General features: G+C 40.6%; 4 protein-coding genes across 5 annotated transcripts; 3 read left to right on the plus strand and 1 right to left on the minus strand.

The window, feature by feature from the left end:
* The first annotated feature begins 4,077 nt into the window (after positions 1-4,077).
* On the plus strand, positions 4,078-31,185 carry VIRMA (vir like m6A methyltransferase associated). Its single transcript, XM_084201096.1, has 24 exons — positions 4,078-4,151; positions 6,795-6,910; positions 7,156-7,242; positions 7,629-7,677; positions 8,141-8,309; positions 9,220-9,342; positions 10,123-10,425; positions 11,291-12,443; positions 13,477-13,968; positions 14,714-14,868; positions 16,806-16,888; positions 17,343-17,436; positions 17,573-18,117; positions 18,702-18,937; positions 19,678-19,930; positions 21,397-21,614; positions 22,894-23,026; positions 23,604-23,756; positions 25,391-25,551; positions 25,807-25,903; positions 26,858-27,024; positions 27,169-27,500; positions 28,383-28,526; positions 28,979-31,185. Exons 1-24 carry the CDS (start codon positions 4,089-4,091, stop codon positions 29,134-29,136), a joined length of 5,484 nt encoding a protein of 1,827 aa, XP_084057222.1. The 5' UTR covers positions 4,078-4,088; the 3' UTR covers positions 29,137-31,185.
* Positions 31,186-32,236: 1,051 nt separating this feature from the next.
* On the minus strand, positions 32,237-50,646 carry LOC311161262 (RING finger protein 151-like). Of its 2 annotated transcripts, none has more exons than XM_084218672.1 (8): positions 50,533-50,646; positions 49,080-49,154; positions 46,297-46,412; positions 45,131-45,354; positions 43,780-43,919; positions 41,810-41,972; positions 40,309-40,429; positions 32,237-39,366 (listed from the first exon to the last, which is right to left on the minus strand). In XM_084218672.1, the coding sequence occupies exons 4-8, from the start codon at positions 45,334-45,336 to the stop codon at positions 39,133-39,135; spliced, it is 864 nt and encodes a 287-aa protein (XP_084074798.1). In that variant the 5' UTR covers positions 45,337-45,354; positions 46,297-46,412; positions 49,080-49,154; positions 50,533-50,646; the 3' UTR covers positions 32,237-39,132. The 2 variants fall into 2 exon arrangements, with proteins under 2 accessions (XP_084074798.1, XP_084074799.1); XM_084218673.1 differs by having other exon boundaries at positions 49,900-50,562.
* Positions 50,647-53,808: 3,162 nt separating this feature from the next.
* Positions 53,809-113,837, plus strand: RAD54B (RAD54 homolog B; the record flags this gene model as incomplete). The annotated part of the gene is made up of 14 exons (XM_084225555.1): positions 53,809-53,946; positions 54,610-54,781; positions 89,860-90,060; positions 93,291-93,578; positions 95,955-96,117; positions 97,100-97,325; positions 103,388-103,595; positions 104,102-104,241; positions 104,827-105,117; positions 106,505-106,686; positions 108,826-109,087; positions 110,388-110,454; positions 110,753-110,953; positions 113,611-113,837. The coding sequence occupies 14 exons, from the start codon at positions 53,809-53,811 to the stop codon at positions 113,835-113,837; spliced, it is 2,766 nt and encodes a 921-aa protein (XP_084081681.1).
* FSBP (fibrinogen silencer binding protein) lies at positions 68,747-74,852 on the plus strand. Its single transcript, XM_084225674.1, has 2 exons — positions 68,747-69,164; positions 73,426-74,852. Exons 1-2 carry the CDS (start codon positions 68,794-68,796, stop codon positions 73,949-73,951), a joined length of 897 nt encoding a protein of 298 aa, XP_084081800.1. The 5' UTR covers positions 68,747-68,793; the 3' UTR covers positions 73,952-74,852.
* Positions 113,838-144,179: the final 30,342 nt, after the last annotated feature.

Raw genomic sequence — 144,179 nt, forward strand, 5'->3', positions numbered from 1 at the left:
GGAAACAACTCAGATAATTGTACCCTATTTGTCTGATGTTTAGAGCACCTGGTTTTCTTTGTGCATTTGTCTTCTGACTTTTGATGCATGGAGTAAAACATTTGTGAAGTGAAGGTCTGGGGTGTTTGTCCTGAGTAGTGGCTGCACGTGATCTGTTCTCAGCATCTGAGGAGTGACTTTGGTCCTCACACAGGGAGTTTGCTTTGTGATCTATCTCTGCTTAGCCTGGAGCAGAAGGATTCAGTGGCATAGGATTTCTTTGTGCAGTTTCCCTTTCAGGTCTTCATTTACTGCAACTTCTTAGAAAAACATTTATACTTTAGTACTAAAATCCAGAGCATTTCTGAAATTACTTCACAGTGGAGCATGCCAGACAGTTCTGGCTTGGCTGGCTGCTCGTCTTTCAGTGAAATTTAGTCATCTTTCCTAGGCAGTTTCTTTCTCAGTGCCGGCTTGGCTTTTGAGATGCAGCCCTTGTCTTTGTGGGAATGATTTTTGGATGGGCTTTACTAGTTCCTTTAGTAGTGATTTACTAGTGAGTTGTTGTGTTCTGGCTTGTGCAATTTTTTTCTTCTCTCTTCTCTCTTATTGTTTCATTCTATGTCTCTGTCCATCTAGTAGCATGAGAGTCCCCAAATTATTGCTACAGCAGGGTGCATTATGTACAGTAACCCCTTTCAAAAGTGAAACTGTACCCTGAAAGTATTTTTAATTCCCATTATGTATTTTGGGTTACCGGCTAACCCTTGTTTCATTTATTCATTTGTTTATGAAGCTGCTTGTCACTAATTGCCACTGTAGAGCCATAACCTTTTATTTTTCTCTTTCTTGACTCATACATTCCCTAAAACACCTGTGTTCCAGTCACAGTTTCATTCCACCATCTTTCTTGCATGCTTGCATCATCTGGTCTAACAACATGCACCAGTTGGTCGGGTTCCTGTGTTGTGTTATCCAGACTCGTGGCATTTGTGTGCTTCCATTCCAGTTGTTTGTCCCGGGCCATTCCGTTGTCCTGGGATTGGTTAGGCATAGTCTTTGCATGAAATGTCACCTTCCAGATGACATGGGTGTTGTTATCTATTAGAAGGTACTGGGGTGCTTTGAAGCAAGTCGATCTCTCAGGGCTCCTCCCAGCACACTGTTGCTGTACTCATCTCCTCTCTGGCAATCCTTTTGTTTCCTGCCTGCTGTCTGTCTGCCCAGCCCTCTTGCCAATCTCAATGTAACAGTTTTTCTGTCATTTTTGTATTAGTTCCAGTGATTTCCCAGCACGTGTCCTTTTGTTCCACTTACTGTAATGGGACAGTTCTGAAACAACTCACACCCTTCTTCTTGCCAAGGAGCTCATACCCCCTGCCCCCAACACTGAAAGAGTGTTCATGTGTCCTCTTACTTATTTCCTCCATTTTTCTGAAGCTTCCTTCTTTACCCCACTGATCCCCTTCCTAACAAACAACCTGTGACTTTGCACTTTGCACTTCTCAATATGTCCAGATTTTTTCTTCCACTTCTGCATCTTCTGCCCTGCTCTATTCTTCTACAGGAGGGTCTTCACCCCAATACCACCTGCAACTGTTATCTTTTCCTGCACAGACCTTTGGCCTCTGACAAGTATCCCACCTGTATCACTTTTCCCCAGTTTCCTTCCAGAATATCAAATTGCAACTGAAATTGGAGAAACAGCTCTGTCATGCTTTTTTGAATGTGTTAATGTTTGCCACCATTTTTTTAAATGTCTCTAAGATAACTGCTGTTCCTAACCAAATTCTGTTGTCTCTGCTTTCATCAGTGGAGAAAATACCCCCCCAAAATACCCAAATTGCTTCTTTGATATCATGCAACTGTGTGACATTCAAGCACTGCTGTTCTTGCAGCAAGGAAATGCCTGACCTGTAAGCCCAGCCATGTGCTGAAGTAAATGACTCTGCATTCAGAGCCATCTAAATGGAATCCTGCAAAGCTGATTCTGTTCACATCCAGAGCTGCAGCTGTTCCCAGCAGCGAGGGAGTCACTGCAGATAAAAAGGCAGGGCTGGAATTCCCCTGCCAGTTACCAAAGACTCTCACTGGCTGACCTGGTTGCAGTACTGTTGCAGGCCGTCCCAGCAGAGAAGTCATCTGACAGGGACTGCGCACCTCTGGCACAATGGCACGCACGGTGATGCCCACGTTTGGAGTAGTTGCAAAGCTACTGCCCCACAGAAGTCTCCAAAGAACCCCTAAACGTGATCAAAACAAGCTATGCCAAGTATCAAAAGGCATTGTGCTACTTTAGTAAAATACATCGAAAGGGGTTTTTCTTCTGTTCTGCATAAAAATATTGTATTTTACTTCCGGAGTTTAGATCTGGTAATTCATCAGGATGAGAGAGGGATCCACGCTGGGGTAAAAATAACAGCAGGGAAATTTGCCAGCATGGTGAAGGATGCCCCTTGGTTTTCAAATAGTGAAATACTTCTTTAAAGGGATCTGTACTTTAACTACATCTGTTCAAATAGCATGAGGCACAGGCACGTTTTCAGTGAACTGAGAAGACATTCTAGCTGATGAGTATCCCTGCACTGCCACAAAACACCTCTTCAGGTGTGCCAGTAGAACTCATTTGGGAATTGCATGCTGTGGCCAGCTCCCCAACACGTGCTGTGGGGATGGGAACTTCCTGAACTAGTTTCACCACCACAAATGGATATATTGAACCACAGCCTTGTTTAAAGTGATGCAACATTTTCATGTGGAGTACAGCCTAGAGGACTGCTGCTCCTGGTGTAAATGAAAGTTTGGAGTGCTGAGAGAGCAGCAAGCTCAGCTGCTGGGACAAAAAAGGGGCTTGTGAAGTCCTGATACACACATAAACCAGTGTATTTCATAAGCAGCTGTTTCAGACACAAGAGGCAGACAGCAAGGGATAATTATCACCGTTAAGGAAAGTGCAGGTATTTGGCCGAGGCTTCCATTTAGAGATGCAACACATCTTTTTACAGCTTCCTCCAAAGGCATACGGTGCAGCTTTGCTGTCAGTAGAGCTCGTACAGAAAACTTGTGTAACCAGCACCGCTTGCGTAAGATTAATTCCACATCATTCTCCTGGCCACGGGCTGGCTTTGGCTTCGTGGTGTCCCCAGTGCTTGTCAAACTTGATTGCTGTTACAGAAGGGCAGTGGATGCTAAACGGGTACATCTGGCACTGCGGAAAGGTTGAAAGGAATTGTGCCTCACGAACTTGAGAGAAGCGACAAGTTCTTCACCTGAAAAGAGTTTGCTTTAAGCATGGGAAAAGCTGGAAAGGAAATTTCTCAGGCGGGGCTGAAATTAACCATCCCTGAGCTTGTGAAACCGAGCGGAGGCAAAGGCTCGGCGCGGACTGCGGTGACGCCCAGCGGGGACTGGAGTCTGTGGAGAGCGGGGGCGCTGCCCCACTGCTCACAACCCCAACTGCGGCCCCAGTTTTAGCAGGTGAAAGGTTGGACTCGACAATCTATGAGGTTTTTTCCAGCCTGATTCATTCTGTGACTCCGTGAGTGCTGAAGCAACCAGGGCTCTGTCTCCCCGCACGGCGGTGGGGGCGTTGGGGGCGGTGGCATCTTAGCCCGCCTCAGCCCGCCCTCAGCCCGCCCTCAGCCCGCCTCAGCCCGCCCTCAGCCCGCCCTCAGCCCGCCCTCAGCCCGCCCTCAGCCCGCCCTCAGCCCGCCCTCAGCCCGCCCGCCCTCAGCCCGCCCTCAGCCCGCCCCAGCCCGCCCTCAGCCCGCCCCAGCCCTCCCTGCCCTCAGCTCGCCCTCAGCCCGCCCTCAGCCCGCCCTCAGGCCCCCTCAGCCTGCCCCCAGGCCCCCTCAGCCCGCCCCCTATCCGCCCCACCCTCAGCCCGGCCTCAGCCCGCCCCCAACCCGCCCCACCCTCAGCCCGTCCTCAGCCCGCCCCCAGCCCGCCCTCAGCCCGCCCCCAGCCCGCCCCCAGCCCTCAGCCCTCCCCGCCCTCAGCCCGCCCTCAGCCCGCTCCGCCCTCAGCCCCTCCCGCCGCCCGCCCCGCCCCGCGCGGCCCGGAAGCGCTCGCGCGCGCGCCGGAAGCGCGTCCCCCGAGCCCCGGCCAAGATGGCGGCGGATGCCGCCACCGAGCTGCTGTTCCTGGACACGTTCAAGCACCAGAGCGCGGAGGTAAAACGGGTTTCGGGTCCGCCTCTTCTCTCACCTCTCTTCCCCTCCTCTCCCTTCTCCTGGGTCGCTGCCGGCGTCCCCTTGCTCGCGCCGGCGCCTCCCGGGAATGCGGAACCCCCGCTGGGGCGGGCCCGGCGGCGGTCGGGCAGGAGCAGCCCCGGGGCTGGTGCCTTTAAGGGGGGGCTGCCGCTTCCTTCCCGCCTCGCCTGACGCCAAGCCTTGCTGGAGCCGCTGTCCTGGCAGCCCGAGGTGCTGCTGGCAGGGGGCGGAGGGTGGTGGGAAAGCAGCGGGGATTTAGAGGTGGCGGGGAGTAGAGGCGAGCGGAGAACAAAGAAGATAAACGTGCTTCGAGGAGGCGACATAATGGAAGAAGTTGACTTCTGAAGCGGCCATTCTCTGCCGCTTGTGAGATTCCCGATGCTCTTGTGTAGCAGATGATGAGGAGGGATATTTGTGTGTTTGTGAGGTATTCCCTTAGATTTATTCACTTTACACAAAATGAGTGTGTCACGCTTTTTTGGCAGTGGTAGATCGTGCAAATATTGCACTTTGAGGGTGTTGGGATCCTGAGCATCTTTAAAACTGCTGGTCTTGCAGCAGATTTGTCAGGGGCTAAGCTCGATGTGCTGTTCAGGGAGGAGGAATGGGACTGTTAGGGGAAAAGTGATTGTGTACTGTAACATGACAAAGACGTTTCAAATTCATACAATAACTGGACTGCATTCGTGGATAGGCACTAGGGAAAGAAAAGGAAGTATTTTGAGTTCATGCTGCAATGAAATGCAATTGAGAAGTGATTCAGGAGTCTTCTAGCTGTCCAGATTAGCTAGGCCCAAATGTGTTTTTAATTCCACTGTTTAAAACAATGTTAGGCGGGGAGTGCTACCCAGCGCTGTTCCCCTGGGTAGAAACAGTAGCTACTGTTATTCCTCTCCAGGACCCTGTGTTTTCTTGTTGAACATTTTTAATCTTTTAAAATAATATTCTGTCACTTCCATCCTTACCAGTGGCATTGTCCAAACCTGAACCTTTGGTATTTTATGTGTTTCTTGAAAGCCTTTTTTATGTTACACTAATTCTTCTGCTTTGTGGATTATGAGTGCCTCACTGGAACTTAGAGTTCTTGAAAAGTACCGCTGTGGTTTGGAATAAAATTATTTTTTTGGCTTAGCTATGCAGTTTAACTGCTGTTGAGTAGTTCTGATGTAGGGTCTTTTTTAATGTTTTGAAGGAGAAGTGTGTTGAATTCACTTGTTGTTTTGGTGATGTTGATGCATGGCTGTCAGGACATAATCCAGCATCATTTAAAGAAGATGTTGTCTTTATTTGGGTGGTGCTCCTGGGGATGAAGCTCCTCAGAGCAGCTCTTCCTCCAGAAATCTGAGTCTGCTGCATGACTCAGATGTTTTTTAGAGGCACAGATGAGCTCCCACAGCCCTCACTCTGTGCAGGCTGCACTTAGGCTGTTCCTGTTCGTGCATCTGTGCTCCCTGTCCTAGCAGGATGCCTTTAGTTCTACCCTCCAGCTTCTAACACATCAGCCCACAGGCCAGGCTGTTGTATTGTGTGCTAGAAAATGTCTGTATTGATTTTTTTTTAGAGGAGAGTAACACATGCCCAAAACTGTATCTTAAAAACTGTTTTTCAAACTCTACTGTGTCTGTTTCATTGCTTACTAGCTTTCTAACAAATTTAGTACTTGCTTTCTGTTGGTTTCATATGCTGATTGTAGTGAAAAAGATAGATTTGGACTGCAAATCAACTTTTTTTTAATTTTTCATTTTTTAGTTGTGTTAATAGACAGATCAGTGGCTTGGGTTTTTTTTTCCTATCAGTCTGCTAATTCAGCTTGCTAATTGGAAATGTGATTCTGAGCTTCTCTTAAGAAAATCTTTATATGTTTGCAATTGAACATGAAGTTCTGTATGTGTACTGTTTTATGAGCATATAACAATAAAAATGATGGATAAATGTAATAAGATCTAATGCAGTGAATTTAGTGAGAGAAGACTTCCAGCATTAATTATTTAATAGCTGCTACATGGAAAGTCACTGTAAGTTTGATAACTTTCTAGTTATCAAACTAGATGTTTGCTCAAACATCTTTTTGGAGAGTAGAAGAATTCTTTATACTTGCTGTTTCTGTGTGGTAAATAGAAATGATATTTGCTAGAGGTTTTCAGGTGTTGCAAAATTGGAAAAATAAACATAATATGGAAATTTTATACAGATTTTTGTGCTTACTTTTGTTAGTCAGATGTACTGAATTACAGTATTGTTATAATTTTTAATATTATCTTTGAAATATGAAATTTGCTAATGTTTAGAATGGAATCATGCACACTTTCTGTCTGGAAAAAACAACTTGTAACTGTTTAAAAGATCCTTGCAAATAAAGCTAGTAAATTAAGTAAATAAACTAGTAACACTTTCTATGAAAAAATAGTGTCAAATATATGAAAAGTGCCAAGATTATATTGAAAACTCTATTTTTCTGTGTAACAGTGTTTGTCAGTGTTTAGCGTTTTACAGAATTGACTTTTATTATTAAGATTGCAGCATGTTCTGTTAGTGGAGAATACAAGTACATTAAGTTGTTTGTGTTTTATGTTTCCTAGACTTTGCTTCTTCTTTGTTTTGTAGCAAAGTACCAATATTGATGTGGTTCGTTTTCCCTGCGTGGTTTACATAAATGAAGTCCGAGTCATTCCTCCAGGAGTGAGAGCTCACACAAGTTTGCCTGACAATAGGGCTTATGGGTAAGTGAAAAGATACCAGGTATCAGATTCAGGAAAACCTTCCTCTTATTTTTTTGTTGAACTTTCATATCTCAATAGACCTTCCTACTTAAAAATGTGAAATGTATTTATGTGCTTGCTGAACTTGTAATTATTTTGGGGCGTTCCTTAAACAGTATAATTTTGTGGGTTTTTTCTCCTTGGTAGTCCTGCTTGCTCTGATAAGGAACTCATCTAATTTGATTTTACTTTCATTCTGTTCCTAGAGAGACATCCCCCCATTCATTTCAACTGGACTTGTTTTTCAACAATGTCAGCAAACCAAGTGCCCCTGTTTTTGATCGGCTGGGAAGGTAAGTTCCTTCAAGATTCGTGTGTGACTTCATTATCTACCTTTTCTTCCTGAAAATTTTTATAGTGCAGAGAATGTGCAATAGAAAATCCTGTATATCCCATGACTTTCATGTTTGGTTTGGATTTTGCTAGTTTGTATTCTTATCCTTTTCCTCCAGTCTGTATGGAAGGACATAGGTTTATGCTTAAAGAAAGAAAAACATCTGTTATTTTTAAATTTACAGAGCCCATATATATTAATGCAAAGAATTCTGTAGAAAGAAGTGTTTTTTCTTTCTTGTATGTATTTGTTCAGTGTTTTATTGTTGGCTTTTGTGATTAGTAATGCTGTGTTTTACTTCTGCTTTATATGAATGAAAATGACTTTGTATCTTTCATTTAACAGCCTTGAATATGACGAAAACACTTCAATTATTTTCAGGCCCAATGCAAAGGTAAGGCAGAGTGATTTAAACCTCTTCTTTCGCTGCATATCTGTCATTTAGGTGTAAAAATGGTTTCATGTGGTGTGTTAGCACTCTGTAAAGTTTTTTTTGTTTCAAATCTTATCCTAAAACCTGTCTGTAGTTTAGATACTCTTTACATTAGAGTCATCTTGGGGTTTTTCATATTGTCATTTGTTTGTTTGTTGGGTTTTTTTCATTAATAGGCTGTAGTAGATTAGGAATCTATCTAGTCAATGTACGTGCTGCAAGGAGTGTAATGCTTTTAGAGAAAGATTATTTGTTGCAATGATTGATGTGTTTATTGTGTTCTCAGTTTTCAAAATGTGGAATAAAGATGTATTTTAATGTTGGATTTTTCTTTGGGCTTTTATGCAGATGCTGATACAGTGATGCTAGAGTAACTGTTTTGGAGTTGTCTTTAAGTGCTTTTTTTTTTTTTTTTAACCAACAGGTCAACACAGATGGCTTGGTTCTTAGAGGGTGGTACAACTGTTTGACTTTGGCAATATATGGCTCAGTTGACAGGGTAATAACTCATGAGAGAGAGTCACCTCCTCCACCACCTCCTCCGCCTCCACCTCCCCAGCAACAGCCTGGATTGAAAAGGAATCCAAAACATGGTGAGTCCTGGGAGAAGACAGAGTTTTTTTCCTTTTACAAATCAGTGTTACAGTATCCATCTGAAAAACAAATCCCCAATTCTTCTGTAATTTTAGATTACAGTGGCTTTAATTTTTCTTTATGGTGCCTTTAGTTTCATATTTTCTTCTAGATTTATATTGAATGGTTTTAAGTAGGGTCTCATCCAGTGCTTTTATGAGAGTGGTTTATTTGATGTGTTGCTAGTTACTTTGGATGGTAAAAATGCAGTTTAACTTGTATGAACTCATTACAATGTAGCTGATTGGAATATTAAAAAAACTGATTAGAATAGTATTAAAGCCATAAGAAAATTTCACAGTCGTAGTTAACTTTGCTTGTCTGACTTGTGTAAAATACATTACAGAGGAGTGCTCTGCACTCCTTAGAACAGCCATAAATAGAATCCGTGGCCAAGTTTTTGCTTCAATTTTGATTTTAGATTTAAAATTAGAACTATTGTTCAAAGTATGGCTGGAAGACTGCGAATTTGGAATACTACATGCAGTAAAAGACAGTTGTAAACAGCAAAAAACAGTTGAGTAAAATGTGAACTTTTCTTTAAAAGCAATTCAGATATTATTGATAGTGTCACAGTATGAGTAGTGTCAAAACCAAAATTGGCAATTACTCATTAAATTTTAAACAAGTATTACATAAAAAATCAGTAGTGTTAATAAGCTTGTTTGTTGATGTAGTTCTTGTTTACATCAATAATGACTTCATCAAAAGTGACTTTAGAAAGTTGCCTCATGTAACGCAGAATACAGATAAAATAAAAGCTGGGCAATAGTGTTCCCCAGTCAAAAGTAACACTGAAAACCAAAAAATTTCTGCTTTTATTCCTGTGGTTTCATTAAATGCAAGTTTTTATTTTCCCAATAAATATAGTTGATGGAGAGAAAGAAGACCAATTCAATGGCAGTCCTCCAAGACCACAGCCCAGGGGTCCAAGGACACCTCCAGGCCCTCCTCCTCCTGATGATGATGAGGATGAACCTATGCCAGTGTCAGGTAGAATGAGAAGAGACTGTGTTTTATTTGCTGCACATCACTGCTTAGAGGAGGCAGAATTCTGTGTTTCTGCCCAGTGTGAAGTTTCTTATCTGCTGTTACTTCTGCTGGACAGATTCAGTTTTAGAAAAGGGATTTGGAGAAAAGCAAGTTTTGGGTTTGTTCATTTGCATCATTTTTAAAGACAGCAGATTGGGAATATTGGGTATTAACCAATATACTGTTGAACATGCTGCTCAAGTTTTATATAAGTGTTCTGTTGACTCTTTTATCCATTGTCCTTCTGCATTATTCTGCAGCATCTGCCAAGTTACCCAGTCTGTATTGGTTAGAAGTGCCAAGAGCTCTACATATTCATAGTCTTGCTGAACTAAGTGATTGTGTTCAGTCAAATCACAAGATTTTTAAAATGCTTTTTTTGCATCTCTAGTATCTGTGATGCAGAAACCTAAAACATATATACTGCCATTAAAAGCAATAAAATATTTCTATAAATACCTTAGCAAAAAAAAAAAAAAAAAAAAAAAAGGAGAACTGAGGAGAATCTCTTAATTGTATGCAGGGCGATACATGGTGACAAAGGATGTGTAAAAAGCTGAGGTAGGTAATCGGCTGGAAGACAGACGCAGAGAGGTGAATGAACCCTTAATAATCAAGGAGGGAATGGTCAGGCCAAGTGTGTGGGGCCAGATGGGATCTACTCATAGGGCCAGTCCTGTTTAATATCTTTTGGGTTTTGGAAAAGTGCTCTAATTTCTGAAACTTTGTATCTGTTTTTAGTGGTTGGGGAAAAAGAAGATGATGTGGACCATAGGGAGGATTACTTTGAGCCAATTTCTCCTGATCGAACGTCCATTCATCAAGAAAGCCAGTATTCGGATGATGGAGAAGTAGAGGAAGATCAACCAGAAGAAGGGGAAGATGATGATGATGTGGATGTTGAGGAGGAGGAGGATGATGATGACGATGACGATGATGATGATGATGGCCATACAGTAGAGAGCATTGCTGATGAGGAAGAAGAGGAGGAGGAGGAAGATGATGAAGATGAAGAAGAGGGCGAAGAGGAGGAAGAAGGTGATGGTAAGTTGTAGAGTTTAGAAAAAAAATTGAGGTTTATGAAATCTTGATGGCAGTACCTCCATGATGAGTATGTGCAAGGGAACTGAATTTTTTCCCCTTGTTGTCCTGGTTTAGGGCAAATCTGGGAGAAAACCTCCAAAGGGGGCCCTTCCAGAAAGCAAAAACACCTGACCCCTCCCCTCAGCTGGTTTGGGAAGTGGAAAGAACCTGATTGTTTAACAGGCAAAGCACACCCCACCCCCACCCCACATCACCCTAGTACACTTGGTTATTGCAACATTGCCTTATTTGTGGTCCTGACATCTCTCAAGAGCAGTATCTTGCTGTTGAATATTTATTCCTTTATAGTAAAACTTTCTATAAATAGAGGAAAATAGATACAGTTGTATAGGTGAGAATGAATATTCAATCTTCTGTTTTGTTTAAAAATGTAGGAAAGTGGTGAAAGATTATTTCTTAAATAAAAACCAAGTGAAGTTGTTTATATAATATATTTAGTTGTCATCTTGTCTTATTTAAAGATCCCACCCATGTCTATGCAAAAATTGCAGGCTAGAAGTTTTTTTGTAGGTGCAATCACAGGAAGAAAATCGGACAATATAGTTGTAGTAATGTGTATTCTAGTTGAACTTCTTGCTTTATACATTCTTTTAAATGACTCCATTGTTACATAAAAAAACCCTGTCAGGTGGGGCTTTCACTCATATCTTCACAGAGAAAGCTTTTTGGATGTTGGTGTGTGGTTGTTCTCTAGCTAGTAATATTTGTGTAAAATGAATCACTACTTTGTATTTGGAAGATATTCTCTGCAGTTATGAACTGGTTTATTCATAACTGATTTGGGAACTTAATCTTTCTCTTTTAGGAGATGATGGCTATGAGCAGATTTCAAGTGATGAAGATGTAATTGCTGATCTAGAACGTGAAACATTTAAGTATCCAAGCTTTGATATTGAATATACTCCCGAGGATCTGGCATCTGTGCCTCCTGTGACGTATGAACCTTTTGAAAAGGAGCTTGGACCGCTTTTATACTTCAGCTGCCCTTACAAGACTGTATTTGAAAATGAAGTTGCTAAAATAAAGGACCAAGACACAGACAAAGAAAATTCAGGGGCAGTGGAAGGCTCAGTTAAATTAACTGAACTGTTGGAATTATATCAAGAGGAAAGGGGTGCAAAGTGGGTCACGGCATTAGAAGAAATTCCAAGTTTAATAGTTAAAGAATTGAGCTACCTGCTGGTGAAAGACACAAAGCAAGACTATATTACCCAGCTAGTAGACTGGACCCTGCAAGCTTTAAACCTTCAGGTGGCTCTCAAACAGCCCATTGCTTTGAACGTTCGACAGCTCAAAGCTGGGACAAAATTGGTGTCTTCATTAGCAGAATGTGGCACTCAAGGAATAACGGCACTCTTGCAGGCAGGAGTTATTAACGTGTTGTTTGAACTGTTGTTTGCAGATCATGTATCATCGTCCCTTAAACTTAATGCTTTTAAAGCTTTGGATAGTGTCATTAGTATGACTGAGGGAATGGAAATGTTTCTAAGAGGTGGCTCAGATGTACATGAAAAAAGTGGTTATCAGAAACTCCTGGAACTCATACTGTTAGATCAGACTGTTCGAGTTGTTACAGCTGGTTCTGCAATTCTCCAGAAATGTCACTTCTACGAGATTCTGTCAGACATTAAAAAGGTGGTGGATCAGTTAGCAGAGAACACTCCTCCTCTTCCTAATCACACAGAGCCAGAACAGGACCAGGACTTGGCAGGACTTGAAAGAACCAACCAAGAATATGAAAATGATGTGGAGGCTCCTATGGATATGGATCATCTTTTGGAATCTTCTAATATAAGTGAAGGAGAGATGGAAAAACTTGTTAGTCTTCTTGAAGAGATCTTCCATTTGATGGAAACTGCTCCTCATACAATGATTCAGCCCCCTGTGAAATCTTTCCCAACCATGGCACGCATTACAGGCCCTCCAGAAAGGGACGATCCTTACCCTGTCCTGTTTAGGTACAGCAGTTGTGAATTCAATTTCTAGAGTGTGTTTCCTCTAGCTTGATAGTAATATATATTTCAGGGGTGACTTTGAGATATTTCACTTAATTCTTTTTTGGAACATTCTAGATTGTGGATATGAAGTCTGAGAGAGATTGACAAATTATTGTGTCTGTTATTTTGTTGGCTTTTGATCAACCCAGAATGCACCTAGCCAGAAGTTAACATCTTTATTACTCCTTAATAATCTCCTTATTGCTGGTAATGTGCTCAGCCTTCAGTTGCATTCATAGATGCTGACCAGTTATGCTATAAAGTGCTGTCCAGTTTGAAAATGGTTGTAAATCTAGAGTGTTTCATTTGTCATCTTGGAACACAACTATGTGTATGGATAAAATAGGTCTGTAATTCCTCAGTCTGGATGTTGAGGTAGCAAGATGCAAACTGGCCTCAGATTGATGAAGAGGTCATGCAGTTGTATCACTGTGCTGACTTTCACAGCACAGGCAGAGGAGCTGAGGCCTGCCTGCCTTCAGCCAGTTAAAACATCTCATGGGTTCTTACTCTGTTAGCAAGTTTCTATCTAGAAGGTATTTCTCTAAATGCTGATAGATTTCTTTGGTAGCAGTGGTGTAGGTCATGGCTGAATATAGGCATCTACATGCAAAGAGTCTTCAAAAATTGCCTGCTAGATATGCTGTAATGATTGATTTCCTAGCACATTTAAAACATTGATATTGATGATGATTCAGATGCAGCAAATTTAATAAAATATAGTGTCCTGTTTTGTGTGTAGATATGGTTGAGGTTTTTTTATTGTTTGGGTTTTTTAATGGAGATCAGAATTTTAGGGCTTATTTCTTGTAAATATTATAGCAATTACATTTTGTAAGGTTTAAATATTGTACTACTTCATAATTAGTTACTTTTTGTAGTCCACAGGGCAATAAGTACTGAAGCTAGGAGGTACATAGTTTTATATAAAGCATTGACAAATATTTGTAGCATTGCTGATTATTTTCCTGATTTTGGTTTGGTTTTTTTTCAGATATCTTCATAGTCACCATTTCTTGGAATGCATTACTTTGCTACTGTCTCTTCCAGTGACAGGTGCACATCCAGGTGTGCTTCAGGCTATCCGAGATATATTGCGTTTCCTGGCACAGTCACAGAAGGGTCTTCTTTTCTTTATCTCTGAGCACGAAGCAACAAACCTGTTGGTTAGAGCACTTTGTCAGTTTTCTGACCCAGATCAAGAGGAAGGTCTGCAGTCAGATGGTGCCAATGAGGATACTTTTGCCCTGTGGCTCCTCCATTCAACACAGACATTACAGTGCATTTCAGAATTGTTCTGCCATTTCCAGCGGTGCACAGCCAGCGAGGAGACTGACCACTCAGATCTGTTGGGAACGCTTCACAACCTTTACTTGATCACCTTTAACCCTGTAGGAAGATCTGCTGTGGCTCATGTATTCAGTCTGGAAAAAAATCTCCAAAGTCTTATTACTTTAATGGAGTACTATTCCAAAGAAGCTTTAGGGTAATGTATGCATTTATTTGTTTCCTTTAGTTTTTTAATTTTAAAAGTATCTATCTTTTATGAATAATTCCATAAATCTAAAATTTACTTTAGATCCTGATGTTTTTATTTAAAGCCAAAACAATTTTTTAGTAGAAGCATGTAATACAAAATCAGGCCTGTCATTTGTAATCAAGTACTTAATACCCCAAATCTGTGTAGGTCATCAACAAAGTTCTTGTAATATATGTAGGGCAAACTTTTGATTATGTGAAAAAATCAGTAAGTAGGCAGTTTTTATTCAAGCATAAAATGTTGCCTGTGAAACATGTAGAAGGTTTGACTGGGTACGGAGAGTACTGCACACTAGTCTGGGGTAAGAATCTCTCAATTCTTCAAGTTCTTGTAGATGTTAAATAGTCATTGTTTTCTCTGGACAGGCAGTTGTACTTTAGGTAGCAGTGATTTTAAAATGATTTGTGAAACAGATAAAGTTACATAAAAATATTTGCATGCCGCTTGATTGGATCTCGTGGTCTGTTGATGCTGAAATGAATCTGAATGTGTATAATGTGGCAGAAGGTGTTCACTTGGCAAAAAACATAGGAGGAAATTGTTTGGGTTTCTTTCATTGATAATTATGTGGGGCATCCTTGTTGAAGGTAAAAGTTCTGTAGGTAGATTTTTAGGGGTCAAATAATGAAAATCTAACAGATATCCAGTTGTGTTAGCTGAGATCTGAAGAAAAGCCTTGTTGTTGTTTCAGAGACTCAAAGTCTAAGAAGTCAGTCGCTTATAATTACGCCTGCATCCTTGTTTTGCTGGTGGTACAATCTTCCAGTGATGTCCAAATGCTGGAACAGCATTCAGCACCTCTGCTGAAGCTTTGTAAAGCAGATGAAAATAATACCAAGTTGCAAGGTACAGTATATGTAATTATCAACTGAATTGTTTGAATGTATAGAAGAAGTCTTTTTTATGTGAATAATTGGTGCTTTACAGTTGTCTGGCTTGGATAATGAAATTACTTTTCCAGTTGCATCTGATTAGTTGAGTCACTGAGATAATGGCGCAATTTTTTTTCTAATGAGAGTTAAATAGGAAATATTTTTTATTAGTTAAATTTTTTTCAAGTGAAATAGCTACCATGAATTCTGGATAATTGCAGGAAGTTTGAAATTATTCAAACTGTGTTGATAATAGGAGAGCAAATTTCTGTAGAAGTGGACTAACTAGCCAGTGAACTGAGTCTTATTTTTGTTTACTATTGCTATTGCTGTGGTTTAGCCCCCACTGGACGCTGAGTACCACACCACTGTTTCTCACCCTGCCACCCACCCCCAGTGAGATGAGGAGGAGAATCAGGGAAAAACAAGTAAAACTCTGGATTGAGATAAGAAGTTAAATAATTGAAGAAAAGTAACATGTAATAATGCTAATAGTACTAATGATAACAACACTAATAATTGTAATAAAAAGGAGACAAGAGATAAAACCCAAGAAAACAAGTAAAGCTCAGTGCAATTGCCCACCGCTGACCAATGCCCAGCCCCTCCCCAAGCAGTGATCATCCCCTTCCAGGAAACTCTCCCAATTTCCATACTGAACATGACATCCCATGGTATGGAATATCCCTTTGAACAGTTTGGGTCTGTTCTCCTGGCTGTGCTCCCTCCCAGCTTCTTGTGCAGCTCCTCATTCACAGAGCATGAGACACTGGAAAGTCCTTCACTTAGGGTTAGCAACAACCAAAACATCAGTGTGTTATCAATGTTATTCTCATGCTGAATCAAAAACACAGCACGGAAGAGCAGCTAGGAGGAAAACAAGCTCTGTGCCATCTGAGAGCAGGACAGCGATGTAGTCTGACAGGATCTTTACTACTAAATAATCCTGGGACTGTTTTAAGGCACCTAGGCCAGCTGACTTGGAATAGGCCATGTTACCCTGTTACTACATCTTTTGATGTCCAAAATGTGTCTTGATGTCTTCCCAGCTTGTGTTGACTTAGAGAACGGGCCTGGGACACTCAGAAAAATCCTGCTGGAGGCTATTCTGACGCCTGAACATTGAGACTCTGATGTCCACAGTTGTGCTCTGTACCAGTTAACCAACTCATGTAGACAATAATTTCTTCCAAAACTTAAATGCACTGAAAGAAATCAGAAATCCTCAAAGTTTTAGTTTAAATCTCTCCTCTGTCATGCTCTTATTTTTGTTCCTCACCTGATCATCAGACCGCTTTATCAGAAGCAGGCTAGCTTATTAAACCAAATAATGAAATCAGTCTGAGTCATCAATTCATATACACTTGATGTTCATGTTTTCATAAATATTTTCAGGAGCAATGTTTTTTAAATCTTTAGATCTCTTATCCCATCAACCTGGGACTTTCAGGTTATTCTAGACTAAGAGAGAGGCTGATAATCTGTAAGGACTTCTAGCATGAGTGAGTGCAGGGCACAGATTGGCTCTATTTGGGCACTTAATGGAAGTTTTGTACTTAGTTTGTAATAACCTATGCTGTACATTAAGGGGAATGTGTTTTGGTTCTTTTCTTTAGCTGACAGTGCCTCTTAGTGTCTTTTGTAAAAAATTATTTGTTACAGGTAATGCAGATAATGAGATGAAAATTACCTTCAGATTGACTTCAGATTTTGTCAGTGTGCATAATATATATTGCCTGTCCTCCTGAAGTTCTACTTTTGTTGATGCTTTTCAGCTGGCTATAGCTGCACTATGTGCCCCACAAATTTTGCACTTGGCTTTAGTGCCTATTGTGTAAATTAAGTACATTTTGATTGGAAAAGGTTTTATGGTCATAAATTCACTGACTTAAGTATTTTTTTTTTCCCCAGAGCTCAGCAAGTGGCTTGAACCTTTGAAAAATCTTAGATTTGAAATAAATTGTATTCCAAATCTTATTGAATATATCAAACAGGTCAGTAAAATATAGGTAGATGCTATCTTTTATTTATGTTCTATAAACTTAGACCTTTTGTAGTCTGATATTTTATCTTAGGTATATACCAACATATTTAAAAATGCATACTCTTATCCAAAAGAGATGTTTCTATTAAAGCTTATGATCTAGGCTGGGTCTTGCATTGTTGTATTTATTGAAACAAAACCTAAGGTAAATATATGATGCAAAGATCTAATTTTTTAAATCTTTTAGCTTCCTGTAAATCACAATGCAAATGTCGATGCTCTTTTTTTTGTTTCTGCCTTATTTATGACTGCTTAGCAAAAGGTGAAATAATTAAACTTAAATTTTGTGACATACTTACAGTAACTAAATACAGAATTTGAATACTAAGCAAGCAGTATACTTGTAAAGTCCTTCCTTGTAGTACAGGCTCATTCCCTTTTTTCTTTTTCTTTTTTCCTAAAAGAATATTGACAGTTTGATGACTCCAGATGGGGTTGGTCTTCCCACTGCACTTCGTGTTCTCTGTCATATTGCATGTCCACCGCCTATGGTAGAAGGTATGGCTGATGTATTTGTACAGGTTAAAGCACAAATCTTAGTTTTCTGAGTCTTCTACTTAAACCTGGATGAAGTGTAACAGTGATTGCCCAGGAGAAATTAGAAATACAGAAATGTTATTTCTTTTCTGTACAGGTCAACAGAAAGACCTTAAATGGAATCTTGCAGTTATTCAGCTCTTCTCTTCCGAGGGAATGGACACCTTCATCCGGGTGTTACAGAAGCTGAACAGCATCCTTATTCAGCCTTGGCGACTCCATGTCAACATGGGCACCACGCTGCACAGAGTCACTACTATTTCCATGGCCCGCTGTACTCTGACTCTCCTCAAAACAATGCTGACAGAGCTCCTGAGGGGCGGATCCTTTGAATTCAAGGACATGCGTGTTCCTGCAGCACTTGTTTCTTTACACATGCTCCTCTGCTCTATTCCTCTCTCAGGCCGCTTAGATAGCGATGAACAAAAAATCCAGAATGACATTGTTGATGTCTTACTGACTTTTACACAAGGTGTTAATGAAAAACTCACCATTTCTGAGGAAACTTTGGCGAACAATACTTGGTCTTTAATGCTGAAGGAAGTTCTCTCATCAATTTTGAGAATTCCTGAAGGCTTTTTCTCTGGACTTATACTGCTTTCAGAGTTGTTGCCTCTTCCACTGCCCATGCAAACTACTCAGGTATAACTGAGATGTATTTAGTTTTTAAAGAATTTTTATTATTTATATATAACGCTCTGACCATTTTTGTAGTGGTTGAAGGAACAGATACGTGAAAGGATAAATTAAAGTTGTAGTAAAGCATTTGGGCTCATAGAGATTCTTTGTAGATAAGTCTTTTTCAGCAGAAACAAAATTGGTATTATTTGGAGCATTTTTCTTAAGCCAGCAGTCATATGTTGTTCTTTTGTCCTTTGTGAGATTATCTAGACTCCTGTTCTGTTACTTAAATGACTGTCTCTGAAACTTTTAATTTAACTCTGCATGCTGAACTTGGTATATTAAGGCTCTTCTTTCTTTTGTCATGGATCTTGAGTTTGTGATCTTTATTAAGTAAGCATAAAAGGTGTGTGGCAATCCATGCTCATGAAGGAATCCCTAATTTGCTGGCTCATGCACTGTCATTTGGTGACAATGAAAATGGCATTCCATATTTTTAATGAGGACAGTAGTCGTACTTTGTCTTTGTTTATACATTGTGATAGAATTCATGTTTTATTGTAAAACTTGACAGGAAGAACCCTCCTGCCCTTGTGTTCCTGCAGGTAATTGAAGCCCATGATGTTGCAGTGGCCCTCAACACCAGGAAGCTGTGGAGTATGCACCTCCATGTGCAGGCCAAGCTGATCCAGGAGATCGTTCGCTCTTTCTCTGGCTCGTCCTGCCAGCCCATTCAGCATATGTTGAGGCGGATTTGTGTTCAGCTGTGTGACTTGGCTTCACCTACTGCTCTTCTCATCATGAGGACAGTATTGGATCTAATTGTAGAAGACCTGCAAAGGTATTTTTGTTTTCTCTTGCAAAGATTTTGTTGATGAACTGTTAAATTCACCTTGCTTCTGCACAATAGATTTAGCAGGTGGAAATACTTTTGGAAATGTTATTCATTATGAGCTGAACAAATTCTCATTCCAGTGCTATATGCTGTGTTCTGATAATGCTTAAGGTTGCCAGAGAAGCAGCTCATACCTCTAGGTTTTGATGTAGACAGTTTCATGTTACATGTTTATGGTAAGTATTTTAGGAAGATTTTCTTCAGGTTGGCTTTGGAAAGCCTCATTTTGCCTATAAAGTGCTTTTAAAGACCTGTATGACACAAATAAGAAGAGTAGGCCAGTAAAATTTGCTGTGCTGGGATTACATATGTGTATAGATGTTTGTAAACTAGTGTAAGTTGAATGATACAGGTTCAGAGGGTTTTGAAACTGAGTTCTCTTTCTTTAAAGCATAATTATCCATTTAGATAGTGTTTACATAACAGCATATTTCTCTTATACAATTAGATGCCTTACAGTATATTAAATGCACAGTAGATTAATTAATGATGTGACCAGAAGTTCTTTAGTGAAAATTGAGCAGTTTTCAAAAAGGAAATGGAACTGTAAGTTTAAGTATGCAAACTAGGTGGATTTATTTTTTTCTAAAATGCAGAATTTTTATAGGACTCCTGTGATGGTTGTTTTTATAGTTTCTTAGATCACTTTAATCCAGCTTTTTCACAGTGCACTGATACCATTTCAGCAACACAGAAGATAAAGAGAAACACTACACTGGACAGACCACTCGACTGCTTGCTTTATTGGATGCCCTGGCTTCACATAAAGCTTGTAAATTGGCTATTTTGCATCTTATCAATGGAACTGCTAAAGGAGATGAAAAGTATGGAGAGGTTTTCCAGGAGCTCTTGGCTTTGATGCGATCAGCTGGGGACAATGTCACTCATCAACAGTGTTCTGAATATGTAACTTCCCTTTTGCAGTCCCTCTGTGATCAGGTATTTGCTATATTTAATGCATAATGTGTGTTGATTATTTTAGGAGACAAATTAAATGAGGTTGTTTCTTAAGTACCTCTCTTTTTCCAAAATTAAAAAAACAATAACATTGTTAAAACACAAAAAGTGTTCATGGTTGGCTAATTTGGCAGATGTGCTGCCTTCTTGTTCTTGAATGTAAATACTTTCCATTTTATGGCATGTCTTCTGCTTTATGTGCACTGTTCTGGCAGCTCATTAGAGACCAGAAACTGAATGGCACAAAGATTTCCTGTCCCATCAGCTGAGAGAGGGATACCTTTTCTCTATGTGGGCCACTGACAAAACTTGACTTGTCACTGTTCACTTCTTAGCTAGTAAAATAAATATGTATCTCTTAGTGATCTAATTGAAACCTCTTGAAAATGTATTCCAAATATAAAGATATGGATGCTATGCTGGTAAAACTCCTCCATTAAAAAAAAAGCAGAAGTTGCTAGAACAAGGTAAGAAATGCTAGTTGAAAGTTGATTTGTAGACTGGCCCTGTAGTTTCTCATTAATGTGTGCACAGATTTGCATACTATCATTTGTCTCACTAGTGCATGTATTTATTTGATCTAGTGCTTACTCAGTTACGCAAAAGACATTTGGATGTTGTTGGTCAGTAGATATAATCATCCATTTACATATAAACAAGATCTCTCTGTCTTTCTTGTTTTATTTTATGTAAAATATGGAAGTGACAGAAGGTCCAAAACTTCATAGGTGGTGTCTGCAGCCTCTTAGTTTTCACAGAACCTTAGAATCAAAGCATATCTCAAATTGGAGGGGGCCCATAAGGATCATCAAGTCTAACTCCCTGCCCTTCACAGGAATATCTAAAACTAAACCATGATTAAGTGTCATCCAGATGCTCTCTGAACTCTGACAGGCTTGGTGCCCAATCACTTCCCTGAGGACCCTGTTCCAGTGACTGACCAACCTCTCAGCGAAGAACCTTTTCCTGATGTCCAACTTGAATGTCCCTTGATGCAGCTTCATTCCATTTCCCTGTGTCCTGTCGCTGCTCACCAGAGGGAGGAGAGCACCTGCTCCTCTGCTGCTCCCCTGAAGGCACTTGTAGATTGCTCTGAGGTCACCCCTCAGCCTTCTCTTCTCCAGGCTGAACCAGCCAGGGAACTTCAGTCTCTTTGACCAGTGTTTTGAGATTGAGGGACACATTGACATCTAATTTTCACTCTGCGACCATATTTCAGAATTTGAAGCTTTTATGTTTCAGAAATAATGGTTTGTAGCCCTTAACAGGACTGAACAAAAAAGATAGTGTAGATTAGTATTTTACTGGTCAGTAATAACTGAAATACTGGAATAAAATGATAAAGGTATAGTGAGAGAACCCAGTGCTTCTGACTTCATGTATGGTTTATATTTATTGCAGGCATACAGAATGCATTTTTACTATATGTATAATAATAATTCTTTTAGGATATTGCACTTATTTTACCAAGTTCATCAGAAGGCTCTGTGTCTGACTTAGAGCAGCTTTCCAACTCCTTACCAAGCAAAGAGCTGATGCCCTTAATTTGTGACTGTCTGATGGAAACATTAACGAATTCTGAGAGCAGTTACAGTTGTCTGCTGACATGCATCCGTACAATGATGTTCCTTACAGAGCATGACTATGGCTTCTACCACTTGAAGAGGTATGGTATTTTATGATATCATGACAGCTTAAAATTGTTTAAAAACTGTAGTGTGAAATAATTTTTTACATGTTTAGTAGAAAATGTTGAAGATAAGGCATTGTTTCTCTTTGCGGCTTCAGTGTTTTACTCAGTATTTTGGGCTTCCTTCACACTGAATAATTTCTGCAGTATGCATACAGAAGCACATAATTTCAAGAAGGAGACAAAGCATTGGAAACAGGTTTGTACACTCTGTTTCCCCACTCCAAGGCTGGAGGATTAGAATGGGATGTAGTGCTCTTGTTCTTCCCCTTTTGAGACACTCAAAGAGCTCTCATCTGGAACACTGGAGGAACTGTCTGTAATTCCTCTATTTTTAAGGGATTCAGTCTGCACTTCCCCGAGTGTTCTGACCTCCAGACAATTAAGGCTTTAGGAATGAGTTGGTTTTTTCCAAACTATTTTTGTTCACTCACTTTGAACAGAATATATACATGTATTGGACAGCATGTTGTTTTGGCTCTCGATTTTTTGTCCTATATTTGGACCTGTTTCTGTTTGCTGAAGTTGAAGTGCAGAGGCAAAAAGGTGAGATTTGCACTTGTCAATATAAGGTGGTTCAAAACACTTTGTAAGTCACGGATGCAAGAAGCCATATAACCACCAATGAAAAATCAGCAAGTTACACCTGCTGTTCTTGCATCTTAGAGATGCTGGATCCCGTGTGTCCAGCTGTCAGCTTCAGTGCACAGCCTTGCTATTTCTGTTCATGTTGCATTTACAGTTTGTTTTCTGCAGTTAGGCATCAGGGGATGGAGAGAAATTGTAGCTGCAAGCATGATCCTGCTTCATATATAAGGTCCTTGTGCAAGGACATATTTCTGTACTTCAGTCCCTTTTCTGCCAAAGATGAAATTGTAATTTCTTGAATGTTTTGGAGGTAGTATCGCTATATAGTGTATATATATATATATGTGTGTGTGTGTGTGTGTATAGTAGTGTATATATATATACACACACACTAGCTAATATAGGTAGTATATATAGCTATATACTACTATATAGTAGTATATAGATATCTGAAATATCTGCAGACAGTACTGGTGAAAACAGGAATCTAGTATGGAGAAAATAATGAAGCTCCAGCTCTATATTTTGTAATCAAGGCTGAACTTGATAATTGTAAAATCTCCAGGTTTATTTTGCATATATGCCATTTTCTTCTAACCAGTTATGGTGGAATGGTCACAATGTATGTACTAATAAAGTATTTTCTCTCGTTTTGTTTTGAAAACAGCTCTCTAAGAAAACACAGTAATGCTCTGTACACTGTATTAAAGCGAGTAATAACTAGTTTCAGTAAAGACACGGGTGAACTGGCCTCTTCATTTTTGGATTTTATGCGACAGATTCTAAACTCTGATACGCTGGTAAGTGAATATGTATTGAATGCTTAAACTCAGCTGCATTTCTCTGAAATCTGCAGTGTGAGACATGCTCAGGAACAATTATTTCAGAAAGCAGTTGATTCCGCAGATTGCTGGGTGAGGCTTTTCCATCAGTAATGTTAGTGCCATCTTTAGTTTTTAATGAAATCTGTGAAAGCTGGGCAAGGATGTATGTTTAGTAAGTAAGAGGGGTTTTCAGTAGGAAGAAAGGCATACTGGTTCACGCTGATTTCCTAAGTGAGTAGTATGCTGTGGTGTCCCGCTTTTAGATTCACAGCATCCTGTTAGAGAGCTGCTGTACTGATGTGTAGTATAGAAAGAGCTATAAAATCTGTGATACAGACCTCATCTAGTACAGGAAAGGGTTGCATTCATCTTGACGCAGTATATAAACTTGCTTGTTGAAGTGTACTTTAAATAATTTCCATCATATGTTTTTAAATCAAGAGAACTCATTTTGTTAGATTTGTTCTAATGTGTGTTTAAATTCAAAGAGGTTTGCAGTCCAGAAGTACTGAGCATTTATGAGTACTTACTCCCCAACTGTCAAATATTTTAGGGATGTTGTGGAGATGATGGAAGCCTTATGGAAACAGATGGATCCCATTCAGGCAGAACGCTGGGTCTTACCACTGCAGAGTTAAAACATCTACTACAGAACAAAGAAGAAACCCCAGAAAGCCTGCTTCTTGATCTGGAAAAACATGTCATGGTAAAAGAATTCAAATAATGAAGTTGATGTTGCAGTTTTCTGTTAGCCCAGGCAGTTAGTGGTGTCATGGAAGGCAGCACATGCCTACAAGCAAAGGATGTAGGATAGTGATGAAGCAGATTGTTAATGTAATAAACAGCAGGAACCCCAGCTTAGCGGTGCCTTGATGTAACTGGTAAGTGGAATTAATACTGGGGGCTGGATATGGTTGGATGTTTTCATCAGAGGCCTGAACAACAGATACCTTTTCAGTGAATTTGTGGATGCCAGTAGGATGTGGGGGGTGACTAATCTGACATACAGCAAAGCCTCAATCCGGAAAGATCTCAATAAATGCTTTAGGACTGATTTAGCAGAAAGTTTGTGTGGTTCATTAGGAAAAATGCAAAGGTCTGCAGTGAAAGCAGGATAATCCCATGCCTTGTTGCAAGCTGGGCTAACAAGGGCCAGGTGGTTATGTTGGTTGATAGGTTAAATGTGGGCTGACAGTGAACAGTCACTAGGAGCAGGTGAGTGAGTGTGTTCTCATCCATCCTGGAAGGAGCATGGTCAGCACATCCAGGGGCCTTGTTGTCTCCCGCCACGGGATGCTGCTGAGCTCTCATGTGAGTGTTGTGTTCACCTGTGACCAGCTTTGCCCTCTAACCAGTTCTAGAGACATCTGGGGAAACTGGAGAGGGTTCTACCGAGGTGGTCAGGGACCTACAGAGCATGTGCTAGAGAGAGAGGAGGAAGAAGCTGGGCTTGTTTAGCCTGGTGAAAGAGGACTCAGGAGCTTGCCACAGCTGTTTGGGAAGATAGTAACAAAGAGGGTGGAATCAAACTTCTCTTGGTAATTCCAGATGATAAATGCCCCTGGATTGTAGCTTCAGAGGTTCAAGCTGACATTAGGAAAAAAAAATTACCCACTGAGAGAGAAGTGAGAGTGAAGCACTAAACAGGTCACTGGGGCTGTGGGCTCTCTGTCACTGGAACTTTTTTTTTAGACATGACTGGATAAAGTTATGGCTGACTTGACCTGGCTTTGATGATAGTCCTGCTTCCAGCAGTGATGGTGGGGAATGGACTAGAGGACATACAGAATTCAATGCATCCAACCTTTCTGTGATTATAATTGCAAACTTTGATATTCAAATTTGATTCTTTGTAACTGGGGCAGCCATGCAGTAGATGGCTAATTTAAGAGAGTCCATGAAACAGCTGCTCCACACCCTATTGATCACAAATGCCTTTGAAGTGCTTTATTCCCTCCTGTCCCTTCCCTGGCTGCCTACATCGATTAGCTAAGAGATTAAAAGCCACAATTGTTCTGAATGAGGAACAGCAGACACAGGACATTGGAATGCTTTAATAGAGAGCTTCTTAAATAAAACCTGGGCAGTGTCTTCCTTGGGACTGTTACAAAGGATATTGCATCAGTTGGGAATGGAACCTGCAATGTGCGTGTGGTGACATGGTATGTTTAATCCCACACTAGGAGCTTTCTCCTGTTGTGTACTCAGGTGTCTTACTTCCACTATTTGTGGCTGGGTAGACTGTTGTATAGTACCTCCCCCTTTTTTTAATAAATAAGCAAAACATTATTCCTTCTCTGCAGAGGGAAAAAAATTCTGACTTGTTCTGTGTTGACATAGGATCGTTCTAAGGAAGATGATGGCCTTGAATCCTTACTGGACAACATTGTTGGAGTAAGGCAGATGTTGGAATCAGCAGGTGATTCTTGTCCACTGAGTGACCAAGATGTTGAACCTACTCTTTCTGCACCAGACTCTCTTCAGAATTTGTTTAACAACAGGTAAAATGGTGGAGTGTGTCAGCAGTAATTTATTTGTGAAAATTGAGTATTTTATGCATACATAAATTAAGTATATTAAAAGCAGGATCTAAAGAGCACTGTTGTCACTACTACCCACGAGTACCAATGTATTAAATGTCATGTGAGTATCGAGGGTAGGGCAGCAATGTTCACCCCAGGTCCTGTGGTGCTGTGTACACTTGCAGTTGGTTGTGGTTCATAATCAAACAGGCCTTTGGCCTTGTGTTTTTGTAGGACTACATACGTGTTGGCAGATGTGATGGATGACCAGCTGAAGTCCATGTGGTTCTCACCCTTTCAGGCTGAAGAAATAGACACTGACTTGGATATGGTAAAAGGCTTCATTAATGTACTTGAAGTGGATTTAAAAATGAGGGTTAATCTGAACTAGTAGCATCAAAAATTCATTTGGCCAAATGGTTTGTTTTCTTGAACTCACCTTTCTCACTTGACCCAGATAGAGAGGTTGACATGTGTTAAAGGGGTTATCAAATGCCTTCAGATTGACTTGGAAGCTGCTACAAAATTGGGATCTTTTGTAGTACCCTAGAGGAGCAGTTGCTGTGTCAGTCCCAAACTGCTTTTGTGCTGCTCTTGAGGCTTTTCATCAGTTTGTATTAAAGGTAGAAAAGAATGTGATTTAGTTTCTTCTCCTTGCTTGTCTTCTGTCATTGCAGTAGTATACACAAGAGCCTGATAGCTTCACTTTTTTTTTAATTTAGATATTTGCTCTGAGATGACAGAAGAGGGAAACATGGCAGTAGTAAATGAAACTACCTGCACAAAAGCTTTTCACAGTTTTTGAAACTTTTATAATCTAAACTTTAATGCTAATAATGAAAAATACATTAGCATTCCTAGTTTTTTAGAACTAAGGAATTGGCAGTGTCTTATTTTCTTGTGTGAGAAATAATCAGTTTCTGTTGACTTCATTGCCTTAATATTTTTTAGTTTTACTTTTTTAATTTACATGCAAAGATAGTTATGTTTTAATTTCTTTAGCAAAACCAAAACTGTATAAAAGTGACATTAATAAATTTATAGAGCTGTATCTTAAGCAAGAGAATTGTCCAACTGTGGGTCATTAAGTGACAAGATAGGTGTTCATATTTGAGAGCTATGCCCTTCACTCCTTTTGTGTTCAGATCTGTCAAGACAATTTTTCTGCAGTTCTGCTGTCTGCTGCATTTATTGTTTTGTTACTGCTGTTGGGTTTTTTTTGGTTTTTTTTTTTTTTTTTTGAGGTGCTAGTAATGATTGTTTTGATTAAACTCTCTCTTTGAAGGTAAAAGTTGACTTAATTGAACTGTCAGAGAAGGGCTGCAGTGACTTTGACTTGCAAGCTGAATTGGAGAGGTCATTTTTGTCAGAACCATCATCTCCTGGACGCACAAAAACCACAAAAGGATTCAAGCTTGGCAAGCACAAGCATGAAACCTTCATAACTTCAAGGTAAGTTAACAGTGTCTTCAGCATTGATTTGTATGTTGTCAAAATGTCAGATACCTTTCAAATGGCATCTCCAGTATGGAGAACGCCTGACCATCAGTAGTACAGTCTTACATTAGCTAACTAAATCATGGTTTGTCATGACAGTGGGAAATCTGAGTACATAGAGCCTGCAAAGAGAGCTCATGTTGTGCCACCACCCAGAGGAAGAGGAAGGGGAGGATTTGGACAAGGAATTCGACCCCATGATATCTTCCGTCAGAGGAAACAGAACACAAGCAGGCCACCCTCCATGCATGTGGATGATTTTGTTGCTGCAGAGAGCAAAGAAGTGGTTGCTCCAGATGGGATACCACCAGCCAAAAGGCCACCAAAAGTGTCACAGAAGATTTCTTCGCGTGGTGGGTTCTCAGGGAACCGTGGAGGACGAGGAGCTTTTCACAGTCAGAACAGGTTCTTTACACCACCTGCTTCAAAAGGTATGTTGGTTCCTGTATCAGAACTGGAGTAGATGCATGCTAAAATTGCTTCAGTAATACTAACCCAATTTCCTAGCAGTTCATCATCCCCGGTGTGAGATCTTCCTGAAGCAGTGTTGTTGCAATGAGTTGTTTAGCACCAGGAAAGATTCTCTTGAAGGTGAGAATCTCCAAAGCTGTACAATTGAAACAAGGCTGTGAATTCCCATGCTGCCTTTCTGCCTCTCTTTTACAAAAGGAGTCAGCTGTTTCAGCAACTCTTGGAGTGCTTCCCTGCCTTTTGTGACAAGTAGTTACTAAAACCAAGCACCAGAGTACATCTCTGGGTTTAAATGAGGCTTTGGAGTAAAAGGATGGAAGATCCTGACAATAATATGATGCAATTTTCAGTGAACCTGGAGATTGTAACCTACAGAGTGTTAAATTTCTTTCATACATAGACAAGATTGCATTCTTTTTCCTTCTATCCCATAATTAGGGCAAGTCCTTGCAAAGTAGAAACAGAAAATACTTATTTTCATAAAGTTATAAATACTAGGATTTATTTCACCACGAAATCTGGAAGTATAAGAGTCTGTCTTGATATGCTGGATAATGTGAATTCTTTTTAACTTGAGTCCTTGCCTGATGAATAGATTTGTTCCCCTGATTCTGTGCAGAATAGAGTAACTCGTAAGTAAACTTGAAGTAACTGCAAGAGTAACTTGAAGTAAACTTCAAGTTGGAATACTGCAGGTATGTTGATACAGAGTATCTTTATCTATTTGAATTGTATAAATATTATGTTACCACCCTGAGTATTGAGAAGAGTGAAATGGAAAAAAAGCCCCAAGCCCAGTGATGTTTGCTCAACAGTGTGTTGGTTTTTCTCTCCCTATCTAGGAAATTACAGTCGTCGTGAAGGTGCTCGTGGCTCAAGTTGGAGTGCACAGAGTACGCCCAGGGGAACCTACAATGACAGTAGAGGTGGTCAAAGCAATTTTAACAGGGGTCCACTGCCACCACTGAGACCATTAAGTTCAGCAGGTACATGGTATTCATATGGGCATCGAACTATAGAGAATTCCTTGAATTTCATTTTTGCTTTACAAATGAAACCATGCAAGGATGCTGCAGACACCTTGAAATTCAGCAAATGTTTTAAGCATATATGAACAGTTGTCAGTGAGACCATGTCAAATACGTGCTTTCGTACGAGCTGCCCTGTAACCCATAAAACTTGCTGAATTGAACACTTGATCGCAGAATCCTAATTTTGCACTCAGACTTTTGTCATTCGATTGTCTTCGTACCTCCATGGTAATCATAGCGCAATTAAAGCAGCAATGCTTGCCTAAAAGAAAAGTGAAAATTAAAAGGAGGAAACAGACGCTGTTTGTATCTCATCCTGGTTTTGTTTCTTACGCTTTCGCAGCAACTACTCCGCCTAGGGCTTTTTTTTTTTTTTTCCAACTGAGTATACTTTTCTTTGCTTTAAGGCTACCGACCGAGTCCTCGCGATCGTGCTTCCAGAGGCCGCGGAGGAATTGGACCGTCTTGGACAAGTGCTAATAGTAGTAGCAGTGGTGGCTCAAGAGGGAAATTTGTTAGTGGAGGCAGTGGAAGAGGTCGTCATGTACGTTCCTTCACACGATAAAATAAGACCCAATGGTGGAACAGCTCAACCTTGTGGACTTCTGTGAAGATGACAAAGAAAGCAGCATCACTAACGGACCAATTCAGAGTTTCTGGTATCTGGAGGACACCAAGAGAATATTTTTGTCTGAAGAAAAAGCTTTTGTTTGATACAAGAATTGAGATATCAATAAAATTCAAGACTTTTTGTGTACAATTGTAAATTTTTTGTTCCTTTTGAAAGAATGTTTCAATTTTTTTTGTGGATTTCAGTAGACAATACTCAGTAAAGCACCTCTTTGAGTTAAGACTTGAAGGACTTCTTAAATATTCATTGTGCCAAAAGAAAGGTGCAAGTGTTTTGTGTGTGACTTATTACTGCAAGAAAATTAAAAAATATGTATGTAAGGCAATTTTGTTTTTTTTCCTCTCAGGTTTAGAGCCATTAACCCTCTTTTCTGTCGTTATTTTGTTAACCAGTCTGAGTTATTAATGAATGAGGTGTGTCTGCCAGCAAGTGCAGTAGCCGATGATAGAAGAATAACTGAAAATAATCTGCTAAAGTATACAAATGTAAATGTAATTTCTGTAGGTCTTGTTGTACATCTTGGGAAATGAGATTAGAAACTTCTAAGTCCCACACCAGGTAAAATTTGAATAAAATCTGTCACTTCAGGAAGAGTAAGTCAACATTCCATCCCTTACTTTACAACTCCAGCTTATGCATTAGGAGCACAGGAGTTATTTCATTGGAAAACAGTATATACTTTCAGTTAAAAAACAAATACTCATACCCTTAGAGTACCTGCAGTTAATTTGTTTCCTCTCTCTCCTCTGCCTAACACAGTTGAGGAGAGGGCAGAGGTGTATAACCTGAGCCAACATGTAGTCAGGTAGTGATGTTAAAGCTGGTCTATAAAGAACTGGAGTTTTGTTCCTGTGATTAAACTGAGATACAGTGCAAAGAGAAAAAGGAGGAGTAGGAACTCATAAAGAAATACCACTACTTGATTAAATTCTGAATTTATTTTCATATTGAATTCAGTGAAGTAAGGTTTTATGTGTTTGCATTCCCGTGGGCGCCATGGGTTTCATAGAATTAAAAGATTTTCAGTAGCCATTGCATTTTTGGACAGGGTAGCCTAAAGGCCACATGCAGTATTTGTAAATGAGCTCCACTCTAAGATTTAGTTTGATTTTCACTTATGCTTGGTCTGTTGACATTACAGAAGTGCTATAGAGGGGTCTTACTCTACTTAAATACTGCCCACACCATATTTTAAGTGTTTCTAAAGTATGGTAATGTTAAACTGAAATTATTTTACCTTTGTACTGCCTGACTAAATTAAGTTTTTCATTTGATACACAGAAGGCCCCTATTAGCTGTATTTTTCCTGTGTGGAGACTCTGAGACTGTCCCACTGCCTGGGAGTTGATTGAATAACCAATGAAAGTGGGAAACACCCATGAATTGACTGGGTGCACCTATGGGGAACAATATCGGTTCTTAAAGGGTTTAACCTTAATTAAAATAACATGGACAGATTTGGATTGCAAGCCAAACAATTTTCTGAATGGTAAAATAAGAGGGAGATGTAATTTTACTAATAATGACTAAAATGGGTGGAGCTTTCACAGGCATTACTGTTATTAATGCTATTTTTTTAAGGAGCACTGCATAAATATTTTTAAAGCTGACTCACTCCTTTATACCATGTGTTTAAGGTGGTTTTATTTTTTTAGAGAATTTACTGTTTTCAAAACTACAAGGGATATAAATAATTTGGTTTCTGTCAGGGAAATTTGAAATGAAAAGTAAAGTGTCAAGCATGGAATAAATATGTAAATATTCAGTACTGGTTCTTCAGAGTTTAAAATATACAGCATGTCACATTAGTAATTTTCAAACTAGGAGGAAATAAAGGGTTGGTTACATTGGTGTATGAAAGCTGTTAAATTTAAACTTGAAAAAAGAAGTGTGTGTACATAATGTTTTTTGTTTTGTTTTGTTTTTACTAATGAATTTTGTTCTGTGCCCCTTCAATACAAAGTGATTCCTTTCATGGATAAATTCAGCATGAAATAATGCTGTTTAAAATTCAGGTGTTACTTGGTTTGCTTTTTAAAATGGGATTGCTACCATGAGTAAATAACACTTCAAAGAAGTGCTCAATTTTGCTTTTGATACTCTGGCTAAAAAAAGACATTTTCAAGTTCTGTTTCCTGACTGGAACACCAGGAAGTGGCTAAATTCAGAGACTCCTGTGCTGACTTGATGAGCAGAACAGTGGGAGGAGGGTGAGTGAGGCAGAAGAGATCCCTGATGCAGCACGGACAGACAAAGGCACCGTTTGTGTGTGGCAGAAGGGTGAGACAAGTTGTGTGCATTTGTTTTTGCTTCTGAAATCTTTAGCTGCTGTGCAGTTTGTAATGTGGCTGAGGGTCAGGTGCACATGGAGAGGTGTAGGGGATAGACAGGTTATCAGCTCAGATCCTGGGCTGGCCTCTGGCTGTGCCATGTTGGCTTTTAGCCTTTTTTCTTCTGCTGAGTAACTCCTCCAGCAGGTAGGAGAATGTGTCTAGTTGGTGAAGGCAGAGGGCTGCATGCAGCAAATTCCTGCTTGAGTGCCCCATGTCCAGATTGCTCATGTTTAAGTAAGTACAGCAGTTCTGTTTTGCTGTCCCATGTTCCCATCAGGGTATTTGCAGTGGCCATAAAAAAAATTGCATTAGGGGTAAGATTCCTGCAGTTGATGACAGAGAATTTTTCCCTTCTTGCCCCTTCATTGTCCTGTTGTCTGTGCAGGACTGGAGCGTCGTACTCCAGGAATTCTCAAATTTTTGCCAGTACTTTGCCTTCCATGCTCATCCCATTCAGAAACTCCTATCTGTGAGGTGGGAGGGAAATCTGGAGAGGGGATAGTTTGAACACCTGCTTTGTTTATTGCTTCCTGTAGGAGGGAAAATGCAGCCTTGCCTACTCCAGGGCACCAAGCCTGTGAGTGCAGTGCCTTTGTGACTTTGGTGCTCTGCAGGCCAGTGCACCTAAATGTTGCTATTCCATCTGATAAAGACAGTACTCAAACTTTTGTACAGAATGAAGTGAACCAAAGTGTGTTAATGATGGTGTAGACCCTTTATTAGTTCAACTTTTATACAAAGTGTACTTCAAAGTGATACAAAGTGTTACCATTTCTTATACACACTAGAGATTAAGATCTGTTAGGCGCTGGTTTATCCTTGTGCATATAAAGGTAGAAAATGTAAATAGACTGGCAGCGACCCATAATGCTGGAAGACAGTTCAATGTTTACTCAGTTAATAGAAAGTTGCATAGAATTGTAGGTCTTTATAAAGGCATCTTCTGCGTGGTAAAATCTCCCTGACCTACCGTACTCCATCTGACAACAGTACGGGAGAAAGGCAAGGCTAGTACTGCTCCTGTCAATACTACCCAGCTTGTAAGGAAAGTGGCTGTAGAGAAGCACCATGCCAGAAACATCCAAGAGGACAGCACATGGAAAATTTCATTTGCAAGGCTACTAATTTCTATAAATTGTAGGAACTGTTTGTAACCAGGGACTATTAAAACGTTACTTCATACAAACACCTAAGAACAGTTCAGATAAAACCACTTTTGGCCAGTCAAAATACATCACTATAGCAGGTATTTTGCTTGACTGTGCAATTCCCTTCCCCTTCTATGCTACCAAGAAACTCCTGTATATGCAAGTTCTACATACCTTACTTAACCACTTGCTCTGAGTTTTGTTTTTGAATCCCCAGGCTTGGTACTGTGACGCTGTGTATCCACCTAACTGTGAATAAAGACTTAATCTCCATTAAATTCTAACGCCATGTTAACTCCCTGCTACATGCTGGCAGCTCACACTGGTAAACTGGCTGGTGGCACAAGCTGGTGAGGCCACATCTCTGCTTTTGGGCTGAAGAACAGTCACACCACACTTGTTCTCTCTCTTGGCTCTCCCTCTTCCAGCTGCAAAGAGACAGAAGCAGCAATTCAAAATACAATTTGCACAGTTACTGGTGCACTTGGAGCAGCAGTTCCACTTGTGAGGAAATGGAACTGATTTAAAGTGTTATTTAATATGAGAATAGTAATACCAGTAATTCCATGCTGGAATCCTCCTGTAATGCACTTTCAGCAGTGTCTCATGTAATGCTAAAGTATGATAATGACTTGGGAAGTATCATTTTCAAGTGAATGTCTTTAACTTATTTCAAGCCTAGTACAATATTTGGAATCTTAGTTTTTGTGAACAGGATTAACAGACTATTTGAAAGGCAGAAAAAAAATCCCTTGCTGCTGCTAACTGCTATTAAGAGCTGCATAATACATGAGACTGGAAAAGCAAGAAGTAGATGAAATATTAACTTAACAGGCTATTTAATGTCAGTCTAGTCAATTGTAAAACAGGTCAAATGATGATGATACTTCAATAATGCCACCCTGTGAGGGGTTCATTAGCAGAGGAAAATCTGAAGTGCAGAACCGTTACCAACCCAGAGGAATGGCATAAAGCTTGAAGTCACCAGAGGGACCTGATGCCATTAGCTACCATGTGTGTATTTAAAACATCTCTGAAAGTGCTTCTTTGCTGCTAAAGAAACCCAAAGTGACAGCCCATGCCAGCAGCTGCTGGACCCAACACACTGCCACATTTCCACACTGAAGTTCAGACTGTCAGAGCTTGACAGTGCAGCAGAAAGTCCTTCCTTGCCACCTAGGACATGTTTTCTCACAGTTTCATGTCCATCACTTAGGAAAAAGACAGCAGGCCAAATGCTAAGTAAACATTAAATAAACCCTATTTCCCATACTAGGAGGAGTTTAGTCAGAAATGTGTGGGTGAAGTTTCTAAAGCAAACAAATGCAGAGATCCCATTATGGGGAATGCACAGAGCAAATAGCTTGCTTTCTTCTGTGGTCAGAACAGAAAAGATTGGGTTACTGCCCTCTGACTCAGGAAAGATGATCCAGCTCATCAAGTTCTAATGGATTCTGAAGTAATTTTTGTCTTTACATTAGGCAAATTAGATAAAGTCACATCACAACCACACAGTTACAGTACACAAAAAAGCACTAACTGAATCTAATAGCACGAAATCCGCTGCTGCAAAAAAGCTTGAAAATCAGCGTGAATGCTGCAATAATGTCACGCAGAGCACAGACACTCACAGCTTGCTTGTTCAGAACACGAGAGTAACAGCATTCTTACTTTCTACCTATTGCTCTAATACACAAATTGATGTAAGTGAACTGACCCCTGAACATTTAGTGAATGAAGGTCTTCCCAAATTATAGCTACTTGTTTACTGCTTTAGATTATTAAATATGGCTGCTTAAGAGATGTGCTATGGCAGGAATTGGTGAGATTGCTAGTGCCCCAAATACTCTCAATTACTTTACAGAAGAGCTATTTGTGTCAGTTTTTAAATACACAAGACCAGTTTTTAAATACGTAAGACCTGAATATGTGCACACCTGCCTCAGTGGTACTAACGAAAGAGCAAGTTAGAAGGATTTATTAATGCCCAAAATTCAGACAGCTCTGACCACAAATCTTCATAATGTAGACTATGTGCTAAAGAAGATTGCTGCCTCTCTCTTTGGTTATGCTATTAGCCATAAAAGCATTGCTCTGAGCAACAGCAAGGCATGCACAGTAATGCAGTTGCTTTCTAAATGATAAAATTAACATATTTGGGTTGTTGAACCTGCACATATTTTCCTGACCCTCCAAAACTGACTTAATACATTCAGTAAACAGAAGACCAGGTATCTCTATAGATAGTCCACTGGTGAGCTGAGAATATGGCTTAGTTATACCACTGAAAGCAACATGAACAGGCTGTGTAAAAAGTTTGGAGAATGTCTTTGAACAGATTTCTCATGCAATGCTTATAGATAAATGCCTCCTAGATTTGTGGCTCTGTTAAAAAATCCTACTGCAAACTCTGAATCATAGAATCATCAAGGGTGGAAGAGACCAAGCTCAACTGCCAACCCAGAACTAGCCCCGCAACCTTACCATTGCTCAGCCCCAGATCCTGACAACTCTTCAACACCTCCAGGGATGGTGACTCCACCAGCTCCCTGAGCACCCTATTCCAACACTTGACCACCCTAACAGTGATTTTTTTTTTCTAACATCTAATCTGAATCTCCCTTCTCTGGGCTTAAGGCCATCTCCTCTTATCCTCTCGCTGTAGACACAGTAGTAGAGACCAGTACCCACCTGGCTACACCCTCCTTTCAGGGAGTTGTACAGAGTGAAGAGGTCCCCCCTGAGCCTCCTCTTCTCTAGACTAACAAACCCTTTAGCTCTTTCAGCTGCTCCTCACAAGACAAGCTTTCTAGACCTTACATGAGCTTTGTTGCCCTTTGTACTGAGCCCTAGGGAACACCACTAGTGACCAGCTGCCAACTAGACTTAGCTCTACTCCCCACCACTCTCTGGGCCTGACAACCAGCCAACTTTTTATCCATTGGAGAGTCCACCCATCCCAGTCCGAAGCAGCCAGTTTTTCAAGGAGGGTGCTGTGGAAGCTGGTGTGAAATGCTTTACTGAAGTCTAGATAAACAACATAGACAGCCTTTCCCTCATCTTCTCAGCAGGCCTCTTAGTCATATGAAATCAGATCAGTCAAGCAGGACCTGCCTTTCTTCAGTCTATGTTTTCTGGGCTTGATCTCTTGGTTGTCCCACATGTGCCATGTAATGGCACTCAGGATGATCTCTTCCAGAACCTTGCCCAGAGCTGAGGTCAGGCTGACAGGCCAGTAGTTCCCCAGATCAGCCTTCCAACCATTCTTGCAGATGGGTGTTATATCTGCTAATCTCCAGTCACCTGGAACTTCTCCAGTTAAGCAGGACTGCTGATAGATGACTGAAAGTGTTTTGGCAAACTCACATAATCACTAGGTTGGAAAAGACCTTCAAGATCATCGAGTCCAATGTATGCCCTAACTCCTCAACTAAACCATGGCACTGAATGCCACATCCAGTCTTTCCTTAAACACATCCAGGGATGGTGACTCCACCACCTCCCCGAGCCGGCCATTCCACTACTTTATCACTCTTTCCATGAAAAATTTCTTCCTAATATCCAACCTGTATTTCTCTTGATGCAGCTTGAGACTGTGTCCTCTGGTTCTGTCAGTTGCTCTCTGGTGAAAGAGACCAACCTGCACCTGACTACAGCCACCTTTCAGGAAGTTGTAGAGTGATAAGGTCACCTCTGAGTCTCCTTTTCTCCAGGCTGAACACCCCCAGCTCCCTCAGTCGTTCCTCACAGGCCCTCACCAGCCTTGCTGCTTCCTCTGGATGCACTCAAGCATCTCAACGTCTTTCCCAAACTGAGGGGCCAGAACTGGACACAGCACTCAAGGTGCGGCCTCACCAGTGCCAGTGAGTACATTTGCCAGTTCCCTCATTGCTCTGGGGTGGATTCCATCAGGGATCAGGGCCCACAGCCCTGTGAGTGTCTAACTGGCACAGCAGGTCACTAACCATCTCATCCGGGACTTTGGGGGCTTCACTCATCTGTCCATCAACAACTTCCATCTCAGGGAGTTTCCTGACGACAAGTGATCTCAATATTGAAGACTGAGGCAAAGAAGGCATTAAGTACCTCTGCCTTTTCCTCAACCCCTGTCACTACACCACCCTCTGGATTCAACTAATGGTGGAGACACTCCTTGACCCTCCTTTTGCTGTCAACATACTTATACAAACTTGTTTTGTTGTCTTTAACTGTAGTGGCCAAAGCAAATTCTAGCTGGGCTTCACCTCTTTTAATCTTCTTCCTACATGACCTTGTGACATCCTTATAGGCCCCCAAGTTACCTGACCCTCCTTGCAGAGATGATAAATTCTCTTTTCCCCCTATGTTCCAGCTTAAGTTCTCTGTTTAACTACACTGGTCTTTTTCCCATACAACTTGTCTTTCCACACATGGGGACAGTCTGTTCCTGAACATTTAACAATTCCTTTTTAAAGCACATCCAACCTTCCTGGACTCTTTGTCCTTCAGAATTGAGTTCCAAGGGACTTGGTCAATCAATGTCCTAAACAGGCCAAGGTCTGCCCCCCAAAGTCCAAGGCAGAAGTTTGGCTGGTGCCCCTCCTTACTTCACCCAGTATAGAAAAGCCTAACAGTTTGTGGTCACTCTGCCCAAGATGGACACTGACCATCTTAGCACCCACCAGTTTTTCTTTGCTCACAAGCAACAGCCCCCCCCTTCTGTTAGTTTCATTTACCAGTTGTGTTAGTTAGAAAGCTGTCTTCCACACATCCCAGGAACCCCCTAGGCTGCTTCCTTTCTGCTGTATTTCCAGCAGACATCTGGCAAGTTGAAGTCACCCATGAGCACAAAGGCTGGTGACCGTGAGGCCTCTGCCAGCTGCTTGTAGAATGCCTCATCAGCCTGTTCCTGGCGCGGTGGTCTCTAAGGGACCCCCACCGACATCTGCCCTGCTGACCTTCCCTGTCATCCTTACCCAGAGACACCCAACCATGTCATCTTCATCATCAATTTCAATACAATCAAAACACTCCCTATTGTACAGTGCTACCCAACCACCTCTCCTGCTTCGACTGCCTCCTCTAAAAAGCTGATATCCAGCCATTGCGGCACTCCCATGATGACAGTCATCCCACCATGTTTCTGTGATGGTGACAACATCAAAACCTTCCTGCTGAACAATGGCTTCCAGCTTCTCCTGCTTGCTGCCCACACTGTGTTGCTGAAGATGCACTTTAGCAGGGCCAACGGTTTTGCCTGCATCACAGACCTGCCACCCTAGGTTCATCTCCAGTGATCCTCCACTTTCTAAGGCGCACTTGACTGAGGTACATTTGCCTCAGGGGAGGCAGGGAATGGCTCTATCAATCAATCAATCTCTTCCTCAGATGCTCTAACATCCCTTAACCCTTCCACCCCTGCTTTGAGCTGTACTGCTAAGCAGAGCAGATCACTGAGCTACTCACACTCACTCAGGTGTTCTCTTACCCTCTGATGACAGTGCCAGGCTCTAGCACTCCCCGAAGCCTGCTTGAGCACTAACACAGATGTCTGAAGCCCAAGTGACTGTGCAAAAACTCATCTCTCATGCATCTCAAGTAGCTTTAAACTTGCCACAAGAAAATTCAGAATATTCTAGGTATTTATATATACTTCAAAGACATTGAGTACCAAATGACTGGTCTTATGCTTAAAAGATCCTGTAGAAATACCTGATAGTTTCACATATAAAAGCTTCAAATTCTTAAGTAAGAAGTAGATCCATTCCCACAAACGCAAAGTTATTCACACATCTGTTTAAAGGGTTTTAGGTTATTCTACTACCTTGGGCTTTAGTATTAGTCTCTTAAGTGTGTTATCAGCCTTGGAAATGAGAAGAAGCTCTAAAGCAACAGTCAACCTCACCCAAAGCTGTTACATAGCAGAAGAATTACAGTTTAAAGTGCTTGCTTTCCACCTTTGAAGTAAGACCTTCTTGTGACTACAAACAAACAAAATCTTATTAATTTCTATTACTGACTTACTAATTCTACTATTCACTTTTCCCCAAATTAAGTACATCCCAAATGGTCACATTTGCTTTTTTGTTTCAAACAGAGATACTGAAATGTTTTTTTCTTCCTGGTCCATAATAGTCTGTATCTTTGACTTTAAAAGGCTGTAGCTTTCAGTCTTGAAAGACTCCTTTAAGTGATGCAGTAAAGAGAGAACAAATCAAGTCTCCTTTCCCTTTTTATAAAAACATTAGCTAAAAATATGTCTTCTAATTACTGGTTTTAATGACCAGTATTCCCTCAGGAAAATAATCCTCTCTTTGTTTTTATGGCTCCAAAGGAAATACAGTTGTAATTTAGACTTCAAAAAAAAAAACCCAAGTAAATCAGAAATGATAAAGTTTACCAATCATTCAAAGAAAGTAGTTTGCCAGAAGCCAGTATTTGAAAAAAATGCTTTTTGAGCTTAGTACTATTTAGATAACTGTAACTTCCCTAGGTTTTCTTTTTACACTCTCTAGTCGCGTCAAAGGACGGAAATTTGACTTCCTGCTCCCCTCTGTAGTAGTTAATCTACAGTCCTTCTGCAGCCCCTTCAGCAGCTCCATTAACTCCCGTTTTTCCAGCTCTGCCTGCTCCAGCTCTTGACGGTGCTGCCTCTCCGCAGCCATCAGAGACCGTACATCTGACATCATTCGTGACATCTGACTCTGAAATGCAAACACAAATTTACTGCAAGAAACAAACCCTCTTCTAATGATGGCGCAATGAAGTCAAATTGGCCACACACTTAGGGTATGAAGTCTTCAGAATAAAACCCACCAAAATAATTTTGTGATAGTGCAACAAATGTAAACAACTTCAGACACAATCCAGCTTTCACCTTGTGGGATGGTCTTGTTCTAAAGATTCCAATATGTTTTTCAAAAACATTTTGTTTTCATATTTTGTTTCTTATGAAGTATGATAAGAAACAGCCAATATACCCACTTGTCGCTTTAATTTTCTATTTCAAGAATACAAACAAATATGGTTGTGGTTATGTTCAGATACATTCCTCAAGGATTTAACATCAAATTCAGTAAAAATAAAAATGTAAATGATAAATATTTAAAAACTTTATAAAGCTTTAAAGAACTATTGCTTTAAAAAGAATTTTTCTGTGATATAATAAAAAGAGGATGAATAAAAGGATAAGACAGCCTTGCTTGTTACTTGATGAAGTTTACTGTGAACCTTTCCAATCTTCTGATCACACTGCAAATACCAGTCTTGGCAGTAGGGCTCTGTGTCAGCTCTGGACTAAGCCACTTTGCATCGCAATTAAAAGTGGAGCTGGATGGTTAATTACATCCAGTTTGTGATGTATACTCTACATTTAGACACAGAAATCAGTTTCAGATTGATCTGTTGACAATGTTACACATGCACAGAACACGGGTGGAGTACCCAGGTGAGCTCCAGTGAACCTGAAGCAGATAAACCACAGGAATACAGCATCCAGCTAACTTCACAGAGCTTTGACAGTTTTGCTTCTCATACTTAATGCCATTTTCCTCTGTATGATACTTTATTTATAAAATAAGAAACTGCTACTGGGAAAAGCAAAAACCTAGATTATTAAGAAAGGAAAAAAAAAGGATTGTATTTACCTTCAGTTCTTCAATTTCATTTTGCAGAATACTCTCTTTTTGGACCATATGCCTTCTCTGTGAATCTAACCTTGACTCCATCTCATGTTTTGCCTCCTCCACTCTGCAGATCATTTCTGACCTGAAAAGTTTATTTCTCCTTGTTAAGTCTTGTAAGCAGAGAAAAGAATGATCTTCAAAATCCAGAAAGTCTTCTTGCAGCCAAGCAGACTGAACTGATTCCCATCAAGCTCTACAGGATGCCTCTGTAGAGGCATGATTTATTAATTTAAAAAGAAAAACAGCATAAAGAAGTGCATTGTGCCCAGGGACACTAAAGTGCCCATGAGGAGCCTATAGAGGGACAATCATATCATATTCCTCAAATAAAATATTCCAAGAGCTCAAGAAGGTGTATTTATGACTTTAAGTGATTTTCTGCTGTTTGCCTACAATATGTGCTTGCTGAGTGTTATGAAATAAGAGGCAGCCAAGATAAAAAGTCTGAATCCTATAGTAGGGCTAAACATGTAAGGAAGTGAGACAGCCCGAGTGTGTGGACATGGTGGGCACTTACAGGCACAGTTTAGTGGCCTGGCAGTGCCAGATTAACTGCTGGACTCAATGATCTTAAAGCTCTTTTTCAATCTAAATGATTCCATGGTTCCGTGTAATCTCGTTCACTTTTATGGTGGACACTAAATGACAGTATGCAGTAAACTGTTACAGCCTAGTCACTCACACAGCTCCACAGCCAAAACCAGATGGTACTACATTAACTTTTTGAGTTCAGAAACCAGGGAGCGGAATCACTTGTGTCTCAATGCATTTAAACCATATCTGAGCCTGATTTTACAGCAGTGTTCAAAAGCACAATACTTAGGAGCTGAAAGATAAAAATGGGAAGGAGCATGAGTGGGGGAAAAAACAAAGTAAAACTGGAATACATTGAAAAGGGAAAGCTACAGAAACCTACGTAGGAAGAAAACAATGATGCTGGTAAGAAGAGTCATATTCACCAACTGTTTATCTACCAGAACTTAAAAAAAAGCAAAATTAGACCTTCAGTGGTTGAATCTACCTGTACCTGCCAAAATACTTACAGATAAAAACTGAGAAGATAAAAATCTCAATTTGTAAAAACATGAACTAAATACAATTATTAAATAATGTGGCTTCATCTGCATAACAGGCCAATGGAAAAATTAAATTGCCAGCTTCCATTTTGTTAGGTTTTTTGTCATTTTAAATAGTAAGCTTGCAATTTTGTTCAACTGCAAGCAATGGCATTTTAAGATTTATGGTAACTTGGAAAAAAACGCCCAGCAACAAAACAATCAAACTAGCAAGAATTTAAAGTCTATGCTGACACATGAGAAAATTCTGGCCCGTTAGCATCAAGTAATTAATGGCCCGTTTAACACATACCAGAATCCAGTGCTAATATTTCAAAGTACTTCATGCAGTGACTGTCAGCCCAGCCCAGCCCAACCCAGGCGTGAGAGAAAGAGAAGCTTTGTACCGAAGCAGCTCCAGCTCTGTCCTCAGCTCTGCCACACAGTTGTGCTGCGTGTCCTCGGCGCTGAGGATGGTGTAGCCGCAGCCGTTGGGGCACTCCCGGCTCCGGTACTCGCACACCGCCAGGTGCCCGTCCAGGTTACGCCGCTCGATCTGCACCGTACAACCTGAGCAGGGGGAGCAAGGCAAGACAGCCATCTACAACAAAAGCGTTTTGAGTCATTCCAAACAAAAACACTCAAGAAAGGAAGGTGAGAGAAGTGATTTCCTTAGGATATGAAACATGACAGTTACACATATGTAGCTACTCATACAACGCTGTTAAGAGGCCTTACTAAGATACTTATCCATCAACTGAAAATACTGAAAGGCTGGAAGGAGATATTTTCTGTAAAGTCTTCTACTGCTGGTCTGGCATCAAGTCAACTTCAGTAATGACAATCCTGATGCCAAGCTAAGACACAAGCAGCTTGCCTGTGCTACCATCATAGATTGCAATGACTGGAATTTATAAAGAATACAAATGTGTAAAAAAATATTATGCTATCAAACTTAGAGAGAAGTCCAAAGATATAGTAAAGAGAGATGTGGGTGAGATAGAACGTGAAATTTTTTTGCATACAATTTGTTGGTCTTGTCCATAACATACTAGACCATAATAAGTCAGAACATTTATTTATGAACATTTAATAACTCATACAAAGATAGAAATATTTCCACAGAAATTCTAGGATACAAACTTTGCAGTTCTGTAGTGATTAAAAGTAAAATGTAAAGAATCAAAAATAAGCACTATATAAATTATTGCTGTATTTAACACTCTAAACTTGAAGTTTGTAGTCTCAACTTATGAAATCAAGCTTGGGAAGTTTGTAGTTTCATTGTTGAGACTCACTTTGTTGAAGTACACACTTGCATTTAATTTGAAGAGAATATCAACTTAAGGAAACTGAAACAATGGAGTATTGAAACTTCCCAATAAACCAAACCAGAAAATGAAAAATGAGTTCTCTAGAAGAGCTTTACTAATAAATGCAATGATCTATAATTGAGGTACTCAAAATACACTCCAAGTATTTTTGGGAAAGAGCTGAAGAGATGTAAGAGCTTTCACACCCCAAACACTAGACACCCAGTGCCGTGTAAAAACACCAATCTGTAAACCACTGTAAAATACATAAATCTGTAAAACACTACTGTTTCTGTAGGAAGTAGAACAGGTGAATCAATCATCTGCAGAAGTCACTTCTGAGAAAAATTATAACTTCTAGCAGAGCAATTCTAGTACCTTAATCATCTCATAATTAATTACAATGGCAGACTCTCAACTATGCCCTTAGCATCATTAATTAGATTTTAACTTTATCTAGGAACAGACAACATTTCAAATGAATTGAACTGGGAAATTTTAACACTATGTTCCTTTTTAGAGGTATGTTTCTTTCTCAGGAGGTGTAGCCTTGCTTTAAATAAAAACCTCAACATGAACAATTCTAACTAGAATTTGGATTAGAGTAATTCTTATTTCCAAGATATGTTCTTGTTAAAGCTATGTCACAGAGCTGACAGCTGCACATGCACCAGGCAACCAGGTGTTTTATAAATAAATTATGATCCCTAAGTCTTCTGCAGGGGCTACTGCATTCATTCAAACATCAAAACAGGCAGTCAGAACTGGGAAAAAACCTCATAACTTGACAGAAAGCAAAACTAATGCACTACTACATTTTCATACATTTGAAGTTAATAATTTTCATTTTGGTTAGTTTTTGGATAAGAAAAAGTTGCTAATCATCATGACAGCCATAAACTGGTACTATATTTTGTTCAAAAACACTGCTGTAAAGAGCAGATCGCACCAAAACTTTGAATTTCTGTTAGAAAATAATGACCATTATTGCAGTTCTGTTGATGGGAAAATAATAAACGTGTTTGTTTAATATAAAGAATTCAACTTCTTTGAATGTTACTCACCAGCATTGGAGCAAGGTATCTGACTGTACTCACACTCCCTTTCATGCCTGTCTATAGACTCCAGAGAACAAACCATTTCACAGCCATACTCTCTGTTTCTGCAATGCAGCTGAAGACGGTTTAAATCATTTTTCATGTATCTACATGCAAAGAAAAGAATTTGTCCTTAAATCTCGGAACACTATTGAAAAATTTGTACTTTCAACTTTTGGGAAAAGAAAGCAAGATTCCAATCTCCATCAGGAAAAATTGTGAGTAACTAGCTGAATTTATTTATTTTAAAAAAAATTCAAATGACCATATCAGGAAAAAACCGTTTGAAACAAACAATGTTAATGAAAAATTCAGTCTCCAAATTTAAATGTGCAAATGAAATCTTTCTTTTTGAATAGTTTTTAATTGTGACCTTTCACTGGCTCAGCAGATATTATCAATAACAAACACCAGGGATACTCATTTGCCATTTAAGTTCTGTGTTTCTCAACATGCCAGACTAAAGGACTACAGTGAGCAGACAAAACAATCTAAAAATTAAATTCTAGTGCTCTGTCTACACTATAGCTGACTTCCAGATAGTAAAATCTCATGAATGAAAAATTACATTATGAGTACTAACAAAGTTAAATTTACTGTAGCTGGAGACTTTAAATACATAATTGTTAATCTGGGCAAGATTAGACAATGCAGGTGTTAAATAGTAAGTAGCATTTACTGTTGAAACTGTTTTGTCCTGACACTAGCAGGAATTACAGTTTAAAATAGAACAGTTTGTTTGGGAAAGACCAACAACAATCATATGGTTCAACTGCCTGACCAGTTATAGAAGGCACTAGTGAGAACAGCCTGCTTTACATGACAAGGTGGTTCACAACAGATATTCCTATGTCTAAAGATCTTTTTTAAAAAGAATTTGAAGGTCAGAAATTTGATTAATATCTCCAGGAATTGTTAATTACAAACTCCACCAGACATCTAACTAAGACTGAAAAGAAAAGAGATACTGAGTGTGTAGTGACTGTCATCAAGAGTTGCTTTGCTTGCTTTCTCTAAACTCAAGTATGGAAAAGTTTTGATGCTGTAAAGGACATTCACAATAATATCCAGACAGGCATCTGGAATCAACATTCAACTAAGTGTCCTCTCAGTTTTCAAATCCTAACACCCTACCAGTTAGTTATAATAAATAGAAAATGCTAATGCTTTCATTTAAGTAAGTATTTGGTGTCTACCACAGGGATACTGGATAAAGACAGCCTGAGCAACAGTATCGACAGGAGATGAAGCTGTGCAATACAAAACTGAGAAATCCTAAATTCACGTAATTTCAACACACAGCAAGATTACTGGATACCTATAGAGAGGTCGTAGCAAAGACACATCAATCACTTGTCTGTCTTCAGGGCAGTTACTGTGATGAACAAGCCACCCATGGATACAGGCAGTGCAGAAAGCGTGTTCGCAAGGAGCCTGCAGTGGATCTTCCAACACGTCTCGGCAGATGGAGCACAACAGCCCTTCGTTAACATAGCCCACGAAGCGCTCAATATCATAACCCATGCTCTCCACGCCTTCAACCTGTGCAAAAACCCCAAGCACACAGAAATAAAGCAATCTTTGTGCTGAATTTGTATGAAAATCCACAAAGAGGCCTGAAAGCAATTCTAAAAACATGGAGACCATAAAATGAATAAAGAAGTGAATGTGTGAATTCACACATTTCCGAGACTTTCAGATTTAAGTGGGAATTTGAGACTTGTACTGCTGGATGTCAGAATCACAGTTTTCTATCAAGAAATTCTGAACTCTGAAAGCAAAGAATTTGGCACAGCAGAGCTGCACTTCTTCTGAACACTGTTATTAAACAGAATTTTAGCAGCCACTGTGAATCATACCGTTTATTTACGTGAATTCTACTTGAAGCAGAAACAACACACAAGTTCAAATGCAAATGTTTGCTTTCCATTTTAATACCTTTCATACAATGCCTAACAAACTTACAAAATGGTGTTCTTACCAACAACAACTGTGGCACTTTCAGCTAGCAAATTCTGAATTGATCAATTGCACATCATTTAAGATGGTGCTTTCATACTGAAAAAAAGATTCTCTAGTCACTGTAGACCTCCATTTCATGGGAACACATGGAATTTCCACATGCTTAAAGACATACTTAATATTCAGGAAGTAAAAGAAGCCAAAACTGCAGATAACCGTGAAATCATGAAGAGCTACTGTCTTTTCCTACATGATCTATTTTATAAAACTGAGAAGCTTTTGAATGGATTTGAAAGCTTTGTGAAAAAGAACTAATGGGCAATCTGCCTTCATCTAAATTCTATCATGAAAAACCTTGTGGAATTTGGCAAGACTCCATAGAACTTGCTTTAAAAAATAAGTTTTAGGCTCCACATTGCTCCTTGACATACAAAGTTACTTTTGTAAACCCACTGAGACTTGTGAAAGGTTTTCATTAGTTGTGAGGTTTTCTAATTAAAATAGAAAAGAAGGATATCTTACCTTTGTAGATTTTACTACATATATATGTAGTTTGTCCAAATACTTCAAAACAGTTTTCTGATCAGTAAGGCATGTTCAGTTTCTTCCTTCAGTTTCTCCTCACTGCTTTATTATGCCTATGAGAAAAATTAGAAAGACTAAGGCTCAGAGTGTTTCCTAAGTTACTGGGTCCTATGTCAGCCAGCTACTGAATAGATGCTGTCCTAACAGCCCATTCAAACCAAGTTTCACAAAGCAAGCCGCTGAAAACCTACAATTCAACACAGGAGAATTGACTAGATTAGGGTGAAAGTAATCATCAGTCTCTGTTTCAGTTACTACTGATGCAGATATTAATCACAAAACTGAACACCCTGCTGATGATCAATTTTGAAGCCAGTTTTGTTTGTAAGACTGAAGACAACAGAATTAGTATTATTGAAAAATAGCAACTGAAATATGGTAAAATTTTATTCCTCAAAAAGATGGAAGTTCCTTATTGACCTCTTCTAATCCAGTCATGACAGGCAGTTCATTTTTAAAATAAAACTATTACAGTCAAATTTGTTGTATTGTCAAATATCATTGCTGTGTAGCGTAACTAGGGTTCCTCACTTAAAACATCATGAAAGATAAAATTATTAAACCCCTTAAGTTATGCTAGAGGACTTAAACTGCATATATAGATTAGATAATATGAACTGTAAGCCTAACACTTTGATTCGATTTTGTGGACCCAAGAGGATTCTGCTTTTAGAAAACTTTCAATGACAGGTAAGAGAGCAAAATTACTTTTACTGTCCTAGAGTTTCTGTTCTACTGGAATTGTGGATACTGTGAGCTACATTTTGCACAAACGCTGCTAGTCCCTGAGGACCAAGTCTTCAAGACACTCTTCAGCATATTTTAACAAGTTTGAAGACTAACAGAATGCAGGAAAGAGTATTTTTATCAAATGGGGAACAAAAACTTTATTTGTGTTGGACAGAGAAACCAAGTGCAACAGCCACAACAATATATATATATTATATACATATGCCTCTGTATATAAATATATATGGATGTATAAAGCCCCAGCCAAACTGAAGTTCAAATGAAGAGTGGATGGGAACTTTGAGGCAAAAAATACAATCAAGTGGGATTCTTCAGGACATTTTGAAGACTCATGTTGGACCAGCGAAACACAGTGCTGGAACCCTTGTGGCCATGGATCTGGGACCTACAACAACAGCTGTTACTTAAGTCCCAGACTTCTTCCAATAGAAGTTTCCTGACCTGAAGAATCAGAGATGTTTTATTTTCTTACCAACTTCAAGAGATGAACCTTAGTCAAAAGATAAGCAGAGGGAGAGCATCTGATCAATGTAACGCACTTTAGCAGTACAGATCCCTTTACCCAGAATCTTTACCACAAAATGAGATAATTTTCAACTTCTGCTTATCCCTAGAAATGTCTCTCTTCTCCATTTGGCCTCAAAATTTATTTCCCCAATTTCACTAGAATTCACCAGTTGTCACACTACTTTTTTTGATTGCATGTAGAAATTACATTATTTTGTTGAGAGATGTCAGTTGCTTAAGCAAATAACTTCTAAATAGAATAAGTCACATAGAATTATAATACTGTGTGATTTAGAATGCTGTTTGCTTATATCTACTTGCTTAGCATATGTAGCTTGGGTTGCTGGAAGCCTTAGGCTGGAAGCTGTGGACTTTTGCCTAAACATGCTTTTGGCAGGAACTGAGTTAATTTCCTTAGCAATTTTCCCAGTAGCTGGTACAGAGCTGTGCTTTGCCTTTAGAATGAGAAGAATGTTGCCAACACACCAATGTTTTAGTTGTTGCTAAGTAATGTTTATCCTAAGTCTAGGACTTTATTTTAGTTTCCCGTGCTCTACCGGGGAGCAGGTGCACAAGTAGCACAAACCAGAAGATAAGGAGCTCACCGTGATCAGCAGAAGCTGCAACTCAAGATACGAACAGTTAATAGCTTGCCTGCATGGACATGGAGAGAGAATCCAATAAGCTGTTAGAAGACCCCAGACCAAAAATCACCACTGGACAACAAGGGCCGTGTGAAGAGCATGTAGGGGAGGGTGCATAAATTGTAAGGGTATCATTGTGCAGAGATTTCTTTGTTTGGGAGACAAAGCACAGAAACTATGACAAGCTATTTGCTTCTTATTGTTTCATATGTTTTATTTTTCCCTGCGGTTCTGGACAAGCAAAAATCTCCTCCAGACTTCAGAGGCATCAAGCGATTTTTCAACAGCTGTCATCCCACGTTCTTTGCCAGGCAGATGCACATCCAAAACCAGCCTTGAGCTGTGGATTCCACTGTCCTCAAAGAAAGAATTGGTATGGATATGGTAAGAAGAATACAGGTGGGATGTAGTTTCCATCGACATCATCACATAGGTTGCTAAATGCCTGGCACTAATCAAAGGTATTCCACTGTGAAAGTCAGGACACTGAAAAGAAATTAGTGACCTTCATTTTTGCATCTGCAGTAGCTTCTGATTTTTAAAAAAATGCTTCTTTCTCATGAGACAAAACAAAGCATAACTGTTTGAAAGTCTGGAGTGAACCATGACAGAACGACTGATGTGCATGGCTGAGACAGCATTTTCAGAAATGCTGCAAGAACAGAGTCTATGCAGGGCCCAGGGAGGAGGTGACACTGAGACATGACATTTCTTCAGCCTTTATTTTCACAAATTCTGCTATAATTTAGTGTGGTTTTTGCCACTCTGACACTGTAAGCCACTTCAAGCCACCATCAGTGCCCAAAGGGGCAGACTCACCCCTTCAGCTGTGACTGTACAAGTGGTTTCTCAGGCACTTGATGCATCACTCTCAGTAACTGACCTGTTTTAAGACTGAATTGGGGGAAAAAAAAAATTAACTTTAGCAGTTTTCTTACAGTAGCCCAAGCCTATCTATCCACAAATTAATGTGCTCCCCAACTCCCTCCACCCCCGCCTTTGAATCAGTGAGAAAATTTAATTTGCCCCTTTCCTGAACTGGCTCATGCAACTCACCATATACACCCTGATTTGATTTGTTAGGTTAGAATTTCTTGTAGATGGCTCAGCAAAAGCTCTAGGGACTGTGTAAGCAGGGCATGACCAGGGATAAGAAACTGCAGCCAGAGCAGAAAGGGAAGAAAGAGAGACAGCAGCAGTCAAGGATGCTGAGGGATGCTACTCCCTCAACTCAGCTCCCCAGACTGGTATATTGGGGAGCTGGATGAATATTCATGTAAGAAAAAAGGAACAGAGGAGAGTAAGAGTACATGAACAGCAACACCACCTTACACTGATGCAAACAACTGATTTTTTTTTTTTAAAGCTTATATAAAATTTATAAGCCAATTTAAGGCCTCTACCAGGAACTATATAACAACTATAGCTATTCTGACAAAGAACACTTTTGTACAACACTTGCTGTCCTGCAAAGCCTACTCAGAACAGCGTCATCCATGACCCGCCTGGCACAGAGTCCAGAGAAGGGCAATGGAGTTGGTGAAAGAACTGGAGCACAAGTCCTATGAGGAGCGGCTAGTGGAGTTGGGGCTGTTTGGCCTGGAGAAGAAGGGGCTCAGAGGGGACCTTATCGGTCCACCTGAAAGAAGACAGTAGCCAGGTGAGGGCTGGTCTCTTCTCCCACGCAGCCAGCGACAGGATGAGAGGCCACCGGCTCAGGCTGCGCCGGGGGTTGGGTTTCAGTTGGACGGCAGGAAGAATTTCTTCAAAGAGGGTGGTCCGCCATTGGAATGGGCTTGATGATCCCAGAGGTCTTTTCCAACCTAATTAATTCTGTGACCACCTTCGAGGCGGTGCAGGGTCGGGCTCTGCCAGCCCGAGCCAAGCCCAGGGTCAGAGGAGCTCTCTCCCGTCGGAGCTGTGGGAGGGGGAAGTTTTGTACAGCTAACAGGGGAAAGGCCTCCGGATTCGGCCTGGGAAGGCGCTTCAGGGGCGGACAACGGTCTTGGTCACAGAGCACAGAGCTGGTCTGGAAACATCTGGAGAAGCGACGCGACACTAAGAAACAGCACCTGCGCTGCCTCGGGCAGCGACAAACACCCCTACAGCTGCACACACCCTTCCCCACACGGCAGAGATGCCGCCGGCGGCCCGGCGCAGGGCCCTGACAACCGCTGAGCACAAACCCCGCGCAGCGCCTCCCGCCCCGGGCCCAGCCCCGCCGGACCCGCTCGCCCCCGGCCCGCTCGGGGCCGCGGCCCCGCTCACTCACCCCGCCCGCCGCCGCTCGCTGCCGCGCAGCCCGGGTTCCCTTTACGGCCGCTCTCGCCTGACGGCGGCGTGGCGGGCGGCCGCTCCGCCATGCTGTGTGTGGCACAGACCCCGCAGGCCGGCTATGCGCATGCGCACGGCAGCGCCTTTCCAGGGCCCCGTCCCGCGGCTCGGCCCCAGCGCACGCGCGCCCGGCGGGAAGGGAAGGGAAGGGAAGGCCGCGCAGGGCGCATGCGCGGTGCGGCCGGTGGGGCTGCCGGGAGAGCGCGGCGGGACAATTGAGCGCAGAGGCGGGACCGGCGCAGGGAGCGCAGGTACGGGAGCCACGGGAGGTGCGGGCGGGGGATCCGGTGGAAGTGACCCTGGGAAAGACCCTACAAATGATCTAGGTCCAAGCCCCTTGCAGGGACATCTTTCACTAGATCAGGGTGTTCAGAGCTTCATTCAACCTGGCCTTTAGCGATGGGGCATCCACAAGTTCTCTGGGCAGCCTGTTCCAGCGCCTCACCATCCTCAGAATGAAGAATTTCTAACTTCTACATGTGATCTAAACCCGCTCCCTCAGTTTGAAGCCATTCCCCCTTGTCTTTTCACTACATGCTCTTGTAAAAATTCCTTACAGCTACTTCTGATCTGAAGCGATTTTTCAGTAATGTTGATGTTCAAGGCGATGCACTCGCTGCCTGCAATTTAACTGAGTAAAAGCTGATGCTGTCTCACGTCTCTGCAGTTGCCCACAGCCCCTGTTCTGTCCCTGCACCTGTGCCTGCAGTGCCTCTTCAAACACTCCACGAGCAGCTGTTGATTTTGGGCCGACATGGGCATTGTGGCTGCCGTCAGCAGAGCTCCGTGCACACGTGTTGAACTGGATGTGTAAAATCTTGAAACATTCTTTATATGCATATTTAATTTTCAGTGCAGCTACTAATGTACCCTTAAGGACCGAAGTGCTGCACCGAATTCAATGCCTGACAGGTCAGAGGCAGCCATGAGACGGTTTGGCTGTGGTTTCGTGCTGCGCTGGGTTTGCTCAGGCATGGTTTTCAATAACAGCGGAGGGCAGTGCTTTTTGCATTGCTTGCAGCTGTTTCCCTGCAGACAGACCTAACAGTAAGGCAAGTGCAGAGTGCCCTGGTGTACCGGTGCTGTCTCTGAGGAAAGGGCATATTTGCATATTCTTTCATGTAGTTGTAGTCTGGAGCTGTTCCTTGCCTTGCTACACCTCTGATCTTATCAGAGAGGCCTGGCATCAATGGTTTGTTGTACATCCCTGATGTTCTATTCCTATTGGGTAGTAGTGTAAAAGGACAAAATGTAAACATTTTGGTTATTATTTTTTAATATATTTTTACTATATTTTATGAAAGCTTGTATTTTAAAATACAAAGAAGTATTTCTGGATGCAATCCTTAATTTTAAAACCCACAAATCCATAAGGGTCTTTGTAGTTGCAAGTAGGTAATACTGGTAACAGTGAAGGTACTGAGTTATCAAGGATGGTGTCTTCAAATGTCTTAGTAATTTTCAAATCTCCTAAAGAGTCTGTTTTTCTGGTTTTAAACCAAATGACAGTGCAATGGCCAAATGGATTTGGGAACCAGAACACTTTAATCATGGATATGTGCGATTTATGAATTGTGCAGCTTCTCTGTCCCACAGAACCTCAAGTGCAGTGGGCAGGTTTAGAGTAGCACTGCAACCACGCTGTGCACAGTCCTCCTGCAGAGCCTTGGGGTGTCCTGTGTTGTCTTCCCTACACTGTGCTTTATAGGGTTGGGTAGAGAGCTTGTTCAGATTCCCATGGCACCCGAAGCTGGCTCTGCTGAGCACTGGCACTTGCAGTCTTCTCTCCCTGAAGGTTCTTGACACCTTTGCAGTGTTCACAGTGGCTTTTCATGCTGTTATAATAGCCAAGCTGCTCCCTTACTGCATAGGGTTAACTAAAACTCATTTGCTATCACTGTTGTCAGGTAAGCCCAACTTAAGTGAACTGCTGTAGACATAGGCTTCTTTCCTTGTATTTTTAATAACAGCCACAGTGGAAGTGACAACAGTTGAGACCATTTTGCCCCTGAGATTTTTGTCTAGTAACAGCATCATATATATGCTAATTGTGCAGATATGGGGAGAGAGCAGTACTCCTGCTTCCAGTCTCTGCATGTTTGCAAAGTGTTTTGGCAGTACTTTGTCACTACTTCAGTGCAAACCTTGGGAAGAACGGTGGTTGTGCCCCAGGAAGCCACTGGAGTGCAGAGTAGCACCAAAAAGTGCAGAACCACACAGTCTGTTGCAGCAGGATGCAAACATGCTTTTGAGATGTTACAAAAGTTTGATTCTGCAATCTTTATTACAGTTTATTTTTAACCCAGTAGCTGGGGGGATCATTTAAAATAAATGTGTGTAAATGGGGAATTAAACCTCTAACTGTAGTGTAAGTTGTGCTTGCCTTCTTCATTTTGGCTGCTGTGTCATTCTGTTGGAGTTTTCTTCTTTTGTTTGATTTCTGTCTACTACTTTGAGGCATTAAGATTATAACTAGTTTTTCTATTGGTTGCAAAGTAAACTTTGTCATATTAACGTTGGCGTATGTTTGGTTTTGCCTAAGGCTGCTCAGGGGAATAATGGTCTTATATATTGAGGGACAATCTATAATACATTCCTTCCACTGTTCAAGTGGGATAACATGGAGCAATAATATCCACTGTAATTCAGTGATAATTTTCTGCTAAATGTTAGTCGTATTATGGTGAACCTGAATGACCAATGTAATTAACTGTTTAATGCAAAATGCTGGTCCCAGGTATGAGACATACATTCAAGATTCATTGTTCATTGTGCACTAATAATAGGCTTTTCAAAATGATGTTTCCAGTGTATAGAATAGTAAGTTTTGCTTAAAATTGTCTTTCTTTTTATAAACAGATGTAAGTTTGCTAAGTAACCCTGGCCTGTGCATCTCCAGAGCATTTACTGCTATTGGGAAATGCATTAGTGGGTTTTTAGAGGAAAATTGAGGTGTTCAGCTGCAGAATTTGCTGTAGTTGATCTTTCTTAGTACTTAAACAAAGCATTGCAATGATATTACTTTTTATTAAATGTTATTATGCTTGTGAATTAATATTGTTATTTGAAGATCTTGTATGATCCTTTATATTTCAAAATAGTGCTTTTGTTGTCATCTCTGGATATATTTCTATATTTAAAGCCTATCCTGACTACAGTTGTCTTTATCTGCTTCCTTCCTTCCTGTCCACCCTGCAGAGCAGTACAGCTGAATATGAGGCGATCTGCAGCTCCAAGTCAAGTCCTAGGAAATGCTGGCAAAAAGCCAAGGTTTATACCACCAGGAAAATGTCCTGCTGTTTGTCTCAAGAATGAAACTAAGGAGATGCACCAAGAAATTAAGTTAAAGAAGGTAAACTGAACAGTGTACTAAAAGTATTTTGTACAGTATTGTGATTAAAAGATAACATCTGAGCTCACCACAAACAATCTCTGCTTAAAAAATCTATTCAGAAAAAATTTTGACAGCTTTGCTGTCAGTACCTTTCACCTTGCTTCTCAGGTTTGGCTTCTCTCACTGTGGAGTGGTTGCAGAAAAATGTTTTTCCAATAAATAAAATTAATCAGTATTGAGTCCAAATGCAATTCTCAAGTGTAAATGAGGTGGGGATTTCATCTTGGCATGGGCTTTATTGTTTTTTTTTTTTTTTGTAAAAGCAGTTAAAAAGCTAGGATACTTGTTGTAAAGTCTCAGTATGCTGAGTTGCATTTCTGCTGCAAAGGGATGCTCTCTGAAACTTTTAATATTGACACAGAAAAGCAGCACAATTTTTATTTATTTATCTACAGAAGACTTGTATTAAACTAAATTCATGAACTATTTACATAAGTGTTTGGTATTGTGTGCACACATGTGTTGTTGTGATGTATTTAGTTTTGCAGAAATGGACATATTTATGTAACAATCTGATACTGACAGTTAATATGTCTTGAAATCCCTTCTTGATGCTCTTTTCTCTATTTCTCTTCACCTGCATGCAGGAAATGCTATTGTGAACTTATTTCTCTTTTGCAGATAGATGAGAAAGAGGGAGGTGCTTCATTGCTATCTAAAATAAATATCCAGAATCAAAATGAGAATTGTACACAGTCTGTGGAGTCAACTGGAAAAGGAAAGACAAAAGCATGTTTCAGCATTGACAAGTGTAGCAAGGCAGAAAAGAAAACACTAGATGTGCCCAAAGCTGGTAAGATGCTCTTTCTTTTTTGCTACTATTTTTTAGAATTTTAAAGCTTATGACTGATAGACTGCGTATACTAAACTTCTGTGAAGTACTATTATAAACATTGTGCAGTGGTGGCATTATTTAGTTTTATACTGGATAGAGTGAAATAAACAAGTGTTAAACAAATTTTTTAATAAAAAAGGAAAGAACCAAGGTGTTTTGGAAGCCAGTTGGTAGTGTTGCTATTCAGGTCTGTGTCTTCCAGAAGAGCCTTACAGTCAACTCATTCTAATCTACAGCTGGTGCAATACAAGAATTGTAATACTTTAAATAGTGGGGAAGTGCTGTAATTTAGAGACCTTGCTGACCTCATGCTGAGGAAGCTAACCATTCTGAATGGATTCAGGTTTATTTCAGAATTAATGAGGTTTTTTTTTTCTTCAGTGTCTCCAGTGGGCACTTAAGGTTTAAGCCAACTTTAGCCGCAGAGCAGAACTGGCTTTGCTCATTTGTGGGTGTGCACTTCATCAGCTGTGCCCTGGTAATGAATGCCTCTGACAAATCAGGGTAGTACTGCAAAGACATTGAAGTGTCTGAGCTATAGCAAATGCACTTGGATGGACCTGAACCACATTGTGGGGTTGAGTGTCTTCATTTCCCAGGCTTGGTGTGCCCTGACCACAGATGCAGCACAGTTCTGTGTTGTGTGAATGCAAGTGTATGACCTCAGGAGCCAAGTACATCTTGAAAGCCTGGCACTTGAACTGGATTACTAACATTGATGGATGAAAATTGCTCCTTTTGGAGCCAGCTCAGGCATTTTAAACACCTGTCTTACAGTTATTTCACTGTTGTATCTTTGTAATTAATTACACTGATAATAACGGTTTAAGGTTCATTTTGTTAATAATACTTTGTGTAGTGAGTGAAGGTTTAAAAGAGCACTTCAGGGCCTCTTATCACCTTGAATTATTGGAAGGCTTTAACAGTTTCATTTAATTTTGTTTGTTATAAGTCCTCTTAAATCTTGAAGCCTTTTTGAAGCAAAACTGATATAGCTGTGTGTCCCAAGGTCCAGCCAATAGTGAGGCTAATTCCCAGAAGGGAGTTATTCCCAATACGCACACATACGTCCTGTATACACATACATACACATGACTGGTCACATAGGCCAACACAGTTATGGAACACAGCACTCAGGCAAGCAGTGCGCATGGACACATCCCTTCCTTCTCTGACTGCTTGGGTGAAAGCCTGTTTGTGGAAAAACAAATGAATACACGTGTATTTATATGTAAATACACATGCACACAGAGAATTTAGATCCCTCCAGTAACTGACCTTATTCGCTCCATCTGTTCAGTAGCTAGTTCCTTGATTTATTGGACACCCCAGCTGTGGCACATCAGCCACAGAGGCCCACAACTCCCAGTCCAGCTCCTGGTACACAGACCTGCACTTCCACAGGTAAAAGAACACTGTGGGTCTCCCACCAGTAACTTGTCTTAGCCACTTGGTCTACTTAGTGATGGACTCCTGGATTCAGTGATCTCCCAGTTGCCTTGTGCCCAAGACATGCACACGTACAAACATTTCTGGCTGGTAGCTGAACTTACCAGGGGCCAAACCCCAAGATGTCCTGGTCTCTTGAGTAACTTGTATGGACTTTTTGGTCCCCTCAGTAGTCAAGTCTCAGACCCTCTGCTCTCTCCAATATCTGGCCCAGACTCATGGCTGCTCCAGTATTTGGCCTCCGAGCCTCTTATCCTACTTGCCAGCTAGTCCACATTGGTGGTTGTTAGCAATCTCAGACAGTATATCCAGGCAGTGTGCTTGGTCTCTGGACTCTCTGCTAGCTGACATATCAAGTACCTGAGCTCTGTAACCTGTCCCAACTCCACCTTTCACCTGGGAAAATATTTAGAAATGTAGTTTAGTAGGAAGATGGGGCGTGGTCTGGCAATAGGATATAGAGCATTGCTGAGGAAGCTTACTGACCTTCAGCTGTTTAAAAGTGGCGGCCTTTTTCCTTTTATTGCTACATGCTTGTTCCTGCCTGAACCATCTTTGTCAGTCCCTTTCGCATGTCTTTGTAGTTTTTGATTCTCTTTTTCTCCATCAAAGCCCTTTCTAGTATCTGGAGATTGCACAAATTCCAGGCCCTGGTAGGCAGCTACCCCTTCTGTTCTGTAAGGTGCTTTGGAGAGCCTTTCCCATTGAGTCTTCTTTTCTGGATTTCAGTCCCAGAAAATGGGAATGTGATACCCTGATAGGATGCTGCTTCTGGCATGGTTTGTGACCCAGAGTGTATGCACTCTCTTTGGCAGAGCTAATGTGGGGAAATTCAGCTTCCTTGTATGTCTTTGTTTTATGGCTTTTGTGTTTATCTGCTGCATGCTGAAACTTCCAGTTGATGCCTAGACTTCAAGAAAATTTTCAATGTCTATGGGACATGTTGCTTCCCTACGGGTACATCTGCAAAAATTTGTATCTGCTCGTTCTGCTTATCAGTGCATTTCAAAGATAAATAATGGATTTAATTCCAAAATAATCTGGGAAATCAGCAGTCGTTCCAGCAAAAAATGTTATGAAGAAGAAAAGATACTAAATATCTTTTCCCTATCATGAATTCTGGGTGCAGCTGGTATGGGTCCTCTGTGATAACTTTAGAAAAATAACCAAAAAGCTGTGGAGTGAAACTGGGTGAGCTGCTTCTGTTGATGTGCTGTTGCCTTTCTGAGCAAGGCACTTTGTGCCAAAACCCTTTCTATGCATGAGGAAGGATGCTAACCCTGCAAACCTTTGAAAAGCTGTCATGAAATGTGCTATAAAAGAAGGAAGTCTAATGTCAATGATAGTTATTGTCTTCAGGTTCACTGGTGAGGAGAAGCACTGTAGTGAGAAAACAAACCTGTATTGAGTCTTCCTTAAATCTTAAGTAATTTTTTAATAACTTAGATTTTCTAAGACAGTTTCTGCCCTTTACGTCACTTTTGTCTGCTGTTCATTACAGCTAATGTAGTGATTACACTGATTATGTAAATCATAGCCTTCTTTGTGGTGTGAAGTTAAATTGTTTTGTCAAAGCTGGCTTTGGTATGAAATTCACAAGTAATGGAAACCAGTTGTAAAAGCCAGAGTCAGTTAGGGGTTTTTATTATTGTTAATATTGTAATGGAATTATATTTGACTGTCAGTCTCTGGAGCCTCATACTTCTCTGTTAAAGGGGCATTAAAATAATTTTAAGATTGAAAAAGTCTGTGCGTATGCATTATTTTGGTCTCCATATCATTTAATGCAGATGATAAACAGTTTGATAGTTATACATCACACTCGAAGCTGCTGTGTTTGGGTTTCCAGTGCAGCAGTGGAATGTGTAAATAAATACCGTAGGTTCCATTGAAATTCTTTTGAAACACCTGTGAACCATTGGACAACTGCACTGTTCATAAACCTAATCTTACTGAAACCCAGCCCTGAAAATGCTGTGAATTCTTTAAAAAAAAAACAAACCAAGAACCAAAAAAACCCAACAAAACTCAGTTATCTGACACATGATGTCCATTTCTTGGAGCAGACAAGTAAGGATTTTAGTAGATGGAGTCGATCTTAAAATTATAGCTTATCTGGCTCAAAAAATATTTGTTTTTCTAAGCATCTTTTAAAAAAACCCTTTTCACTAAAATGTCATTAATGAAAGTGAAGTGCTAGGAACTCTCAAATTCTGTGAGATGAGGTATTTCCAGAGACATTTAATAAGTTTGTAGCAACAGTTGAGTGAAACCTATGTATGTGTTGTAATTTTAGGAGTGTTTGAACTGTTGGGCAGTTTATGACTTGTGATTATAAGTTTTGAATACTGGAAAATAATGTTACATGTTTCTTTGTAGGAAAATGAACTTTATTACTCCTTTAAGAATTGGTATTTGCTTCTTTTTAAGAGGAATGAACATGGCAATCTCTTTGGTACCTTTGTTTTGTATTCAGAATATAATACTTGTTCACACAATCGATCTTTGGGAGGGAGGTGATTTATTTGACATTGTCATTAATATTTTTTCTCACATGCCTCCAAAGAATTCAGCTAAGTGTGCATGCTCTTTAAAAATGAAAATTACTTAAACATTCCTAAACTATTTACCAGTAACTGAAAACAAAACCATTAATGTGTTTGGAAGGATATTATTGTACCTCTCAAGTGCTTGGTTTCTACTTGTCCTCATGACATTCTGAGGTTCTATTAGCAATAACAAGAAAATACAAGTAATTTGCATTTGAAGAAGCAATGGACAGGCAAATCCCTAAACTATACCTAGTGTCTCCTCAGTGTTGCTAGTGAGTGGGATTGGCAAGTACTGAGGTTTTTACCCACGTTGCCTTCAATTTAAGGATTTAACATGTATTTATTTTATTGGTGTAAAGTAAACTTAATTTATTATCTGAGTTTACAGCTTACTTTCTGTTGGTACTTTTAATCTAGGAAAATGTTGCTTTGTTTTGCCCTTTGGGCTTACTATTTTGTGTGTGGAAATGAACAGCTCTTTCACCTGAACACTTAGACGCAGCATTCCAGTTGGACTGAGATTTCATTGTTTGAACCGGATGTAAGTGAACAGAAAGAATGGATAAAGAGTTTTATTCTGTTACAGCTCACCACCTGTTTGGTTGGTTTTTGGTTCAAGAGTACCTTGTTTTTCATCCACCACTAATATCTGCTAATGCATCTTCCAAGAGGAACTTTGCCAGAAGTCATGGTCAGATACTATCTTTGAACTAACAATGAGGACAAATCGTAACTGTATTTCATAACAGGGTTAATGTGCTCAGTCTATATCTCTAAATAGATGTTTCTGAATGTCTTTTATGATAATATCAACTGTACTTATTATTTGCATACAGTTTTGAATATATTTTCTCTATCTTCTCTGGAATGTTAATGTTTACTGATTACATTCATCTGTAAGGTTTGGATGCTTTGCATACTTAAGCTTCATTTTTCATAATGTGGTTCCTTCAGCTCTCTAGAACATTGTTAGAGGTCTGTCTGATACCTCGTATCACTTGATAAAGTCTTTTTAACCAATTAATGTGAATATTAAGAGAAAGTCCACTGTTCATTTATGACAGTAGCAATCAATTACCTGTCACTTTTAATAAGAGGATTTAAAAAAAATTTATTTTCAGGACTTTCATGTTGTCCAGTTTCAATTTAACTGCCTACTTATTGTTTCTAGTAACAGAGCTAAAAACATGCATGCTGGCATCTCATAATGAAGCAGATTATTTCTAGAATTACTGTGATATCTGCAAAAGTACAAGTATTAATTTAATTTCTGTTGTTGCACTTCACAGATGAACTAGAAAAGATATTTCAGTCAGTCTGCTTTAGTGGTGGACATGCATGTGTAGCTGCAGTTCTCTCTGTCCTTTAAATGTTTAATAAACAGCTGGTAAAGCAGTTAAATCTTTGGGTAAAAGATATTCCATAATCATCTGTAGCTCTTAAGGATTACCAAGCACAACTTAGAACAGCTAAGATGTGACTGGATGCCTGAGTGTAAGTAATTTATTACTGCATTGTTCACAAGTAATATTTTACAAGTCTATACATTTCGTTGTAATTTCTTATTCAAAATGGTATCAAATTACTCTGATAGATCGTTATGATTTAAAGTGTTCTCCTTCTCCCTGCAATATTCTAGAAGAATAGTTTATAATAGCAAACAGACAAATTCATAGACAAGTTTATTCTCAATTCAGGATAGTTTCTTTACTGTTTAGGTGTCGTCTGTGCCTGTTTGATCAGTCCATCTCAAGAGATGGGCGCTGGGTAATAAAACTGGACTGATGTAAATACATCGCAAGATAAATTGTCCGTATCTGACTGGATGCTAGTTCCAGAAGTGTTCATTTATACATCAGTCACAATGGGTCTTGTGTTTTGTGCTCTGTAGCTTTGGGATTCTTTGACATCTCCTCAAGACAACACCTTTTACTTGGTGCTCTTCCTTGGGGTGTGAAATGATGTCTTCTACTCTGCTGCTGTCTTAAGGCCTTCTCTAGTGTTTCCCCAGCTGATTGTGCACACTCGGTGTTCCCTGGGCTGTTGTCACATTCCTAACTGTGTTTATTCATCTTGAATTTGGGATGCTCACCAGCTGAGTGCTGAGCTACACAGTGCTAGTAGAATTAGCAGCCGAGAGTGAGATGGAAAGAAGGAACTTTACAGCAGCTTCACCACCAAAGGCAACATCTCATATAATGTTCAGCATTATATGCTTTCTTGGATGGGGCAGCCGTCTGCAACGCTACTGTAAAACAAATCCAGACTTGCATAATTCTAGTGGGATATTTCCACAGTTAATTTATAATTTGGTATGAACATATCTTGCTGTCCTATGACTAAGTAGGCTTTATGTAATTATAGATGATATAACCAGGATATTCGCATATTGGAGAAAAGAGCAGTGGATTGGCAGAGAAATGTACTTTTCATTTGCCCCATTTAAATGTGCTTTGCATTTGAGCTAATGAAGATAATGAAGGAGAGGGGAAGGAAACCAGAAATCAGAAAGGTATTACATGATTAGAAAATAAAGAAAAAGAATTATGTTAGATGTAAGATAGTCACTATTTTCCAAGGAAGTTGGAGGTATTAAAATGAAAGTTTCACAGTAGTAACTTGTCTCTTAAATGGAACTGTGGCTGCTTCTTTACAATGAAAAATACAAGCTTTCAGGTTCTTTGAGCAGTGATATATCTGTTATTGACGAAAGCTGTGCTCCATGTAAAGATGGTAGTCTTTCATGCATTTTTTAAAAAAGGTATTAAGTTATTGAAAGTAAGAATTTATAAACAAACAAGCAGAAAGACTTAAATACTCATGCAGAAAGAGAGGTCTGCTTGGAAACTGCAGATATAAAGCAAACACCCCTTTCCAAGGGCTGGCAGGGGATATGTTGGGAAATATATCCCAGTATATGTATTACAATTTAGCTCTCTAGAGTTGTATGCAAGCACACAGCATACAGTCTGCAATATACAAAGAAAGAAATTGTCTAATACTGTAACTTTAAAAATGAGGCACTTGAAAAATACCCTGCATAGAGATTATCTCAAAGAATTCAGGTTTATCAGTAATAATTCTTTCTGTTCCGTCATCCATTCTGTGGGGAGCCGTACACATAGTTTCTTCGCAGTTCTTTTTTGATTTTCAAAATCTGTTACCAGGCTATATGAATGTAAATAGGCGAAAAAGAGAATTGCATGGCTATTCACGTTTTCTCGCGTCTTCATTTTCCTTTCTCTCACCCTTTGTAAAGTTCTAGTTTGGAGTGTGGGGAGTTGGTGAGTGTGTATATTCCCAGCTCTCCTGTCTCCAATAGATAAAAAGGTGGACTTAAGAGAAGATGAGGGAACACAGCTGTCAGGTGGGGGGACAAGAAATGCCTTACTGAAAGGAACTGGGAGGGGGTTTTTTTGAGCTATCATGAGTATTATGACAGACTAGGCCTGAATGCCTTCAAAGCTAATTGTCAAATCTTTCTGTGGCTGTGCTCATTGTTTGGATCCCCTTTGTTGCCATGTCAGCCTAACTAGAGTTCAGTCCCAGCTTTTGGCTTTGGGTCTTAAGTTTTCCTTCAAACAGAAGCTTTGTCACAATATGAGTTTCCTTGAGCCAACAAGATAATGATAAGATGGTTATCTCACTGTCTTGAAAACATCCAGTGAGCAAGATTAGGAGAATGGAGAAAGCTGTTTCTCTGTCAAATGCAGGGAATAGTGCATAGGGTAGTATTTTCAGGATAGTATGTAAAAGCATAATCTCAAAAATCTTAATCTCTCTGTGAACAAAACAGGAAACTTGCAGAAACTTGTCTCCTCTTACACTATTTCTTTTCCTAGGGGCTATCTTGCTAGTGAAGAAGAATTTAGGGAAAATATCCTGGGAAAATCGTACTTTCAAACCTTTCTATATTTCTCAGCTGCTTCCGATTAGTCATCAAAAAGCTTGTTGGAAGAGACGATCAGAGAAAGTATAAGCCTGTATTAGAAATTGATGTATTCCTTAATTTGTAAGTAATGGGGCTCTTAGCTTTTCTATTTTTAAGGACACAACTTATAAAATGAAGAGCTAATTCATGGAGCTGTACAGTCACATAGTATTATAGAGTCCTGTAGCTTTAAGCCAAACTTAGTTTGAAGGATGTTACTGGTCTGAATGTGTGAGTCTTGCAATGGCACACTCAGATGAAGATAAATTCTTTAAAATTTGGCATGGAGGGCATTTTAATTGCCTAATTCATATAGTCCCAATTTCAGTGGGCTAAATGTTGAGAGAATACCCTTATATCAGCAGAGGGGACAGAATTGTATTTATCTTTTATGCTTGAAATTTTAGCTGATAAGAGCTCTGAAGGAGGCTGGAACCCTTGTTCTTGCAGCAGTTTCAAGAACTGTTGGAAGTTACTACATGCTAGATGCTGATCACAAAAATAGATGCAGGACAAAGAAAAGAGGTAAAGCTTTGACTTATTTGTCTCACATCCTACACAGGACAGGTTTAGAAATAATTGTGCAGGAGAAAGGAAAGGAGTGGTCTGAGAGGTTCAGGTACATCAAAGATAAGAACAATAAAGTATAAAACTGATGGTGACAGTGCTGATGAAGATGAGAAAAAAAATCAAGTGACATGAGAAAGCCATTTAAAATGCAAATGACCTAAAAGTATTATTTCTAAAGGGTCTGATGCGAATGTATTTAAGCACTGTAACTTCCAGGTAAAGTTATGTTACAACTTTTGGTTCACAAAACCTTGTCATCTTCAACCCTCTCCTTAGTGATTAATGCTTGCAACCCTTACACTGCTCATGAAACAACACTGCTCATGAAACAACTGTCCCTGTGAGAAACCTTCTGAGTTGAAAGTTTTCTTATCCACCCTTTGCTCAGCAGGCTGTTAAAGACAGGCAGATCGAATGACTTGGCACTGTCTTGCTGTTGTGTCAGTAGAGAGGACTATATGATGACCTAATGGAAGTTTTGCAGCCCTTACTACCTATAGACATTCTCATCCTATGCAGCTGCCAAATTCATTTGCAAGGGTAAGCAACTGCCTTGATACTTGGCAAATGTTTCCACTGCCGTAATAGCCCGGTATATTCAGTGATGTGTAACATACCCTATCCTAGCTGCTGAATCTTTCTACATTTTTTTGTAAGCACAGGGGTACCAGGGTTCCATTTTAGCTTTGATTCAAATCTTGCAATCATCCTCTTCTTCTCAAGGATTTTCAGGCTCCTAGGTGATTGCAAATGCTAACCCCAGGTCTCTGCAGAGCTGGTTTGCTTGCGTATTACTAAATAGGCACAGAAGTCCTTCAGACTTATCCTGGGGCTACCACTTTGTGGGCAGAACACCTTCACAGGGCTTAACAGTCTGGTGATTTGATATTTTTTGCACTAGAAGGTCCCATCCTGAATCACTTAAACTGGTGTTATTCCTTTCAGCATTCATGTTTGTTCTCTGTTCCAAATGGCATCTTTCGAGACACATTCTTTCCTAGGGCATCCTCAGTTTTTTCAAATGTCTTTTTCCCTTTGTCTCATGTACCTTAGAGTGATTTCTTTTTTTAAGTCTGTCATGGAGAGATTCTTCCTCAATTCTGTGTGACAGAAGATCCTCCCTCTCCCTCCAAAATGCTCCCCAGATTTAAGACATTCTCCTTTTCAGGGTGCTCTGTCTTATAAAGTGTCTAAATTTGCATGGGCCATTTGATGCAGTTAGTGGCTGTGATACAAACCTATCACTTGTAAAATTTTGTGGCCATTGAGCTCTTTCAGCAATCCATAGTGGTTTGACTACTTTAATTCCTGACTGTATTATAACTGTTACTCATTCTTCTCGATAGTTCTCCAGGATGCATGTTTGTATCATTTTCTGGTATTAATTCTAGAACTTTTCACAGCAAAATCAGGAAGTATAGAAGGCAGTGAAGTGATGTAAGGGGTGCATATATATTTATTTTCTTCAGGGGTGAGCAGAATTTCTCTCCTGCTACCTGCGGTTTGCTGTTCCCTAAGTTGTGGTAATACAAGTCTTTAGGAATATGGTTTGCTATTCACCCTACAATGATCCAAATAGAGTCTGAAGAAGCTTTTTCAATATATTTCTTTCTGTGAGTTATTTGTCCTGTGGCATACTGGATTAGGGAATTGCTGGTGATTAAAACTAACCCAGCTCAGAAAAAAATTATTAATATGAATTGTCCAGGTTTGTGAGTGTTCATATCAACACAGTTAAGGGGCAGGAAAATGACACGGTTGCGGGGAGGCAGAAATGACTGTTTTGACAATGTACCACATCTATGTTGACTTAAACCAATTATTAAAATCACATTAAATTCTTATGCTTGCAAAATAAATAGATTATTCTGTAGCTAGATCATCTTGCTGAACTGGCTGTGCACTGTGTTGCATAAGTCCAAGTGTTGGTGGAAGGTGTAGGATGAATGTTGGATTGTGGCAACATCTTTGGTTTTTGTAATTGTCTGGGATCTACACCTGCTGTTTTAGCTTGAAGATGTCTATATGTATCATTAATATCCAGGCTTTTCACATTCTGTGATTTGTCATCCGAGCACTGATTTAACCTTAGGCTGATGAGCAGAACTATTTTAAAAAGGGGAAAAAAAATAGGAAGGAAAAAAATCTTGGTTGGCAGCCAGCTTCATTTTTTACAAGGGTTATTTTACACTCATGCAGAACAATATGCAATTCAGGCATTTCATCAGGCTTTTGCTCAAAAGAAAACTTTATAGCAGTATTTTGCTATAATTACATTAGTGTGGAAACTTAGTTTCTCTCGCAACATTAAGCACTAAGGTAATAAAGTAATACAAGTTTAGGTAAGTCTAATATTGGGTGTTGCTGTATCTGGTAGCCCATTATAGAGGAGACTGCTGCAGCTGCTCTTGGCCAGGACCACAAGGATGTATCTTTAAGAGGCACATGTGCACACTATATGTGTATATACAGACAGAATCAAAAAGTTCAGCACTCACGCAAATACAAGCGGCTTCAATGGCCTCATCCTTTCCATTTGCTGGCTGACTGTGAAGAAAGCTTGTTTGTGGCAAATGCTTATGTATACAACATGGATCCTCCAGCAAGAGGCCTCAAATTCTTACTGTGCTCAGTTACTGGTCCCTGGATCCCCTGGTCTCGCAGCTGACAGACAAACACTCATTGGCTCTCTGGTAGCTGGTCTGACCTGGCGCCAGGTGTCCTGGTGTCCCTCCAGTAGCCAAATCTCAGACCTTCTGGTCTCTGCAGCATCTGGCCCAGACTCATGGTTGCTTGGCTCCCAAGCTTTCTGCATGGCTGGTCTGGCTTGGAGTTTGCCCGAGGTCACACACTGGCACAGGTACCCAGGCTGTGTGCCCGGGCTCCGGCCTCTGCCTTCTGGTGCCTCAGGCACCCTGGGCCCTTGCCACCCATGGTGGTACATCTCCAGCTGCTGGCATCTGTGTTTCTGCACATGGTCACACCCAATGGAGATTTTCCCTCACTCAGGAAAATAGTTACAAATGTAGTTTAACAAGCAGACAGGACAATCTGCAGTGCTCAGGCCCAGGGCATGGCTGAACAGCCATACTGGGCAGCCACCTGCTTACATACACCTGGCCCCTGTTAGCCCTTTTCCCCTCCTCCCAGTATCCTCCTAAGCTTGTTCTTTCCCAAACCACTTTCATGGTTCACTATCCCTTGTGTTGCCTTCAGTTCTTCCTCTAAATATCCTGTACTGCCTTCTGCAATCCCAAAATACTCTTTCTGGCATCTCACAATGAGTCCCATACCCAGTGGGGTAACCCCTACCCACAGTGAGTCCCATACCCAGTGACCCCCTCCTTGTGTCTGTGAGGTGCTCTAGAGAGAGCCTCTCCTGTGGACTCTGCGTCTCTCTCGCCCCTGGGGCCTGGAAGCAGCTGGACTGAGGGCTTGGTTTCTTTCATTTGGTTTGTTGAGGGTCCTCTGCCCCACACTGTTCATTTGTGCTCTTTGTGTCTGTGGGGAGGAGCCTTTAATCACAAACTTATTTTTGTCTCTTAAAAGTCAAGAATCTGGGTGGGTACTGCACAACTGCTCCAACAGTGGAGGGTGCAGCATAGGCTCATCTGTGACTCCTCAATGCTGATACTGCTAGAGTCTGAACTATGTGAAGCACATCCAGTTTTTGTTCAGTTACTGAAGAACAACTAAGAACATAAATTACAAAAACCCCAAAACTCTAACCACCAGCTTTATATTCTTAATATTAGTAAAGTGCAAAGTGAGGGGAAATAGGAAAGGATTAGGTGTTTATAAGTTATGGTTTTCATACAGTGCTTCTAACCACAAGAGTATTTTGTTTCTCAAATTTAAGTGTAATAGGCTTCAGACTATAAAATGCTTTATTTAATCTTGGCTTGAAAGCAATGCCAGCAAAGTGGACTGGTCACAATTTTGTTAGGTGGTACTGACAAGCTAAATCTTAGAAATGGTTCCAAAAGTGCTTGTTATTCTAAATGCTAATTGATTTTTAGCAGTTAAAAGTCTCCCTTTGTTTAGTGTAAATTTCTTGTTTTGAATGCGGCTTGTGTCTGCTTTGGGATTTTTCCCCTTCGAGCAAACAAGTTTATACCTAGATCTTTATAGCCTTAGGATATTTCAAGCTATAATTATTTCTCTTTCCTTCCCCCTGCTTCTAGGCTCCCTTGTTTTCAAGGCTGGACATGTTAAGCTTAGGAAGCTGTTGCCACTATCTCAAGTGGTGTTTGTTTCCACCCTCCGGACGCTTTCAGTGGAGTACGTCATTTTTCAAACTTAGTTTTTGCTTTTTGTACTTGAGAACACCTTTCTTTCTATCTGCTGCGTTTTCTCTTTCTCCAGTTTGTTGCTTTAGTTTAGACCACAGAAATTTAAAGCCTTGCATGCGTTTTTATGTGAAGGCTTGCTTTAAGGTGATACGTTGTTGAGCAAACATTAGGAATGGAGGCATATCATGTTAATAAAAATCAGGGTTTTTTTTAATCCTGAAAAAAACGCCTGGATAAATATAATAAAAGTCAGTTGTTTGCTGGTGGATATTATGAAAACCCCAGTATCCACACGCTGTAACGCACTCGGTAATCTGTCACGACCGCGGGCAGCCCCAGCCCTTGCGGTGCCGGCTCGCAGCCCCGGCCGAGGGGCGAAGCCGGGGTTCGCCCGGGAGCCGCCTCAGGGCCGGCGCGGCGGCGCTCGGGGCCCGCTCGCACCGAGGCGTTCGTGCCGCCGGAGCTCGGCCGGGGAGCGCAGCGGGCTCTTTAAGAAGCCCCCGTGCCGGTGGCTGTCGCCGGCTGCCAAGTGCGGGAGAAGCCGAGCTTTGCGGCGAAGCCCGAGCGTAACCAGCCGGCTGGGGGAGATGCCGCCCCGCAGTGACTGACAGCAGGACCAGCTCTATGCAAATGGCGCCGGGGGCTCTGCCGGGGCTCTCTCCACACGCGCCGCCGCCTCTCGCCTCCCGCTCCCCGTAACGCGCCCTGCCTCGCACAAAGCAATTGTTGCTTTTTTGGGGGGGACGTCGTTACACGTAAAATCATCTCCAGCACGGTTTCAGTTTGAGATTGTGTGAGGGAGCTGGGAGATGTGTCAGAGCTTGTTACTCCAGCTAAATTAGGTAATTTTTAGCTGGGTAACGTGCTAATCTTTAAACCTTTATGTTTTTAAATCCTGCATATGTCTGGTCTCTTCATACAAAAGTGTATTTTGCTTGTTTCTTCTCGCCTTCTTCAGTCTGAAGCCTTATGTAGGTCAGGCTTGGCTTAAGCAGATTTCCTGAACCTGCGTCAGCTTAAGCTGAAGGAATTTTAATAAACCCTCCCTTGTAGGCGTGGGCCTAAATGAGACTAGCCTAGTTAAGCCTGATCTTTTTCTGTTTGTGAAAAAGAGCTGAGCAGAGCTAGGGACTGCATGGTGGCTCCAGGAACGGCTTCCTTAATTCAAAGATAACAATGGTTGGGAAGGCCAGATCTTCTAATTTTACCTTATCTGAAAAGCTCGATTTGCTAAAACTCGTGAAGCCGTATGTTAAAATTCTCGAGGAACATACCAATAAGCATTCTGTAATAGTGGAAAAAAACAAATGCTGGGATATTATAGCTGATAACTACAATGCCATCGGAGTAGATCGCCCTCCTCGTACTGCACAGGGCCTGCGCACGCTGTACAAGAGGCTCAAAGAATATGCCAAACAGGAGCTATTGCAGCAAAAGGAGACTCACTCAGATTGTAAAAGCAGCATTTCCGAGCCAACCAAGAAAGTTGTGGAAATGATTCCACAGATTTCCAATGTGTGTTTAAGAGACAGGAGCGGTGTTCAAAGGTGAGACAATTCTTTTTATTTTGTTACTGAATGAAAATTATGGCGCCTCCTATCTACTTTGTAATGCTTTTGCTTGTGCTCAGGCGCCTAAAGGAAGTGTTTATCAGAGAAAATTCCCAAATGGGGAGCAATGACAAAAATAATACTGCTGTTGTTTTATGAGAAGCTTTATGTTGACTTAGCATTGCATTCATTTTTTTCAGCTCTTTCAAAGCTTGTTTCAGAGTCTTTGTCATACTCTGGAAAGTGAGGGTTAAGAGAGAATCAAAGAGAAATAGTAGCTCCAACCTCTACCCCTCCCCTACCTTTTAATAGGCAGATTATTCAAACACTGGCAAAGTGATGGCTATTCTCCTCCATTTAAGGTAATACTGCAGTCATTTTGCAACATATGGAACTGTTACCAGTTTATATAGGATTTTTAATAAAGTTAGTTCACAGAGCTAAGAAACCTTATTCACCTTTTTTCTCTCATTTACTTCGGTGTTTGCATGTTATGTTTTAGCTAATCCCAACCCTTTAAAGAAAAAAAAAAATTGATTCTCCACACTGCAGTGCCTTTGTGAGTGCAAATGTTTTTTTTAATTATACTTTTCTTGTACTGACGATGGTTCCCTGAAGCTGGAGCAAAGCTAATTGCAGTCTAAACTCCGAGCAGTTCTGTGTCGTATGTGAGGTAGTTTAAATACAGAGAGAAACTGAGAGGTACAGCACTAGAAGTTTTCTTTTTTTTTGCAAGGTTTCTTTTTTTTACTGCTCAGTAAAGTGAGACACACTGTCTAGATTTGAGCCAGACATAATACAGGCAGGCACTGTGCAGGCTTTCTCCCACAGCTGGCTAATGCCCCTCATATCTGACTTGCAACACTCTGCTGGTTCTGTATTGGTCCTTGAGGGATCAAAAAATGCCTGGGTCGGATTTTGGTTCCTCCAGATACAAAAACTAAGCTAGGGAGTGGGGGAGGGAAGTCAAATAACTCCCCAGCAACCTTGAGAAAGCTCTGATTTTTCTTATTTTCCCAAGCAGATTAATGGGAAGCGAACTTTCCGTATTTTAATCAGATATACTGATAGTGAGTGCAGCAGCGTAACACTCTAAGAAAAGCTGGCATGCGCACACTCGCTGAATTGGATTCATGGTGCCACTGGTTGAACTGAATGGTAACAATTGTCTAAATCCCAACATGCCAGATGCTCTAAAAATATTCTGTTGTGGGTCCTTTGCGTAAAGAAGTCTAAAGCAACTGGACTGTGCTGCTGCTCCTGATGAATGCCCCTGGAGGAACCATTCCAAAGAATTCTCTGGAACAAAATGAGGCTTTTAATTGCACTAATAAAGGTTGCAGTGTCTTGACTACCAACTTTTGTAAGGAGGGGGAAAAAACCATAGTGTGAGAACTTTAGTTTGTAGATCAGCTTATAAAAAGCACTGACGCTTTTAGTGAATGATTAAGAGCTAATGATCTCCATAGTTTGTCTCCTGTAATTTAAACAATTTTTGCAGTTTTTTATGGGTCTGGGAACATTGACTTGATTACTGCTTACCCAAAATGGTTGTTCCTAGGAGCAGCCACTACACTGTGGGCTGAAGGAAAAGAACATAATTTACAAGATTATTTTTTTCCCTGCCCAAATACATAATTATTTGATAGTTCTCTGAGTTGCATTTTACTCTGATTTTATAAACCCAGTGTTGGGTTGTAACTCACCAGGATATGACTTAAGTTTTGGAGGAGGGAAATATGACTTATAACGAGCCCAAATTCTTAATCGCACCTTTAAGGAATTTCTAGCTCGCTCTGATTAAATGAAACCTGGTGAATCATGGGTGCCTGCAGGGTTATAAACACCATGCCCCAATTGTGGTAACTGTTGTTTGTCTTTCTTTCAGTCAAGTTGTCAGAAACAACATTAGTAACCACCATACAGGCAGCTCTTTTGTTTCTCAATTCCTTCTTTCTCTCTTTGCTGTCTAATTGTTTTCCACTTAAGAGGCTGACTAAGGGAAAAAAAAAAAACAAACAAGCCTCATCAGAGTTACCTGAAGATCTGGCAATTTTTCCAGTTCCGTGTGGATTACACTATTAAGAGCTGATTTTTTTCCACTGTTTAGAGGCTTTAGTCTATGCTACACAAAATCTCACCTTTCTTTCTTCTATTTAACCTCTCTTACTTTCTCTTTCTGCTCTCTCCATTTCCTTTTGTCAGAATGACCTGCTTCTCCTGCTGGTTGTTTCCACTTTTCTCAGGCTAGAAGCTGGCCAGGAGCCAGCAAATAAGAAGGAGAGAAGCTTTATTAGAAGCTGTGGTTGTGAAGAGGGGGAAAACTCAAGAATTACACTCAGCACAGGGGAAAACAAGTGAAAATTTGTGTGCAGGATAATGCTTCTGATGCTGAGAGGACTAAAACAATGTGAGAAATAAGCATGTAGGAAAAAGTGACACTTTGTGGCATGAGGTAGAAGGGAGTAAGGTGATATAATTGATACTCTGTAGGCAGCTCAGGTAACAGTCAATAGAATTAAGATTATCTTGGTTTTTTTCTGCAGGAGATTAATGAAAGGTCAGTTTTCAATACCTGCTTCAGATGGACAGTAGTTTTTAAAGAATCTTAAGTTTATATACTTTGTGTGGTTGACAGGCTTTATTTTTGGAAAAATGTTGCTCTGACTCTCATGGGCCTTTTTGCAACTGAGTATTGAGAAACTTTGATGCTTTTATTATAGAAAATGCATTTTCATGTTAATGGATGGCAGGCTAGGTCAGGGTCCTTCAGAAATTGCAACTATGATTGCTTATTTCTTTTAAACCCAGAGTTTTGAAGACCATGGGAGAACCAGAGGTTAGGATCATGCTACCTTTTCATTAAGGAGGTAGTGCATTTGTGTGAGAACAGGATGTATAAATTACATTTCTTCTTTGCTTCTGGGAATTTGAACCCACATCTCTTACTAACCAGCATGGTGTTTTAATAATCAGATAGTTTCTCAGTGTGTGGCTTGTAGGGCTCTGAAGGCATTTTAAGGTGTAGAAAAACTCCATTGCTCACCCCCAGATTTAATCCTGGCGACTCAAGTCCTCCAGGATTGGGGAACATCTGTGAACATTACATTAATCATGGATCCACTTGCTGCCTTTGACTGCTAGCAGCAGTTTTTGAAGGGTTCAGAAATGTTTTGAGTCCGCAACCACCAGTTATAGCCTCTGTTTTAGAAAGTCCTGGCCATGAGAGTGTACTGACTTGGCTGTCAATCCCAAGTTAATATATTCGTGTTCCCATGTAACTCTATACTGCCATCCCAGTCATGCTGCAAGTATTCTTTGTAGATCTGTACAGTAATAGATCAAGAAGCTGATCTGGCTTAAAAAAGCATTACCTGAATAAAGGAGTGATGTGCAGAAGTGTAGGGTTTCAAACACAACTGATGGTAGACAAGTGTCAGGAGCAGCTTGAGCCATTATCATCAAAGCCAGTGCAATGACAAATCATGATTTGAGATGCTGCTGACTCAGGGATTTACACAAAGACAGATGAGTCAAGTGGGTGTTGTTCTTTAAAAAAGAAATGCGCAGAACTATAGGCTGTTCTTAATGGAAACATTTTTGTGTCTTGAAGCTTCAGAAGAAATATTAAGATGGACGATTCAAAGAAAAGGAGCAAGGATTAGTTTGGTTCCCAAATCTACTGGCAAGGGTTGTCTTTTAGGTCTTTTAGGCTCTGGTTTCTTTTCCCAAGGCTCTTTGTGTAATTTTATTTAGTGATTATTTTGTGTTGGAAAAAACTCCTAAGTGCTAGGTGCATGAATCAGAAACAGGGAGCACATTAAAACAGGGAGAGACAAATAAGTTTGGGAGATAGAAATGTTTCTGCCATAGTCCATTCCATCTAAATTAATGTACTTTTAAAGTCACCTTTTTTATTATATAAACTTTTTCCTCTGTTACTTGCATGACTTGGTGCTGCTTCTTTTTTTTTTTTTGCATATATTCATTTGTCGTTAATAGCCCTTCTTGCTTCTTCATTGTCAGAGGGGCTTACCAGACAAGGTCTCTATTTTCTGTATTGCCTTTAGAGCAATAAAATCTGAGTAAGACAGGGCTGTGTTGGTGTGGTAGAAAGAGGGGCACAAGTGGTGTTCAGGTAATGGAGTCCCAGGCATAGATAGCAGAGTAGAATTCAAATGAAGCTTTGGTTACTTACAGCTATGCCTTTAAAAATAGTTTTTAATGGATTATTTAAATATGATTTTGTGTGTTCTAGTGCTAGTATCGATAAAGAAACAATTGCTGGTACCAGTTCACCACAGGCAATGTTGGATCACCATCCTGCGACAGTCATGATGGACTTGCAGTCGGAAGAGGATGTCAAACCTCCTCCTTCTCTGATTATAGACTCACAGCAAAATGAGAACTTAGAGCAAGAGGAAGAACACCAGCTGGTGCACATTATGGAAAGGTCTCCTTCAACATCAGTGTCTTCAGTTGATATGAGAGTGATGATGTCTCCTTCCCCTGTACCAAGAAGAGATGAGTTTTTTAGGCTTGAGGTTGGAGAACGCTTTAGACCAATGTGTGGTTATGACCCACAGATGTTACAAATGCTGAAAGAGGAGCATCAAATAATATTAGAAAACCAAAGAAAAATTGGTCTTTATGTCCAAGAAAAAAGGGATGGTTTGAAAAGAAAGCAGCAACTGGAAGAAGAACTGTTGCGAACAAAAATCAAAGTAGAGAAGCTGAAGGCAATACGACTACGCCGTGATCTGCCAGAATACAGCAATATCTAAATATTTTATTACTTCTGTCATATTCTTTGAAATACTTAATAATAAATGCAAAATTACTTCTTATGTTAATATGGATGGATCAAAATCTGGGCTTGAGACATGAAAGCATACGTTGTTTAAGTACCTTAGAAAAATACCTGTATGGGTCTGAATGCGCCAACTCTTCTGGTCTAAAGTATAGTCAAATCCACGTTTTAGTGTTTGGATTGATAAAAATCCAAACTTTAAAAATATTTCCACTTATCTCTAGAGTTGTGATGAGCTAATGGAAATTTAATTCAGTTCTTGTTAAAAATTTTGGTCATTATTTTTCAGTTCTTGGTTAAAAATTATGGTCATTATTTTTCAAATAATCTCCTTTAATATCTTAATGAAGTTGCAGGTAAATAAATACGTATAAGAAGGTGAAATAAGAGGCCATGTTTAAATGTTTTATTCTTTTCAAGTTGGTAAATCTTAAGACAGTAGTGACATTTTGCTGATATATCAGCTTGGAAAACAAAATTACTGGATTGTTATATTTTTTTAATGTTCAGTAGACAGTTGAATAAATGTACATCTTTTTAAAAGTTAATACTTTTTAATTGTTTCCAGTGGAGAAGTGTTTCCATAGGATGTTATCAAAATAGAGACAATGAATGCAACACTTGGTTTTTAAAGCTGCATGCATGTGTATTTTGTGTGTACAGTTACCATGATTGTATATTCAGTTATAGTAATTATACTGGTGATCAACCACATAAATATCTACTTTGCTCATTTGCATGCATAATTACTGCAGTGCATGTGCAACCAAGACAGTTGCAGGTGCCTTTGATCAATATCACTATGACTATAAGCTACTGAAATAAAATAGTTTCTGTATGTAAGTAACATGTGACTTGAAATCAACAGAAGATTGTGTTATTCTGGGTCCCTTTTATAGATCCTGTTGTTCCAATCTTTTGATTAGTTTCAAATAAAAAGCCCCAGATGAAAACAAAATTGATTCTTCTGTCTGTCCTGGTAGCAGCTGTTTCCTCTGTAGTTATGATCAACTTTAATAACTGGAAGAAAAATACATGAAAAATATCAGTCCCAGATGATTAATTTCTTCATAATTCTTAGTCTCCTGCCTCTTGTGAATAGATCCACAGCTGCCTTAGACCTCTGGCTCCTTATTCCCTGTAACAATGCTTTCCCCTTCCTCTAACCTTTACAGCAAGAAAAGGAAATGAAGGACAGCATCAAGGAAAAAGACAGAACAAAGGAAATGTAATTCCTCTGGTGCCTCAAATCTCAGAGGGCCCCAACAACAGAATGAACAAAAGCAATAGGAAGGAGACTATTTCTTCCTCACTCCTGTCATCACTGTTTTCCCAAATTTGTTTCTTTCTCCACTCCCACAAACCTCTGCATGCAAGCACGGGGCAGTGGTCTGCATCAGCAGACTCTCAATGAGGTAAGCCTCACACCTTGTTGGTCTTCTGAGTCAATCAGATACCACAGGGGTAGGTACTTACTGAAAACTGAAGACTGGAAGCATGTAAGTGTAGTTGAGGAGCTAATGGAGGTTAAAGAATTGTAGTTAATTTTTGTGATATAATAATCTTGACTGTCACTGCCCAGGATAACTTTAACAAGTTTCAGGTAGGAAAAGTAAAGGGAAGCAAGTCTTTTATTTACAAACTGAGGAAGGCTGTAGAACAGTGAAAACAGGTGTTGACAATCTGGAGTTCTCCAAAACTTTTTCAGTTGTTTTCTTGAGAAGAGAGTACTGTAAGTGTTCTGAGAATTTTTGTGTGTACTGAAAATGATGATGCCTGGATAAGTGGCCTTTGTTCCAGTACAGTCCTTGGCTTTCTGCTGTGTTTCTTAGTTCAGGGACATTGATCTGTTTTTGTGTAGCTGGAAACGCTTCAAGGAGATACTCACTTCTCTGAGTTTACAAGAATCAAAATGCTGGCTTTTATAAATAAATATAGATTTTATTTGTTCTGCTTCTCAGAAATGGAAACAGTACTAAATTATCTGCCCTTGTCTTGTAATTTGGAAATGTATGATCTTATCCTTTCAGTTGAAAATCAGAATTCTGGGTCCTAGTGGTAAGGAATTAATTTCTAGTTTCTTTTCTTATATATTATGCAAATGAGCAAGTTTTTAACAGTTCATAAAATAATTCCCATACGGCTCATTGTCTTGCAGTGGTTTTGAATTATAGGTACTCTTAACACTGGCCATCAAAATGCTCTGGAGACTTTAGGATGTTTTCTTCTGATGCTATATGACAGGTGACTTCCAAGGTTTCTACTAGCATGGTATTTTAATTTCAAGGACTAGAACTTGAGGAGTTTTCAGTCTTGGAAAGGTTGTAGTCTTTTCTCAACTGGCAGGCAAAGTTGTTGCAAAAATAGGACCCTGCATAGAGCAAAGTCTCCCTTGTGTTCTTGATGTTGGAAGGGGAAGGATGCAAATGAGCGAAGAAATAAAATGCACTGTCTATTTAGAGTTGGTGTTCTTTCATGTTTCATTGTTCTGACTTTGTGTCACTTGTTAGTGGAAGACTTTTGTTCTTATCTGCAAGCAGCACACCTCTAGTTCAGAGATCTCATGCTTCTCATTTGCTCTGTTCTCAGTTTTGTTTCTTTGGACTTTTGGGGAGCTTGGGAAAGGGGGAGACATCTCTTGAGTGCCCATGGAGCTCTCTCCTTCCTTTATTGGTGAGATGATTATTTCCTTTCATTAGGGAAGTGTTTGCTCCTTCAGTACAATTATGTTGCCCTCTCAGTTCAGTGTGGTGCTGACTATATCTTATACCTCTCTGTGTTGGTGGATTTGCATTTCTTTCCAACTCCACATCTGTTTGCAGTATCAGATTGTCTTTCTGAGTCAGACTTCTCACTTCTCTGTGCCTGTTCCTGGTTTTTTTCCATGTATTCCTAATGTGGGGTACATGCACCACAGCTGTGGCTGGTCCTTCTGGACCATGAGGTGCTATGAATTTTTACTGTTCCAGCAAATGATACTATGCTAGCATGTGTGAAAGGGATGGTAGGAAGCCCTTCCCTCCTTCACCCTCATTCTTATCCTCTTACTCCCTTTGCTACATCTGGCAGTGCCATTCCATGTCTGCATGTTTATAATGTACAGAGTACAAGCAGAGTAATTTTAGGCAAGGACAAATTTCTACCATATGTTCATGTCCTTCTACTAAGATAACTGCAATAAACAGGCTGTAGGAGTAACTTAATTCCAAGCATCTAATGGATTTATGTTTAGGATTAGAATAAAAAAATAGTACCTATGATAACTTTGTGGTAATTGTGATAGCATCTTGTGTAATTTCATCTATCCAAATAACTGGTTAGCAATCAGACTATAATTTCATTGCCGCTGCCTAATTATCTTGCTTATTTTGTTCCTACTTCCCCCTATAAGCTTTTGATTCCTATGGAATGCTTGCCTTAGATGAGAATTCTTATCAGGTAAAAATGGTAAGAGAGAACACTCCAAGACTGGGAGAGATTGCTTGTAACTAATTGTACTTGTCATACCCCTGTTTTCTAATATTTTCCATTTAAATAGCTTAAATTTATTTATTTCATTTGTACTTCTACACATTTTCTGACTTGGGATTTCCCCCCCCTATAATTAAAATGCATAAACTTGAGCTTGCATATTGTCTTCTTTGGGCAAACTTGTGCTCACTGGATTTCCAACAGTCAAAGCCATTAAGTTCCTTACAATTAAATGATAGTTGTTTCTGAGTGGGAGGAAGAAACAAGAAATTGTGTTACCCAGGCTGCCTGGTTAAGCTGTCTTTTAAAATTTCCTACGTCTTTTTTTAAAGTGCTTTAGCGTGCTCCCATGTCAATTTTAACTTCACTAAATCAATAAAACTGTTACTAAAGAAGATGATAAAATGTTGTTTTCCTAAGATGTTGATTACTTTTCAGTTTTACTTATGAAAATAAAAAGAAGCCTCTAAAAAGAACACTTTTAGCATTAAAATGAATTAAATTCAGCTCTCAGTGTGTATTCCTAAGAAGTGAGGCCATTATTCTGTTTTCAATATCCATTATCTTAAATAATTTGAGAAATCTTACTGCCTGTGTCTTAAAATAAAAAAAGAAGTACTGTTTACAGTAGTTAAAATAATGTCTGTTAGCTGTCTGTGTAATACAGGACTGAATTTCAATAATTCTGTGAACTCTGTTTCTGTGTTTTATCTCTTGCTAAAACCAAAAGTACTTGCCTTGGTGTCAACCTGTGTGTAGTGATGCTTCTTCTCGAATGGCATCCTGTTTGTCTGGGTAAAGTTTTTCTCCAGCTAAAGATACAGTTTCCTGAAGTTCCATTGAATGCTAACTAACAAAATGTGGATTCTTCCTTGTAAAACCTACAGTTGCCCAGTGGTAAAATAGTTGAAAACCTTGCTTTTGATTCATGTGTGTGTGGGGAGGTGGATGAGGATCAGACAACCCAAGGAAAGCTGAGCCATCTGTAGGCATTGGCATTCCCCACGGCCCCGCCTTTCTTCCATGCTGTGGGATTTTCACTCTCTTTTATCCCAGTGATTACACAGAATGCTTTGTTGATGCATCCAAATATCTCTTCAGTATAACACCTTGTTTGACTCTGTATTACTCACACAAGAAGAATATAATATAATTTTAATGGAATACTTAATCAGTAGTTGCTCCACACAATTTATGATTTCTATTTGCTCTTTAACAAAACTGCAGACTTGGAAAATGCTACTGATTTTTTTTTGTATTCTACACATGCAATTATGTATTTTTTGAAAAGGAGTCATTGTTTCCTGGTCATTCCCTTTTGGCACTTTTCATTTATAGTTAGGCACAATAATTAACATAATTTGACATAAATATAATGAAAAAACAATTCCACTGGCTTACATTGCCTCTCCAGATTTGATTTACTTCAGGGTCCAGTTTGGTTAGGGCTGTCATTTTGTTTACCATATTCTGTGTTGCCATTTGCTTGCTTTATGTGTTGTTGAAAGAGTCTTGTCTGTATTACTAATACTTTCTCAAAATATGTACATTTTCAAACTTTCTACATGCTTGAAATAAGTAAACCAGCTTATAAATGGCTGATTTTTAAACTTTTTTTTAGCTTTCATTTAGCAGAAGCAATTGGACAAAGTGTTTATCTAGTTTGGGGATGGGGAGAAGGGATGTTGGACTGCCTGTGGTTAGTTGCTACAGTATTGTTTGTCCTTCATTGCATCACATAACAAATTGCAGTAGTATTGAGTTGTATTTGATGTTAATCACTGAATATATCATGTGGAAGAAGTAATTTATCATAACTCAGCATCAGTTTGCAGATACATTTTCCATAGGCAACTTGTTGATACTATAAAGAACACCATTTTGTAAAGTCAAAGCTTTTACGTGTGGTACCTAACAGAGATACAGGATTAAAACCAGTATGTTATATTGCTATTGCTGTGTTCTCCCGTGTAATATGGCATTTGTTTCAAGCGGCACTGTTAGCCACCCCCAGACAAAATTGACTTGTAAGCTCTGCAGGTTTCACCCAAGTAATGTCTGCATTCCTTTGCGCTGTGAGGAGGCTTTGGCAGTAGGTTGTACATGACAAGATGACCTTAGTAGCATTAACTGTCAGTTTGGCCAAGCTACTTTATGTTGTTATATCCTCTCAGGCTAGAGTGTGTGTGTTCTATATATGTGTTTGTTGATGACTCATCTTTTTCCTGTGAAGCAAATTGCAGGGAGAATACTCTGTTTTGCATATATTGAATTTTTATCATCTTTTCTTTGTAGTGTTCCAGTTTCCCTGTGCTTTTGAAAAAGTACTTGAAACTTGGCATCAAACTGGTCTTTGACCATTCCTATAAAACATCACTCAAGTTTGTCTTAATTTGTAAGTCATTAATCCAGAAGGTGGTCGTTTTCAGAATGAGTTTTTGACACTTTGGATGTAGTCCATAACAACTGATTCTTAGGAATCAGGCCCGTCTAGCCCGAGCATATTGCACTTGAGAGTGGATCAGGGAGTTCTCAGCTGTGAACACCTTGAGTGAAAGCAAGAAAATGTGTCTGCAGTTCTGCCAATAATGGGACAGACAGCCTCAGTGAGGAAGCCACTTTGTTTAGATCCAGAGGGTTTCAGATGACAACAAGGATCTCAAGCACATGTGTTCTTCTGTTGGGGCAGTAAAGATTTCAGAGCTGTTAGGCTGTCCAGCTGGATGGGTAATGGCCCAGCTCTTTTGCAAAAAGACCAGCAACAGCCTGGAAAATATGGGTTGTAGCTCTGTGATCCAGAGTGCTGCATAGTGTGTGTGCAGAAAAGGACTGGACTAAGTTAGTTTAGGGAATTTAGCCTTTGCTGTTTGTTATAATTATTTCTGCTAGATAACATCTATTCCTTTCAGAATCGTTTTTGTTATGTAACTGTATGTGCTAATTTGCTGTACTAGAGTTTTGAAAATACACAATTCCTAAGTGAACTTCTGAGATGGCACTAGAGATGTTTTTCAGCAGTGCAGAACTTAAATCTACTCAGAAAGTTTCAGATACTTTAGCTCTGAAGATGTAGTGGGCATCTCTAAAGCTTGTTTTCAAAGGAAATAGAGATAAATTTAATCTTTTTCTAATCTCATCCTTCTCTCATGAGCATGCCCATGCACTTATGTTCACAGGCACTCATACCCAATGAGATACACATAGGGCAGTTGGTAAGAGAGCTGCACGTGCTGCTGAGGCTTTCCAGTGACTCCAAGGGTCAAAGCAGTCCTTTGGGAGTAGCAAATAGAGCTGGGCTGCTGATGGAAAGCTGCCACATCTCCATGTCTTCTAGCATTTCCTTATATAAGTGGTCAGCTCAGGACCAAAAATAGGCAGGGTTGACATAAAGTAGGGTCTGTTAAAGGCATCAAAAATTAAGGCTTCCTGCATGGAATCATCTTATTAATTTGCATTGGAATTTCAATGCAATTTAAGTTGTATTCAGTTTTTTACATCCAGAGCCAACAAAGACAGCACAGTAAACACCTCGTATCTCCGCAGTGATGAATTTCTTCTGTTCCCTCCTTCATTTTCCTGGTTCTATTTTGCTTTCCTGGTAAGAATTACAACTAAAGCTCTAGGTTTTTGTGTTTGGGCCATAAATATTACTTTTCTGCTTGGACTACTGAATGGATTACATTTATGTAAATCAAAGTTATGTAACTTGATTTGGAAAGATTACTTTTCCCCTTTCCAAATATTTCGTCAGCTACTCTGCAAGTAATCATTGCTGCATAACACATGAAAATTCTAAAAAATATGACTCATCCTTTGTGTGCCTCTTCCCAGGGTAATGTCATAAATTTTAAACAGTCCTGTTTAAATAATTTAGGACAGGAATATGTTGTGTTTCATGCTTGTGACAGTGGGTGTAAGTTTTATTGATTACTTGTATTTTAAGGACTCCTTACTACAATCCAGGAAAATCAAAGATGGCCATTAACAAACACAAACAGGACATTAAAAGTGTTTTTACTTCCAGTATGTGCTAAAACAGATGTTAATATGCAGGATATGTAATCTTAATAAATCCCTTTCTGCCTGCTTGCTTTTTGTTACAGATCTAAGGCTTTGCATTTCAGAAACAGAGATTTTGTACAGTACAGAAATAGTTCTCTAATAGTTTTCTAAAAAAAATGACAGAAGTAATAAGAAATGCTTAAGAGAATGCCGTTATCACATATGGGTTTAGCTGAGTACCTTCCATTTACATTTAAATACAAAAGGATGAACACTTACATCTCTGCAAACTGCTTCCAAAAATGACTGCTTTTTGAGAAGGCTACAATTAGCCTGTGATTGTGTAATAGTCTATTAACTATTTTTTGATAATGTGGGGTTTTTGGTAATTTAAATATTTGGAATATTTTCATATCACATTTACACTCTAATTTATTGCAATAACATTCAATATTTACAGAACCCATGAATAAATCTTGCTTTTGGGTCTCACTTCTGCATTTATTTTTTGAAGTAAAAACCCCTTTACTTGACAAATTAATCAAAACAACTTTCAGTGTGGATGGCAACATTAAGAAGTATAGTAAACAGTCGATTTGGATGGTATTTGACTGGTTCCAATGTTTTACTGAGCTGATCTGGCTCACTGCACCAAATGATGCCTGCAGCCTTTCAGAATTCTCAATGATGCTGCTTTTTCCTTTGATAATAGGACTTGCACATCTATTTCTGTAGACCTGACAGAAGCTTTCAGCTTAGTTCATTAAATTTTTACAGTGAAAGCTGGAGTCAGTTGGATTTTTAGACAGCTGAGAGGTTTAGGAAGAATAGTTTTCTGCTATGGAGCTGTAATTTTGAAAGTATGTGCTCTCCATCCTCCCTCCTCTACAGCTGATACCCTTAAGAGGTAAATGTTTCATTCGATGACGATGAGAGGATCGTTCCTACAGGTTTGAATTAAGTACATCTACCAGCTCTGTTATTGTATATAAACGGCTCCTATTTGAAAATAAAGGTTACTGCTCAAGTGTTCAAAAACTCACAAATAACACAACCTGAACCTAGTTTTCACATTCTGTTGGGTATCATCATTAGGTACATGATTAAGGATTGTATTTCTGTGGGCTTCCTTCCCAGTTCACAGAATGGACTGTGTCAACTCAGTGAGTCACTATTCAGTATTTTCTTTCCACCTCTTTGTTCAGTTATAGAGCTACACCTTGTTCTCAGCACATTTTTCAAACTATTTGGAATTAATTAGCTGAATTTTTTTCCTCTGCTGCTCATTGTGATAGTATCTGAGTGCCTACGAGATGTAATTGCATTTCACAACATCCTTGTGAGACAAAAAGTTGATGCAACCTCCACTTTCTAGGAGATAAAGTGTGAGTTGAGGCAGAGAGAATAGCACCAAAAGGCCCTACTTTTATGGATGGTGCAGACTGAATCATGGAGGACTGCATTGTCTCTGTGCTTTAGAATACTGTACAGTTAATCTTTCCCAACCACAACTTCCAGTTACACCCATGAGTGTTCACTATTAATACAAACGAGACTGAATCACAAGTCAGGTGCTCAAACAAATATTTATTGCTAAAAGTTGGGGTTAAATGACTTTCTTTACATCACAGAGAAACTCCAGAAGGCATGCAAGTAAAGTCCAGATCTTTAAGGCATTATTCAGCTTATCTAACCACAAGATTTGACTATCTGTCCTTGTAGCCTTGTCCATCCCACACCTTTTGCAATTTACAATAGAGCAGTGCAGGGATGGCAGGGGCAACAGCAGCCTTTTTTCCTACCACTGTTCCTGCCTTTCCAGCAGTTCAGTTCTCTGCACTGAATGAACAAGAGGTCCCATGGCAGTGTAGTGCAGCATGCTTTCTCTGAAGACTTTATTATGGATGTGTATGCACAGTGGGGCAGATCAGGTCACTGGAACACCTTCTTTTTGACATCTTCAAACTTTGCTTGACTTCACAGCCTTAGAACTATTCATTTGATGATGATGGGTCATAGGAGTGGTGGGCAGGTGGCTAGCATAGTTTCTTACCACAAGGTTGTTAATGTTTTGGGCTTTGGAGCAAGTTAACATTTCTAAACAGATTATTCCATAGAATTTGATAATTTCATCTATGTAAGACAGGGTTGAAAACCTTATCTTTCCCCTTTAAAGTAAGAAATCAAATTACTGCAGTAAGACGTCACTGAATTCAGTGTACACCATTACTATCAAGGCATGCAGTGGTTTGCCCAGTGAGTTTTGCCCAAGTTTGATGATAGCAAAGAAATTGAAAGACCAAAAATTTTTTGTGTTGATGAGCAGAAGGTACTGAGGGGACTTCAGAGAAAGTGATACGATGATTAAAGCTCTAGCTTTGCATATGTGGACTTGCCCACTAGAAGATATTTGTCTGCTTCTCGCTCTTCTGCTGGTCCTAAACTCAGAATTGATTTGGGTTTGTCTTGCAGGGAATGATATGTGAAATGGATCCAGTTCAGGAGCTTAATTACCTCCATCTCTCACGTTGCATCTAAACTTCCCATTGCAGCCCTATTCCTATTCCTATTCCTATTCCCAAAGGAGCAGCTACCAAACCTGAGTCTGCCCTGTTTACCAGGATGTTGTGTTTATGTGAGTCCCCTTCATGTCTTTGTGCAGTCAGTGGCCTTCTGTGCTCAACTGCTTGCAAATTTTTATGTGACAATACTGTCACTGCCTAATCAGCTCCTGTTCTCATTTTTTTCCTCCCAAGTTGTCCTGTGATTTCCCTCAGTGTTTTCCAGCTGTACATTTTCATAGTGAATCTTTTGCATTTTGAAGGTCAGAGATGAGATGCAGTAAGTTTTTGCACCACCTCCTGCTCAGAAAATTCCAACTCTCTGTCTGGTCCTTGACTCTTATACTGGACTTCAATCCCAGTCTGCCTGAGTGGTGCTCTGTAACATATCCTGTTGTCTTCTTACTCTTTTACTCCCTGTCTGGTTTCTAGCCTTTCCCTGCATGCTCTGCTTCCAGCTCAGACTTTCAGTCTTTTACCCAGTTGCCAATTTTCCACTGGTTCAACCTCAGCCTTCCTTTCCAGCAATAGTCTTTCTTGTTTTCAAGCTTCATCTCTGAAATTGCTTTTCCTTGTAACTGGTCCATGTCCCCTCTGCCATCCTTACCAGTTTGGTGCCAGGAGGGGGGAAGATGTTCTGAAGGAGAAGGCTTCCCTTCTTTTTCCCTCCTCCCTGGAAAAATTCCCTGCTGGAATTGTGGAAGAAAGTCAACTTTAGTCTGAGCAGTGAAAGTTGTGACTACAGAGAAACCTGTTCTCGGCCTCAGTTAGAACATGTCCAGGGTGTAATCCTCAAGAAATTAAGCTGTAGATACTGTACAAACTGCATTTATTTCTAAGAGCTTTTAGCTTTCAGGAATGGAAAAAGTTTTAGCTTAGCAAAAAAAAAAAAAGTGTTATCTCCTCCACAGATTTTTAGATTCTTTGCCAGAGCATTGAGTTAGTAGAGCTTCTACAAGAAATAACAGTTCATTGTGGCTAAGACTGGATTAATCTGTGATTTTTTTTTCTTATAAACAGTGATTTTTCTTTCACTGCCAGTTTTTATGAACATTGTGCATGTGTGTGAATATGTGTGCTTAAACTGAGACAGCTAGCATGGAAGATGTACTATGGACTCATGGAGGCCTGGCAAAGTTATTAGCTATGAAGGCCTGGCAAAGTTATTAGCTTTGTAAAATAAAATCTACTAAAGGAAATCCCCATAGTATTGCATGATCAGGAATCTGGAGGCTAGTTTGATTGGCATTTCAGATTATTAAGAGACTTTGAAACAGAAGATTAAAAATAATAAATTTTTTTTATCATTTGCATTTTTCTTTAAAAATAATTTTGGATTTAAAACAATGATGTGTTTTCCAAAGAAAATATTCCTGCTTGAAATATCAGTCTTTAGGTGAGTTTGTTATCTATGCTCATACATGAGAAATAAATTACAAATACATTTTGTCTTGGAAAGAGAGGTACAAAGCACTGGGTTGTAATCAAATTACTCTGAAATGTAATCCCAACTGTCATTGATTCCTGTCAGTTTAGGGCAAGCCAGCTTGACTCTCACTGTTTGCACTCCTCCTGAGCTCTCACAGAAGTGCCATGGAAAGAGTTATTACATTTTTTTTTCCATCTTGGAGGCACACTGATATACATTTACATGCTAGCATAGTATTAAGTTTATTATTAGACTGAAATAGCTTTGCAAGTGAAAGATAATGCTATCTGACTCATATTTCTTTAAATATGCCTGGGATATCTTCGGAGCGTGTGACATATAGATCTTCCATAGGCAACTAGACATTTAACTGCTATGTAAATATCTGTTCTCAAAATGTTACAAATTAATTAAGGAACTTTTCGATTACTTCCTCTGCTCAGAAGGAGGAGATGGTGCAGGCTCCACGGAGCAGACTGATGGCAACTGAGCAGAGTCACTGCAGAGGCTACAGCAGAGCACTAGCATTGAATTTGGGTTCATTCAAAGCCCCAGTCTCCTTTTACTGCAGCTCAGATTGTTTGATTTGCCTCCCTCTACTTCTTAATTATTCCTTAGTGCTACAGAGTGCAACTTGAATCAAAATTGTCCTCTCTAAGCTGTAATTTCTGCATTGTGACAGTACTTTTGATTGAGAAGATTCAGAGCAGTTGGGGGAAAACTCACCTGTCATTTCATACATGCTTATGTCGTGGAAGTTCAGGCGTGAAGGTGATGGGTAACACAGGACCCATGGTTTGAAAATCACCCCAACCTAACAGGAGCTGCTACAAAAAAGATGGGCAGCCTCCCAGTCTCCTTGGTCCAAACTGCACATCCCCCTTCCCTGTATTGGCTGTAGTTGGTGATGGGATTCATAGGGCCGGCTTTCCTGCAGCTGGTGGATGAGAAGCAGAGCAGGAGAGGGAAGGAAAGGTGAGCTCAGGGGCTTTGGCAGCAGCCTGCAGCTGGATGGGGTTAAGCCATCCATTCAACCACACCCAGGCCGAGGTGCCAGTGCCCAGCGAGCCCCTCGCTCCTCACAGCATGCTTACAGCGCTGCAGCCACAGTGCCCTGGAAATGAACGCTGCGGTTACCTTGGGCGCTCTTTCATTGTGCAGCTGCTTTCTTGCTGCATGGGGAGTAACCTAAAGCGCTCAATCGATGCATTTTCTCTAAGTCCTACTCATCAGGAACTGGTTAAACTGGTTTGCCATTGGAATGCTCCCGTCCCCTCTCCTGGATCCCGTCCCGATTTCTGTAAATCATCACCTTCCTGAGGCTGCTGAAACTTTTCCTCATATCAGCGAGGCTATGGTTTATATCTTGAAACCTAAGCCCTTGTTTTCTCAACCACAGAGAGAAAGCTTTATTTGTGGAAGCTTTTCAAAGCCTTGTTAGCCGTGTCTTTAAAGTTTCCAAGCCCTTCTTTTGGGAGGAAAGCCGTGCCTCTTGCTACTGTTTCTTCATGGTTAAGCAAACCTCACTGCCAGGCTGGGCTTTTGGCTGCTTGGGAGAGAAATGAGAGGGCATGATTTCCTGATGTTTCTCATACCACAGGGTTGCTGTTACTTATTAGTTTCACTCCGAACTGATTAACAGCAGAGCCCAGAAGGTACAATTGCAGTTTGTCTTCCAGGGTCTCAGTAAATCCAGCTCTGTTTCACATCCTGTCTATGGTCTCAGAGCAGTGAGGGGTTTCTGTTGAATCCACTGCTCACTGTACCCCTGTATCTAACACTGAACTTAGTTCCTGTGCATAACATACCATTCTCATCTCAATTCCTGAAAAGCTCATGACACTCTAGTTATTGAATTTGAATATTCTGCTATTGCACTGGAATAATCTTGAAAGTTAAATAGGTGTGAAGCTGAATACAAACAAACCTGATAAGATAAAAAGAAGGTTGAATGCAAGTACTTAATCAGCATTGTTGGTGAACAGGTTTAGGTTTTCTATGCAAGGAAATTATGTGAAAGATAATTTTGAGAGGATGTAATTATTTTTACATAAAAATGTTTAATAAAAAAACCTAACCTTATGCTTTTATCTGAAAATATACTGCAGTTATTGGTAAAAGGAAGATTATTTATGTAGCATAGAAAATTATTGCTATTGAATATTTCTGAAAACAGAAGTTATGGTAATTCAGAAGACAAATTGAGGGAAGAAATCTGAACATTGCAGAAGCTATAATTTTTCATTTTTTCCATAGGAACATGGTAGTATTGCATGGAATATTGGTGCCCAGTTTGCTTCTTACTGGGGACAGGATGCTTTGCAAATCTTCTTCAGCTAAAGTCACTATAACAAAAAGCTGTCAATTTCCAGCTTTGTTTCTAAATTATTTGTTTTCTAATTATTTTAAATGAAGCAGGGATATGAAAAGTTTAAACACTTGTTATTGACTTGAAAGTTAAGCTACTGATGATTCAGATAATACCATCCAGGATGCCCTGAGTAAAAGAGCAATGACCATAACACAGATCTCAGGGGTCACCAAACTCATGTGGGAGGTCAGTGAAGGAGACAAAGAGGTGGTCATTTCTTTATGGATGGCCATCCTTCAAGAGAGAAGAAGGAAATCCTGCAGTGAAATCTCCAATTCTTGCAGTAATAGTTTAAAATCTTAATATAAGGAAAGTAGTTGTTGATTAAACTAAGAGAATCAGTTTGAAAAGCAAAAAGAAAATCATCTTGCATTTACCTGTTGAATCAATTTACAATTAGAATAAAATTAATATTTTGCAAGGTACAGGTTTCCTCTCTTCCGCCCTCTCTCTTTCACTTCTCTAAATCTTACCACTTGTGATTACTGAAGATCCAGTAGAGCCTTTTAACTCTTTTACAGAGCTGCAAGGATTTTTTTGTTACTGTCTGGTTCATTTACCAAGATTCATCTACAAAGAATTCCCTACATTTCAAAAAGGGTTACTGTGTTCCATATTCTTATCCTTCTGTGAAATGCCAGTGTTCAGTAGCTGCTCTGTTATTCCTTGGAGATGGGGACACATCTGCTGCATGAAACTACAGATGTTGGCTAATGCACTGAGGAAACATCCTCGTATGGAAAATCCTGTCTGCTTTAGGCACTGTGTCAGCATAGAGTTCTGTACAGACAATACAACTTTTGGGGTGTTTTGGAAAGAGAATTCAACTAGATGAATACAACATTTTTCATTTAGATAATACCTTTTTAGTGAACACCAGTCTGAACAATTGAACTCATTTTAGGCGTGTAACAGGAGTATTTTGCCGTTTTAGGAATATTGATGTAGAAGTGGTAAAGCTGCTTCTTTGTTGGACTCTTATTGTGAGCAAGAATTTCCTCTTGCTGCTTCTCCTTTAAATACCAGCACACTTGCAAATTTTGGAAAAGTTAGTCTGTGGCATAAGTGCTTTTTTTGTAACAGATTTGTATAGTGTTGAATCCCAGATGGAATCAAAGGAGCAAACCTATTTAAGCTTTTAACCAGCATGCAAGGGTATTTTAATGAAAATTAGTCTGATTCTCCTTTTGAAGCTGTGCATGTGCTGAAAAGGAATGCTACAGATACTCCTTTAGGTAATGCTGGTGACTTCTCTACAAATATTTGTCTCAGATTGCTAACTCTTGAAAGCATATGTTTACTCTTAATTGATGTTATAATCAACTGCTGTCTGTTCTGTTATCATTTCTTAACCTTATTAACCTAAATATTGCCTATTAATATTTACATCCATGACACTCATAACTGCTAACAAATCTAAATCAATCTAAGCTAGTAACAGTGCACGCTCAAGAAATGGTCTGCTTCAAGATTTGTACAATTAGTTATTTTTGAAGGGTGCAAGGAAAGAAGTTGAAATTATATTTTGTATTATTACAGTTATGGTTATTCTGCTACTTTGTACAGATGACTTCAGCTCCAGACCTGGTTCCAGGACTCCTTTGTCCCCTTTTCTGAGTTCTGTGTTCCTGTGCTTGCTTTCAGAACATTGCCCAGCACCATCTCAGAAGGACCCTGTTTTCATTTTCTCCTGTAGTCATTTCCCTTTTTTTTTTTTTTCAGCCTTTCCTTTTATTCTTTTTCCATTCTTAACGTTTTTTATATATGTCAAATTAGGAGGTCACTTACTAATGCAACAAGTAATCTGATTTCCCTGGAAGTACATACTTTCTGAAACAATGTAATGTTTTGGTTTTGGTTTTTTTTCAGGATTAGTCCTTGTGTGGAGCTCTGTCTCAATCCAAATTTACCATAAAGACAGGAAATATACCCCTTTGTTTATATAAGATGAAATTTATTGATTGGTCTTGATTTTTTTGAAATGCAAAAGACTGTACACTTTATCAGGAGAACCTGAGATATTCTTTGTTATTTTATTTCCCTTTTAGATGCACTGTATTTGCCAACATCAGGGACTGCAAAGGAAGAAGCAGCTCAGGAAGCACCTGACTGCCTTGTGAAATATTTCAGTGTCGTGTGGTGTAAGGCATCAAAGAAAAAGCACAAGAAGTGGGAAGGCGATGCTATTCTTATTACAAAAGGAAAGTCAGTAATATTGAAAGATATGGAAGGCAAAGACATTGGCAGAGGTACTGTTGAATTGCATACTTCCTCAAAGGACCACCTGGCAGAAAATCACTGTGCTTTGAATTAACAGAGACCCAGCTCTTTAGATATTTTGGTTCCTCATACCAATGTTGACCACAGAAGGAAAAACAGTAGAGATTTTGGATTTACTTTTGGTTTGTCTTTTTTCTTGGGGTGGGGGAAAGACTGCAAGACAACTTTATATTTATTACATATAAGCAGGTGCATGGGGGAGGCTGGAGCAGGCTGAATAACATAATTCACAGAAACACCAAATGCTAGTCCAAAGAGAGAATCTGGAAACCAATGGCTGTACTAATTCAGCAGAAATGCTAAATGAGAGATGAGTAGTTGGTTTTGGTTACTTACATAATACAGAAGTGAAGGAGTTAAACTTTAGGGGAAAGATACAGGTAATTTTCTTGTAGATATCCTGGTCAGCAGTAGGGCAATCAGGAATTTCAGAAGTTGGATCTTTACTTTTCAGCCTGTCAAACAGCTAAAAATATTATGTTTGTTGGAAAGACAGGCAAACAGCAAAATTTTCCTGCCCAGCCAAAGTCAACTGTGTAGCAATTTTTAGTCTTGTAGTTTTAGCAGCAGCTGCTGCTGTAAGACATAGTTTGGGTTGATATCAGAGTTAAAAATAAGACTTGCAAACCATAGGCTGCCATCAACTTGGAGCAGTAATTTTTTACTGAAAGCAAAGCAAGAATTAACTTTGCTAATAGAGCCAAAGATATTCTGTAAGGGAGTAGGATTGGACAATGTTTTTGCAAAGCATAATTTGATTTATTTTAGGTCAGAGATGGCTTCTTTGCTCTTTTGTTACAATCATGACATTGTGATCTCATGACATTGTGAGCCTTGTTAGGACCAGGCAGTTTTGATTTGCAAATCAGTCTGTGACTTAGAAGTTAATTTGAATTTATTTATAGCAAAGCAATATATGTACAGACTTGCTTGTTTTTGAAAAAGGCAGAGTGAAAGAGAGTAATGCCTGGAATGCATCAGCCACCACCCTGTTGTTCTTGTGTTTTTTCAAGTCCTGTCTTCTTGAATTAGCAGCAAACACAATAGAAAAATGAACATTGTGATTTTCTCTTAAAACTTAACTTAAAAAAAACTTAGAAGTTCTTTTACCGTGTTTGATGGTGTCAGAGAGCACAATACCAATGTCATTAGTGCTAACTTGCCCATTCAGAGTTGCTTTCAATTCATATTGATTCTAAGAAGATAACAAATTGACCAACTTAAGTAGTGTGAGTCTTAAATTTCTGCAATTATTTAACTCACTGAGTGAGAAGGAAAGGTCCAGCAGTGGTGCTTGTCTCCAAAATTGTATGTAATACTGGGAAGTTTATAGTGAATGTGTATGAGCCCTTGGGATTATTATTTTTAAATGGGAAGAAAAAGGCAAAGGAAGAATTTTTCTTTTTTTCCTGAGGCTTACCAGGGCAGGATCAAGGATGGCACAAGGGAACCTAAAATCAGCACAGCTTATAGCTCATTTTTGAGGCAGCAGAACATCTTACTGTTCTCCTCTGCAATGTCCTAATTCCTTAATAATGCATTGCAAAGAATTTAGGACGTGCTCTCTTGTAAATTGCTGTGTGTTACAGAAACGTTTTTTTCCTGGCAGTTGCATAAACAGTTGAGCTTTGTAGTTTTGCTTTTTGCCTTCTCATTTTCCAGCTACCCTTAAAGCTCATCCAGTATTAGAATTAGACTCTTCTGACCAGAATCTGCACAGGGATACACCTGTATTCAGTGTGTTCAGCCTGAAGCTATGTAGAGGTAATAACAGAAAACAAAAAAGCAGAGCAAAGGGGATAATAAATGCCCTCCCTAAGCATCCTGTTTAGGAAGACACATGTATTCTTTTGTGTTCAGGCATCTTCAGCTCTTTCCTGAAAGCGAGTGTTCCTTCAAGAGCCAAACAAGCTTCACTGTGTGCTTTCTGAATATTTCCAGAGGAGAGGAAGAAAAGTATCTCCCTTTTCCTTTTGGCCAGACTGTTTCTAGCACTTGCTTAGACTCTTAGACTGTGAAACAGCTCGGTAATGTTTTCCTCTTAAAGGAATTCAGATGCAGAGCCTCACCTTCCAATCTTTCACATTGGTAGAAGCGGCAGACCTGAGCTTTGCAAACAGTTTCCAGGAGTCTTTGTACTTTATATAAGGTGTTTGTTGGATAACATGTGCCTTGGGAGGCCTTGCTTCTTTCTTCACAGCTGAGCCATTTAACTGCTGGTCTACAAAGCCATGCCTTTTTTTTTGTCTATGGGTTTTTTTGTGGGTTTTTTTTCAGTTTTTGGGGGTTTTTTTTGTGGTTTTTTTTTTTTTTTTTTTTGCCTCTCTAAGGATCCAAGCCTGTTTATCCAAATTTACACAAATTCAACAATTGAGGTAAAGAATTCTGAAACAGAGATGTGGTTTTGACCTCTCTCAGTTAAGAAAATAAATTATATGTCCTCTGTTTCTTATGTGAGAGCTTCAACCAGTAGAATGCTATTTAAAAGAAGGAACCCCCTTCTTTCCTACACTCTTGTCTTAAAAGGAAGTGGCAGCTGTAGCTGTATTTTGTAATGAGACCAGCTGTAGCTGTATTTTGGTATTGTATTTGTAGCTGCAGTGAGAATGCCCACCTGACCAAGCCCAACAACTATTGAACTTACTCATAAAAATCCTGGCAATAATCAGAGCATGTTCCAGAGCATATGTAGAAGTGAAGATTTCAGAGGCATCTGAATCTTTTAAGTGTAAGAAAACTAATGTAGAATTATTTAAAAAGTATAAACAGTCTGTAAGTTTAAAAGTCTAAACATAAAGTATAAAAGTCTAAACAGTGACTGTTTAGATCAATAGCAAGAGGAGACTTCTTTTGGGGGCATGAAAGAAAGGGAAAAGGATTTAGGATGGTTATTAAGGCAAACTGCTGGATTTTACCATATGGAGCTACTTTTTAAAAGCTGTCTTGAACAGTTATTTGACATTCAGTAGACTTGTTTGGTGATAAGGATGTCTGAGTCTTTGCTCATATACTCTGCTAATTCTGATTATTAGCACTCACATATCACTGTGTTAAGGAGGGAAAGGCTTTATGTGTAACAATTAAATGTTTCAGAACCAGGTACTATTTCACAGTTTTTCCTTCCTGCAGATGAGTACTGGTGTTAAGGAAGTAGTACTTGCTATGTTGTCCTAATTATTTCATTTTTATGTTCTTTTAGGTACTGGATATAAAGCTAAAGAGCTAGACAGCCTTGATGAAGGTCAAACACTGATGGTTGGCGGAAAAGAAATTGAAGTGATGGGTGTAATTTCAGCAGATGATTTCAGCAGTGGCAGGTGTTTTCAGGCTGGAATAGGGACTCATGACACAGATGCAACTGCATTATCTCAAACTAATACAAAACCATTCTGTAAACCATTCAAAAATGTTTGTCAACCCAGTACTAAAGAGAACATGCTCAGGGATTCTCAGAGCTGCAAACCTCGCCATGATCCAAATGCTACAAGTAAGATTGAAATTTTAAAGTTTCTTTAAACATCCTCTGACTCTCAAAAAAATATTGAATGTGTAATCAAAATTTTCATGTTCCTCAATGTATTACTGAAGTATTTCTGACATACAGTACTAGTATCTAACCATGCTAGGATTGTGTCATGTGTGTTTCTTAGTAAGTAAAATACTCTGCATTGAATAAAGTTTTTCATAGTTGTTTTAGATGGCTGTGGAAACACATTACAGTAATTTCTTAGAGTTTTGCCAAGGAAAATGAGTTTACTGATCATTGAAACAATCAGACACATTCTAGAAGTTCTAGATGAGTTCCAGCTTCCCACTGGGGTCAGTGAAATACAGCCATAATGTGGCAGCACAGTAACTGCAGTGGAGGATCAGTAATAGAAAAGTTGTGTCACTCTGAGAGAATTGCTTCTGTCAATCCTTCACAGCCAGTGAGTGTAACTAAAACTCACCCAGATATGTTTTGGAACAAATGTTTAGTTTTATAGTGCTAGAAGTACTGTGTGCTGAAGAGCCATGAGAGTTCACATATTGTATAAGAACAGGCGGGTTAAGCAGTTGTGTAAGTGGTGTTGATTATCTAAGCAGAACTATTTTTTGTCTACAAACCATATAGGAGCTATATTCTGCTGGTAGCTCTATCTTTCAGATGGAAGATAAAAATGAGCACAAAAAAATTGCTGCTAAGCAGAACAGGACTTATTTAAAAAAATACAACTTTTTTTCTGCATTCTTACTATGATACCTCCATCAGAGTTTTTACATCATATCTTGATACTATGAGATTTTTTGAAGCTGTTACCTGGCTGCTATGTAAATAAACAATTAAATCTTACTCAAGTGGTAATTATTATAGAGCATCCTTATTAACACCAACTTTTGGTCTTAATTTAACTTGATTACATTTTATCTGCGGATGTTCCTTCCTGAGATTGCAAGATGATGCTGCATTAGCATTCTAACTGAAAATCTGACCAAAAAAGGCCAATATATTCAGCATGCAAATTAACAACTTTCCTGTTTCTGCACTAGTTTGTTAAAGAGTTACTTTTTATTCTAGTTGTCTTCTGTGACTTCTGGTGAATTTGAATACCTTGTATCATATTTTGTGAGCTCTCTACGCATCAATATGTTGGACTCTCTCAGTCTTAAGGCTTGCTTACACAGGAGAATCATGTTATTTAATGCCTGATTGCATAACCTCTTGCAGAAGTTACTGAGATACTTTACAAAACCAGGACCTTGATATTGAAACAGTCAGAGGTTTTCACTTCATCATGAAATCTATGATTATAGTTGATTAAAATGCAGCTTCTACAGAATGGAAAGCCAGCAGAACAGAGCACAGTGACAAAGATATGAAGCTGTGTGTTCCACATACAATTTCTAAGCTTTTAGTGCAGTGTTTATCCAAGCCTTGTATTTTTGTCAGAAAAGTTATCTTTTTGTCACCACTGGCTTTTAAACATATGCACATATATGATTTAATCCATCAGAACTCAACCCTTTGTCAGTAGGAAACAAAATCTCCCTGACTGATATAAGCCTTCAACCAACCTATTCCCATGAATAAATTATCATTATAGATTTACTCTAGTGACATAAAAATACCAGAAGCCATAAATTGCTTTCTCATTCTATCCTCTGACAATACAATTTTTCAGTGAAGGTGTGTAGCAGCAGCAGAAGCAACCCAAGTATGGACATTGTCTAGCAAAATCATAATGTTTGTGAACAGATTATGGCAAGAAAAACTGTTATTCAGATGTTGCTCAATACTTCATTTTCTCTTTGCCTCTGTATCTCTTCAAACCCACCAACTTTTTTTATTCATGCACTGTGGTAGTCTTTGTCAGCTCACACTCAATCCTCCTATATTTTTGTTTAGCAAATCAGTGGCTTTTATCTCTGGTTCTTGGGCAGAGAAGTCTTTCTGGGCTACTGCAAGAATATCCCCTTGAAATCTACTATTTGGAGTATTTAGATTTTATGTAGATCATTGTTTATGGTTTTTTCCTTAGATTTTCAATTCAGAAGTATTTTGAAACTTCTTCTAATTTAACTCTATGAATTTAACTCTATGTATTCAAAGTCATCAAGGAACTTTTATTAGGTTGGGAGTTTCAACTCATCAAAAAAACCCCCCTCATATTTCTCAGTTTACCTTTGAGAAAAAAACTATTTGGAAAACCTCTTTAAAAGAATGGTTTTTTTGTAGAAGGCAATCTAGGTACTTATAAATGCATTTTCAGTCTGAGAATGGTCAATATAATAAACAGTATTTTTAACTGTAATTAGATCATTGACTTTAATAGGTTTTGCTAACAGACTAAAAGTAATGTTTGATTATGCTTTGAACTTGAAGATTCTCTGGTTATGCCAAGACCAAATGCAAGTCATCAGTGGATGTTCAATAAGGCTGGTTTACCTGTGGTGGATGTAGTTGTAGATCCTTACATTGCAAATAATCTACGCCCACATCAGAAAGAAGGAATTATATTTCTATATGAATGTGTAATGGGAATGAGGTAAGGTAATAATTATCCTTTTAGCTTTTAATACCTATAATATTTTCCTGCCCATGTTTGAAATGTGACATCTTGGGAAGTGTTGAGCAATTGTTCAGTTAATTAATAATAGTAATTTTCTCCCAAAAGCAGCTGCGCAAGTTTTTTCTGACCTAAATGTAGCATCATACTTGCCATGATTTTGCCAGATGTCATGAGAAGCTAGTGCACCAAAAGGCCTGTCATTTCTACATATCAAATTTTGTAAACACAGATATAATCAAAGCCATGCTGAAAAACACTGTTTTCTGGGATTTCTATTTCATATAATTCAAAATTATTCATGTAATTTATAATTCTGGATTTAGAATAAAAAATATATTATTTCAACCTGTTAAAAAAATACAGCATTGTTTTCAAAAGTGTTTTCCCAAGTCATAGATTCCTTAAGGTATTGGATAATTCTAGTTCTAAAGGCAGATTTAAACTTTAGTTTTAGAGGACTAATGGGTTATTGTAGAAAATGAGAATTTTCATTCTAAATTCTTCTAGTACAACTGAATCAAAACCTACAGGAGACATAATATGTCGCCCTGATTATTTAAGATTTTTTAAGCCTTCTGATGTTGACATTCTTTTAGAGAACTTTCTCACACACTTTCTGTAAATAGCACATTGTTTTGCATTCTTTTATAGAAGAGAACTTTGATAGTCTGATGGTTTGTCCAGTGTCATTGGAGAGGTGGCACTGTCACCCTCCAATCCACTGTCACTTTTGGAAAACTATAAATGCTGGAGTCAGAAAATAAACTTCCCTTTTGCTCTTCACCTTAAGAGCAGTGGTGTGCGCCTGTGTTCTTTCGTGTTCCATAGCGACAATAATAAGTATAAGTAGGTTCTTTAGACTTCAGAAAACAAGCACAGAAGCAAATCCCTAAAGCAGTTGTGGATAGTTATAGATATGTCCTTTAAAATGATACCAGCGCCTCATTACCTCTTACAGGGTGAGTGGCAGATGTGGAGCTATTCTGGCTGATGAGATGGGCTTAGGAAAAACCCTGCAGTGCATTGCCCTTGTCTGGACTCTCCTGCGTCAGGGGCCCTATGGATGCAGACCTGTACTAAAGCGAGCACTGGTAGTCACCCCTGGGAGTCTGGTGAAAAACTGGAAAAAAGAATTTCAGAAATGGTTGGGAAGTGAAAGGATCAAGGTCTTTACAGTTGATCAGGTAAGATTTATTTCCAAAAGGTGATTAGGTCATTATTGGCTCAGAATATAGGAATTATGGGTTTTTTAACTCTTCCTTTTTTTTTTTTTTTTAAACTAGAGACCAAGCCTAGTAATCCTCTGTTAATATTTATTTGTAATGCTTTATTTCTTCTTCAGATAATTGTCCATATGGGTATTTTGCTTTCAGTCACCAGGTCACAATGCCATAAGCCAAGCTCACATGTAGCATATGTCTGTCTCACCTTTCTTTTGGTTTCACCTTTGAAGTTGTAAAAGGTGACATGCTCCTCCCTGTGCCTCTTCAGTTTAAGGAGTTTTCTGTTATGTATCAAAGTGCACACCTTCCCTGTTTACGTGCCAAAGCATCTAGCTTGTACTCTGTGTCTGTGGTAGTTACTTTTGTTCTGTACTGAAAACTTCTAATTTGTTTTGGCTGCCTGTTTTGAGGTACTTCAGAAGGTTGTTCTTTTTGCTGTTACAGTCAAGAGTAAGATCTCTGTTGGGGTGATTTAAAGTCTCAAGAGTTACCAAGCCTAGAGTCTCAGTGTTAGGTAATGAGACTATTCTCTCATCTCTAGAAGAATGTAGACAAGTACAAATCTTATTAAGAAGCAGGATGATGCTGATCCCTGTCTCCTCCTGTAGTGAAGCTGTTCCTGCTGGTATTAACATTCACAAGTTCCCGGGAAGTGGAGAGCTTGTAGTACCTCCATTGGTGCTTGCAACAAAAATGAAGATACTTATCTTCCAAAATTATTGTTTCATCTAATAATTTCATACAGGTAGACTGATGAAACAAATAGTACTTCATTCTAAAGGTTATACAATTCTTACATCAACCAGATTTGCCTTTAGTTTCTTGTATTATCCTTAATGGAAGAATGAATATTTCAGGTGAAACAGAAGTTTTCAATGGAAGTTTACTTCTTGGTAGACTGTACAAAATTTTTTAACAATAATTATTTCTTTAAGTTGGACTCATTATTGCCAAACTCTTGAAACTGCTGATCTTCCACTGAAGACAAGGCATGTATAGTAGGTGCATTGTGCATCATTTGCTTTTCTTAGTAACTTGTTTCAGGTTGTGGAAATGAAGCAAACTGACTTGTCAGGAACTGGAATACAATATAGGTTGGGATGGGAGATAGGAAATTTCTAAAAGAAATGGATACAAGGTGAAATATAATATGGCAACATTTTAACCTAAAAGGCTAGTTAGAGATAATTAAACGTTTTCTTGCAGTTTTATGAATAATGTTGGGAGGAGAAAGCCTGAATTTGATGACAGTTACTATGCCCCAAAATGACAGTAGTTTTCACTTTCTTTAAATTCAAATAACTTTAAAACTGTTACTCATCTTATTGGACCTATTTGACTGGGGACACTCAGCAGCTTTAACAACTGTGTTCCCAAATACCACAGAATACACTGTCATGCTAAAGGAAGACACAATATGACTTGCCTGGGGTATAATGAGATATTTCACAATAATTTACTGTCTGTCCTCTCTGGAAAAACAGCAATTACCATACTGTTATTTCTCCAGTATAACTTAAAAGAAAGAGCTTGTCTCCAGCATTTTCTTCTGTTCTTGTCTATAAAGAATGCATTCAAAGAACTGCTAGAACTTTTTAAAATGTTTTCCTCGCTTTCACACTGAAACACCACAAATTGATCCTAACCCTTCAGTAACAGACTTTTTAAAACACCAGGATATTATCTGCTTTTAAAATGTGATTACAGTTTAATTATGTTAATATGCAAATGCCATGTAGAGAACATTGCTTTTAAAATGAAGGCATCTCCACAAAGGTTGCTTTTAGGTCTTGTTAATTCCTATTTTAAGCATTTGCAATGTGTTTGAGGAAATAATTCCTTTATCTGTCTGCAGAGTATCACTTCCTACTGGAGTTGTTTTGATTTGGTTTTGAAGTCAAAATATCTGGAAAAATAATTAATTGCAGGTCTAAATTGCTTTATGATTCAGCATTTTTGAATTTACACTTTACCAGCTACATTGGATTTGAACTAGTGCAAAGAAAGGCGTGTTCAAAGAGGAAGTCTGGGACATTATGGACCTCTAATACTGATTGATAATTGCTCCACATGTGGCTCCAGGCAACTCACTTAAATCACTTTGGATAATTGTTGTAATGGAGGCTATAATATAGACGTACCTTGCAGCCAGTTAAAAGTATGAATTAATTACTTGAAATTAGCTTGTAAATTTATTTTAATTTTTCATCTTTCAACCACTGCTGTTGTTACATACAGTAGGAAATACATTATATTTGACTGCAGGAGGCTTGTAAGGGACTCTCCTGCATTTTTTTTTTTTAAGGAGTTCAAACTCTCCTGCATACTTGATATTTTTCCAGGGAAGGGATGTTAGTGGCTGTTCCCCAGTGCCTCAGCACTTTCCCCATCTCAGCTCACAGCCTGAAAGTGTACAAAAAGAAAATGGTTTCTGAACCCTGGGCATCTTTTGATGCTTGACCTTGCCAGGAGGAGTTCAGAGAGGCATTGCCTCTGTCTCCACATTGCCTCTGTCTTCAAGGCTGCAATGTGGAGCCTGTATATTGGGCTGGGACAGCACTGGGTCTTCCCTACAGAGCTCCTCTGTGTCTCTGTTGCTGTGTTGGGAAATCTTCTGCTCCTGTTTTGGAAGTGGCAGTAAAAATACAACAAGAAAACAGGCAGTTAACTACAGTCCTGGAAACAAGAGAAAAGCTCAAGTCCAGTCCCAAACACCTGGGAAAAATGTGTGCATGTCCTTGTTGCCTGGCCCTTACTACTCCTTGCTTCCTCTGATGTGCTGGGCCTCATTGTGAGCAGCATGTGGCAGACTCATCTGCTGCATGGTACTTTGTGAGATTAATGTGCTGGATTCATCCCATGGATTCATCTGAATCACCTGCTAGGAGGCTCTAAAGGTTGTGATAATTAAGTTGGGCTGCTTTTACAATGTATTAAACCATCTGGCTCCAGACTTAGTTGTCTGTGTTTGGTAACTGATCTTGTTTGGAAATAAAAATAAAAAGGCTCTAGACTGATTTGCTTTCACAAATAAAGAGGTTGCAGCTTGCAGCCCATAGCCTGCTTAGTTAGTGAACACTGTTAGGACATAGGAAGAAGCATTCAGGAAGTTAGCATCTGGAGCCAAGTGGAAAGGTAAGGGGCATGCCCACAGAAGATTTTTCCAGTTTTATGCATAATTGCAAGACAGGTAGACAATTTATAAGTCTGCACAGAAATATAGCTGTTTCTTTTTTGGAGGAAGCTCTCTGTCCCATTACAGTGAATATTTAGTGTGTGCATTTCCTTCAATAGACAGGAAAATTCTTGGTGTCTTTTGAAGGAAAGGGGCTTGAGGGGTATATAAGAGAGGAGATGGTTGCAGTCATTTTCTTACCAGTAATACAGGGATTAGAAATCTATCAGGAGACAGACATGTTTTCTGGGGCTGATTATGGACTCTGTTTTCTGAATCCCAGGGTGACCTTACCTGTTGGCCAACCCATCAATAGTAAGGGCTAGTAACAAAGTTAATCACAGAATAATCATGAAATATCATGTTGAAAGGGACCTCAAGGATCATGCAGTCCAACCTTTCTTGGCAAAAGCACTGTCTGGACAAGATGGCCCAGCATCCTGTCTAGACAAATCTCCTCCACTCCCCTGGGGAGATTATTCCAATGGCTGATGATTCTCATTGTGAAACATTTTCCTCATGTGAAATTGGAACTTCCTCAGGAGTAACATTATCCCTTGTCTTTTCCATGTGACTTCATGTATAAAGGGAGTCTCCACCTTCACTTTAAATAGTGGAACATGGTGATAAGGTCTCCCCTAAGGTCTCTTTTCTCAAGTCTGAACAAACCCAGTTCTCTCAGCCTTTTCCCTTTGACAGGCCTCCCAGTCTGTGGTTCTTCTCTGTACCCTCCCCAGCCTGCCACATCTTTTCTGCACAGCAGGGACCAAAACTGAGCACAGTATTCCAGCGTGGCCTGATGAGCTCTGAGCAGAGTGGGACAATGACTGCTGGATCTCTGCTGACGGTGCCCTTGTGGATGCAGCCCAGCACCCCGTTGGCTTTCTGTGCCAGCACGGCTCTGTTTGCTCATGCTGATCTGATTGTCCACCTGGATCCCAGGATCCCTTCCCACAGAGATGCTCCCCAGCTGGGGAGACGCCAGCCCGTGCTGCACGCCTGGGTTATGTTTTCCCAGGTGCAAGACCTGACGGTTGCCTTTGCTGGACTTCATCAGATTCTTGTTAGCCACTCTCCAGCCTATCCAATTCTTCCTGCAGGGTGGCTCTCTCTTCCAAAGCGTCCACTTTCCCATTCAGTTTGGTATCATTGGGAAACTTCATTGTGGTGCACTTGATCCCCTCTTCCCAATCTCTTTCTGAGGATATCAAACAGAGCTGGGCCTGACAGCAATCCCGAGGGACCCCACTCGTGCCACGCTGCCCATTTGAGGAGGAGCCATTGACCAGCACCCTCTGGGTGCTGCCTCTCAGCCAGTTCCCACCACCACAGGGAGCACTCATCCACACCACAGCCCCTCTGTTTCTCCAGAGGGAGGCCGTGGGAACCCGTACTGACAGCCTTGGAGAAGTCCAGGAGGCAATGTCCACCCACCCCACAGCAACCAAGCAGCTTACTTTGTCACTGAGGGTGACCAGGTTTGTCAAGCTCAATTTGTCCTTGGTGAGTTTGTGTTGGCTTTTCCCAATCCACTTGCTTCATCTGACGTGTGATAGTTCCCATGAAGATTCATTCCATAACTTAGAAGTTCCTCCTTTAAACCCTATTTGGGGTATTATCCTTCCTGTCCTCTGGGGCATCCCCTGCTCTCCTTTGGCTTCTCCAGAAGTTATGCAGCGTGCCCTTGCAATGATGTCAGTCAGCTCTCTTGGTACCCCTGGGCAATGCCAGGGCCCATTAATCCATAGGGGTCAAGCTCCTGTAAGAGCTCACCCCCACCCTTCCTTCACTGACCCTGGTGGCTCTGTAATTAGCCTGGATTTTTGTTCCCAGGGCTGGGGACCCAGCAGTGCTGGTGAAGACAGAGGTAAAGAAGGTGCTGTGACTAATTCACCTCTCCTGTTTATTGGTGGGACAATAGTTTCCTTCTGTTTCTGCTCCTTTTTTACATACCTGGAGAACTGGTTCTTGCAGTTTTTAACATCTCTGGCTAAATTAATTTCTAACTGAGCTTTTGCTTTTCTGTCTGCATCTCTGCAAGTCATGGCAATGCCCTTGTAGATCTCAACAGGTATTTATCCACATTTCCATCGCTGGTGCACTTTGCTTTTGATTTTGACTTAGAAGCTCTCAGTTAAGCCAAGGGGTCTCTTGCTCCACCCGTTCCCCTTATCTTTAAAGGGGATGAACTATTTTCATGCTTCCAGAAGAGCATCCTTGAAAAACTCCCAGCACCTGGGAGTTCCTTGGGCCTCCATGAAAGCTCCCTGCAGAATCCCTCCCACCCGAGCTCCAAGCGAGCTGAACTTTGCTCTTCTACAACCGAAGACCTAGAACCAATTCAATAGGTTAAGTAATACCAATATGATATAATACTCAATAATATAAAATTAAATTAAAATCTACAAAGGGAATTCTGGTAGACTGTCATAACTTCCTACTGGACATTACCAGGCTGAGATACAGAGTGAATGTACAAGGAGCTACCTGTGGCCCTTCATTATTTTGGCTTTAATTATTCATTTGAAGCTTACCCAAATGCCAGCATTGGAAAGCTATTACAGAAGCTCCGTGCTTTTCACCTTCATGGTAATGTGTCTCAGAGGATTTGAAGGCTAAAAAGAATAATAAATTTTCTTTTAATGAGGTGGTAAAATTCTAAATTGCTGTATCAGATCTCTTTGGCAAATTAGGAAAGAATCAATAATCCGAAGTCAGGAAGGAGATAGTAAGTATCTTGTGTCATGGGAGAAGAAATTTCTGTAGTCACTGGATTTTTAAGGAATGTGATGATTTTGAAGGAAGTGATCTCCAATGTTGTATGAGGTATTTTCCTTTATGCCTGCAGGACCACAAAGTAGAAGAATTCATTGGTTCTCCACTTTATTCCGTTATGATAATCAGTTACGAGATGCTGTTGCGATCTTCGGATCAAATTCAGGCTGCAGAATTTAATCTCCTAATCTGTGATGAAGGACATCGGCTGAAAAATAGCACTATTAAGACAACCACAGCCCTTACCAGTTTGTCTTGTGAGAGGAGAATTATCCTTACTGGTTAGTATCTATAGTTACTTTTAGTATTTTTTTATGTTGATAGTACTAGGTTGGGGTAAAAGAAAAGCATGAGATCAGTTGGAATTTTGGCAATGGGTATTAAATGAAGAAATCTCAGGTGTTGTAAAAACAGGTTATTTCCAATTTTTTTACATAAAGGCAAAAATTGTCAGTCTTCAGGGGCAAGCAAGGAGCCTTAGATCTTCTGTAAAGGAATTGTGACTCTGCACTCAATGTTTTCCTTTGTGGTTATTTAAGAAAATTGATTTAGAACTTGACTTTTTAAATTCCTTTGTCAGAACAATTTTATCTGCAGTCTGTTTAGTTAGGAGTACAGTATCTTGTCATTCATGGTTTTAGATCAACTCAGGACTCTGAGTAATTCACATTGAAATAAAACATCTGTTTTCAAGATACATTGTCAATATTAACTCCTGCATTCAATGCACTTCTATAAGTTTAAAGAAAAAATAACCAATTGCAGAATTATTTTTTTCTCTTTCAAGGTACTCCAATCCAAAACGACTTGCAAGAATTTTATGCCTTAATAGAGTTTGTGAATCCAGGAATACTTGGTTCTTTATCCACATATAGAAAGATATATGAGGAACCAATTGTCAGATCTAGAGAACCTTCAGCAACAGAGGTATTTGGTTAAAAAATTCAGTAATAGAAGAAAATTGATAGTAAAGTGAAATTTGCATTCTATGGAGCAAAGTGAAACTCAGGACTACTAATAGTAGCTGAAGCTTTTCACCTTCCTATTTGACATGAAATCACTTGTTTTCAAAGAGAGCAGAAGGAGGATGTACATGTTAAAATCACCTCATTTTGGCTGCCTATTAATTATCAGGCAACAACTGTGCTTCCAACACCTGCATTCCCCAATAAGCCATGTGCATTGCCATGTGGCAATACTTTATCCATTCTTAGATTCTCCACAGACTGCAAAGTCTGTGTGCTTTCACTGCATCTCAAGAGTAGAATTCTAGAATATAATTCAAGCCTTGGATGTCATCTGGGATGCTATTTTCCTTTGTTTAAGACTTTAGAAATCAGACATAGAGCTAATGCAGTGGTACTAATTGGAGAAGAATTGGTCATTACAGTCCCATGTCAGAAAGTGGTATCATACTTTTAAAAGGTTATTTAAATACCTAATTAAAATCATACAGAACGTTGTTCTGATGAAATGCAAGATTATAATTAATTTTGTGCTTTATTCTTTTAGGAGGAAAAGGAATTAGGAGAAAAAAGAGCAGCAGAACTCACACGCCTCACTGGACTCTTTATTCTCAGAAGAACACAGGAGGTTATAAATAAATTTCTGCCCCCCAAAAAGGAGAGCATAATCTTCTGCCGACCAACAGCGCTGCAGCTTGAACTGTATCGAAAACTGCTTAGTTCTCATGTTATTACATCGTGTCTGCAAGGCAGGCTGGAAAATAGTCCCCACCTAATATGTATAGGAGCTCTGAAAAAACTTTGCAATCATCCATGTCTTCTGTTTAAAGCTATAAAGGTTATAACTGTACCTATTTATCTATTTAGGTATCTATTTGCACGGGGGTGTGTGCTTGCAGTTAGTCATTTCAGCAGACACAGGTCACTAAAACTGTTATCAATATGCATGTTGCTTAAGGTCATTTCCATACTCTCACATACAGCTTGCTCTAGGAAGTCTGCTTTCAAAAGCACAAGTGTTAGAAAATCCAAATGTGCTCAGGAAGAGTATCTCATCAGTTTCCTATTGCCTTATGCTGTTTTCTCTTTTTTAATGTATTTTCTGTCTTAACCTTGTCTCTGAATATTTGTAAAAAAATATATAAATGTGAATTTTACAAAGAGCACTGTTAACTAGGGATTACCAGTCTAGATTACTAGTATTACTAGTATGTCTGCTGGCTTCTCTGAAACCTCCCAGTCCACATGATATTTCCACTTTTTCAAGCTTAATGACACTGGGAGCTGCAGGCTCAAGATGTCAGTGGTACTAGATGTCTCCATTACCACTTTTCCTGGGATTGTACATAAAAAATTGGTTTTATTCCTATAGGAAAATAGTATGATAATAAGAACTTGGTAATAGTAACTTCTATGGCCACTAGCAGAAGTCCAAGTAAGGTGGGTGGAAATAGAAATCTTTCTTAAAAGATGTGCTTTATGACTTTGGTGGAATATGCAGTGCAGTATCCTGGTAACTTTCAATGCTGCCAAGTAAAGTTCATTGCCTTTACTTCATAGTATAAGCATTAGAAACCTTTCATATGCAAAACCACAGGCCTTTATTAAATATAGGGATGGAGAGGACTGTATGTGCAAATCATTTATTGCCATTGTGGTTTTGGCATTTGAGTGGTCTGGCTTTTTCCTCCCTGTGAAACATTGATTTTCTAAGTACAGCAAAATATTACCTGTGTTTCTACTGTTTTATTGGTCTTGCTTGCCAGCTTTTCTTCATTTGTAGTAGTATAACCGAATCTTAATGACTGTATTTTCCTAAAAAGAGTGAATGATTGGGAAATTTCATGATAAGATATTATGGGATTTAGAAAGAATACACAATATATTGATTTCCTCCTCACTCCCAAAGTTTAGCTATATCTTTACTGTGAAAATACATTTGTGTGGTTGTTTAAGTAGAGAAGTTGTACACATTTTTCAGTTTTAAGTATTTCAACTTTCTACTTAGCTTCAAACAATGTCTTAGATTAGAGAATGTAAACGAAAAGAAACTATAATTATTTTAAAACTTTGCTTTCAATCCCTTATTGGAAGGTTGTCATGCTCACATAATACATTGCTTTATGGCAGCTTTTTATGCCTCTTTTTGTCTTTGTGATAAAAATATAGCAATCTTAAAATATGTTAGAGGGGATATGGAATTTTAATCCTTTTATTTTCAACAGGAAAAAAGCTGTGATCCTATGTCTGAGGAATATGATGAGTCCAGCCTGTATGAAGGTGTAATAGATGTCTTCCCACAAGATTATACTTCAGACACTTTCTGTGAAACTGATTCAGGAAAATTGCAGGTGCTGGTGAAGTTGTTGGCAGCAATCCATGAGCTCAACTCTTCTGAAAGGCAAGTGTGAAAGAAAGGTAGAAGGGAGGTAATGGGAGTGACCTTCTGGATATTGATTTGCTTTTCAAATGCATGGGAGTATAACATTCAAAATAAAGGTATTGCAGCTGTTTGCAGGGGTGCAAATTAATTTAAGCATTGTAGTCCTGGCTTTCTTGTGAAATTGTGAAATTAGAATTTGCAGCTGACATAATTTTTAAAGATGCTCTTCATATTTTTTCCAGGTAGTGATACTTGTATTTTTTACAATGTAAAGCAAGTAAGATAGTTTGCTATGGCCCTTGAGCTGCACCCTGTACTTGCAGAGGCTTTCCAATTCTTTGTATCTTCATGAGAAGATGTGTTAATCTATGAAATTGCACTGAAGTATTTTCATTACTAGATTATGAGTTGTTTCCTCTTTAATCACGCTTAACTGCTCACTGCTGGCTGCCTTTTCTAAAGTTCAGGGTGACCATTCTCAACACATGAGCTTGCCCAGCAAGCACTTATTTCCCCTGTGGTAGATGCCACTGACTTGTAGGAAAACTTCTGGTTATCATGGGGTAATAGGATGCACATGATTAATTTCTGTGCAATTGCTGATTTGTGGGAATCTCACATGACCTGGTGATATCCCAGGAGAATTTTTTATGGACTCATGCCTTAAAGCCTAACTGTTCCACAAGTTTTTAACTTTTATTTCAAGTGATGTTTGAATAGGACACACTGTAATTCAGTAGTGGGAAGTAACAGCAGATCTCTTGACACTGATGTAATAGAATCTGAAGATACTTTCTTTTCACAAATCAGAAAGTTGAGCCTGTGGCTGGAGTTTATATACTTAGCATCCATTGAAACCAGTGACAGCTGAATACCTAAATGTACTGGCCTTAGTTTGTGTAGGTCAGCAAAACCAGGAGTGTCAGTAAAACCTGTATCCCTTTGTAGCAGTACTTTGGGGGCTGCTGAGTTGAGGCATTACTTTATGCCTTTAAGTTTTGTTGCATTAATTCAGAGCGGCTCATGTTTATTTTTCTTTGGTTTCTCTGCTTTCATTGGTACTGAATAGCTTTTGCAATATACAGACTCAATTCCAGTCCTAATCTGAAGTTTGTATTCTATTTTTGAGTGCAGACAAAGCTGTGAATGTTATGTTGATTGACAAAAAAATAAGTCTTGCAAAGTCTTTAGAGACAGGTCATGTATGTAGTTCAGCTGTAAAGTGGAATAATAAAAATATTTTAAAACATTTCTAAAATGTTAATATCTTCATTTCCCCCTGAAATTATTTGTCTAGTTCTTCAAAACTTGTTTTTAATCAATTTTTTTTTTTAAATAATGAAATGTATCATTACTTTTTTAAAAAATGAAATATATTTCATTTAGTTTATATGACTAAAGACCTCCAAATGAGATCTGGCAGAAAATGCCCTGTTCTTTTACTTATGGCTTAAATTCAAAAGATATTTGTCTATTTAGTAGAATCATCTTCAATATTTGGGAGGATATAGGAATACTAGATTTTCAAACCTTTCAAACCTAATTAGACAAAATTTCAGAGAAAATATACCAACATAGCTTAGACCATTACTGTAAGGGATCAGATTGATTTTGCTTTCTAAAAAAATTCAGTGTCTGTCTTTCACTAATCTTCATCCCTGTTCTTTTCAGCCATAAAATGTGGGGAAGTATCTCTGCTGCCCTACTTGACTTTCATTATGATTTTTGTTAGAATTTTCTGAGGTTTTCTGTAGAAATTCATAGTAGCTTTTTCAGTAAGTAGAGTTTTATATATATATTATGTATTAGCTCCTGCAACATCCTCTGCAAATGCTGTCTTAACAGTTATTTTGTATGAACAGATTTTTTAAAAAAATATCTTTGTGATTGGTTCTGAATGCCTGCATTATGCCAAATTCTGTTGCAAAAGGAGACATTAATTATTTAACACTTGAATGCTTGAAAGTAAGTATAAAGCATCCAGATCTGGTATGTGCTTCTAATTAATTGGAAATGTTTTATATTGTAGAAAGTAAAAGTAACCCCAAGTTGATGTGTAATTTTTCACCTTAATTTTATTTTCTTAGATGTCTTCAGTGATTTGTTATTGGACTTTAATTTTACCAAGGTCTGGGTTGATTACTTTGTTTTACTCCTTGACAGAGTTGTGTTGGTATCCAATTACACTCAGACATTAAATGTGTTACAAGATGTATGCAAACATTATGGATACTCCTATACTAGACTTGATGGCAATACTCCTGTCTCCCAGAGACAACATATTGTGGATACTTTCAATAGCAAATTCAGCCCAGCTTTCATCTTTTTGCTGAGTTCAAAGGCTGGAGGAGTGGGACTGAACCTGGTTGGAGCATCTCATTTGATTCTGTATGATATTGACTGGAACCCAGCTACAGATATTCAGGTCTGGTAACAACTGAGTACATGTGGGTTGGGATGGGCATCAAATGAATTCTTGACTGATTTTGAATTGCCTGACTTTACATGTCTTACTGCACCAATTATCACATTGTGTCTGGACAAGTACAACAATGAGGGAAAACTTTTCCTGAGAAGAAAAGGAAGAAATATTTCTGTGTCATATTATATATATTGGGATCAGTAGAAGCCCTCTTGCAGTAAAAAATAAAAAGATTAAATTCTAGTTTCTTTGGAGGAGTGAGTCACGTATCCTCTTTGTCTCTTGATGTCTTTTTTTCTGCAGAGTTGCTGTGTTCCGAAAAAGAAAAGGAAAATGGGATTAGATTGCATAGAAAACGTTGCTGTTGATTTACAATCCCTGAGAAAAAGGGAGAGACTCTGATCAGAATTGCAAGAATGAGAAAATCACATGGCAGTGATGCCAAAAGAAAGAAAAGAAAGCCAATGCTGTGCTATTCTTGTAAAGGCACTGTTGGCCTCAAGGGATTATTTAGTTGGCATAAGAGTCTTCAGTTAAAATAGTCCTTAAAAATAACAATTAAAAAAATCTTTTTATGAACTCAGTGAGAAACTTTTTATTGTAGAGTAATGCTGTGTCTTTAATACCTGAAATAAGCCTTTGCTCCTCTTCCCAGGGTGAATTAGTACCCTCATGTGGTCACTTGTCTTGTTGCTTGAAAAAGTCTGGTAAATCAGACAAAATTGCTACAGGTTGCCAGAGTCTGCAAGCCTGTTGTGTGTGTTTGTACTGAGGATGTAGGTGTAACCCATACATTTTCAAAAAAAGATCATATAGCAGTACTCAGCTTTACATTTTGTTTGTTTAAGAAATAAAGGAGGTGCAAACAATCATTTTTAGAATTTCAATAGAAATTTAAAAGTAACTTTTAAAGATGTATTGTGGAAAAAACCAATTTTGGAGATGGGGGAGAATGATCAGTATTCCTGAAATACTAAATAGTTGCTAATGCTTGGAAAACAAATATGAAGAGGGGATTTCTTTCAGGAAATAATTGAAACACCTACTTTCCTACTTTAGTGTACAGAAAGGAAGAGAAGCATAAATGGCAGAAAGTAAATTATGTGTTCAAAACTGTTTACAATTAATACCAGAAAACTTATAGAAACAATCCCAGAGAGTTATTGGGGAATGCATTATCCAGACAAGAGCTCTCTGAAGAAGTGGGCAGAACTGGTAATTTGGTCAGTGAAGGCTACAAGCTGTAGTGAAATATCCTTGTATAGCAGGCTGTTAATGCTCTTCATCTTCTTGCTTTCCTCAGGCAATGGCTAGAGTGTGGAGAGATGGTCAGAAACATGCTGTCCATATCTACAGGCTGCTAACCACAGGTCAGAGATTGTGCTCAGCTTACCCAGAGTGAGACAGATGTTGACATTTTGTCCATAAAAGAAAGAGAGGGAATGGCTTTGGAAATAATTTGGTCTTTAAAAATATATATTTGTTCTGAGTTCAGTTAAGATGGAGACATCACATTGATTCACTTGCTTTTGCTTTGCTTTTTCTTAAATAACTGAAAATAGTGATTTAGCATTTCCTATGTATATTGTTATCAAGAAAGTGATTTGACTTCTTTGTAAATACTGGTCAAAAATTATCCCAATTTATCTGTTTTTCTTTTCAATACAGGTTCAATAGAAGAAAAAATTTATCAAAGACAGATCAGCAAACAAGACCTTTCTGGGGCAGTTGTAGACCTTTCCAAGACATCTGAGCACACACATTTTTCTATTGAGGAGCTTAAAAATCTCTTTACTCTACATGAAGATTCCAGCTGTGTTACTCATGACTTGCTTGAGTGCGACTGTATGGGAAAGGTTGACCATCAAAGTGAGTTTGTTTTTCATTATCTCTGGCCACTGCTGTGGAATCCATTCTTTATATATAGTCTGTCTCTGGAGAAAACTTTGATTCTCAGTAAAAGAGGATTGAAATAATGAGGTTCATTATGGAATCTTCTACCCATTGGCTGATTTATCTAATCCATAGGAGTCCTTCATGAAAGGAGGAGAAGATTAATTCCTTGCAGTAACAACCACTTCATTTATCATGCAAGTAGCAAGTATTCACATCTGTCCTTTCTGTAGGGACCTGTCTCCTGTTCTTCTGGCATATCACAGTTGTTTTCATACCTTGCTGTGTACAAGTACATAGGTTTAAGATCAAAACAGGATTAAAAAAAATAAATGATCATTGGTTATGTTTGCATCTTATCCATTTTAGTTTTTATAGCTCATCTAATTTCTTAAAAGAAAGAGTGTCTATTGCCTTGGTATGTTTCTCTTTTGGGGCATGAAATATCCATGTACACTATTTACAGGAGTGATAGTGTGGTACCAATACTGATGTCTTCTAAATGCACACAGAAACCTCAAGAAAAAGAGCTCAAGAAATAGGTACAAGAGTATGTATTTTCAATAGACAGGGGCAAGAAAAGAAGAGTAATGCAAACCCAATACTTTTTTGCTCAAACCCAATACTTTTTCTTATCTCATTCTACCCAAAATGAGGAAGATAGCACAGGGCTTCTGTAGACATAAGAATTTGAGTATCTCCTTTATTTTTGCTCCATATGCTGATTAAATCATCTTTGCATCTTTCTTTAATGATTGAAAAATTAGACCTTCTGTTTCTTCATAAGTGATTTTCTAAATTTACCATCCTCCATTTAGGTACTATTACAGGATCTGTGTGGGAAAGGCACCTTCTGAGTTAAATGTTGGCCACATTTTCCCAGTGGCATGCAGTGCGGCATGTGTGACTCCTGGATTGCAGAAATCCAGAGAAATTTTGTGTTGCTACTGTGATGAACACAGTAGGTGTTGCAAGGTGCTTGCAGTTTTATTTAGTAGCTTGCAATTGTCTTAACATCTTGAATTCTTACCTTATGCTTTGAACATACTTTGGTTTCATCAATTCAATCACAACATTGGCCTCTTGGGTTCTGTGACTTTTTCAAGGGTAGTTCCTGTTCCCAGAGAACAAAACCTTTTGGCAGTAGATCAAGGAAAAGCCTGAAGGCCATTATTAGACTTAAGTGGTGGTAATGATAGAGTGAGGGGAAGGTTTGACTTCCTAAAGAGCAGAGGACAAGCTGGCTCATTGTCTCCCTAGTCAAATTCTTCTGAGTCATGGGCTTCAGTTTGATCACCCCAGAATGCAGCTATCACTCTGCCTTTCCCAAAACCAGAAAACTGCTAAATTATTGCATCAAGGAACCAGAATCCAGGTTACTAGGGATAGATTCTACTGTACAGAAAAGCCAAGAACTTCCAATGATTTGTCTCCTCCATTTCTAGCAAGTATGATTCAAAAGATAAACTAAAGAGGAGCCCAACAATATAATACAGGTCTCACAGCCACCATCTCCTGTGGTCCATTCACACTAGGGTGATCTTTAGAAAACTGCAGGGGTCTTCAGAGGAGGATATTTCCTGTGCATGGATCATGCAGATGGGTTGCTTGCTATTCTGCTGCCCTTCACATCAGCTGCAAAGCTATAAGCCTGTTGTTTTACCTATCGTTGTTTTACCTGATCACAGTGTACTTTAGAAGTTAGGATGGCAGAATCTGTAAATGTATCTATTCTAAATTTTCTTCTGGCCAGTAAAAAAATGTATCTCAAATCTACTTCAAACATCATATGTCAGTCAAAAGGAAAGTTTTGTGTTCATTAATCTTTAAGGGCTCTCAGAAACGTAAAAATAGCAGGAATAGTCTGAGTCATGCTACTCATATCACTGGTCTTTCCTAACAAGTGCATAATAGTGCTATGAAAATATTTGATGACAAGTTTTAAAGCAGTAACAGTACTGATGCAATTTTATTCATTCAAAATTATTTCTTTATTTATCCCATGCATCAGGTGAATCATAAAGCCATCAATGTGTGACGTGCACTGCAATGACCTGATACTGTTTGGGGCTTTAGGACCATCTCTTAAAAGTGGATTAATCTCAGAGGAATAGTCTTTTCCTTACTGTGATATACAGTATTGTGTATAGTGAACAACTTGGCACAATCTGGGTGTACAGACTGTACAGATCTAGTGTGCTGAGTCAATGAAACAGCTACTCAAATTATTCTTAGCTGGCTGGAGTGATTCCTCTGGGAAGAAATTGAAGCTAGTGTGCATTTTCCTGCAACATACATCTAGATTCAGATTTGCTCAAAGAATGAGAGCAGGCCAAATGTCACAGAATTAGGAGGACAGAGGAAAGGAAGTTGGCAAATAAGATATTTCCTTTCCCATCCATGTGTAAAAGGATTTGTCTTTATGCTAGCATGTGGTAATTTTGATAACCTCAATCACTGAGCAAGAAGCAGCCTTCCCTCTCTTACTGTGGATATATGTTTGGATTTTGTGGGAACAGAATGATTATATGTGCTGTTTGATTTTCTCTTGTTTGTTATCACCAGCTGTCTTATTGATTCAGACTAAAATTTTCTTAGTTTCTCTGATTAGTCTACTGCATAATTTTTTTCAGATACTTCCTCAGAAAAGCCTCCCATATCTAGAAGCTGCCAGCTTGAACAAAACCATGGGAAGCCTAATTCAAAGAAGCCACTTTCCATGTCACAGTTGATGCAATGGAAACATTTCTCTGGGCAGCATCAGACTCTTGCTGATCCTTTCCTTGAAAGGATAAAAGAAAATGTTTCTTTCATTTTCCAGAATGTAACCAATCCTACTTCCCCACCTAATAAAACTTGAGTGTCTTTTTCTGCATCCTCCTTGTCATAGGACTTTTAAACAACTGATGTGCAGTTACCTATTGTTCTTTTTGCCCAGCTCTGTTTTGTGTGTTTCTCGTGAGGTTTCTGGGTAAATGTGACTCCTGGTGTTTATGCAAAGTTACAGTTATTACTAAGTTAATCATACCTGCTGTAATTATAATACAGATTTTTAAAACAAACTTTGCTTTCCAGTATTTTGTTCCTTTGACATCACATATGCACATTAATTTTTATGGACATTACTACTGTAAGTCTACTTTGATTTATAGTTTTCATTTGATTTTAATAATTTATTGCTTGTAAAGCTGGCAACTCTTCAGCCAAATTTTATAAATTAGGCAATGCTATATACATGTGTATACCAAGACTCTGGTTGGATTCTGATATAGCAATATTATGTGTCTGTATAAATGCAGCTTTATAACAAGGTAGATGCTTTTTTCTGTTGAATTTACAATTGAATGAAATTCAGAGCAGTAGTCACTAATGTCCAAAATTCTGAGGGCTTCATACAGTTTCAAAATATTCTAAAATTCTCCTATTGCTTTTACTTGGGAAAATAAACTCAGACATATTTCTCAGACATACCTAGTACAGGATTATCTTCATTTTGTTAACTCTTTTTAAGAATGTGTTTTGCCAGACTGAAGTACTGAACATTTTTATGGTATGTTTTTTAATTATTGTATTACCCTTCTTTGAAGACATAAACATTCAAAATCAGTTGTAGCTTTTAAGTGAAGTACTTTGAAATGCCCACAAGAGCAGAAGAATGGATAATATTCAGAAATACTGCAAACTTAGAGAATTTGAAAGACCTTGAGCAAGAAGAGGGCTCCATTGTCATAATATCCTGCATTGTGTTTGATATGATGATATATGGTATATGTGGCCACAGAGCCTAATTGCCCAACCAAATTTCAGAAGAATTTAAAATTATTCTCTGTGTTATTGTTAGTATTGCCTCTTTCCCCAGACTGCCCATCCTAACCCATCATCTGACATCCTCCTTGCATTTTGATGCCGTTTTGGAACTTGAAAGCCATGTGCACTGACCTCTATTTGCCATCCATATTTATTTCAGAGCAGTTTTTGAGTTTCCTTCTACTCTAATGCGGGATGACACCTGGAAGTAATGAAGACCAAAGTGAGACAATGATTGAGAAAGTCATAAATTCTGAACATCTTTATGGCATGCATATTGTGTTCTTGGTAATAATTAGAATTATGCTAATAGAGTTTAAATAACATTTTAGGCTGGCAGCTAAAGAGCTCGTTCTTCACCCTGTGAGCGGTGGTGTGGTGGCCGTGCTTATCCAGCTGCTGTGGTGGCCATTTGCTGTCAGACAAAGTTCACACAGTTTATTTCACTGAGTAAGGACAAGGTTTGCAGCTCTGTATCTCAAGGTGGAGATTCCAGGCACTCTGTATAAGGATGGTTATTGTAATTTATAATTATCTGAGACTGGTGATACTTAGATCTGTGCTGCCCATAAATCTCTGTAAGTTCTCTCCTGTCCTTGTCTGCAGTAGCACGTGCTGGTCTTCTCTGCTGATGCTGTCACAGCAGGTAATGCTGCTTCAAGGTCAAGAAGGCCAAAGCAGCCCATACCAACACACTCAATGCCAGTCACAGCTTCAGTACAATTCCCTGCCTGTGCCCAGCTGTGCCAAGCTGCCCCAGACCTCTGGCAGTGGCAGCTGCAAGGTGGTGCTCAGGGGACAGCTCCTCCTGCACCCAGCCTGTGCGTCACTCCCAGCCAAGTGTGCCTCCCCCTTCACCTGTCACGACTTCAGGGCATGGTGGAAGTGTGCATGTGCCTCTTGGTTGTGTGGGTAAGACAATACTACCCCAGGAACAGGTTGCACATGGCATTACACGTGATGCAGATTGAAAATCTGATTCAGAAATTTTATTTATCCTGAAAAATTATGTTTCTCACTGGAAGAATACATTGTGGAAAAGATAGGAAGCATGAATACAGACTCTAATTTACTGTGCCATCTGTGATTCTCTCACAGTAGTCTGCAACAGCCTTCATAGTGGGACCAGCCCATCCTGCTCATGTTTTATCATAGTAAAATAATCAGCATTTCCATACAGACTGCAGCAAGTGAACATGTGAATTCCTTCACCCTTAGGAGAGAAGTGTCTCCTAGGAAAAGTCCCTGTGGTGAATTTACCCTAATCTAACTGTTGACTGGCAAGGTATATTGGGGATTTTGAGTCTCCAGCTGTGCCATGTTGCCCCTTCTCTTATCGAGTGTGAAACCCTCGAGAATGGGGAAGGTGGCTGGTGCTGAAATACAAATATCAGGAGGATCTGATACTTGGTCTAGCAGATTGTCTCAAATGCAGCTTCTGGATTCCCTGCCAGTGCTGCCAGCTCTAGAACCCTATGTAATTTATGTTGCATGGTCTCACAAATCAGTGTCTTAGATCAAAGACTTGTTCTGCAGAAAGGGGGAGGCAAAAGATGTTGAAGCAATGGCTGTGTTCTAGTGCAATGCTTGAAAAACCAGGTGTTAATTAATGTACTTGGTTGCCTTTTCCAGTTTTTGAAGGAGGCAAGCATTAATCCACCTAATGGTAGCTCTTATGGACAGATGCCAAGGAGCCAGGCAAATCTGCCCAGCAACAGGTCTCAAATTGCCTCTTCATTGCAGCACAAAGAGCAGCAGATACTACAGGTGTAAGCACAGTGGCACACGCATATTCTTTCAACAACAGCTGAGCATATATTGTCAATATTTGACATTTATTAGTGCTATGGGACCAGTATAGAGGTATGCCTGGGGCAGCAGGTGATGAGTTCAGTGCCAGCTAAACACCCCAGTGCCTTTATAGGTGTGAGATGTTGAGGGTTATCAGGTCAGGATGTGCTCCATCTGAGCTGAGGCTGTTTTAAGGCACTCCCTGGAATAACACTGATTTGAGCTGCTTTTCACCATAGCCCAGTGAGGAGTGCTTACCCTGTCAGAAGAGAGATCAGGAAGACACACTTTAGGGAATGGACTGCTAATCTTGGAATAGCTGCTGCAGGTCTCTGAATCACACTGGGCAGGGAGGCCTGTCAGCCAGCTCTCAGATACAGCAATCGATACTGTGTTTGTTCCCTGCCAGGTCTTCCATGGGAGGAGGGGATTTTGGAGAATTTCAATTACTTCTGGTACAGGGCATGCTGCCAGAGAGACAAGTGTACTGCGTGTTCCTGCCTGAGACCAACCCTCATTTTAAAAAGCAGAAGGAGTGGTGTTTTATTTATTTCTGTATACTGCAGCAGAGTTTTTTTTAATGGGTTTCATGTGACTGTTTTTGTTGATTCAGCTTTTAACCATCTTGGCACGAGTTTTCTTGTCACTGAGATGGTGACCCTTAATCATTATTCTCTTAAAGAATAGCAAGCTGAATTATAACTCCATTCACTTTGTATGGCAACTGTCTTGCACTCTGACAAGAGGTTGACATCAAGTCCAGTTAAGGGTCTGTCTTTTTCATAGGTCATAAAGTTCTTTCACTTGTCATCTGGTACAGAGAGGTGCCAAATGGTGACTGAATGATTCTGTAATGGAAAAAACTCATGGGAAGTTCTTAAAATACCAAATATGGAGCAAGCTTTGACAACTCCTTGGGTTTACCACCAGGAATTTGGAAATACATGTTCCAGCCCTTGCAGGCAAGTAACACACAGAAGGAAAGTAGTTCTTTCATGTGCTTTCCATTGAATGAAAAGTTGACGTAAATCACGGTTGTTTATGTGTGGCTTAAATAAATTATGTGTTTGTGGCCAGAAGATCTGGGCAGGCTATAAAGAACAATGAGAAAAACCACTTTGGGCTTTATGGAGTAACTGAAGAATAAGCTGAATTGAGAATGATTTTTAACATGACCTTGTGTGCTTTTCCTTGGTACAAAAGCAAGACTGCTTTTGTAGGCACAGGTACTCACAGGGCTTAGGATGTGTGATGCAGTGTTCCACTCCTGTACGTGTTTGCACAAGCAGCAGTCAGGACCAGGTAAGTAATCCTGAACACTGCAACCAGTTTGTGAGCATTGTGCTAGAAATTTCCCTTCTCAGGTGCATTGTTGCTGCTACCTTTCTCCCAGCTTTTCATCAACATGGGGAAATATAAACATATTTGGAGAAAATGTGCCCATCTCCGTGGCGGTTGCTGCTTCCAGCCTTTTCTTCTCTCTCAGCCTTGTTGTCAGTCTGAGTTCTCCCTGTACTCCTTTGTTTGCTTAGTTTGATTTACACCCACTTGACAACATATGCTCTTCATTCTCCTCTAATTAATTTCCTTCCAAGTAGGCAAAATGTCAGTCAGTGTGACAAAAGCCTGGGCCCCTCTGAGCTAGCTTTTTGAGTGTTTTCTGTCAGTTAGTCATAGATCTTTTCCCTCTGTTCACTTATCCCTACCTTGGCCCAGGTTTTATTTTTCTAGAGTGTGAGTTATGACATGTAATAGTGAGTTCTCTCTTGACCCTTGACTTTTCAAGGTTCCTTTTGAGGGATAGATTTGCTCAACAATAGCAGTGCAGTCTGAAATTTCCTCCTTCCACCTGGAACATGTTGCCTTTGATGGGGTTTTCATCCTGTAGGTGGTTTGGGCAGACAGGTCTCCACAGCCTCATTGAGTCAGAGTTCTGTGCAGGAATCAAGGCTTAGCCAAAACTTTGCAGACCCGAGATCTAAATTCAATTCCCAAAGCAATGAGTTAAGTAGATGATTAATGAGTTAGGATGATTAGGTTCTGTGTTCATGCTAATGTCACATTTGATGTGTGTACTCCAAATGTAGAAGGGGTTAACAGTACTTCCTAATGCTAAAGCTGGCCAACACTTCCTGCTATACACCACTGTCCTCTTTCCTTTGCTACTATGAAACTTTTCCTCTTTTTTCCCCCCCATCAATTTTTTGCTGCCAGGCTGATTTATGTTTGTGTTGCATCAAAACCTTCAGCAAAAATATCTGATCTGTTCCTAAGACAGGGTAGGAGAAAACACTTTGTTTTGTCCTTATTCCAGAACTGAAAACCCTTCTGCTGAAATGCCTTCTTGCCTTCATATTTTGGATAAGGACTTAAAATAGAGGTGGGAAAAAATAGGAGGAAAAGGCATGGCTTCTGCACTAACATGTTTTTCACTGTTCCCCTTAGTTTCTGCACCAGTTTATAAATATTTGCAAAAAACAGGCAGTAGGAATATTCTTTCTTTTGAGCAGCTAAAATGTCCCCTGATTTCCTCTGCACTAGGCTTTTATGAGACTCAGAGCTGCAAAGTGTTATCAGTTTGAGCAAGCTGCATTTCCTCACAGCTTTTACCAGTGATCAGGCCCTGAATGCCCCACATCCCACAGAGTGACTAAATGCAGTCTGACCAGAGTTGTTTCAAGAGATTCTTTCTGCAATTCTTGATTCCAGTTGCTCTCTGCTGGGCAGGGCACGGTGCCGCAGTTGACAGCGTCACTCACTGCAGTAACACTATAGCCAAGGTGGTTTGGGGTAAGGAAACTGGAGAGATCAGGGTTGTCATGGAGAGAGAAAAGGAAGTGGAGGGGACTCAGGAAAGCAGGGAGATGATGGGAGAGAGGACAAAGACTGGGAAAACAAAGGCTTAAATGGTGACCTGCTGACTGAGTAGGATGTGTGGAGACAAAAGGTAAAAAAAAAAAAAAAAAAAAAAAAAAAAAAAAAAAAAAAAAAGAAGATTGGAACCAGATACAACTAATAAACAGAAAGAAGGATTGAGTTTGGTGAAAGAAGTGAGAGTGCTTTCCTCCAGGTCCTGTAATGAGCTCCTTGATTCCTGGTCTCACATTCTGGTTTCAGTAAATGTTCATTGTGGTTGGTTAACCTTGACTGGAGACCAGGTGCCCACCAAAGCTGCTCTATCACTCCTCCTTAGCTGGACAGGGGTGTGAAAACATGGCAAAAGGCTCACAGGTTGAGATGAGGACAGGGAGAAATCACTCACTGATTGCCATCATGGGCAAAACAGATTTGACTTGGGGGAATAAATTTAATTTATTGCAAACCAAATTCCAGGTAGGATAATGAAAAATAAATCTTAAAATAACTTCCCACACCCTCACTTCTGGGCTCAACTTCATGCCCAGTTTCCTCTCCCCAGCAGTGCAGGGGGACAGGGAATTGGAGTTGCAGTCAGTTCGTCACAGGTTGTTTATGCCTCTCCTTCCTCTTCAGAGACAGAACTGCTCACACTCGACTCCTTTTTCAGCATGGGGTCTCTCCCATGGCAGACAGTCCTGCACAGACTGCTCCAGTGTGGGTCCTTGCCATAGGCTGCAGAGTGGGTCCCTTCCCTGGGGTACAGTCCTTGAGGAACAGGCTGCTCCAGGGTTGTTCCCCTGCAGGGTCACAAGTCCTGCCAGCAAACCTGCTCCCCATGGGCTGCTCTCACCACAGGGCCTGCCAGGGGCTTGCTCCAATGCAGCCTCCCATGCAGCCACAGTCTCCTTCAGTTACCTGCCTGCTCTGGCCTGGGGTGCTCCAGAGGCTGCTGGTGGATCTCTGCTCCACCCTGGACCTCCATGCTCTGCACCAGGGGTTCCAGGGGAGCCTCAGCTTCGACACCTGGAACACCTTCTTGTCCTCTCTGCCAGTGTTTCTCTCACCTGTTCTCCAGCTGCTGTTCTGCATTTCCAGACCTTTCCTTTCTGCCTCCCCCTGAAACACATTATCCCAGAGGTATCACCACCATCCCTGATTGACTCAGCCTTGGCCAGCTGTGGCTCTGTCTTGGAGCTGGTTGGCATTGGCTCTGTCAGACGTGGAGGAAGCTTTAAGCAGCTTCTCACAGAAGCCACACCTGCAGCCCCCTGCTGCCAAAATCTTCCTATTCAGCCCCAATACACCCGTGGAATCACTGGCAAAGCAATTGTTTCGTCTCAGCTCATGTCTGTAAGCTTCTAGAGTCATTGACTTCTTTGCTATTGATTTATGTGTCACTGGAAATTTGAAAGTATAATCCAGATGAAAAAGTTTGCAACCTTCATTGCAGCATGACCTCTTAAAGGACACAGATAGTGTTTTGCAAGCTGTGGACATTCAGGATTAGTGTTGCCTTGAGGACATGAATGACCTTGTACATGTGCATCACAGTGAAGTCTTGTGTGAGCACATATTCTATTTCTTTGCTTCATCCAGCTAAGAGGATGGACAGCAACCTGGGAATAAATTGTGTTGCAGCTGATGTGAGTGGAATTGGTGTTTTCTACATATTATCATTTATTTGATAGCAGTCATTCCAAATTAGCCAATGTCTTGGTCACAACAATATATGAAAGATATTAAAGTATTAGAGAGCATCCAAAGGAGGGCAACAAAGATGGTGAATTGCATTGAGGGGAAGCTGTATGAGGAGCAGCTGAGGTCACTTGGTCTGTTCAGCCTGGAGAAGAGGAGGCTGAGGGGAGACCTCATTGCAGTCTGCAACTCCCTTGGGAGAGAAGAGGAGGGGCAGGCACTGATCTCTTCTCTCTGGTGACCTGTAACAGGACCTGAGGAAATGGCCTGATGTTGTTCAGGGGAGGTTTAGCTGGATGTCAGGAAGAGGTTCTTTACCCAAAGGGTGGTTGGGCTCTGGAACAGGCTCCTCAGGGAAGTAGTCACAACAGCAAACCTGACAGAGTTCAAAAAGTGTTCAAAAAGTGAAAACACTCTCAGGCACAAGGTGTGACTCTTGGGGATGGTCCTGTGCAGAGCCAGGAGTTGGACTCGCTGATCTTGATGTTCATTTCCAACTCAATTTGTTCTGTGATTCTGTGACTTTTAATTGCTGTCTCTAATATCTATGCTCCACCTCATAAGTGCAGTTAGGAACTCTTGATCAGATAGCAGAGATGTGAAGATAAATTAGTCAAATTCTGTGCAACACTTGTCTGTCTGTGAGGTTTAGAGAGAAGGTGGAGCTGAACTCTTACCAAAGGTGTACAACAAAGGAGTAAGAGACTGTAGAATAGAATTGACTGTAGAATGAGAAAATCTGAAATCTGACTGGAAATAATAACAATAACAACAATAATAACAATAACAAATAACAACCACCCCACACAGCAAAAGAGAGTAACATTGAAAGAGGCCTCCCAGAAGTCTGTGGAAGCTCTATCCTTAGCAGTTTTTGAAACCAGGCTGAAACAAAATCCCAAGTAACCTGACCTAACATTGAAGTTGGTGCTTTTCTCAGTAGAAGGTTAAACTAGAGGACCTCCTTAGGCTCCTTCCAATGTAAGTGATCTCCTGGCCTGTATTAGGAATATGGAGAAAGTACAGATCTGTAAGGCATGTGACTGACTAATGGTCACCTACTATTGTCAAGGGCTCCTTGGGGTCTAAAACCTGTGACAGATGTAGAACAAAAGAATCTGCTCAGGAGCAGTGAGGTTTTAAGACCTGATATGATGAAAGAGTTCAGAAATCCTGCTTTGTGGAAGATATGACCAGGATGAAATTAGCAGGCTGAAAAGAGTTGTGAGGTCTTTCACTAACTGTGTGTTGGCAGCTTCCAGAAGCCAGTTAACCAAGGAGCCTGCAGCAAGCAGATGAACAGTGGAAGATTGCTTAAACCCAAAAGCCACTTGAAATTGTAGCACCAGCTTTCATCAGGATGCTTTTAGCAATGACTCTGCTCTTTGTCTAGCCATTGACAAACGATGTTGTTTTGCATAGCTGAACAATAAAGAAAAGCTTAACTCAAAAGCAGTAGTAATCTGTGTATCTCCTCCCAAAGATGTTGCAAGGTTTAATGGTCTGAGAAGCTGTTGAAGAAACTGCTGAAGTGTTGCAAAAAAATCTCACGTTTGATTTGAAAGCTAAACACAGCCCAGAAATTACCTTGAGGGTCTCAGAAACCAATGGACACTGTATTTGAAGGGAAGAACAGGCTGAAGGTGAAAATATTGCTGAACTTGACATTCCTATGAACAAAACTTGTTTGGAAAATAATTTCTGCTTTCCCCCTACTTTGGCATGCAAGCAACTTCTGGAAAGAAGCTTCCAAGAAAAATCTTACTCACCAGTATTCACCTTGAGCATACACTGTCAAGAGGACATGAAATTTCCCCCAGGACATGGCTTATTTAGTTCTGCACTGAGATGTGCCTGTGAAAGTTATCCTCAGACAATTTCTTTTCCTCTCCATAGGAGAATTGCAGAGGTATCACAGTGCTGAAAAGACCACAGGTATAGCAGGAGAGCAATAAGAGCAAAGATTTGGCTTCAAGTTGTTTTTTGTTTTACTGGCTAAGCAGTAAAAGCCAAGCCCTGGCTGCAAAGGTCTGCCATAAGCCAAGTTGTCTCCACCAAGCTCATCCCTCCTCCTGCAGTGCAGCAGCTCTGGAGGTGAGAAGGTGCACTGCTTGCCTTTGGAGCGATACCCTGCCTCACAGCCCTGGAAGTTCTCTCTCCTGTTGCTGTCTCTTTGTCAAGGCCTATGCCCCTCAGCTGGCACAAGCTGATGTAGGTGATGCCTGGTGGCACAAATGCAAGCAAAGCACCTGTTAAAAAGCAATTAGGATTGCTTGATGCTGTGCTTTTGTCCAGCTTTGGCTGCAGCAGTGGTTCCAGCTGTGAAGAGAAGTGTAAGGGTGTGAGTGTCTAATTTCAGCTGGGCATTTATCTGGGGTGTTGGTAGTGGGGGATTGAGGCGATTTGGGACCTCCTTCTTCAGCCCTGGTTTCCAGTTTCCCTCCTGTAGTTCCAGTCCTTGCAGATATCACACTCCTGAGGTAGGCACAGCTTGTTTGGAGCTATGTGTTCCTGCAGGCTGGATGCAGTTTCCTGTCTGGCTGCCCAGGAGTGCTGGGCTGGTTTTTGGAGAGCTGGGGCATCACGCAGAGAGGGACTGTGTGCTGCTCCCCGCCTGCAGGTCTGCACTGCAGCCCCATTCCTGGACCTGAAACTCACTTGTGAGGATACTCAAGCACTGGAACAGTCTGCCTAGGAAAGGGATGGAGTGGCACTTGGGGACACGATTATTGCTGTACTTGGCAGTGCCAGATTAATAGTTGGAATTTATGATCTTGGAGGCCTTTCCAACCTAAACAATTCCATGATTCTGTGACGGTGGCCCTGCTGGTCCTCCTGCTCCACCCTTTTATGTCAGAGATGCCCCTGCTCCTGCCCGTGAACGGAACGTGTTCGATGAAACCTGCCGGCACATCCGCGGGAAGCAATGCCGGCACGCCAGTAAGGCGTGAGAGCCCTGCCAGCAGCAGCCCGGCTGGGTTCGCTTTCCAGTTCCTTTCTTTTTAGAGAGCCTTCAGCACAGGCAGCCAGCGAGGTTTCCTCAGAGGGTGACCTGAGGGTGGCAGCAGCTGCTCACGGTCCGTCCGTCCCGGCGCTGCGGAGCCTCGGCGGGCACGGAGAGCGGGCCCGGGCACTCGCGGAGTGACAAAAGGCCACCCGTGCATCGGGAGCGCCTGCTGCCAGGGAGGTGACTCGGTGTGACTCTGATCGCTCCCTCCGGGCAGCGATAAAGCACAGTCTCTCTGTTTCTGCATTGAAATCAGTGGTATCTGCTCTGGTGACCGGCTCCGTGCTGAGTTATGACGGGATGATGGGATCATACCTCCCGGCGAGGAACAGTCCGGCCGCGCAGGTCGGTAACTCACGGGAATGACAGTCTGTAAATCAGAGCTGCACGCCTGACCGGGGGCACCCGGCAGCTCCAGGAAACAAGGGCAGACACCGTGGGTTACAGCAGCAAAGGGATCGGGGTACCTAAGTGCTGCCCTAGTCCTGCTACAGGCACTGAAATACTCGAGTCCCGAAACCACTTTGCAGCTGCAGGCTGAGCTGTGAGACATCTGAGCACACTAAACACCTACCCCAACCAATAAATTCCCTGAGGATAATCTCAGATCGGTGTTTAGTTGTCAAAGACTTGGCACCATGATTAAAATGCCCTTGTGTCTTTCCTTTCTCCTCATGCCGTAGGCATTTGTGGACTCAGCTCTCCCCCGGCATTGCAGAGCACGCCTGTGCACTCAGCTTGGCACTGTGATTTCTGAACACGGGGAGAAAAGCTTGATGCCATAATACTGAGTTTCAGAGCACCTGTGTCTCTGCACATCTGGCTGATGCTGGCATCCTTCTCCAAGGTTTGGTTACAAGCCAAGAGGAAAAAGTAGAAATGACTGCACAGAACTGCTCTGTTCCTTTCATTTCCAGGGCCAGCAGAAGTCAGCAGGATCTTGTAAGTGATTTAAGGCTGAGCACTTCTATAAATTATAATGTCTTGTAATAGTTTGAGTAGGTTGTTCCATCACAACATTATAACCTTCAAACCTTCCCTCAGTGGTGGTTAGGACCATGGAAGATCCCAACTCTATCCATTACCAAATTTGGCCCCTTTGCATCATTCTATCATGATCCAGGATCTTGGAGTTTCATTTGGGAGGGTCAGAGTCCCATGGGACATAATTAATTCTTACTGCATTACAGTTAGGCAATAAAATATTGAGACCACACACAAAATTTCTTTCAGGCCACACTTCTTCTGAGATCCTTGGGTAAGAACTGAGCTGAAGAGGATCAATGCTTCAAGTTTGGCCCTTTGTTCTTTTGCTGAATCATGAGTGTGCCCAGAGCCAGTTCAAGCAAGCCTGGCATTCTCCAGCTGTTTTTCCCTATTACCTGTGAGCCATTGCACCTTAGGAGTGCTCAGATGCAAATAGAACAGGTTGCTGATCTGCTGTAGGAGGTATCTGAAACTACTGTGTCTTGCTTGTTTAGTCTCTTCAGATATGACCAATTGACTCCATTTCCAGGTGCTCACCATGTGGTCAGTACACATCCTGCCAAGACACATCTACAGCACCCAAACCAAAACTGACTGGGTTGATTCCAATGTGATGACATCTGAAGTGCATTTGTAAGAACTGAGGAAGTACCACCTGAGAAAGGTCATGGGGAAAAGTCTGGTAAAATGTGGGGAAACATTCTCTTGCATCACTGATAGCTGCCTGTCAAAGTGGGTGCAGTTTTCATTTGGCAGTATGGTGGGCAGATAACTTCTGCTCACCAGAAATCCCTTGCAGAAGTTGCCCGTTATTAGCCAAAGCTGTGTGCTGCTCTGCTTTGCCCAAACCCCTGAGAACCTGCTAAGCTGCCTGGAGCTGGAAGTGATGAGAGCTTGTGTTTGAATGAGTACAGCTCTGACAGTCTCTGCCAATGGGGCTGATGCACAGACTACTTTAATGAAAAGTTAAAAATTAATTACCCAACGTCCAGCCCCTGGCTGCTACCAGCAGCTGTCAACAGCAGGTCCTGTTTTGGTGTGGCTGAGGGTGGTTGCGCTGCCAGAGAGGCAGGAGCTGTGTCTGGACCCACTACAGGCTTCTGCTGAGCCCTGCAGAACGTCTGCAATAGGAACTCTTTCTCTCTCCTTTGTCCTTTCTTACAAGGAAATAGGTCAGGAAGGAAAAAAGTCAGGAGCTGGGAAGGAGGATGAGAAGTTTCAGTGAGAAAGTGTTCCTCTTAGACTGGAAATTATGCACTCTCAGTGCTGAGCTCCTTTGACACTCTCCAGTTCCGTCTCTGGCTGTAGGAGCACCCCTCCTGCTTGTGGCCATGGCTGATACCTCGGGTTTTAGCTTTTTATTTTTCCTTTTTTTAAATTTTGTGCTGCTTTGGTGTGTGGGTCTGGGTTTCATATAAAGGGATAGTAAGGTGAGGGTCTCAGTTTCATATTAGGGGATAGTAAGCTCTCTTCACAGAGTAGGTAGACAATTCCTTCTCTGTCTGGGGACCCAAGGACAGCCAATCCAGATCTCAGGCCCAAGAGCATAAACAATGGTGGACTTAAGAAAGAAAAAACAAGAAGGATGGGACTTCATGGGCTGGGGCTGTAAGTGGACAATTAGCTCCAATATGCTAATGGACCAAAACTTATAAAAATGTTAGATCTTGTGACCAAGCCCTCTTTTGCTTCCATCTTGAAGCCATCTGGGCAGAGCCACAGCTTTGGCTCTGGTACTGCCAGGGTGTGAACTTCAATAAATATCCTTTTCATTCCCCTTAACTCTGTCTAGCCTCTGTTCCAGCTGCTTAAGGCATCATGGCCAGCATGAAGCTGCACCCAGGTCAGGGTATGGAGACCCAGGCCAGCCCTGGGCATGGCAGAGTAGGGCAGGGTAGGAAGGGTAGTGGTTTCCTTTCAGCCAGACAATATTCAAAGTAATTTCTCCCCCCGTCCTCCAGCTTCCCCCATGATTTGTCAGGCCAGGAAATACATGGACCTTTGTCCTTAGGGAGTCTGATGGAAAGAATTCAGAGTGTGATTTGCCCTGAACAACAGTCGTGCTGGTGAGTTGTGCCGATAAGGAGCTCTGATCTTGCACTGCCTTGAAGCGAAGGCAGCAGTCCCCTGTCCCCCAGCCCAGCTCCTGAGGATGTCCCAGTGCACCTGTGGCTGTGCCAGTGGACTGGGGGCAGCGTGGGGATGCTGCTGGTGCAACCCCAGCCCAGGTGCAGTGGCTGCTGCTTTCTGACATCCCACTGTGAAAACCCACCCCAGTATCTTTCCACTCCCACCTCGAGTTTTCCACCTGATGCTGCTGTGAGGGGTTGGACTTGGGAAAGAACAACTTTCCTCAGTCTTTTGGCTGGCTATCCTCAACAAAGGGTGTCTCTGCCTTTTTTAGGAGGGGAGACACACATTTGTGTGGCTGGAAATGTGTGTGAGAGACACCTGCAGAGAGGATGACATTGCAGCTACTGACGTGATGCGCTGCTCAGGGAGGACAGGTCTGATGAGGAACCATGCCAGCCTCCTAAGTGGGTAGTGCAGTGCAGCCTGGAGGGAGGAGGGCCAGCACTTCCCAGATCACTCTGACATGCCTCTCAGTACCAGGGAAGAGTTCAGTGACAATACAATGCATTTCATGGTGTTTAAATGAAAAACTTAAAAAAACAGATTTCTAGAATTCAAAAATTATTTGCAAGTGTTAAACCAGGAACATCAATTTATAACCAGTGGTTTTATGGGTAAGGACTCCTGATACACCCTTTTATGCACTCTGGGCTCACAGAATTAATCTGCAGCTGTTACAGTTGTCCCAGACTACCAGATGCAATTTCATGCTTCAGTGTGTGATGCCAGGCAGGAGCCTTAATCTTGAATATTCTCTGTGAATATTCTTATTTCCTGGAGACCCATTGGTTAAAAACATTCGTTGGGCTTTCTGGTAATGTAACACGCTGAAGTTTAACTAATTACTATTTAAATTTCTGCTCCTCATGTTAATTAATTCCAGCAGAGAACATGTAAACTGACCCCCCACAGCTGGGGCAGCACTGCAGGTGGATGTGCAGGCCAACATAAAGCAGTTACTGGAGGTAAATCAACAGCATTGGTGGCAGAGTCTCCTGGTTTGTCTCAAGTGTAAATGCTGGAGACAGATACTTTTCTACTCAGACTTCAGGATGGCTGAGATGCTAACTCTCTGCTAACTTTGCTTGACTAGTATTTTCTAGTAAAAATTATATTTTAAAAACACAAGGTTACAGGCATTCTGAAGCAGCACCTTAAAAACCTGTCGATGCCAAGTCAGGCAGGGGGATGTAATGTAATATTGCAGGAAGTGGTGGGACGTGACATTGCCCTCACTAGTGCCCCTGAGAAGATTCAGTGTGGATGTGACATTGCCCTCACTATTGAACCTGAGAAGATTCAGTGTGGATGTGACATTGCCCTCACTAGTGCACCTGAGAAGATTCAGTGTGGATGTGACATTGCCCTCACTATTGAACCTGAGAAGATTCAGGGGTGGATGTGACATTGCCCTCACTAGTGTACCTGAGAAGATTCAGTGTGGATGTGACATTGCTCTCACTAGTGCCCCTGAGAAGATTCAGTGTGGATGTGACATTGCCCTCACTAGTGCACCTGAGAAGATTCAGTGGTGGAATTCCAGTGGTGCTGGAATATGGAACCTGAGCGCTACTCTCAACAGATGGTGTATGTCAGAGTGACAAAAATCCATGGAAGTTGTGAATTGCCCTGCATCCTGGATGAGCACTTCTCCAGTTGTTTATCAACACTTAGCACTATCAAACTCACTGACACAAGTTCAGTGGTTTAAGTGCCTTCCAAAAAGGCCAAAAATCTCTGCAGTAGTGGACACAGAACTAAAGCCTGAGCGTGTGGCTTCACCAGCCTTTTAGGAGAATGGAACAGTTGCTAATTAACTACATATTTTATTGTCAGACCTTCTCCTCCTGCCTGCTGTGTCTGTCTGTTGGTCATGCTGTGTGTCCAGACACTGATGGCATCTCAGAGAAAGCGTTGAGGTAGGTAAGGTTTCCTTTAAAGCCCTCTGAGCTCATGAGAGTGAGATAGTGCATTCCCATGTGGTTAAGTTATACACTTACAAGCTCTGGCTAGAAGTGTTAGCATAACAGCCTCGGGTTGCTAGGAGGTGCTGTGTGGGGATTAATTAATCAGGATGGTTGTGCCTTCTGTTTGCCATCATTGCTGGTACAGAAGAGAGGTTTTCAAAGCCAAAGGCTGTGATGGACTCTTGTCAGGCTGACAGATTTGCGTATAGAAACACACATTAAGGCAGTTGTGGCAAAAGTTAGTCATTGCAAAATACTGCACAGGGAAAAAGCTGAACTGTGAGGCCCACAAGAGGCTCTGTCTCCTCTCAGCTGCTCCTCTGCCCACATTGTCATGGGCAGCCACAACACTGAAACAGCTGAGACTACTGAGCCAAAAGACTTCCCTGTTGCACTAAATGGGTTAAAAAGGCTGATATTTAGCTCACAGATTTTTGGTCTGGTTTTGGAGCAACATCCTAAACTTAGTGTACAAGTAAGAGATTTGGCTTGTCCCTTGCAAGAGCAGGGGATGCTGCCTCAGGTTGCATCTCCTTTACTGCAGCTGGCTGAGCTGCCCAGATGGTCACTTTCTGATGTAGTTCCACCCATATGGTTTAAGGCAACAGATGGGAAGGAGATGGGATAACAGTAAGTCAGCAGACAAAACAGAAAATCCATGAAGAGTGATAAAACCTAATGGAGATAGAGCAGTCTCTTCAACTGGACAGCAATGAGTGCCCAAAGCTCCAAACTGCAGTAGGCACAAGACAGTCTTGGTCACATGCACACAGAGGACTGAATCCACACAGCTTTTAAATGATTTTAAGACACTAAATTCATTGGACAAGCAAGTTTGCTGCTAGTTGTCTCCAAGCATCCACTCCCTGGGAGGTACTATCCAAACAAAAATATTTAGTTTTCCCTCAGTTGAAGTCAGGTGTTTGCTCAGCTCTTTGAGAAGAGTGCAAAAGGAAGGCAGGCAAAGTGCTCAGATTCCAAAAGCCCTTTGCAGGTGACCCTGCATGAGGAACTCCAAGACAACTGGCCCCCAGGGTCCTGTATTCAGTATGCCCCTGACCAGGGATGAATGCTCTAATTCTCTCAGAGGTGCTGCCTGGTGAGACTGGGGCTGTGTGAGACGGGGGCTCAGAGTCCCCCACCAGTATTGTCCTGCCAGAAGAGCTGAGTCAGTGCAATCCCAGCAGCATGTCCAGCACTTGTTGGGGATGTCTGAAAGGGAAAAGGCTGGATCCAAACATGAACCTGAAGTGAACTCTTCTGCTGCTCTGTAGGGGAAGCACGGGGGCCTAGCCTTAACAGAACAATCCACAAGTTCACCTAATGCCTGTGTACACCCTTTTCTGTTATCTTTATTTCTCTTTTAGCCATGAAAAGAGGGACCTGCATGGAAGGTAGGGCAACCTTTTGGTTAATAGTTAGTCCTTTCACCATTCTTCCATAGGGGAGCTCCATATTCTGAAGGAATTCAGCTCTGCAGCTTCCTCTGCTCAGGAGCATGCCTGTCCCCCTGGCTCACAGAACGATTGCAGGGGACCGAGAGCAGCTGTATGCCAAAACTCACGCAGCGGGCTGATGATCTTCATGGAAACAATCTGATATATAAAAGCAGGAATGTAGTGCAGGGGTCAAAAGGTTCAGTTTGGAAGGGAGGACATGAGCTTCCTCTTTGGGCCTGTGTCATTTCCTTGGGGGTACAGTGCAGCAGCCCAGGGTGAACAAGGATCTGAGTCCCTTCCAGGGAAAGAGAGGAATACATACTGCTGTCCCTTTCCTGCATCAGTGCAGTGTCCACAAGACTGCTATGAAAACCCTCTTGGAATTCATTTCAGGACAGAAATGACTAATGTTTGGGGTGGGGGTTTTGTTTGCTTGTTTGTTTTGCTAAATGGATATTGCTGAGTGGTTTAGGTGTGTGCTAGAAGTCCCTGAGGGACCAGGCTGTCCAGGCAGTGACCAGTCTGTGATTCTCAGCAGAAGAGTTATGATAGTCTTGGCCACAGCAGTGGCACCTGAGGGCACACATAGTGCAGAATGTTAAATACCTGAGAACAGTGTTAAGGCAGAATCTTATATGCCTACAACCCCTGGGGTGTACTGTTATTCTGGTGTAGTTTGGTAGCTGGTTTTACTAGTGTTGGTCACCCAAATTCCCACTTGTATTGCATTTAAGAACTGATGCACACATTTTTCTCCCTTGCACCATTGCTAGACATGAGGATGGACAGTCACTGCCTTTTCTGCACTCGCAGTCATGCACAGGTTGCAGGTGCTGGATGTGACCCTGGTAACCTCCCTTCCTGTGTGCTGCATGCCTCCTCAACAGCCTCAGTGCAGAACACTCCCTGCCTAAAGCTGAGAGGGGGGAAGGCCAAACAGGCTTTATTTTGCTCTCTCCACGGGGTTTGAGCCCAAGCACTGCAGGATCATGTCCCAGCTGCTGCTCTCACTGCTCTCAACACTGGAGTAGCAGTGCTGCTCCTGTGATAAGCTGTTCTCAGCCTGCAGTGACACTCTCTGCTATTTATAATGAATAGTTACTGGAATACCTCAGACAGCAGTCACAGACCTGCAGGGCAGACACGGGAGCTACAGTAAATTAGGCTGTGCAGTCACGTGTGCACTTCCAGGAAAAGAAGGCCATGCTGATGCCAGAATAACACATTTCCCCACTGGTGCTGGCACCTCTCTCTGGGCACTGTAGCTTCTAGCAAAAGGTCTGCATAAGAGACTTGTTACTGTAAAAGCTTCTAGTTCACATCTGTGGTTACCTGCACCTACTGGGCTTGTTTCTGTATGCCCATCTGCCCAGACATCAGCTGCCTGCCAGGGTCATGGAAAACTGGGGCTTGTGGAAGTCTGATCAGGGCTGCTGCTGAGCTCTGTTAGCCACTGGGAATAGTGGCTTTCAATGCAGATAGTTGCAAACTGTTTTTTACTTTGTACCTCTTCAGTGAGTGATGGTAGCCCCAGTTCTGCAAGTTATTTAGGTTCCTGCTACTGAAATCTGTGGGGACATAATGTCTAAATTTAATTTTTCAGAAGGTGGGACTGTTCTTCTTGCTGCAATCCAGATAGGAAGGATCCCTATAAATATTTCATGGCCTCAGGGACAAACTGTAATGTGGCTGCAAAACTAGGCACACATACATCTCCACAAGAAAAATCACATTGCAGCAGCAATGGAGAAACTGTGCTCCTAGCCTGTCATTACTTACTGACAGATGCAGAAAGAAAAAATATAGTTAATGTTTTAGAAATAGGCTTTGCACCAATATAGGTTTTCAGTTTCCAACATGTTTTTAAATGAAGCAGAAATTACATGCCTATCTGCCCTCAGATTTTCCTCGTTAGCGTTAATCAAGCACACTTGACTCACTTACAGATGAATTTGATTAGGATCATGTATACTCTTAGGAACCAAAAATAATGAATCATGACTAGAGTGTACGTGCTGTTACAGCCAACATTGTTGCTTGGTGCCTGCTGCAGCAGTGAACTACTAGAAAGCTCCTAGAACTGGGTTCCAAACCACTGGCAACAGGAGGTGGTAAATGGCACACATGAAATAAAGCAAGACCACAGAAAATGGAAAGCTATGAAGTGCACAGCTATTTAAGTGCTTATATAATTGGTTGAAATTCTTTATTTTCTGACATAGGAAAAGTTAGAATGGAAACTTGACTGTGTCTACATGAATGCACAAATATTTTTTGCATATGTTCCAGCCTCTGGCCTGCAGTTGCAGCTTTTAGATCTTTGAGCTCACTTACATGTCTCATTTTATAATGCCAAGAGATTCTTCTGCTCGTCTTTTAGCATTATGGAAAAAAGATGCCTTCCAAAAAAACCTCAAAACCCCAAAAAAACTACATACTGTAGTATAGCTCTGTGTGTAAATCTCACTTTACACATTCGCTGCTGCATGTGTAAATTCATGCAAAGCCCATGTGCTCAAGCACTGGTTCAGAAGCAGCCAGGGGATGCAACATTTCACCACCTGTGAAAATCTTTGCTGATAAAAACACAAACACAGAAAAGTGTTTCTGTTGTGACATTTTATTGATATTCCACATAATTTATTCTGACCTTCTGTCATCCTCCATTTTTTTCTTCTTTTACAGTTAGTTTCATTGTGCAGTAATTCTTTTTACACTCATCTCACCACCGAGGTCCATGAGGACCATGTGTGTGATGAAAGAATATGTAGTATCTGTAATCTCTATTATCATGACAACTGCCTGGGCCTTTGACAGTTCTGCAATCTACTTAATCATTTACCTAAGTGACTGAAAATGCCTGTAAGAGGAAAAGCAGACATATGAAAAGGGAATAATACATAAAGAAACATCTGCATTGAGATCATTTGTCATTTTTGGAAAGGCTTTGGGGAATGATGCATACATTTAGTATAGCGTCATGCTCATGACACTGTGGATCTTTTATTCTACTTGCAGGCCTTATCTGGCATGCATTGAGCTTTTGTCATGTCCACAAGGTCCCTGCTGTGTGCTCTGGCTGCAGGGCCCTCCTGACCTTGCCCCGTTCTTGCACTGGGTGAGGAGGGACTGCCCTCCACACTATTCCAAGCTTAGCAATGCTCTCCATACTATTCCATGCTTATCAGTGCTAAGTTTGCAGCAGGTGCCTTTCCCGTGAGCTGTTTGGGGCTCCCTATGCTGTCACTGCTTTCCAGTCTCTGTCACATTGCTGCAGACCTGGCTGCAGGGTGACTTCTCCCCAGCCCCCTCTGTCACAAGGGCATCCTGTGCCTTCAGGTCCTCCAAAGCAGGTTTTAAGAACTGGATTTTCAGAAGCAAGAACCAATCTAGATGCCAATATATGCCATGACCAGAGCAGGTAACTGCTGCTGAGGAGCAGAGCATGCCTAGGAAGTGAGCATAGCTAAAAGAATTCCACATTAATTCAGATCCCTGCCAGGGAGTTGCAGTTACCTTGAATCCTCTTTTGATAACAGTGACAGAAAACCTCCCTCAGTCCCACTGCTTGCTGGTTTATGGAACACTGGAATGGCCTTGGAGTTAGGTCACTGGCAATTATCAAGATATTAGGAGAATATACAAAGAAAGGAAAGTTTGAAAAGCATAAACATATTTCATGCAAGGTTTTTATGGACATTTCCAAGGGTAGATGTGCCAAAATGTTTCCACTGCAAACTTTATATTAAATTATTGATGTGAAGGGGCTCTGCAATCCTGGCGTCTCTCTCCCCTCCTGAGAGCTGTTGTAGCTCATGACAACTCTGTTCTGTGTACTGGGAGCATCAGCAGCTGGAATTTATCATCTGTTAGTCTTGGTCTTTATGTAGCTCATTTTAGAGACTCCACTGGTAATGACAGCTCTTGCCCTTTTACCTTCAGGACAGCTTGGAATTCATCTCTTAGGGCCAGAAATCACTCTAGCATCAAGTTTATAACAAGAAGAAAAATAACCATTTAGTGTAGTATCAGGGCAGCTTTTGGCATTCTTTAAATTCCTTCAAAGCACAGTCAGAGGGACAGAGGTGTCATTGCAGCTCTGGGTTCTCTTTCACCCCTGCTCTGTAATTGTGCGATGCTCTTCTGAAAACCTTCCCTTTGCTTTTTTCACTCTTCCTTGCCTATCTAAAGATTTTACCCAAGAGTTTTCTGATGCCTCATGGACTAATAGCTACCTTTGAACCTCAGGGCTCCCTAATAAAATTCTGGGGTTTTTTTGAAGCTGTGAGCTGCCTTGGAGGTGTGACTACCCTTGGCTGCCCACTCCAACTCCTGTTTTGTGGCCATGCAGTGGAAGGTAGCTTTCCCTGAGAGGGGGAGTCTGGGGATCTGTAAGTTCAGGAAACACATCTCCCAGGGCTTCTGCTAAGGTGTACTGTGGGACATCTCTTTTGATTACACCTTTACCAAAATGTCAAGCTCTACTGGACAGAGGGTTTTCCTGGTGGCTATTTGCCTTCCCAAGAAGGTGGGAAGAGTACATTTTCTCTTCTTGCTTGGCTCACAGGAGCTATTTCCATGAAAAGGCTGACACAAATTGAATTCCTGCATAGTAACCAGAGGGGCTGCAGTGATGGTGCCAGTCCTATTCTGCCAGCACGTGCTGTGTGTCAGAGTTCTTAGAGTAAACAGGGTTTATGCAAAAGAGATTAAAGCTGTCAGCTGCAGCCAGTGGCAGCCAACAAGGTGGCCTTTCCTTTCTCACATTCCACTGAGTGTTGTGCTCTCTCTGCCTCCAGATGGCTCAGTCTGTCCTCTTGAGGAGCACAGCATCCTGAGGTCCTCATGCCCCAGGTGTTTGAGACCCAGGAAGCCTCGTGGCTCATGAGTATCTCTGCATGGAATCTCCTTCCAGATGGGAGAGGATGCACATCCATGCCTTGTCCTCAGGAGGTTTCCAGCCCATGCTGCCTGTGGGAGAGCAGTGAGGTGGCACTGCCAGCAGGGACCCCACTGCCATGGGGATTCCCCCTTGCCAAGCAGTTCTTTCCAGCCCTTTTTTCTACTGATGCCAAGGATGGCTGTTTTAAGGAGCCAATGAATCCGCCACAGGAATCTCTTGTATTGGGATTACATGTGCTATTAATAAAAATTGCCTTCAACTTCTAAATCGAGGCACTTAAAACCCACAATGAATGCATTCTGCAGCAATGAAAAAAAACCCCCAACTTTTTGTTGAAATTTAAATAGATCCATGAACTTTTGTATCACGCATGCTATTTTAAAACTGTAAATCTATTCCATTTTTTCCATTGTGGTTGTTTTTATGTTTCACTGTGCTCTTGCATAGGAAAGTCTTTGGTCTTTTAATAGAAAAGATTTTATGTTTCCAGGCACAGGTTTTTGTGCCTAGCTCAATAGGCTTGGTAAGAAACTAGTTTTTTGACACTTCCTTCTCTATGGTACAAGATTTAAGAAAGGAATTAAAGAAAGTATTAAAGTACAATCGTATTAATAAATTATTAAGTTCTGGAAACTTAGATTAAGGTGTTCTAAACATTTCTTTTAAATGAAAAAAAGAAAACGACAAAATCTAAATAGTGGCAAGGTGTTCTTTTCTGTGATTTCTGAGAAATCCAGCCATGACTCAGGCTAACAGACTGTCTGAGGCCAAATGTTGTGTTATTACAAATATGGCCTGAAACTGGATGATAAATTCTATACATAGTGTAAAGGTGTCCTAAAAGCCCCAAAGCTATTTAGAATTCTGCTAGAAAATGTACTCAACTCTGCTCCCCCACCAAAAAGTCTCTTATGTGTAGCCATGAAAGAGAATTTATCTACAGTTTTCATTCTTCCATATCTTTTTGTCTGCTGTCCTTTGTGCCTAAAAGATCCTTACAAGATCACAGAGCTATTTAATTCTCTGTTAGTTTGCATAGAAGTAATTGACTATTCTGCATGAATTTGATGCCTGTTGTGATGTTGATTTGCTCTGGCCATTGCCTTTCCTGTTGACCAGTGCTCTCTCTTTGTTTCCTTCTGTTTCCCATGCCTCCAGTTTAATAATGAGGTTGACAGTTGCCTGGGACAATGGTTATGTTTTTGATATATGTTTGTGTAGTGCTGGGCACAATGCAGCTTGGTCTCTGACTGTGTATGTCAACCAATAACGATGTTGTTTCCAATTGTTTCAGTCTTCAGCTTTGTAACTATTTCAGAAGTCCTCTTTTAAACAGTTAGAAGCAAATTATTATTTAAACAATATTTTCCACATCAGTTATGATTTCTTTAAATAATTTAAGTGCTTTTTCCAATGCTCCTCACAAGCACTGTGTTATGCCTGTGTCATTTTACAGATTTAAAGCCAAAGACCTAATGATACAGAGATCTGCTCCAGATGTCTGAATAAAACTGCACAGAGCAACCACTGAACACCAAGTGCTGCTGCTCTGAAGGGAGTGCCTTGCCAGGGAGAGGCAGCACAGCAGGTGCCTTCTAATACCTGGCGTATGCACTCAGTGTCAGCAACAATTAATCTTCAGCATTATTCCCTTGGAGCATTTACCTGCCTCGTAGTACTTAAGGGATGCCCTTTTTAAGCACAGGAAATGACACAAGCAGCAGAGATGTCATTGGAACACATCCCTGAGCAGGGGAACCCACGACACGCTGGTTCGTCACGGGGTGTGAGCTCTGCTGTTATTGCCGAGTTAATCTCTTTCTATTTTCTAAGAGGAAATCAGGATCTACTTCTGTACTAAGCCACTCTCTAATCCTTGTTCCCAGATAAACACAACAACAATCTATTTATATATTGGGCTATCCCCAATCAAACAAAAAAATAGCATAACCTAGTTCAGCTGTTGGGTAACACCAAGTATTAGCAGTAGTTATTTGTATCATTAAGATGTTTTAGACTTCTGCATTAAATAAAAGCTTATACTGAGCTTCTCAATGTTTGCTGTCACTTACAGCCATGTTGGCTCGAATATGTAACAATGTGATGATGACCCCCAAATTTCTGGTCTGGCCTGGCTCAGCTGTGACCTCCTGCATGTTCCCTGGCTGGGGGGGCAGCTGAAGTACCTGGCTTGCCTGAGCCCTGCAGGACACAGCTCCTGTGGCAGCTGGGAGTGTTTTCATGAAGCCTTGAATTTGGCAGCTCCTTCTCTCCACTGCAGCTGGCAAGGTGACAGCAAGCAGGAGGGTCTGTTCAACCTGCTCAGGAATTTCTCCATGTATGTTGGTGCTTGATAAATCACTTTTCCCTCAAATGCATATAGGAGAGTTTGTGTATTTAAACAGGTGGGTTTTGGGAACTTGCTGCTCCATTTGCAGGAAAGTATACACTCCACAAGTGCATCATGGAAAGACAATAACTAAAGTAGTGACGCAGACTTTAAATAAATAAAAAGGTCACTACCAGGTGATTTGTACAGCTCTAACATAATTAGTAATTCATTTCAGAGACAGTGCATTGCATTTGACTCTGCAAGGCACTATATCTTACTTTCTTGTGTCTGAGCTGGGGTTCATTCTGTCTTTTGCATTGCTACAGAATGCACGGAGCTGGTGTGGCCGTCAGTCTTCATGCATGACTATGACTGTCACTGTCACTGTATTTAATTTTTTAAAAATGAGATGTGATTGCTGCTTCCATCGCTTCTAGACCAAACCAGGACCAGGATAAGGCAGCTCCCTTAGTGTTGGGTGCTGAACTGGTGAAAGTGGAGAGGCATCTTCAGCAGGGACCAGTGATACATGCAGCTGCCACTGAGAAAACACTGGTATGGTCTGGAGGTGAAATTACAGTGGTAAGACCAATAGCAAAGTGTTGCTGAGTGCATTCAAGATATGGAGCAACACATTAAATAGCTCACCTCTCACATGCTGTCTGTTGAGTATCTGCCCTTTCACTTCCACAACTTTTTATTGCACTTTTCTAAAATTCAGGAACTTTTCTCCTCACCGAGCAAAATGTTTTGCAGTGTTCTTCAGGCATGGAAAAAAAATAATTCCAAAAACCAGTGGCATGCAAGCCAGGCATATCCTTCACAGGAAGTTGCACTATGTGTCTGATACCTCCAAAACTTGACTGCATCCTGGGTGAGGGAGAAATAATCTCATCTTCTCTCAACTCTCATTGCTGATAAAATGCTGTTGATGAAGAACATCCTCATCTCCACATCCTCATCCCTACTCTATCCCAGTTCCAGGCTTTGAGCCTCAAGTTGATCAAATGTGCAGGTTTCCTTTTCTGTTGAATTAGAACAAGCCCACACATGACTTTGTACACTTGCTCCTGATCCCCTGATGTGCTGATGGATCCCTCAGGTGGATCTGTAAGGGTTTGGAATCAGCCAGTGCAAGGGCACCCACAGGGAAACTTCTGGTTTATTGCAAAGCTGAAGAAATAACTCCCTTGCCTGTATGCAAGGTGAAAAGGGGCTGTTCTGTTGGTGATGGTTGAGGAACACTTTGGAAAGCTGAAGTGGTGCAGCACTTAGGTGTCTCCTTGTTTCTTGGGGCTCAGAAGGCTTAGTTCCTTTTTATAGTATTGCTACATGACTGTAGCAATAAGAGACTGAGGCACTGGGAATCCAAGGGCCTCCAAAGAGAGCACTTTCCTGGGATCCTGGCAACATAAAAAGTGTGAATTACACTCTGCAAGTGATATACTATCTGCAAATTCAACACTTCTTGAACCTACATGGTCTCAAGGAGTCTAGTCTATGAGTAGGACATGTCTCTCTGACACTCTGTCTCTTCACCTCTTTCTCTCATCAGTTTTTCTTTTTTTATTCAGATGGAGGTTAACAAGTGCCCAGGTTTAGGCCAAATTTGGGAGGAAACCTCCGAAGAGGTCTCTCTAAAAAGCAAATTCAAGCAGCTCTTCCCCCCGACCTGTTCGGGAGATAAACCTTCTTTGAGAAAAGTGGAAACAACTGTTTATTTAACAAGCAAAGTATGCACAAGCATGAGAAAATGAATGATATTAAACAATGGAACCCTTCATTGTTCTGAAGAGATGGCAAATTCTAAAACAGTCCTTTTGTAGGTCAGTCCTTTCCATGGGTGTGTCTGTGGGTGTGTCCTCTCAGTCTCTCCCAGTTTGGGGGCCCTGGACCATAGTCCTGGTGTTCCCGAAGAGAATAGTGGCTGAACAGCTCCAAAAAAACCTTCTGGCCTCAGCTAACGAGAGAAGAACCAGGAAAAACAGCAAGGGAAAACTCCCCATCTGTCTGCAGAGCGGAGAACTCCGAGGGCACTGCTTATCTCTGTGTTTTGAATACAGCTGCAAAAAAAATTCCACTGCTTTTCCTTCTCCCCCACCTTTGCTCTCAGGTCTAATTTTAAAGGTGCAGAACTTATTTCTGAGCTAAACAGATGAATGGGCATACAATTCAGCATCAAATAGTCGTCCCAGGACGAAAAGTTAACAAGCTGCATGCAATGTAATCAGAAAATAATCCAGTGGTGATGTTGAAGGCCTCCAATGAGGCAAGTGAAGATAGCAGAGAGAGTCCAGGGTAGTGAAGGCAGTAGAAATGTTCTGTTCTCTGTGAGAAGTGTGAGCATCCAGCACAGGTGCTGTGCAGTATTGTTGAACCAGAAATGTGCAGGTATGTGGGGCACAGAGTCTTCATCCTCTGTGGAACATATGGGCTTTTGCTGCTGTTTTGCCTTTCCATAATTTGGACATGTTTTTAAATCTCAGTTATGCTTAACTCTGACTAAATTTAAGGGTGGTTTCTGATGTATACCAGTGTGAGAGAAGAAAGAGGTATTTCATAGGAGCAGGTATTTGAAGACGTTCAGGTATGCTGTCAGACAGAGTTTTTCCATATGATCCTCTAACAAAAGAACATTTTATACCCTAAGGATGCTTCTCATTTTATCTTCATCTTTTCCTTAAGCTGTGAGTGAGGGAGAGCATGGGAGGCAACCCAGTGCCAAATCCTGCCTTAGCTGCTCTCCTCTCCTTGCTGAAGGAGCCCATTTCCCTCCACTGACTCACTGAGATGAAGTTGCTCTTCTGCATACCCAGCTAGCGAGGCAAAGAGCTACTGGAGGCAGAGTTATACTGGCCAGCAGTGGTGATGTAATTGTCAGCAGCAGAGTCTCGGGTCAGAAGTCAACCAGGAGTGGGTTTGTAACTAGGAGATCAAAATATTTTCTCTGCCTTTTGCAAAGGGACGTGTCTGTATTGTTCCCCCTTGCTTCTCGCTCTGTTCACTCTGATATGTTTTATCATTTCTGTTCATGTTTGTGGGTCTTACTTGACAGCATGACAGAATTGTTTAAAATCTGTCAGAGCAGGGCTGCAGAGAGGGCACAGTGTGGTGGGAGGGACAGGGGGGCCGTGCAGCTGCCTCTCCTGCTCAGCTCCAAATGGGAGCTCATAGAACTGAGATTTGTAGAGCATCAACAATCAGATCTAGTTTATAAGTCATGCTAGAAATACATTCCTTCAGCTTGTGACTTTGAATTAGCTATTTTGCTTTTAGCTTCTCAGACTGCCAGCCTAACTGTTGATTAAACTTCCAGTAACATAGAGGATTAGTGAAAAACAGGGCTACTTCTACAGCCTCAAAAAATCAAACATTTCCTACCAGTTTCTCACATTTTGTACTTCACGAGAGCAATGCATGTCAGGTACCCAGTTCAGAGCAGCTCACCTGAGAAATGAGCTTGACACACAAGTGACACGTTTTCTTTTCTAGTCACTTACATCTTTTAATCAGTAGCAAGCTTGGGGAGATGATGAGAAAAAGTCCTCTCTTATTCATAGGAAATTTTAGTGTAGAAAATGCTCAGAAAGTATTAAAAGATGTGCTAATTGCTGTGAAGGAGGGAAAACATGACAGAGACCTTGCAGAGTCCACTGCTGAGAAGGATGGTGTTGTCCCACACATTATCACAGAGAGGCAGAAGCATGATTTGCACTGGAGCACAATGCAGTGAAATTATTGGAAGTTTTGCTAGTCATCAAGATGGTTGATTAGAGTTAATAATGATGGCTTTTTTTCCTATGCCCAGCTCCTCTTTTTACTGCCTGCTTTCAAAATGAATAAATTTGATTAAAACAATAGAGAGAAAGCAGAAGACAAACTAGCAGTTGTTGTAGGAGGTCAGTCTACATGCTTGAGCATCATCATACACGGGTGCATATGTGTGTCCTAGCTAGAGGGCTCAAGAAGATCCTGCTGCAGCTGTGCCTCCCTTTTCTGGCTCCTACAGAATCCAAGAGCCTTCAGTGCCAAGGAACTGGCTTCACAGCACAAGATTGCAGCTGACAGCATTGTAAGTGCTGCTGTTTTACTGAGTATGTTCCCTGAAAACCATGCTGGCTGTGATCTCCCTTTTTCAGGAGGCCTGCTGGATGGAGCAGGACGTGTCTGTGGTGATGTGCTGACAGCATGCACTGGCTTGCAGAAGCAGGGCGCAAAACTCCACAAGCCATGTTGCCATATGTCTGAGGCTGTGAAGAAGCAGCAGTTGGTGCTTGGTCACTGGGGATGGCAGCAGAAGTAATTCCTCCCCAGAAAATGTCTCAGCAGCTACTGGGAAAAGTTCCCTGTTGCCATCCATGGTGAACAAGGCACCTGTACAGGTTTCTCCTGTTTTATAGCCAAGTTGCTTTGTGTATTTATGCACCTTTTGTATGAGAGGAGGAAAGTTCTAACCGTGTGCAATGATTAAATCTTAAACCTTGTCATACTTATTGCCCACCTGAAAAGGACATCAGTAAAAATCATCATAAAATTAGCCTTTAGGCCATTAGGGATTTCTTCGTTTCACTTGACTGGCAGTACAGCTTTCAGACAGTGCAGTTTAAAATCAGCTTTAGTGCAGAGAGACTCATCTCCCTCATCTCCTCTGTTGTCAGTGGGGAGAGAGGCATCTCCATGATTCATCAACCTGTGTTAGATGAATCACCCTGGAGCTACTGGGTTAACCCTGTCTGCTTTGTTCTGGAAACAAGGTAAGCAGTTTAAATGAGGTAAAATTAATCCTACCTGCAGGGGCCAGTGCTCAGTTGACCTGCCATGAACACAGTACAACAGAGGTGAAGAACTAGATCTTCAAGAAAATAAACAACGCATCTTCAGTTATATGTTCACTATCACATCTTAGAGTTTGGAAAGTGGAAAGTACATGATGAATGACATAAGGGTAAAGCCATGTAAATAAAAGAGATGCTGTTGTTCAATTAAGCAGACATTATTTATGCCTGACTGTGTAGCGCATCTTGCTCAAAGGCATTTTGTATGGCTCCAATCCGCTCAAAGCCTGACACTGGAGAGTGTGTGTTTTGCTGATAAACATGAGCCCAGGAGCCAGAAAATCCAAACAAGGCAGTGAATCACTGAGCAATCACATGAAGCATCACTTTACTAGGTGCTAGTGTGGCAAGCAGGCGGCCGAACGCCGAACCAGGGACACTGGGTGGACGATACTGTAAACGGGAGAGGTCAGAGCTCCCTCCAAGACCATATTTAGCTGTGGTTTGTTACTGCTGGTTGACTGCACAATGAAGAGAGCTGGGGAAGGATATGACACCCAGACACCACACCCCAGCTGTGACCCAATGTTTTGAAGGAAGAGCTGGTCTAGCATTGCCATGTGTTTTGTGTGATGTGTTTTAGCCCGACACTTTTCTCCTGGTGCAAATGGTGTGGCCTGGACTGAACCAGCCAAAGCAAACTCAGCTCTGCCTCAACCATGTGCCACCACCTGTCCTCAAGGAGTGCACCACGTGGGGGTTGGGGTCCTGAAGACACCCACAGCCCTGCCCATCCTCCCAGGGCTGCTCCACCCTGCCCGTGTCAGCCTTGACCCAGAAGTGGGACTCCTCCACTCAGACAACGAGTCCAAAACATTTTTTGATTATGCAAAAGAGAAGGTGTTTTGCAAGCCAAGGTGTGTCAGAGAGCTCAGTGGCGCTCTCTTGCCATCCCACGATGGCTTGTTGTGTAGATAAATGCAACCAGGATCTGAAAGTCAAGATCTGGCCAACACGTGGAATATTTTTAAAGTAGATTTGCTTCTTATTGGCTTCCTTTGTATTTCTGTGTGAGTATGCCTGGGTATTGATAATTATTGTTGGCTGCACTCAGTGTAAGAGTCTTGGAAAGCACAGTAAAGAAGAAATTACATTTGGAGCAAAGACTTTTTTCTGGATCTCCCTTCAATAGGTCTGAAGATCAGAATAAGATCATTGCTCTGCTGAAGTTTCCAAACTATGGTTTGCTGATGCAGCAGTTGCCTATTGTTAAATTACTGTCTTCACTTAGTGGTGTAAAATCAAGGGGTAAAATTCTATGAATTCTGTAGCTGCAATTGACACAGTGGCTGCTGAACGTGATTGCACTGAGGACTGTGGCATACTACAAGGATCCCAGCTACCAAAAAATCTTCTGTGCTGGTGCCATTCATCTAAAGGGTTTTTTTAGCTCAGTATTTGAAGAACATTTATGGCTAGCTCACATCCTACTATAATTAGTATATTA

Source organism: Fringilla coelebs, assembly GCF_963513975.1.
Source record: "Fringilla coelebs genome assembly, chromosome: 1".
Classification (NCBI taxonomy): domain Eukaryota; kingdom Metazoa; phylum Chordata; class Aves; order Passeriformes; family Fringillidae; genus Fringilla; species Fringilla coelebs.

Excerpts from the sequence above, each read along its gene's own strand:
- VIRMA (XM_084201096.1), top strand. The coding sequence starts at position 4,089 with ATGGCGGCGGATGCCGCCACCGAGCTGCTGTTCCTGGACACGTTCAAG. Across the intron at positions 8,310-9,219 it reads GAAAAGGAATCCAAAACATG|TTGATGGAGAGAAAGAAGAC; the intron begins GTGAGTCCTGGG and ends CAATAAATATAG. Across the intron at positions 10,426-11,290 it reads AGAGGAGGAAGAAGGTGATG|GAGATGATGGCTATGAGCAG; the intron begins GTAAGTTGTAGA and ends TTTCTCTTTTAG.
- LOC311161262 (XM_084218672.1), bottom strand. The coding sequence starts at position 45,336 with ATGGGTTATGATATTGAGCGCTTCGTGGGCTATGTTAACGAAGGGCTG. Across the intron at positions 40,430-41,809 it reads ACAGAGCTGGAGCTGCTTCG|GTCAGAAATGATCTGCAGAG; the intron begins GTACAAAGCTTC and ends TAAACTTTTCAG. Across the intron at positions 39,367-40,308 it reads ATGAAATTGAAGAACTGAAG|AGTCAGATGTCACGAATGAT; the intron begins GTAAATACAATC and ends TTTGCATTTCAG.
- FSBP (XM_084225674.1), top strand. The coding sequence starts at position 68,794 with ATGGTTGGGAAGGCCAGATCTTCTAATTTTACCTTATCTGAAAAGCTC. Across the intron at positions 69,165-73,425 it reads GACAGGAGCGGTGTTCAAAG|TGCTAGTATCGATAAAGAAA; the intron begins GTGAGACAATTC and ends TGTGTGTTCTAG.